At 43.4% G+C, this 144179-nt stretch overlaps 2 protein-coding genes across 9 annotated transcripts; both read left to right on the plus strand.

The window, feature by feature from the left end:
- Positions 1–3349: 3349 nt before the first annotated feature.
- Positions 3350–19670, plus strand: LOC134417261 (very long chain fatty acid elongase 4-like). Of its 7 annotated transcripts, none has more exons than XM_063154292.1 (9): positions 9105–9244; positions 9726–9798; positions 10395–10460; positions 11931–12118; positions 13263–13343; positions 14068–14124; positions 15251–15365; positions 16329–16456; positions 17758–19670. In XM_063154292.1, exons 3-9 carry the CDS (start codon positions 10403–10405, stop codon positions 17926–17928), a joined length of 798 nt encoding a protein of 265 aa, XP_063010362.1. In that variant the 5' UTR covers positions 9105–9244; positions 9726–9798; positions 10395–10402; the 3' UTR covers positions 17929–19670. The 7 variants fall into 7 exon arrangements, with proteins under 7 accessions (XP_063010359.1, XP_063010360.1, XP_063010358.1 ...); XM_063154287.1 differs by lacking the exon at positions 9726–9798 and adding an exon at positions 9624–9681 and having other exon boundaries at positions 9112–9244; XM_063154289.1 differs by lacking the exon at positions 9726–9798 and having other exon boundaries at positions 3350–9244; positions 13263–13326; positions 14065–14124; positions 17807–19670.
- Positions 19671–25808: 6138 nt separating this feature from the next.
- Positions 25809–98068, plus strand: KCNA5 (potassium voltage-gated channel subfamily A member 5). 2 transcript variants are annotated; one of them, XM_063154293.1, is made up of 2 exons: positions 25809–29242; positions 97676–98068. In XM_063154293.1, the coding sequence occupies exon 1, from the start codon at positions 25809–25811 to the stop codon at positions 27696–27698; it is 1890 nt and encodes a 629-aa protein (XP_063010363.1). In that variant the 3' UTR covers positions 27699–29242; positions 97676–98068. The 2 variants fall into 2 exon arrangements, 1 of the variants encoding a protein (XP_063010363.1); XR_010027537.1 differs by lacking the exon at positions 25809–29242 and adding an exon at positions 73581–73679.
- Positions 98069–144179: the final 46111 nt, after the last annotated feature.

Raw genomic sequence — 144179 nt, forward strand, 5'->3', positions numbered from 1 at the left:
TGATCTTGCAACATTTAACGTTTTATTTACTCAGCACAAATTTACTTATTTTGCACAAAGCACAAGGCAGTGACTAAGCAATCACCACAGGGTTGTTTGGTGATTTGATTTTGGTTTTCAGGGGGTTTTTTTGTTTTTAATTACAAATTTTCACTAAGATTACTAATAATATTCTCAAACTCTTCATTTCTGAGATAAATATGCAAACTTATGCTACTCAAAACTCTCAACATTTTACTACGTTTTTAAGGGAGTTAACACTGTGGAGAGGAGTACTATATGTAAAAAAACAGAAAGGTGAGAAGTGACAGAAGTGATTGAAGTTTTTTTTCCCCCTTGGGTGTTCTTTATTGGAAAATGGGGTTTGGTCACTGGTTACTGCATTTTGATGGAGGAGCAGGCAAATCTGAAAGGCTTCAGAAGAGATCAAATGAAACGCTGTATACCTGGGGACTAAAGAGCTGTGGAGGAAAAGCTTAAGGTCATAAAAATCTCTGTATGAGCAAAGACCATGGAAGAAATTATGGCAGAAGAGGGTGAAATTCTGTTTCCCTCTTCCACCAGAAGAGGGTGGCATTCAAATCACAACATCCATATTTGGCAGTGAATGCATTCCTTTAAGCATCATCTTGGGCTTAAGCATCTTTAGGCCCTCTCTTGGATCTATGGAAGGGACTTGGTCTACTGAAAACTGTCCCTGTCAATGGCAGGGGTGTTGGAACTGAGTGATCTTTAAGCTGCCTTCCAACCCAGGCTATTCTATGATTTACACTCGCCAGTCCTGTTCAGGGAATATGTGAGTTGGACCATTTTGGTACAAATAGTGCCAGTATTTCTCAAACATTCCCTCTCATGACCCACAGTGAAAAAATCTTTAATTTAGCACCAAAGTCCAGTTGCAGGGCATCTTGAGTGACATCTCACAGCAGTTCTGCGGCTTCCTCAGAAGAGGAAAAGGAGGGGCAGGCCCTGATCTCTGCTCTGTGTGACCAGGGACAGGACCCAGGGAATGGTTGGAGCTGGGTCAGGGCAGGTTCAGGGTGGATATCAGGGAAATTTTCTCCCCCCAGAGGGTGCTGGGGCACTGAACAGGCTCCTCAGGGAATGGTCAAGGCCCCAAGGCTGCCAGAGCTCCAGGAGCATTTGGACAATGCTCTCAGGCACAGGGTGGGATTCTTGGGGTGTTTGTACAGGGCCAAGAGCTGGCCCCAATGATCCTAGAATCAAGAGAGCCTATGATCCTATTGCTAAATCAACTCTCTGAACAGATTTCTTGCAGCTATTAAATGTTCTCAAGTATAGAAGAAAAGACTGTGATGCCCGAGACATGGCTAAAGACTCATGGCTACATGGTAAAAAAAACCCAAAATCAGGTAATAAAATAACTGGCATAAGTCCCTACTCCACAGTTGGGCCCTGGCATCTATGGCTGATTTCCAGGTAGTTCAGAGAGAATGAATACTTGCCTGGGATCTACACGATATTCTGATAATCCATTTAACTGAAATATAGGCGCCCCAACAGAGGTGATTTCCTCATAGTGCTGAAGGGTGGGTTATTCTATTCATTTAGGGCCACAGCTGGTCTATCCTCTCTATGAGAAAATGCTGCCAATCATGGGGTGGAAACCTTGCTGCACCCCTCCCACAGAGGTGAAGGAGTGTCACCAGCTCCCCAGGATACCACTGCGAGCTCTCAAATGTGACATGAGGCCCTTCTCTCATCGCCTCTTACTGCTGGCAGCTGGTTTTTGGCTAAGACATTGCTCCTGGGGAAGGGGCTGGGCAGGTGAGGCCGTGAAATCCTGAAGTGAACACTTTTGTAAGCAGACGGAAGGAATCTGTTGGTGACTTGTGTGGAGGGCAGTTATGGCACTGCACAAAGCAGCGTGGTGACTGCCTGTGCTGGCACTCTGCTAGCAGAGTCCTAAATGCATGCCTTTGGAGATGCTTTTCCAAGGAGAAGCTGGAAGCCTCCAAATCTCTCTATCTTTCTTACCTACTTAGCACAGACATGGAAATATCATCCTGGAGCTCAGCAAATTATCCTAATTTCAGTGCACAATCTCTGAAGTCTTAAGGAAACCCATGAGCCATGTAGACATTCTTTTGCAAAAGGAGGCCCCTTTTTCTTCTGTCTACTTTCTTTATATCATTAGTTTGGGCCTTGCTAGCTACAGAGTCATTATATCATATTCTAATTGTCTAAATCTCCAGACAGAAAGTCATTAAAAGGCTTCCTTCATCTGCTCTAAGACAGATGAAGACAAATTGTGCACTCTCCATTTTTTTAACAGAGTGTGTGACCTGCATACTCAGAACCAGGTTTCTTTCCAAGGTAAGTGCCTGCTTTGTACTCCATCATGTCTCCTGTGGCAGAGATCAGTGTTTTCCTCTCAGAGGGGTGGTTTGTTGCCTTCAAGCTAGGAGAATCCTCTACCATTGTGTTTTTCCCACACTGGTGTGTAGAAGATTGTGTCTCAAAGCACTGTGCGGCAACAAGGACTAACCCACAAACCAAAGCAGCATGTACAATCAATCCCAAATGGATCAGTTCCAAACTTCTCACAGTGGTCAAGATAAAAAGGAAGGATGAAGTCTATTGAAGTACCTTGAGCTAGCCCACATCATCCCTCAGGATTTGGCCTGTAGCCTGGAATTATGACAAGACTAGTGCCTGTAGGCCAGGTTAACTTTCCCTAGGACTTCATGCAGTTCCCTAGGACTTCACGCAGGAGAATAGAAAGCAGGAGGAAAGGAAATTCCTGTGTGCTACTCTGGCTCATTTGTTGCTGCCTTTACCAGGACTATACTTGCCAGCAGCAGCGATGATATTTACAGTTCTTGTCATGAACAGATTACCTTTCTGTAAGGATTCCTAAGAATAAAACAGTAATTAAACCTCATAATGCCTTGGGGAGTTGCAAAGGAGTCATGTCACTTTTATAATGCAGCTCTGCAGCTGTTTGACTGTGTATGGCACTTCTATTATTGACTGATTAACCACAGGCCCAAGGAATCTGAACTGGAGGAGTCCCAACCACATTCTTTTTCTGCAATAAATTGAGGGAGACTGGCAGTTTTTTCTCCAGTCAATCACCCACACTGTTTTCAGAGAATCCCAAGACGATTTGGGTTGGAAGGAACCTTAAAGATCATGCAGTTCCAACCCCCTGCCTTGGGCAGGGACACCTTCCACTATACCAGGTTGCTCAGAGCCCAATCCAACCTGGCCTTGAACAGAGTGATCATGACTTTGAGAGCAATACATAAAATCGAGCCAAAGTTCTGCCCAGTAGAGATGTTTCCATTTTTTTCCTGTGTGGAGGAGTTTGTTGCCTCAGTAAGGATTTTATGTCACTGTCTTTTGTCATGAGTTACTTTAACTCAAGGGGAAATTTTCTATTTTACACATAGATAGAGATTTAGGATGGATCATAACAAAACTGAATCTTTTTTCGCTATTGTAAATACAAGGCAATTTCAGGAAGGTGTCTGCTGTTCTCCACACAGTAATTGCTTTAGAGGACAGAGATCAGAACAATCTGTGCTGCCTATTGGCTCCAAAATCCACCATTGGAAGTTGGAAAGTTGAACTGCTCATTTTCTGGCTCCTATAAATATCTGTTCTATTTGGCTTCCAGATCACCAGGAACATCTGTACCAGATCATTAGAGGAGGAAAGAGGATTTTGCATCCTCAATTTTTATTGCTGCCATAAATACTTTGGTAGTCATCGCACAGGGAATCAGACTCTGCAGAGCCTGCAATCTGCATGTTAGACACGATCCAGTGCATTGCAGGCATGGGCAGGAGAAAGGGAGGAGCGGGCAAAATGGGAATAAAAGGTTAAGTGGAAAGAGTTGGGGATACATCACAGTATGGTTGACCACCAGCAATTTGCAGGCATAATTAGGGGGAAAGGTTTGATGATAAAAAGGAGCCATACTAATTTCTGTGGGGACGTTTCTCCAGGTGTAGGGCAGGAACAGAAAGGGATGAAAGCATAGTACCATCCCAGAGGGATCCAGATCAGTTTAATCTGGTGGACACACCTTTGCAGAGGGAGGATGATATGGGTATCTGCCAGGCAAGCAAAAAATAAGGGAAGAGTTGTCCTAGACTTCCAGAATCCCCATGAGGCTAACAGATGTTGATGTGGTAATTCAGAGCATCTGATTTAAAAAGAGAATACATTATTTTCTTTCAGCAGCACCATTACAATTACAAGAACATCCTCTTTCCTACAGTGTGAACCCCAGACATTTGCAGGTGGTCCTGGACAACATTTGTGCACCATTTAATGTCTCTCTTCAGCTTCTGAAGAAGCATCAGTTATGACTGGCTTATTTGATCAGCTGAGTGCACATAGTGGAGGAATATCAGAAACTAGAGGGGAAAACATAAAAAGGAAAAACAATCCTTATAATCCTTTCTCCAATGGCAGTGGATGTTCAGTGGCAAGTTCTATTAAGTGCTCTCCCTTCAATAGGAACAGCTGGTCAGAATTAATTTCTCAGCTCAGTGCTGTTGGTGGGTTTGTGTGGGAGTGAAATGGAAGAGGAAAGTTCTCAGAAGCACTGAAACATTCAAGTATCACCAAGAGACAGGTACGTGGAGATTCTGTATTCCCTTGATTAACTGGGAAAAAAAGAGACAGCAGTCATCAGCAGTGTGCTCTCATTACATGAGTACTGCACTAATTATAGCAGGAATTCAATCTGTGCTCTACCCATGGCTCCAGCATATTGGAGATGCCATGAGGTCTGGGTTTGGAGATCCACAGGCTGCATCGATTGGATAATCAAGTTTGTTCAGTGTTCTTTGTAGAGCTGTAGGACTAGAACAATATTCCTGGCATCCCTTGGATGTCTAAATGAAGGCTCATTACCTTCTCTTTCTTTTGGCTTCTCACTCCTTTAACGCCAACATCTTGGCATAAAAACCTTGTTGCTACCATGATGCCTAAGGTTTGGTTTTTGGTTTGTTTGGTTTTTTGTTTTTATTTTTGGAAGAAGTTGTTATAAGCCAATTGATCAATACATAATCTTAAGCTCATTTCTGGGAGGTTTTGGATGATGCATTAAATTCTGGGATCAGCATTAAGTCCCCTTTCCTTGCCAGTCACAGTACAATTTTGAAATAACGCTGATTCAAGACATGCTGAAAAGACAGCAGATTTTGAGATGAAAGCCAAAAGTTTCTGAGTTCTCTAGGCCTAGGAGTTACTTGGGAATGTATTTTTGGAGACAGGGCTGTTTCAGGCTCCCACAACCAAGACTGATGCTTGGCCATAAAAGCACATCATGAGAGAAGGTTCTTATCTCAAATAAATGATCAAGTAAGTAGGCAAGGCTGACAAAAGGTGGGTCTAGAAGCAAAGAGGACTCAATTCAGATGCCTGTACATAGGCAGGTGTCCAGTGCCACTGGAGATGCCTTAAGATAGGTCTGATGGTAATTTACACAAGAGTTGATGCAGTCTCCCAGTCCTATGCGCAGAGACAGTCTGCTCAGTAGCTCTGCCAAAAATCCCTTCCTGTAATCTCTTCTAAACCTTTCAAGGTCTGTGCAGTTGGTTGCATGGAGCATAAGCAAGGCAATCAAGAAACAGAATCCCTGTGCCAGAAGCATCTTCAGCTGCTTCACTGGGCCTCTTAAAGGCTTCTTTTAGCTGTAAGTTTGGATTTTTTTCATGAACAAGAGCTTTGTGGATTAGACCCAGATGTACTGGAAAGTTTGGTGAGGTCTTCACAGTGTTTTAGTGTTGGCTGATTGTCCCCTGAAACCACTGTATTTCCCCAGAAGCATATATAAACTGGTAATTGCATATTAGCAAAACTAACTCAGCCATTCAATTATTATTCTGTATAAATTCTATATCTGTGAAAACATCTATTATTGTTTTCCCCATTGTTGAGAGAGTACTCATAAAGCCAGCTGTCATTTATTTCTGTTGCAAGCAATTGAGAGCTGAGGTAGTTGTTAAAAAGCACGAATTAGAGGAGATGACATGAACCTCTCTTGGCAGCATATTCACAAAGATATCATTTCAGGAGTTCAGAGCTTGCTCTGGAGCACATTTGCCAAGGAGCAAGGTAGTGCTTCATCTGCTGGAAGTGGGGACAATACAATCCTTGAACTTCTCCTGACTCAAAAATGTGTTATCCATAAGCAGTTTGTTTAGCAAGAGTCCAGATGTAGATATGAGCTGAGGAAGAGATCTGTGGGTTTGTCACCTTCCTTCCTGTTCTGTGGCATCCTCAGCTCTGATATTTACCTCTCATTGAAGCCAGTTCCATACGTAAGTTACGAGCATTTTTTATTATCTGCATATAATAAACTACATCTGAATATCTGCATGCATCAAACACTTGAGCAGCTTGATCCACTTTTGCATAGGAAGCGAATTTGATGCCATTCAGGAGTTCCAAGGGCCAGGTATGCGCATTTTTTGCCCCATCCCTGGAAGTGTCCAAGGCCAGGCTGGATGAGGCTCTGAGGAAGCTGGGCCAGTGGAGGGTGTCCCTGCCCATGGTAGGGGGTGGAACTGGATGATCTTTAAGGTCTCTTCCAACCCAAATGGTTTTGTGGTTCTGTAATCTGCCAAGTCTCTGCTGTGGGGTCCAGAGCAGCACCATGACATAGCCTCTGTATCCAGATGAGAGTGGCCCCCTGTTCCTTGCCTTTCTCAAGCATTAGAACAGGTCTCCTTTGGTAATCTGTCCTTTTAGTACAGTTCTGGTTGGAAGCAACACCAGTCACAGGACCAAAGAGCAAAAGCTGCACAGTCCAGAAGCCCTCAGGATTGTTTTCCTGCTGATACTTGCTATTGATAATGATTTTGTGGCAATCACTTCTAAACTATGCTGGAGATAGCCAGGTTTTTCACTGGTTAATATATTTTTCCATCTCAATGGAGTTGTCTGAGCTCTCACACATTCTACATAACTGAGTTCCTTATTACTGTGCCTGTCATTCATGTCCCTGCAATCCCCTTTTTTCTTGCCAAATCACTGAATGAAAAACCCAATTCACTTTGGCACTAAGAGCTCCCCTCATACTATTTCAGTGAAGGAGCAATGTTGGGGGTTATTTTTCTACTGAGTTCTTGCTGAAAGTAAAAGTTCTGAGGCTTTTGTGTGCAGTCCCTGCAGAGCTGCCCTTCACAGTTGTGCTAAAATTCATCAAAGGACACCCATTCCTGGAGTGTAAAAGTACCACATTGCTGAGGACATCTCTCCATCTGCCAGCCGTGCTAGTGAACATCTGCAACAGCACCACTGGGAATACTTCAGGAAGAGGGAAGGTTTTAAAAAAATAAAACATGTTTCATGATATTAAAAACAAAAATCCAGTTTATGTGAGCAATAAAATAGTTTGCCCCAAATGAAATTTGTGAAAATTCACTGCAGGTGATTATTTTTTCACCAGGGTAAAAAACATTTGATGGAAAAGTTTTGTGTCTGTAATTCTGAGTCTTATACATCAGTATAAATAACTCAACAAACATTACTTAAACTACCTGATGGATATAATAAAATATAGCCCCATCTACATGTGACAGATAGAAAGCACTGATCTGATTTATCACTTCCATTGATTCACACAGATAAATCACTGAACTCTTTTTAGGACTGGGGCACCAAAAATACAGAAATGAAACCTGCTGGTTCATGAGCAATTAGAAAACTTCAAGGAAAGGTCTTAATAGAAAGCTCTGCAAGAAAGAAAAAAAAAAAACACCAAAAAAAAGTGTGTAAAGTTCACTATGATTATAAAGTTCACTATAATTGTAAAGTCCACAATAATTGTCTCCCTGACCCTGGGTCAGCAAAAACCCAGTATGCTACCAAAGGTCAGTCAAACCCTCTTCTAGACTGGATTGCCCTTCTAATGCCCTGACCCCCCCAAATTCAAAATCTTCATCCTAAATCACCTTTCCCAAAAACATTTGTTTAAATACTTCCATGGTTTCCATAAATTACAGAAATGCAGTAGCTGTCCAACAGCATCAGCACGTGATATCTTTCAATGAAAAACTCCCAACACATGATCTGCCTAATTCCTAAAGCTGCTTTGAAAGGCTAATCTTTGGTGTTTTGCCCTTCAAAAAGGTTTGTTATGGATCTGGTGACAGACACAACACAGTGGTATGAGAAATGGTACTACCCTCTAGTTTATTTGGAGTTTGCTAATGATCTGTGCCCACTGGAAAAAAAAGAGGATGTATCCACACCCCAGGTGGCCCCAGGTGATGAAGCTGAACCCCATCACTTGACTTAGGGCTGTTTCTTGGAGAGTGGGGGCCCAGGGTCCTAGTTCTGCATTGGTCCCCCCACGTGGGACTGAATCACTGCAGCTCTCTGCATTTTCCCTCGATGCACTTGCTGGAGATCACTTGGTGTCTCTGTCACACCTCTCCAAATATTCTCCTGTCATTAAAAACAGTGACTCCCCCAGGGACACAGGCTGGATGTGAGGGGATGACTCCAGCTGAGTTTTCCCTGCCTTGAGTGACTGAGACTGAGTGAGAGTTGAGTGAGTGAGTGAGTGAGTGAGTGAGTGAGTGAGTGAGTGAGTGAGTGAGTGAGTGAGTGAGTGAGTGAGTGAGAGAGTGAGATTCTCATTGTTCTCTATCCCCTCATTTAGTGGTCTGGACTTATTTTGAGCACTCAAAAGTCTTGCTGTCAGCCCCTTGTGCTGGTCTGAAGGAGTGCTCTAAACAGACTGCTTTCCAGCTGTGATCCTTCGTCTTTTACTGTCTGCAAAGCTGTCATGGCATGTCCTGCAGAAACCTGCAGAAGAAATGCTGGCCCGGGTCCCACTTGGCCAGGCTGGGCTCTTGGGCATGGCACTAAAGGTCAGTGGTTCACTCCTGTGGAATCCCAGGAATCTTCTTCATTTGTTTCCTCCTTCTTTCCAGTCCCCTAATCAGATAAACCGTGTGGGGAGAGGCAAGAGAGTGGGGGGAGGAGTATGTGATGTAACCTCTTATTCTGGCTAAGTTGCGCGATAACCCCACGGTGCCTGTGGCTCACAGTGGGGTTTAAGAGGCACCTCTAGAGGACTGAAGAAGATGGCCTGAAGATTCACCACGGCTGTGGGAGACCTCGCAGGGGATGCACTCACCTCCTTTGTGGAGAGGAAGGCTGCAGCTCCTTGTCTTGCCGGCTCCACCTGCACCACGAGTGGCTGGGGACAGCCCTGGAGAAAGGGATGCTTGGAGCCACTTGCGCTGCTGCGGTGAGTCTGCTCCTCCTCCCTGCCTTTTCCTGACGGGTTTGGGGGGAAGGAAGGGGAGTGAGCTGGACTGCGTGTGGGTTTTTTGGGGACTTGTAACCGTGTGGAATCCCTGAGGGATTGACTCTGAGCCTGCTGATAATCGCCGACTAATCCGGGTGCTGGCAGAGTCCACCCGGATAACAAGGGCATGTGGCTCTGAGTCAGGATAGGTGTGACACCTCCCAGGGGTCTCTGGCTTTGTGTCAGAGGAACACCCGAGAAGGATTAACTGCAGGAGAGAAATTTGGGGGTGTCTGTCACTGACACAATGTAGGGCATGGGTGTCACAGTCCGTGAGGAGGGGTCAAAGGAGAAAATGTACTTTTCTCAATGCCAGCAGGAGATGAACCTGGAGGACGCTGCCCCTCTGTATTTGCTAATGGAGAGAACTGGATCAGGTAGCTCAAGCTGTTGAAACTAACTGCAGAAAAGTGTTTTCTAGGAGAACTTCTAAGTGCCTTTGAAAACATCTCCCTACTAAAGGAAAGAAGGGAAGAGGAGGATGATCATAATATGTATGAGTATTCTACTTTATATACTATATTAAAGAATCTATACAAGATAGAACAAAATTAATGTATAAACTGGGGCCTCAGAAAAACCAAAAATAACCAGCTCTGTTAACACCTCTGGAGCTGCAGCAGTGCTGAATGAATCCCTAGCTGCCTTCCAACACTGGGAATATCTAATACTACCTGTGGAAAGATGCAGTTATGACACTTGATGTTTGTCCTCACATGAATGTTGCGCCCACACTGCTTTAAGAAAAAATGCCATGTGACTGATTTCCCAGTGGTACTGGCAGTTCCCTCCTGGATCTGGCAGATCACATGCAGCTGCTCAGAGTATTTTTTAGAGGTGAAAACTCCATGCAATATCAAAATCTGGAAATTAAATAATAAATTATTAAAATTTATAAATAAATAAAATCTGGAAGTTAGATAACTAATCATTGGGGGGGGCTTCTCTTTCTTCCCTTTTTAAAGGGGACTTTAATCCTGGTCTAAAAGTTAATTTCTGTAGAAAGCAAACTATTATCCTTTCATTAGCTGTAGTTCTTTGTCTAAAGAACCTCCTCATTCCTGACTCAGTCAAGTTAATTTCTTTCCAGAGCTTGGGATGGCTTCAACTTGGCAGAAAACTCAGGAATTCTACAACTGGATTCTTGAAAGTGGAGGTAGGTAGAGATGTTGTCTAAAATGGGAATTTCTGCATGATCATGAAAACCAAACCTAAAAGGAATGCAATCCTTACCCTAGCCCACATTTTCCTAAATAAGAAGATTTCCACTTTTCCTTCTCCATGATCACAAACTTCCCTTAAGTCTTGAAATATATCTCACTGACCCTCCAGTTGGATCATGGTAAGGAATGAAGGGACGAGGAATTTCCCAGGGGGCAAGGAGCAATAAATGCCTGAGATTGTTGAGTCTGGAGTACTAAAGAACATGATTTTTTTAAAATGCATATTCATGTGTCATGAGAAAGCTTAGTTGACTAAAGAGTTAATACTTTGGGGGGTTTAAACTCTTTGTGATGCCAGGAAAACCTGTTATCAAATGAAATATTGGCAGTAACCACTCCTCAGTGCTTGAGATTTGACAGCTTGCAGTAAGGAGACATCAGATTTTCATTAGTTAAAGGCTCAATGTGGTTCCAAAGGGCTGTGATGTATCTCTGGATGTAAAGAAAAGCCACAAAATGCCATGAAGGTAGAACAGCAGGCTTGCAGGAGGAAGACATGAGGCATAATACTTAGACTTTACATAATGCTCAGTAAATGTTTCACGACTTAAATTTCACAAGAAAGTGTAAATTGTGATTCAGGACTTCTGATGAGCTGTTAAATCTAGAAATGGAATGTCAAAGAGCTCCTAACACAGCTCATAACACCCATCATAAAGAACTGGATGGTTTAGAAGGGAGAGGGATTAACAGAGTTGTCCAGACTGGTACGGCATTTATAAAAAAATGAAGGGAGTTGACAGGGCAGTGATCACACAAGAAAGGAAAGCATGAATGGTATCTGGGATGTTTTTGCTGATATAATATATCCTGGATGACAGCAGGATTAGGAGGAGGTGGCATGACAGAAAATCTCTTCAGTTTCCCTTTGCTGTAGGACCAAAGAGCTGTTACAGCAGGGTAAGTGTTTTGGCATTTCCTAGTGAATTCATGCTTCTTAAGAGAGCCCACTGTATGAGCAGATATAAAAATGAAGGAGTGGAGAATTTTAGATATGCTGAGGATTGTAAGGACAGGACTGAAACACCAAGGACTGAAACACTTTTATTATAAAATTGTAAATTTACACTCCTGAGGAGCCACTGTTTCTTTGGCTGCTCCTGTGCCTCCCTGCACAGTATCTGGGATCACTCCTTTCACCCAGGGAGGGCTCCAGTTCATCCCAGGAAAGATCTGCCTTCCAGTACAGCAGTCCATACCCAAAAATTGGGCTAAAACCTTTGTGCTAAATCCTTTTGGCAGAGTCAGAGAAGAAGGACTGAGGTGCAGCTTTGCAAAGACACAAAGACACCAATTTTCTTTCTGCAGCGAGTGCACCCAAGGGAAGTATTGAAATACAATTAAATATATTCGCCCCTTGCTGTGTGGAGGTGCCAGCTGTGGCTGTGTGTTTTCCTTCTCAGATCCAAGGACAGACCCGTGGCCACTGGTTTACTCCCCACTTCCAGTCACCCTGATCTTCACCTCCTACCTCTTCATGGTGGCACTGGGACCGTCCTGCATGCGGCAGCGGCAGCAGCTGGAGCTGAGGGCTCTGCTCCTCACCTACAACCTGGCCATGGTGGCGTTATCGAGCTACATGTTTTATGAGGTGAGGAGGCAGGCTCCTAGGTAAGCTCCTGAGAAGGGTTTGAACTCCGGAGCCTCCAGATTCCAGGGTTTGAACAGCTTTTGCTGATGGATTCTGCTGAAGGGAGTGGAAGCTGGCTTGGACATGTCCATGTTTTGCCACAAGAGGAGCAGTATTGTCCTGCTGTGCTTGATTTCCTCCCATCCCTCAATATCCCTGCCATTCATGAAATTAACATGGAATTTCATTCATGCTCAATGAATGAATTGCAGGCTGAGAATTCCCCATTAGGCACAGATTTTGTGGAGAATGTGGAATGGTCTCATTTCGTCTCGAGTCTGGCTGGTGATGGATCCATCTCTGAGGATAAGAACCACTGGACTAGTGGAAGATGTCCCTGCCAAAGGCAGGGGTTTGGGACTAGGTGATCTTTAAGGTCCCTTCGAACAATCTATGATTTTCCAAAGCTGGCAGTTCTCTTCAGGAGTGCCAAGCACTCTCTGTCTTCCTGCTGCTGAGAATGTTAAGAACTTATTTTTCTGCTGGTTCTTAATGCATAAGCCTTTCTACAAGCCTTTCCCTCCAAGTTTATGTAGGCCACTGAAAAGTCTTTGAGGGAACATGGCCAAATAGGTTTCAAAAACATTCTGTTGCCAACAAATATGCCCTTTTAATTTGTATTACAAGTGTTATATTAACACTAATTGCTTTTGGTTTTTTTTTTTTAAGAAATGCTGCTCCATCTGAGGACAGGTGGGAAAATTGCTTTTCTGCACTTGATTGTTCAGTTCTACTGGTTATTTGGTCCAGTTTTTGGCTTTCCAGTGAACAAGCAAATGCAACCTACCAGAACAGAACAGAAAGGATAGCAGAGTCTCTCAGAGAAACTTAGAAGCCTAGAATTCAGTATTCCTGCTGAAGTAGTTTTGAGCCCTCCAGTGATTACACAAAGAGTTACAAATCTTCCCAGGCCCAATTTGCATTTTTTGAGATTTCAACCAGGATGTGAAGTACTTTGTTTTAGGTTTTTACCATTTGTCTGTGGATTTTCTGTCAGTACTATAAGACTGAAACCTCACTACCTTAGCATTAATATGTCCATCTTTTTCAGAACAGATGGCATTGAACAGAAAACTGATTTCTATTTGCTTTTTGTCTGTTTCAGTTTCTGGTCACTTCAGTCTTGGCTAACTACAGCTACCTGTGCCAGCCAGTGGATTACAGCCAGAGTGAGCTGGGAATGAGGGTACAGTTCTGGAGAAAGCTTGCCTGAGGCCCTGCCCTCCCATGGCTAGGCAGATCCTTTTGCTCATAAATAGCAATTTGCATGGCTAAGAAGGCTTTGACTCCAGTTTGTTGTTGCCTATAAATCTATTCTACTAAATTGTCTCCTTCAACAGTTGTCATGCTTTGCTTTAGTTCTCTAAAATTAATCATCTTAGTCAACCCAGCCATCTAAGTTTGCTCTTTGACCACTGCAGAGAGGGTGATCTTACCAGCTGAAGTATCAATATTGCAAATCAATTATTGAAACAGATGTGATTCTCTGCATGGATTATAAGGATTCTGGGTGATCTCTTTCCAACAAGAAAACTGATTTTTATATCCTCTGCCTTGTATGACAGAAATCTCACTTAACCCTTCTTTTAGCAGGGGGGTTTAGCTAAAACTATTCTTGGTCATCACAGGGGTTTGGGTCCCACCAGCATCAGCTTTCCAAAAATGCTGTGTGAGTTTTTTCTCTTTGAATTTGGAGTTACAATACAAGCATCGTAGTATCTTTTCAGTTTTTCAATCTTGCCATCTGGACAAAAAAAAAAAAAAAAAAAAAAAAAAGGACCCCTTAATTTCCCCTAATTTTCCCCCTTGCTGCAGACCCCGGGTGGGCAGCTGGGCAGGGATACAGCGTGGTTGAAAATGTGTTGATTTGGGGTAAAGCTTTAACCGCTGTGCCTTGTGCTGCCCAGCAGATGGCAAGAGTGTGTTGGTGGTTCTTCTTCTCCAAAGTCATCGAGCTGCTGGATACGGTAAGGAGGGCTCAGCTCCTCACCGGGTCCGGGGCTGGACACAGATACTTCTTTGGCAGAAACGGGCAGCGTGCCAGAACTGATGTCCTGGGTTGATCACATATTGATTCGCTGCCTGTCTCCGTCCCTTGGCTGCACACACTCCCTCCCCAGCACCATTCTTGAGGCTGGGCACAGTGCTAGGGGAGAGGCTTTACCCCTGGCTGCTGCCAGGTGGGTCCCCAAAATTTTAGCTGCTGGTGCCACACAGGTTCTGCTATTGCCTGGCTGGCTGATTAACAGTGGGGCTGAAAAGGAGCTGGACAAGTCCTGGCATCTCTGCTGCCATGGATTTTCCCAGAGCTCTGCACTAAAGGTTTGTGTCCTGGGAGAATTTAAAGTCCACCTCTTTACAGCCTGTCGTCAGGTGTCCTTCTGCACTGTAAATGAACTAAGTGACTGGACAAGGCCTCTGCTTGGCCAGCAGAAGACAGATGTGTCCTAGCCTGAAATTTCTGAGTTCTCTGGGGTGTAAGTTGACAACCCACTGAAATGTGAATGAACATGTGGATCCTTCCTAGGTCTACTACCAGGGTGTTGGCTGATCCCCTCTCTGTTTGCATCAGCAACAAAACAGCTTTTTGCCAGTCCTGAGTGCCTGAAAAGCAGATTCACTTTTTGTTGTGTGTGTATGAATGTGCATGGGGAAATGCAGTGACCTGACATGTATTCATCTGGCAAAACCCTTCTGCTTACTAATGCAAATTCCAGGAGGGTTTGGCCATTCAACAGAGTGGATTTTCTATGGGTTATTGTCCGGTAGCAGTAAATATACAAGCTGTGTCCTGAAAAGGAGCAGATCCAAGCAGCTGTGAATTGTATGGAAGCTCAGTCAGAGTCTCAGATGTGTCCTCTTTGGACTTTGGGCCCTGAATCCAGACATAAAAATATCTGGGGCTTTGTGGAAGAAATTCCATCTTCTAGCTCCCCCTACAAGTTCTATTGTGTTTCACCAGTTTTTGTCAACAGCAGAGGAAATGGATTTGGGAGATTCAGACTCATAATTAACTATTTTTATAACTTTTTACTGTGAAATTTTTGTCTAGACATGTCAACTCAAGGTTTTCCTTTGCCTGGTTTCTTTCAGGTTTTCTTAATTCTGCGCAAGAAACAAGAGCAGGTGACTTTTCTGCACGTGTACCATCACGGCTCTATGCTCTTCAACTGGTGGTCAGGGGTCAAATATGTGCCTGGAGGACAAGGTATGCTTGTAAGAAATGCTGCCACAAGAAAACCTTGTGTTTCTCACAGCTTTTTTGGGCCATAGAGGTAGCATTAACAGTGCAGATGGGCTGAATGGCAGGTAGGAAGCTCACCTACTTCCAAAGGTGAGAAAAACACGTGCATTTCAGATGATTCCATCTGCTCAGCTTTTGGGGCTGTTTAGGCTGCCCTGTTCACTGCCTCAACTAGAATAAGAGTGTGCCATCAGAGCGGGTCCAAACAGAAAAAAATAACATCCCACAGAAGGTCACTGTGTATCTCCTCCCAGAGCAGCGCTCCCTCTCTCTCCACTCAGAGGCCCTGGGGCAGCAGGCCAGGTTCTGGCTCTGTTTCCTGCTGTGGCTGTGCCCATTTCTGGGCTGCATCCAAAACGCTGCCCCTTTTTGCTCAACTGGAAGAGAAGCATCTGGGTATTAAGCATCTAGGTACCCTGGTAGGCCTTATACAAGATGCTGGGGCATTCTTTTTTTGGGAGGTCATTTTGGCTACACAGCCTTGACACCAGAATGGTGTGAAATGCTTACGTCAGACGATCAAAGTCTCTCCTCTGCGTTTGAAGCCCTTCTCTGTCTCTGAACACTTGATATGGGATGGGTATATCATGGATACACCAACCTTGGCAGTGTTCCAGGCCAGATGAGATGGGGCTTTGGGGCAACTCTAGTGGGAGATGTGCCCTGGGGGTTGGAGCTGATGGCCCTTAAGGTCCTTTCTGACCCAACCCATGCAACGAGTCTGGATGCTGAAGGAAGGGAGAAGCTGATGTGCTTCCACAGTGTCCTGGTTTTGCATGGGAGGTATGAGATCCCAGATGGAATATTCATGCACAGAGGTGGATGTGGTGTGTTTTGGAAGCATCATCATAGTGGCTGTAAGCCCTTCACAGGGTTAGCCTGGAATGGGTCGTGTGCCTTGTTCACCCTCACTTTCTCACTCCTCAGCCTTCTTTGTTGGGATGCTGAACTCCTTTGTCCACATCTTCATGTACGGCTACTATGCCCTGGCCAGCCTGGGACCGCGGATGCGCCAGCACCTGTGGTGGAAGCGTTACCTGACCATCCTGCAGCTGGTAATTAGCTCCAGGTGTTCACCCCTGCCCTCCCACGGCTCAGGCGTGATGGCCTCTGCTATCTGTCACCTCACTGGCTCCATTTGCTTGCTGTCCATGGAAGGCAGCACGTTCCCAGGTGCCCTCATGTGCCACTCTGAGAGGTGAAGCCATGGGTGACCTGCTTCAAATGCTTTCACAAGACTATCAGAGGCCTTCAGTGACCATCTCAAACTAATTATCCACAGCTTTGTAATGGGAAGGGAAGAGAAAAATTAACAATTGGATTCCTCCTTTTTATGTTGTATATGGAGCAGTGAAAACAGAGCTTGATGTGGAGAGGTAGGCACAGTGGTTCAGGGAAACTGGATTCTCAATAAGGCAGCAGAATGGGGAGCCTTGATTGAGTTCCTTCAGAAAGGAAGAGGGTCTCTAGCTACAGGCAAACAGGCAAGTTAAAGAGAAATGTGTGAATTTTACTCTTTCTCTAGAAAATCCCTTTGGATTTTCTTTCCCTCATCTCTGATGAAGTTACAAATCTGGAAAACCCCATGTTTTTTTAAAGATACAGCATAAATGCAATGGTCCAAACAAGGACAATGGTTGTAGGAGAGATTTTTCCACTCAAAGAGAGGCTTTGCAAACCAAAAGTATGCAGTTACAAGGGAAGAGGAAGAGGATATGCGTAAAACACTGGTGCGTGAAGACTGCTCCAGAATTCTTACTTAGCCTGCATGGCAAAACAGAACAAGAAAGCATTGCATGAAATAAAAAGGTATTTCTAATGCAAATTATAGCAAAGGAAAAAAAAATATTTAATAGCTCTTTGGTACGTAGAACTCATTGCTTCAGGTTATTGAGACAGGTAACTTAGTAAAATACAAAAAAATATTAATGTTGAATGTTTAAATGAATAAAGGTAGTATCTGTATTTCCTCTCTGCAAGTTAAAATACAAATCAAAATAATTATGGGTATAACAACCTGATTACCACTGGGTAAGAGGAATCTACCACCTTCACTTTTCATATTCCAGCATCTCAGTTACTGCACTATGGCAGAGAAATGGGCCAAGGGCAGGAGAGACAGAATTGGTTAAACCTTCAGGTTTGATGGACATCTTTCCTGGTGGGAAAACACTGCTAAACTTGAAAGGAAGGTTCCCAGGGATGTCAGGAGAGGCAAGCAGGTGATCCTGTGGGTTGAAGTGGGTTGAGGACACTGCTAGGATGTTGTGATAGCTGTGATGGTCTTAATGGCCAGCTGAGGTGTATCTCATGAAGGTTCCCTAATCTCACTGCTTCTTTTTTCCACCTCTTCCAGTGCCAGTTTGTGGCCATTGCTGCTCATTCCTCCTACAACCTCTTCACAGAGTGCCCGTTCCCTGATGGCTTCAACACCGCAGTCTTCCTCTACATCCTCAGCCTCCTGGCTCTCTTCCTACGATTCTACTATCAGACCTACGTCAGGGGAAAGCGGGAAAAGCTGACTTGAAGGAAATCAAAGAGGACAGAGAGCACAGCCTGATGAACATGAGCATTCTCTGCTGCTTGTGACATGGTTCCAGGAAGGAAATGTATCTGGGGAGTGTGTGTGAGGCCCATGTCTAGCCTTCAAATATCCCAGGCTAGGGAGAAGAAAGGAACGATGTAAACTCAGGGATTAAGGAACTGAGGAGGCACACTTAATTAAGCTGAGGCCAAGCTAAGCAAAGTAGTCACAAGCATAGCAGGCTTTGGGACATTTGCAAGATAAGGTCTTTATAAGGTCTTTTTCCCTTCCATCTTTAACTTGGGGTCCAAGGTCTAGCAGCCAGCTACAACTCCCTGCATCATTTCTTAGGCTGTAGAGGGTTTCATTGCATCCACAGAACTATCTCAGCTTGTTGTTGTAGGTCAGGCAGGGTCATGTGCCTCCAGCCTGGAAATCAATGTCCAGGTAGCAGCAGCAGCCAAGAATCCACAGGATGTACGCTGCATCCCACCCGTCCTGCTAAGGAAGCTCCTACTAGGCCTGGGGTGGTCCTGATGGTTTAACTTCTTACCAGTATAAGCAGCAAGGAAATTGGACATTAGGTTGTCTGGCTGGACAGGTGTCTTCACTGTCCTGAAGCTAAAGAAGGCATTATTAGCACTTTCATCCTAATAAGAAACCAGTGCAGTAAGAGTCACCATGTCCCATTTTCTGGAATGCTCATTTCCCTCTGGTTGCTCTCATACCAACAGAGGATTTGAATGCATGAAGATACTTGGTATTGCTCCTTGTAGATGCCATAATTGAACTAGAAGGAATAGACTGATGTTCCCTCTTCATAACTTTTTTCTCCAATCTGTTATTATTTTTAATACTCTTATTTTTAAATTTTGCTTCTTGTCAAACATAAAGAGTTTAACAACACCACAAGCAACCACCTCCACTACCTAATTGTATAAGAATTAATATAAAATGTATAAAATCAATTCATCGGGTAGTGCAAAGCTGCATAGCTCCATTGATTTTAAGATATCACTAACTGGTTTCTTTTTTTTGCTCCTAAATCAACTACAACTACAATTTGGCACTCATATTCATCTGCAGAGTGTTAAATACTGTTGAAGTTCTGATGTGATAGTACTTTGAAGATCCTAATTAAACTACAAAGTGGTAATTATTGATTGAATCCTGCTCAGCTGATTAAAACTGGTACTACAGAGTAGTAGTATTTTGTAAAAAACAAAGGTGTTGAAGGAGAGGATTGGAATCAGTGACATGATGCACTGCCATTGCCAAGCCAAATCCATCTCAAATATAAAAAAAGTCTAACTCCTCTGGGAATGTCCAGAGGACTAGATCTGGCCTGAACAGCAAATGGATGTACCCCAAAAGACCTGTGTGCCCTTCACCAATCTGGAGTCGAGTGGCTACAAAAAATAAATTCAACTTGTTCTTTGCTGGTCTGTGCTTGCACCCCAATCCTTTCCTTCAGCCCCTCCACACACATGCGGAAGCTAAAACAATATTCTGCCGTTCCTCGCCCTCCTCCCCTTCACACACAGCCACTAAGGACTTGTTCACACTGTCACAAGGTCACATCATCAGCGTCCTTCCTTTGATTTGAGCAGTCTCTCTTCTGGTTGTGACTGGTGAGTATGAGAATCACTGCATCTGTGCTGGGGAAGAGGAATCCACCACCTTGGTTTTCTTCCTGTCAACTATTTTTCCTTGCAAATAAATTAATAAATAATGACACTTTCAAATACTGGACTTCTTCTTCTGTTAGAATTTTTACTAGCAAATCCCTGGATGAGTCTTTCATTCCTCCCCTTGTTTGGAAAGACAGGAAAACGGGATCTACTGTAAATCTAACATATTCATGTGGAGGGTTTCCCCTGGGGGCTCTCCCCTAAATAAAGACTCAGTGCAAATAAAGCTGTTTCATTACTCTTGTCCGCCTAATGATTCATTTACGGCCCTCTCCTGCCGTCTCGTCCCGCAGCCATGGGAGCTGGACGAATGCCGGCTAGCCGCTCCCGGAGTGGCCCAAGGAGACCACGAATCCCGCCACTCGCAGGCTCTTCGCAAGAACCCCGGGTAGTGGTGCCGTCTGCGGCGTGGGTGGCGCAGGCGAGAGCGGGCCTACGAAGCACTGAGGCAAAGGAAGGAGAGAGCAGATACTCGTACGGGTGCCAAGGCGCTTTGCTGTCCCAAGCGGGGCCAGTGACGGTGTCAGGGAAGGACCGTTGGGAAGGCACTGATAAAGGGGATGCGTGTGACAGGAGGGAACCAATAAACAAAGCCCAGGGGAGGAGCAAGGGACACAACTGAACCAATAAATATTGCACAGGGGAGGGAAAAGGCTCAGGAGACAAAGATCTTAAGGGATAACTGACATTAAAATTTCTCGAAATAAAGGGGGTGTGGTTACAATGACGGACAGGGAAACTGGGCAGCATCAGGAGGGAGGAGATAAACTTCTAAGGACATAAGGGGAAGGTCTAGGGGATCGGTCACCTTAGCAGACAGGTCACTGGCGGGAAAACAAGGGACAAACAACTCAGGGACAAACCATTGTGAGGGAACATGGGGGAAACCGAGCGTCAAACCATAATCTCGACTTATAAAAAATAACCAACTTTACAAGAAAACCTGTATAAAACATAAAATGCTACACTCTCCTGCTTAAACTCTCAGTACCTTTGGCCCCCTAGTTTTGTGGTAGAGCATTTCCTGCAGCTGGCTAAATTATCTGTGCTCACAAAGCAATCTAATGCTCTTTTTCCTATACACGAGTAGGTTTTGACTTCAGTTTCCCCCTCACTTTAATGTTTTCAGAATGTAGTAACTAAGTTCACTCATAATTTTATACCAGACTAAGCATCACATATTTTGATTTTCCTTGATTCATGACTGCTTAAAAATTAGAAATAAGCACGAAATCTGAATGAGATTACTCCTTGCTTTTCCAGTCTTAAAATACATGAATTTGTAAACATGCCATTTATCTGTTTTTAATGCAGCCTATGCAGGTTAATTTGTGTTTATGTACGACAAAGCAATGGTTTCTGGAGTGTCACTGGCCACATAGGTGGTAACAAAACATGAAAGTACAAATTTGCCACCTGACAGCTTGAAGTGACTGATCACCCAATTCAGACACCGCTGTCACCACTTGTTCTAGACATGAAACCTTTGATTTATTCCTGTCCCTCTTCCTCACAGCCTGAGTGAATGGCCTGATCTTGAATGAGTAAGAGCTTTTTGTTGGTGTGACTTTGATGGCACAGGATGAAAATGAAGTATTTTCAGTTGAATGATAAGGAGGAATTGATTTTGCCCAGAAACACCATGCTTTCCATACAGAAACAGACACTGGCATGGAGCACAGCTGTTACAGAAGCATTGATGCAAGCAAAATTAACTTGTGAGGATATTTGCACTGGCAGTGAAGAAAAAACTGCAGTGGTATAGCTGAGAGGCTCTGCAGGTTACTCCTTCAGATTGCCCTTGTTTGTCTTCATTCTCCTGTTTTAAAATCGGGTTGTCCTAATTGGAACTGTCCACCTGAGCAATCCTGTTGTAACAAAAAACCTGAAAGCACAGCTATGTGCTCCGGGAATTTAACAGAGAGGAAAGGTGCCAAATGGGATTTCCCCTCTAAAATCAAGTCCCTGGAATTCAATATTACACCACAGAAAAGCAATGGAAGTCAAAAGGGATGGGAAATTATAAATTACAAGCTTGGATGGCTCATGCTGTCTGGTACAGTCCAAAGCTTTGAGGATGGGTTGAAAATACCCTGTCACAGCTGGATTTGTGGAAAACCTCTGAGCCAAATGCTGGTTCTACCTATTCGAGTGACAAAGGCTGGAGCTCCTCTGGGATGAGGCTGGCACAGCTGTGTGGAAAGCAGCACGCTCAGCTCCACAGCCATGTTTGCTGGGGGCAGGAGCATTATTCAATCCCACAAATAGATGACTTTTGAGGGCACGGTGGTGTGTAAGTCTCCCTCTTACAAACTGTGGGTCATTAAATGTTCGTCAAGCAGTTTCCATGAACAATATGTAAAGCATAGTGCAAGTAGGCTGCTGAAATTAATAAGCTTGATATCTGGTAGTGCTCAGCATCTTTCCTGCTGTTCCAGTCAATGTAAATTATGGATGTTCTGATCAAATTACTTTTGAATTAAGCAGACCATTTACTCAGTGCTTACTTTCTCTCTGAAGATAAATGAGAGAGATTCTCATTTTAATCAAAACAAAATACAGAAAAGAAAATCAATTACTATTTAATGTTTTTTCCATCCCTTTGTGATGGAAAGTTTCCAGAGGAACTTGGGCTTAAAATTGCAAAGCAATATAAAATGCAGGGACATGGCTGGGTTTTAGCTATTGGATTTTTTTATATACTATTAGAAAACATGGCTAAGTTGGTTTTGTTTTTTTTTTTTTTTTTTTTTTTTTAAGGCAAAATAATTACTCTAAACAAACATTTAGAAAGATCAGCCAGCCCTATATATAGAACAGTGTGAATGTGCTGAATTCATTAATAAATAGCTTCATGGATTAGGGCTTGATAGATGGAGATCTCCATCCAGATGTTTATTGTGATTTGTCAATGGCCTGGTACTTAATCCTCCTGGACAGGAAACAGGAGTCTTTTCTCTAGGATATCCCCTCGGAACTGTGGCAGTGCCTCCCTCTGGCCTGAATCCTCTCAGCACTGGATGAGGCTGCCGAGGAATTAACCAGGTGGCAGAGGCACGGATTTGCCTTTAACCCTTTTGGTTTCCTCTCAGCTTCAGATGATTTCCTAACCATCTGCCACAACCTCGCCGTTTTTTAGTCAACTTATGGAAAAGGAAAAAGGGAGTCACTCATGTCACCCTGGGGTCCCTGTACCCACAAAATGTGCTGAGGGAGGCACATGGATTCCCATCAGCACTGAGGAGGAGGAGGGCTGTGGGCAGCCTTAAGAGCTTGGTGTGCCCCTCTTCACTGCTCAGCATCGTGTTTTCATTTTTGTTATGCTGCCACTCCCTGTCAGTGACAGGGTTGGCCCAAGAGGTAGTATTTGTGAGAAACTGATGTCCCCAAGGTGTCCTCGGTCAGGGTACCAGAGTTTAGTGTGTGTGTGAGTAAGTTTGGGTGTGGGTAGGTGAATGCAACCCCTGCAGACAGTCCCCACGGCTCATTTCTCATCCCACCTCTCTGTGGGATGGGTCCTTTATCTTGCTGTGGGACGCTGAAGGACAGCTCCCAGCAGCCACACCTGCTATGGAATGGCACACTGGGTGCTGCAGGGAATGCTAGGTTTTGTTGTGGATGTGCAGGATTGTAAAGGACTGATTTCCTGTGTTCAACTTCTGGCTAAATCACAAGTACAAATGTGGACAAATAAATTCTTTTCAGGGACTGCCTGGTTAAAACATTAGCAGCACATCTCAGCCCTATTTTTCCCTAGTCTGCCTGTCATCCTTTCTCTCTAGTACCTTGGCTTTCTGCTGCGCTTCAAGAGTTTGTCTTTACACTGAGCTGAAAAAATGAGGGCTATTAAATAAAAATTGTCCTTTAAAATTCCCTGCTTGGAGTAGATATTCCTTCCCCTTTAACATCATCCTCCCACTTTCTCTTGTCCCTTTTCTCTGCTCTTCTTTTGTACCCACACATACAGACACTGTAATAGATTCTCAGACCTTTTAAAGCTGCAAAGAAAGTAGCTACAAGTCACTCAAATGCTGTACAAGCAGCTGCATTTTTCTGATCTATCAATTAATAATGTACATTTTCTTCATAGGGTTTGCTGCAAGGCTTTAGTCCAAGTGAATTTGAGCAAGTCTTCATTTTTCTTTGCACTTTAGCATAATCCTATCTGCCTTCAAATTCAGGATGTGGACACTGCAACTTGATACTTAGAAAAACTAGAAACTTGAACTAGAACTTAAATTTGGTATGGTCCCTTCCAGGCATTCCCTGCTATTAATAAAGGAATGGCAGAATGGATACAAACATCTGAGAGGCAGCAAGTTACCGCTCTTCTGTACACTTTATTCTGCTCTGAGTGGTGCCCACCATCACAGATGTCTGAGGATGTTTTCTCCTGTTAATAAATGGTTATTCCTGAGGCAATGTTTGGAGGGAGAATACCTTGCTGACAGAGCTGGAAAACCAGAATAGTTTTCGAGTGTGCAAGCCCTGCTCTGGTTGTAATCCCTGATACGCACTGGTAGCAGATCAGCCAATCCTTATTGGGGTGCACAGCTGTGTCTGTGATGTGTCTGTGTTTATCATGGGTTTTGCTAGTTCCAGAGGGTGTTATCCTACATTTTGCAGGTTTAATATGTTATCCTATTAAATAACTGTAAATCAGAGGGCCATTATTTTGAAAGAAGAATTTATCTTCTATATAATTTTGCTTCTAGAAATTACTGGTGTGAGTAAAGCTGTCGTTTATTCACTAGCACACTGGTAAAACAGGTTGGCGATTCTGTGCTCAGTTCTCGGAGATAAAATGCAAGCCATCACTTACAGAAACCATTTAATGCAATTATGGTTTTCTATTTTGGCACTGCTTTTAATGTCTTTGGGCAGATTTGATACACAGAGATAATGTTTTAAATTAGGGGGAAGCCACTAGTCACAGTGAATCTAGGTGAAGTGTTTGATGGAGCTATGAGTGGCAACATAAGAATTTAAGAAAAAATGTCACTGTGATGCCAACTGGAAGGCAAAATGGTCACAATCAATTTTGTTAGAAAACCAGAAACTCCACAAGAGTATATATACCTATAGGTTCTAGTCATACAGTATTTATATATATATTTAGTGTATTTCCCTGCAGACCTTAAGTAGAATAGATGAGTTCATGGCTTGAATGTTGCAAGTAGGATCTCAGCACCCACTGTATTACTGAACTGTAATTGTATCATTGTGTAAAGCTGCTCGCTTCTGTTTAATAAAATGCATATCTACTGAAATGTTTTAGCCTTGGATGTGGGTTTATGAATGTATCAATGGGAAAAGTGTTTGCAAATGTTAACATGAAAACAGCCCGGCAGAAATGTCGTTTGCTGGCTTGGGAAGCACCTTTTGGAACCGCACTAATTTAGCGAGATACTCGAGGGAACAGAAACGGGGAGAGCAAACGCAAAGCAATCCCTTCCATTGTTCTTATTTCGTTGGGGAATGGGGAGGGGGGGACACACGCCGAGAGGAGCCCGGATTCCCCGGAGCTTTCAGTTTTGATTTTCATTAGAGGCGAGAGGGGGTGTGCAGCCAGAAGCGCTCGCGGCGAGCAAATCCACGCCCGGGGGCCGCTCCGTAATCCCCCGGCGCGGCGGGGGCGCGGGATGCGGAGCGGAGAGCGCTGTGCCCCGCGCCCCCGGCCCGGAGGGCAGCTCCAGCCCCCTGCCCGGGCGCACGTACTGCCGGCGCCCGGCCTCCCGCACCTCCGGAGCGGTGCCCCCGCCGCGCATCCCCCGCCGGGCACCTGTGGGCATCCCCACGGCCGGGCCCCTCTGGACGCGCAGCCCCTCGGCGGGGCGGGGCGGGGCGCGGGGGGCCGCGGCATCCCAGCTCCCCGGGGGATGCTGCCGCTGCCTGCGCGGGAGCGCGGAGCAGAAGGGATCCTCTTTGACGTCAAGCGACCATAATATAATGATCGCTCGTTCATATCCGGGTCCCCGGGCGGCTCCCCCGGGCCGCGCTCGGCCGCGCTCGGCGGCGCAGTGAGGGGAGGCGGGTCGGGCAGGGCAGGGCAGGGCAAGGCAGGGCAGCGCGGCCGCCCGGAGGTGGCCGGCGGCGGCAGCGGCACCGGCACCGGGGCGGCGAGCGCAGCATGCCCGCCGCCTCAGACGCGCCTGCCTCCCGCCGCAGCTGGTGCTGCTGCTGCTGCTGCCCATGGAGATCGCGCTGGTGACTTTGGAGAACGGCGGCACCACGGCCATCGCGGGCGGCGACGATGCCGCGGCCGCCGGCGGCCGGGCGCGCTGGCGGGGCAACTTGCTGCACCTCGCCGGCTCGCCGCAGCTGAGCGACGGCAAGGAGAACGCCCCGCCGCCGCCGCCGCCGCCGCCGCCCGCGGGGGACGAGGAGCGGGAGCGGCCCCCGCCGGATCCCCGCGCGGGAGGCGGCGGCGGCGCGAGCGGCCCCGACGAGCGGCCGGCGGAGCTCCGCGCTGCCCTCGCGCCGCCGCCGCGGCCGCCGCCCCGCGCCCCACGCCCCGCCGCGGACATGGGGCCGTCCGAGGAAGGGGGACACCGCCGGGGCATGGCCATGGCTGCGGCCGGCGATGAGGAGGAGGAGGCGGCGGCGGCCAACCCGGGCGCCATGCACCATCAGCGGGTGCTGATCAACATCTCGGGGCTGCGCTTCGAGACGCAGCTGGGCACCCTTAACCAGTTCCCCGACACGCTGCTGGGGGACCCCGACAAGCGCATTCGCTACTTCGACCCGCTCCGCAACGAGTACTTCTTCGACCGCAACCGGCCCAGCTTCGACGGCATCCTCTACTTCTACCAGTCCGGGGGCAAGCTCCGCCGGCCCGTCAATGTCTCCATCGACGTCTTCGCCGACGAGATTCGCTTCTACCAGCTGGGTGAGGAGGCCATGGAGCGCTTCCGGGAGGACGAGGGCTTCATCAAAGAGGAGGAGAAGCCCCTGCCCCGCAATGAGTTTCAGCGCCAGGTCTGGCTCATCTTTGAGTACCCCGAGAGCTCCAGCTCAGCCCGGGCCATCGCCATCGTCTCCGTGCTGGTGATCCTCATCTCCATCATCACCTTCTGCCTAGAGACCCTGCCCGAGTTCAGGGACGAGAGGGAGATGCCCGTACCTCTGCCCCCACAAGGTGGAGGTTTAAATGACACGCCCGGGGACTCCCCAGCCATGCAGCCACCCAGTAGCCTGGCTGACCCCTTCTTCATCATTGAGACCACCTGTGTGATCTGGTTCACCTTTGAGCTCCTCGTGCGCTTCTTCGCCTGCCCCAGCAAGCCCGAGTTCTCCCGCAACATCATGAACATCATCGACATCGTGGCCATCATCCCCTACTTCATCACCCTGGGCACCGAGCTGGCCCACGAGCAGCAGCAGCCCGGGGCTGGCAGTAGCAATGGGGGTGGGGGCCAGCAGCAAGCCATGTCCCTGGCCATCCTCAGAGTCATCCGCCTGGTCAGAGTCTTCAGGATCTTCAAGCTCTCCAGGCACTCCAAGGGGCTGCAGATCCTGGGACAGACTTTGAAAGCCAGCATGAGGGAGCTGGGCCTCCTCATCTTCTTCCTCTTCATCGGGGTGATCCTCTTCTCCAGCGCTGTCTACTTTGCTGAGGCCGATGACCCCGAGTCTCATTTCTCCAGCATCCCTGATGCTTTCTGGTGGGCTGTGGTAACCATGACTACTGTGGGCTATGGGGACATGAGACCTGTCACTGTGGGGGGCAAGATTGTGGGCTCCTTGTGTGCCATCGCTGGTGTGCTCACCATTGCCCTCCCTGTCCCTGTCATTGTGTCCAACTTCAACTACTTCTACCACCGAGAGACTGACCATGAAGAGCAGGCTATCCTCAAAGATGAACACAGTAGTGCTCAGGGCAGCACTGTGGGGGGAGAAGTGAAGAGAAGACCCAGCAAAAACTCTCTGAACAAATCTGTTGTGCACTTGGAAAACAGTGAGGAGTTCAACAATGGCACCAGCTCCTTAGAGAAAGCAAATATCAAAGCAAAAAGTAATGTAGATCTCAGAAAATCCCTCTATGCTCTCTGTCTGGACACCAGTAGGGAAACAGACCTGTGAGGAGAGGAGACAGTTAGAGTTCAGAGGGGCAGAAGGATTTTCTGGTGTCAGAAACTTGCTACTATAATTACTCTTTTAGTACCAATTAGTTTTTTAAGTCAGGCTGTACTTTATAAATTGATCACTGTCCTGAGCAGTCCTCCAGGAATACATGTTTTTGTGGTTTTTTTCCATGACACAAAGGGTAACCTATTTTTAAAATAGACTAAGAATAAGCACCACTCCATGATGCAGGAGCTGGTAAATTATGACAGTGAAAAATCTAATTTGTAGAAACTTATTTTACGAATGACCATTGGTTTTGAATGGGTAATTTGTAACCAATTCAGTTGCTCCGAGTCTAGTGTAAAGTACTGGGGGGATGTGTGTGTGGAGAATGAATGGATTGGGGATGGGAGGGAGGAGGTTGAAGGGTTTTGTATTACAGTTTCAAATTGAAATTATTCAAATATATTTTGTATCTGTATGACTGTATTTATGGTTGAAAGGAGATTTCTTATTCATGTGAAATATGATATCATTAAAGCACTAGGAACATTAGCAAATCAGCACTTTCTGAGTTTTCCAGTAGTGATCAGCACAGATCTGGTTATCTTGTATGTGAAGTGAATTTGGTGCTTTGAACCCTAGAGCAGAAAACTTCTATTGTTATTGATATGTTAGTTTCTTGTGAGCCTTAAATTATTAAATATTGTAGATATACTTCTTTATAATAATTTTATTAGTTACCTTCCTGTTTCAGAATTTCTAAGTCATTCAGTCATGTGCTTACTGGCCCCACTCAAAAAAGTATGTGCAACTTTTTCTTTTTTTTTTTTTTTTGTGGTTTTACAGTTTTGTATCTTTGTTATATTGTTGAGACCTAAAGGAAAAAAAATACACTCTTCTGCTGTTACTAGTTTAAATCTAGTGCACAGCGAATCTAAAGTGATCTGAACAGATTTTCAAGTGCACAACAGATCAAAAACATGAGGGAGTGGATAGGCACAATGAGAAAGTTGAATATTGAGTGTAATATCTGCAGAACTGTTTTCATTGTACACTCAAGATTCCTTGAGCGTGTGTATCAGTCGCCTTTATGTATGCACACACCATTTGTGTACACAGTTCTCTGGTTTTAGTTCTCTCAGACTGGGAGTGGATGGCACTTCAGGAGTCAAACGTGGCATGCTGTGCTGCTTCAGCAACCATCGTGTGGCTTTTCTCTTGGACACGGATGAAAAGCACCATGTTTTCATCAAAACACACCCCTGGTTTCTTGTATTTCCAAACAAAACCTTCTCAGTGCTGTGGATTTTACAGTTGAGGTGTTGAGAGACGAGTGACACCTTGCCTTCATCAGGATCACAGCTAACTCTGAAGACTGACGAAAAGTTGCTCCTTTAGCTCAAAGAGCTTTCTTACAATTTCTCTTGCAAAGGACATCTTTGTTTCCCCCTCCAACTTCTGTTGTATTGCTGAAGGATGGTCCATGCCTTTCCCACATCCTGTGGCACAGCAAGAGTAGCAGAGAAGAGAAGGCTTGATTGTCAACATCGCTCAAGGTTTGTTTCTAACAAATTTTCTAATATAAATAAGTGCTCAGTTGGGATTATAATTTATTCAAGTACCTCATCTATGTCCTGAGAAAAATTGGGATCAGCTTTGCAGAGCAGCACTCTGACATTCTCTCCTCGAGACACAAATGCTGCTTTCCTGTCCCTGACCATGCTCTTTAATGATAATGCCGAAATGCATGATGTTTTTTTCTCTCCTAGTCAGTAAAATAACTGTCAAGCAAGTCATGCGTTTCATTAACAGAGTGCTCAGCACAAAACCCAGGGCTGAGGGGAAGGAATTTGAATCTCATAATAGAGAGCAGCATCTTTCACGTTAATTTTCGAATTTTAGATGTTGGTTTCTTGGTTGGTTTGCTTGTTTAGTTAGATGTGGAATGAGGTGGTAATGTGCTGAGGAGCTGTCTAAAACAAGACTCACAGGAAAAGCATCCAGTGCAGCTGCGCTCCAGACTCGGGGAGCTCTCCAGTTTGCCTTGGTGGGAGCTGTTGCACCAGAGGGAAGTGAAGAATGAGCTCTTTGGTGAGGATGAATCTCAGCTGAAACAAAGTGGTGTAACTCTGCCACACATGCTGAGACCTAGGTCACTGATGGGCTTAGAGTAAGGCTTTTTGCTCAGACAAGGGCTTTGATTTGCTCTCGGCGATCATATCCATCTGACTGGCCTGAATAAGCACCAAACAACTGCAGTGAGTCTTTCAGGATAAAGTTTTGAGGTGGTCTTGCTGAAACTACTACCCTTCCCTGCCTGACCACCAGTGTGGTCTTCCAACTGAGTGTTGTGTTGGATTGGGCTGTTGGCTCCTCTGAGGAGGGGCACTGTGTCCACACAGCCACCTGTTTGGAATCTTGTGTAAGGATTTTAGGGATCTGGATTACATCTCAAAAGTGCAGCAAGCTGATAAAGGTGAAAGTAGATCAGGGCTATGGGGCGTGGGTCAAGCTGATCTTGGTGAGACAAAGGGAAGGCCTGGTTTTCCCCCTCCTTTTTTACTTTTCTTCTTCCCACCATTTGTCTTTTTCACTGAACTGGTTCTCTCCTCATGGAAGTACAAGTTCAAGTGCTGCCTTCTCTTCCTGTAGCTGCCTGAGCTCACTCATCTGATAGGAAATTAAATTCAGCCTTCTGTTGGAATATGCTATGTTTTTCCATAACAAAACAACAGAACTTTCCAATAGAAAGAAAACAAGTCATTCTCAAATTATGGTTAAAAATTTTTGCTTGGCTTGGGTTTCTAACATGTTAAGCACAGTTCAGGCAAATTTGGTATTGACACCTTTACAAATAAATACATTATTTCTATTGGCTTATAAGGCAGTAAAGGATTTGCTTTCTAATGACAGGTACTGTGCCAAGCACTGAGTAATGTGACCAGTAACATGGTCTGAACCCAGTTCAACAGAGCATTTAGCACAGACACATGCTTAAACCAACACAATTTTCAGGAGGTGTTTTAGATGCACTGATTTTTATGATTTTGAGGTTTGAGATCCTGAGTTGGACTTGGATGTTTCTTGTGGGTCCCTTCCAGCTCCAGGTATTCTTTGATTCTCTGATGGTTATTTAAAGATAAGTTATAAACAGGACTGAAACCTTGAAGCCATGGATTCCCCTTGGATTTTGGGGTAAATATGTGGGTACATGTTACAGTCACTTAATGTGCTGATGCAGATTTGTGCTGCAGAAGAGTATGAGTGTAAGAGAGAAATGAATCCCTCCAGGAAGGCTCCTGGAAATGTGAGAGAGGAAGAGAGTTTTCTCTTCTAGGCGCATCACAAGAAGGAAATACAACCTAACCACTATTGATTTTATGTTAACTGACCTGCAATGAGCAGCAGACTTAATCAGACCTCTTCGCCATATCAAAGGCATCAAGAACTTAATGAATATCAAATCATGACAGACGTCAAAACCCCAAACAAACCCAGCCAAACAATAAACCAACACTTTTTTGTAAACTCTTTTGGCTAGGAGCTGCAACAGAAAAGCTCCCTCACCCCACACATGCTGTAGTTATTAATGGCTTGTCCTCTCATGTGGGACACTGTGCACTAAAATGCATTCTTGGGAGTGCTGAAGTGAATGTTCATTTGGGTCACCAGTAATGTAAGTTTAATTTGCTTAGCCTGACCCCAAGGGGAGTCCACATTTCCCTTCTACTTTTCCATCATCCTAAGAAAGGATAAAACAGTGCCAAGCACTTATATAACACCATTCATCTCCCGGCACTCTGTGAACAATTGCACCACGCTCTGTGTGCAGGCAGGGTAAAGAAAAGGCTGGGGAGGGGACAAAGGCCTTTCAAAGGGGGACAGGGCTCAGAGAGGCACAAATAGGAGTGGGTTTCGCTGGACTGAGAGGTCTCAAATGTGGATCTCAGGAAAGAGAGATTCCCCCTGTGGTCTCTTGCATGGCTCTGGGTGGCTCTGCAGGCAAGGACTGGATGCCAGCAGCTGTGCACCATGATCCATCTGGTGGGGTCACTGAGCACAGAGGGGACTTTATGCTGCTCTGAGCAGCACAAACAAATCCCTCTTTTGTGTGCTCTTTTCATTTGGGCTCTGTAAGGACAACATGGCACTCCTGCTGACTGTTCCCTGGCCTCTCCAGCTGCACACACTGCTGGTCTGGTGGAGGTGGTGCTGAGACATTCTCCAGGCACTGCCCTTCACCTCCCATTAGGGAGCAAAGCACATGTCAGAGCACTCTCAGAGGGAGACACTTGCGTGCACAGAAAGTGTGGCTCTTCTGAAACCTATCTCAGAATCACTGAGGTTGGAAAAGACCTCAAAGGTCAGTAAGTTCGACCTGTGTCAGATCACCACTTTGTCAACTGAACCAGAGCACTGAGTGCCATGTCCAGTTGCTTCTTGAATACCTTTGAGTGTGGTGACTCCACCACCTCCCTGGGCAGCTCATTCCAATGCCTGACAATCTTTTCTGAGAAGAAATTCTTCTTCCTGGTCAGGGTTAGAGAAGGTTAGAGAAGCTGGTGCTGAGGTCAAATGAGGAGAGCATTTAGTGGCATGTGACAGTGCCACTGAGCTGTGGTGAGGGACGAGCTTCCTCGATGACATCTGATCCAGACATTTAGCAAGATGCCATGAACAGGAGTGGAATTTGGCAGGGGCCTCAGGGTGGTTGCTGCCATATTTAGGGAATGACAGAAGGAGGGCTTTAAGCACCTCATCAAGACTTTGGCCTTGCCACTTGGCCAGCGGTGGGACTGGAATGTTGTGTGGAAGGCAGGGTGTGGGGGAAGGCTCTGGAATGAGGCTGATTCCCCTGCAGGACAGAGGGGCAGCAGGGAAACGGGGAGATGAAGCTCTAACAGCATCTGCCTGCCTTTGGTTCAGCTTTAGCCATGTCACTGAATGACTACCAGCCTCACTCCTCAGCTACAAATGTCCAAAAAATGAAATAGGAAAGGTCTTTATAATAATCTAACCTATGACCAATTAAAATCATTGTTCCAAAGTTATTCTGCCATGACTTGTGCTACATACAGCACCACTAAATATTTTTTTAGACTGTGCCATTTAGTCTTTTCACAGATTCTGTAATGTTTGGGTTTTGGTTACTTTGTTTGTAGTTTGCTTGTACTGTTTTTTTTGTTTTGTTTTGTTTTTTTTTTTTTGTTTTTGTTTTTGTTTTTTTTTTTTACTTTCTTTCTTTATGCATTAACTGGTCCGTAGTTCTTCTGATCACCTTGTTAAAGTTCTGTTTCTCTGGCCTAAATTTGGGACCTCAGGGTGCTGGCACCCTACAGTGGACCTTGGTCATGCCACCTGACATCAGTGTGTCAGCTCATTACACTGAATTTCTCCAGTAATTCTGTGGGCCCATTGACCAGAACATACCTAATATTTGTATGATGAAATATTGTGAAAAATGTGGTTATAGTAGCCATTGAGGTAATGTGAAATAAAAACTTTTATGTTAATTGGAATAGGAAAAAAATAAAGCTGATAAGGAATTAATTTGAATTAGAAGTTTTGAAGAGAAATATCAGCTTATTTAAAGAAAAAGAAGACTTCAAAAAGACAGAAAGTAGGTTTAGAGTGGATATTAGGCAGAATTTTTTCCCTATCAGGGTGGTGAGGCCCTGGCACAGGTTGCCCAGAGAAGCTGTGGATGCCCCAGAAATTACCTGATCTAATAGTAAAATGACTGTACTTCCTAGAAGGCAACAGAGTGTTTTCATTAGAGCTTGGGCTTCCTAGCCCACAGTCTTTATGGTTACTGCAGAATTAATAATTTTCCAGATAGAATTTAAAATTTACCAAAAGTCAACTGCAAGTTGTCTTCTGTATAAATAATTCACAGTCATTAGGGGGATATTTCTAAATAAATCAGTTTTAACACTTGATTGACAGGAAGAAGAGAAAAAAGAAATATATATCTTATTTCTGTGCTTCAGTTGTGGTGTGCCATGGAGATTGTAAGTTGCAATATTCTGGAAAACAGATGTGGCTGTCTTAAAATTGACATTGGAAAGAATGTTGCTGGAGAAATTACCTTGGATGAAAACAGGTAATAATTTCCCTCTCAAGACAGTGGTTGACTGACCTTCTCCAGTCTTCTGATAAGGCCAGTTTGGACATAAATGTTGAAATACAAGATCTCTTCTCTCAAATCTCATGTCCAACCCTGGCCAGGAACGGTGGTTTCCTCATTCCTGTGGGTGAGGAATGCAATGAAACCTTGCAGCTCTTCTCATGACAGTATAGCTGCATAATAAATGCTTATCTCAGGGTTGATGTTTCCATGAAGATGCTGGAGGAAAAGATGGGATTTAAATGGACTACATTGGTCTGAGGGTGTAGTATGTATAAGGAGCAGGTAAAATTTCTTCCTTTGCATGATTTCACTCCAGTGATGGTGTCCTAGCACGCAGTAATCCCCCTACAAAATATCACAAAATCCATATCAGGGCTTGCTTTGCTCTCTTCAGTTAGTAGGGATTGGTTACATTATACCATACTTAATTCTCTCAAGCAAGTTCAACACATTTAAAAATTCTTCCTCTTCCTCCTCCCTGCTTAAGTATAGGTAGAAATGGCTGTGATTGGAAAAGTGAAAAATTATTTTAATTATTTAAGCAACATAGACTTCTAATTCTTTTTTCTGTCTTGTTTAAAATGATTTGAAAATCTAATGGGGTGTGATTGAATGCGATTCATTTAACAGGAATTTGCAGAGTAAATTGTATGAGTTTCTCAGTTCAGAAAACACAGTAATTTTAGAGGCAGTGCTGCACAAGGGGGTTGTTAAAAGGAAGGCTATTGTGAAAATACACAGTGTTTTATTATGCAAGGGAATGGTGCAAAGAAGCAGGGAGTCTGGAGGGTGGGTGACAAAGCTTGTTCTGGGAAGGAATGCCCTCTAGCTTAAGCTTAGCCTCTGTGCTCTGGAGGAGAGAGCGTTCCTTTAGCCACAGAGGAAGCAAAAGGAAGAGCAGGAATCTGCTGCTGAGGTATACAAACATTTGACTGGCTCCCACAGTTGTCTCTGGGGGAGAGATTTCAGCCACTGGGTAAAACACCTGCACAGTACCTCTCAGGATCATGTTTTAAAAGTCTGCCCAGTTCATTTAAAGGATACAGGTACCTGCCTTCACGAGAACGTGCTGAAGTGTGGATCTAAGGCAGGCACTGGCATCTTCCTGCAGGCCTGGCAGAGTAAGTTCCAGTAACCAACAAAATTTGGGTCAGATTCCCACTTGTCTCCCAGAGTATTTCCATCTCAATGATACATACTTACAATGGAGCAGAGTCTGAGAAGTGCAGAATTCTGGAGCACAAGAGAGAAGTCTCTCTGGAAAGCTTGGAAACGCTGGGTATTTCAAAATTGCATTTGCACTGCTTCTTGCTAGTGGAAAACGGAGTAGCTCTGTTCTTAAAAAGGAAGCTGGATATTCCACTGAGGGGGAGATACAAATTCTCATAGACATGCTGACTGCATCTGTATTAGAAAATGAAATGTGCCCAGGACCATTCCCTGGCACTGAGGCCAGCTGGCAGGAGACCAGCTGAGCTCCTGCTGCCAGAGGCTCGCCCTGAAACAAGGTGTTCGGCACTCAGCCTGCTGGGCTCCTTCCTGCCCTTTGCTCTACCCACATCGTGCCTAGGAGCTATAAGTCTGTACCCAAGCCTACCCAAGAGAGTGCTTGGGTACAGATTACCAGCGTGACCAGGATCCTTGAAGTGCAGTTGATTGTGATTAATTGCTTGGGAACATTCCCTCAAATTCCAGACAGGTGGCAGGTGTAAATACAGCCCTGCTTTGATGCCTCTTGCCCTCAGGTAATTTTTGGGGTATCTTAAAAGCTTTACACATTTCCCCCTATTGGCACATTCTTAAACAATAATCAGTCTCTATTCACTGAGAACAGTTATTCCTGCCAAAATCTGTTCTCATCTAATTCTGCTTCCACCTGCACTCATCTATATGCAACTTTAACTAAAAATCACCACACTGTTCCAGACGCACAGAGAGGAGCAAAAGTGGATCTGACAGTGGGAATGGGATAGTGTTGCTTTGGTTTTAGGCTGATTTTCCTGTTTGCCTGGCCCTAGTGTAGGCTATATCTTGTGTTTCAGTCACTGCATCTTCTAACTCTGCTTAGCATTGCAGTTGAGGCCCTGGTGGTCATCCATATCCCCTGGTCTTGCTGTCCAGCAGGATGGACCACAAAATGACTGGAAATTAAAAAACAAAACAAAACAAAACAAAACAAAACAAAAACCACATTAAAAAAAAAGGGGGTGAGGACACTCTGCATTCTAGTGCTGAAGAAAGCAAGGACCACCCAGCACAGGCAGAAAGTGGGCCAGCATTAGAATTCTTCCGTGGCTTCAAGGTGAGCCTACATACCACTGGTCCCCAGAGAATGAAACATGAGTTAAATTCAGTCAGAGGGAGAAGAAAAAGCAAAGTTCCTACTTCCTTCTGCTAAAGTAGAAGTAAACTTCCATTTAAAATCTTTCCTGTAGTCATGGGTCTTGACAGCTCTAACTGCAATAGTTTAGGATGTCAATGCTGTCAACCACCCTAAGAAGATGGTAAATCACTCTGAAGGGACCACTAAGGACAAGTGAACCTATTGATGAGATTTTTCCTTCAGCAGATGTGTGGGCACATGGTTTAGTGTGGGTGTGATGTAGAAAAGACCAACAGAATGTGGAGGTTGGAATGCTGAGGTGCACCACCTGGGAAAAAGTGATGGAACTTTTTGTGCCAGGGAATCACTCCTTGAGATCTGTTTCATCAAGTAAGTCTGAAAACTCTGTTTATTGTATTTATGTGTTAATATTTAGAGACTGGACACATAGTGAAAATGCTTATGTAGAAAACATGAAGATTTGCAAGAAAGCAAAAGTGTAATTCGGATGCCAAACACATCCTGGAAGTGAGCAGATGCAATCATCATCAGAGCCAGTAAAGAGAGGAGGGCTTTCTCATTATTTCCCAGAAGTACAGCAGTTGTAAAGCCATTTTTGCAGCATTCACGGAAACTTATATTTGAAATATCTCAGAAGCACACCGTGCACTCTGTTCACTCTGTAGCTGCATTTAGTCCTACTGAAGGCAACTGGATTCCATTCCAGGAATCCTGCTCAGATAGACTTGAGCTCTGCAGTCACATCCTTTGTTTTCCTTGACTCCTGACAGCCCAAATTAAACAGAAATCTCTCTTAGCAGTGAGGGAATGCTGTGGGCACGGTGTGGGAACAATATCACTTCTTGCCTGGCCTCAGCGTGGCCAAATGGCAGCATGACGTCCTGGCTACATTCGTCCCTCAGGCAAGGCAGGTGATGCTGGGGAGGGGTGTGAAGGGTCCAAATTTGGAAGAGAAAATAATCAGAGACTGATGACTGGAACAAAATGCTCAAACCAAAATGCTTTCTCCCCAGGGAAGCTCTCCCACAGCCAGATGCAGTGTATTTTAGCAGTCTGGATTTCGTTCCAGGACTGCACGTGGCTCTTAAGGTCCTGCCTGAGACTTTTTTTGTCTGATGTTGGGCAGCAAACCCAAATAAACAGGAAGTCAGGCCTGAACAGGAATATCACATATCATCCACTTCTCATCCCTGTAAAATCCATCCCCATTCCCTTGTCTGATTTTCTAATTGAATCATCATGGCTGTAAAATCACACTGTAAAATTTCCTCCTCTGGTTTGCAGAGAGCCCAGAGGAGGAGCCAGTATAACATATTTGGAATTTGTCTTCCTTTTTAGAAGGGGCTTGCATTTTGGGTAATTTTTTTCCTGGGCTAATGTACATCTGATATCAGACTCCCCAGATGAGAATGGTTAGAGTGGAGCTGACATTTTTAGAAATATGTGCGAATGGAAAAATATCCTGGGAGTGCTGCCAGTGGCTGATTTTGTACAGTCTTAGTCTCTGCTGGAGAGGAACCATAAGCCAGGTACCTGTACTGAAAAGAAGCCTTGCTCATAAAGTGTCTTGCTCAGGTGTGTGCCAGACATGCCTTCTCAATTTAAAGAGAGGGCAGAAATTAATTTCAGCAGGCTGTGACTCAGCCAGGCAATATTCAATTCCCCTTCCTGATCAGATGACAAACAGCCTGTTAGCATCTTCCCCCCGAGGGAGGTACAATGACCAGAGAAGTTCCTGGCAAAAAATGGATTTTCCAAGGTTGAGCTGTGAAGTGGTGCAAACAAATCTGCCTGACCTGTGGCTGTTCCTTCTAGTTGACTGGGACAAGACAGCTTAGAGCTGAGCTGGTTTGCTGCAAGCCAAACCTGCAGCTTTCTAATTCCTGGTGAGCTGGTGGAATTTGGAGGATGAGTGCAGCTGATTCATGGTGCTGTGAATGTCAGCAATTTTTATAGGCTTTGTGGGGGGCTGGTGTTTGCTGCCTCATCAGAGCAAATGCCTTTTTGGCAGGTGGCAGGCTCCCACTGAGCTAGCAGGGGGTGGCACAGGGGCTAGGGCAGTGCAGGGTGGGCACTGAGGGCACAGCATCAGCTCGTTACAGACAGACGGCTCCATCTCCAGCCCCTGCTGAGCTCCTGGCTCTGCGTCTCAGGGGGAGCCTGGAGCTGCTGCTCTCCGCTGAGGCCAGTGCTTAGGGAGCAGCTCTGTGTTGAGCCTGCCCTGCTGCCTGGCAGGATCAGAATGTGCTGAGCCAGCCCTGGCTGGGTGCTCCAGAGAGCCAGCGCAGCTCTCCTCCAGCGTGGTGGGCACATCAGCCATCCCAAGGATTGTGGCAGGGTGCTTTCGTGCACACCATCCTTCTCCCATCCTGTCCTGGTTTAGGGCAAATTTGGGAGGAAACGTCCAAAGGGGCTCCTCTAGAAAGCAAATTCAAGCAGCCACTTGTCCAGCCAGTTCAGGAAAATATTTCCTTGGAGAAAAGTGGAAGAACCCTGTTTATTTAACAGGCAAAGCATTCACCAGCACAAAAAAATTGTACAATGTTAAACAATAAAACGTCTTGCCAATCTGAAGAGATGACAAACTCAGCTCACTCAGTCTCTTATCATCCCTCCAGTGCTGGAAATGCCGTGGCCCAGCCTGGCCCCATGGGCCACAGGTGTGAGCTGCCAGTGCTCTTCTGGGTTTTCAGTCAGAGCAGGTTTAAACAGCTCCAAGAAAAAGAAAACCCACAGTCCAGGGAACTTGTCTGCCTCAGCTAGCTAAACACTAACTAAAAGCAATGGAGAGCTCTGTCCTGCTGTCTGTCTGTGCTGCAGAAAACACAGTCCAGGAGAACGATGCAGGGGAGCAAGTGCAGTTCCTGAAAACAAACTGTGCACTTCTTCTCTTCCCCCTTCACTCTCAGAACCAGTCTAAAAGGTGCAAAACTAATTTCTGGGCTAAACAGACAAATGGGGATATGAGCATCATAAAGTCACCCCAGGACACATCCCTGTCTCTCTTCTGCAGGCTCAGCAGGCTCTGCTTCATCATCATCATCTCCCTGCTGATTTCCATACTCCAGGCTGAGTGGATGGGGCTGTGCCTGGTGCTCCTTATTGAGCAGTCATCTACAACATATTTATCAACCACCTGGATGCAGGAGTTGAAAGCATCCTTCAGCAGGGTGACGCCAATATGTGCCATGGAGTATGTGTTCTGGCCCTGGCAGGGCTCCAAGGCTTGGTTCGTGTTGGGGACAGTTCCCCACACAGGGACACCATGGCTTAGTGGTGACCTTAGCAGGAAATTCAGGTACAGCTATTTTCACACACAGTTGGCTCTGCAGAACACTGCAGAAATAAGTTTTTATTGGCTCTGCAGACAGCAGTGGACTGATCTGGGTTTGGTGTGGAGAAGGATTTGGTGGGTTTTTAGCCACTCTTTTGTTCACCAGTAGCTTTTGGACTTGTTAGCCATTTGCAACCAGCTTTCACAAAAGGACACCGGCCTTGAAGAAGATAAGGCTTCTTTGTTTACAGCTTTTGAAAAGGTAGCTGGCTGCTTGGGGAAAGAAAGACTGGAATTATAACTGCTTCTCTTAGGAAAAAGCTGTGGCATGACCTGTCCTAAACTGTTGCTCTGTCAACACAGGAGAGACCGTGGTATGTTCACAGACTTCTCTGAAGTGCTACAAATGCCAATTAGATGGGATTTACAGCAAGAAGCAGAGTTATGCTTAGAAATAAGACACACGGGGCCTTGTATCTTGAGGCAGAGTTCCTTCCTTCCTTCCTTCCTTCCTTCCTTCCTTCCTTCCTTCCTTCCTTCCTTCCTTCCTTCCTTCCTTCCTTCCTTCCTTCCTTCCTTCCTTCCTTCCTTCCTTCCTTCCTTCCTTCCTTCCTTCCTTCCTTCCTTCCTTCCTTCCTTCCTTCCTTCCTTCCTTCCTTCCTTCCTTCCTTCCTTCCTTCCTTCCTTCCGACACTTCCTTCCGACACTTCCTTCCTTCCGACACTTCCTTCCTTCCGACACTTCCTTCCTTCCGACACTTCCTTCCTTCCTTCCTTCCTTCCTTCCGACACTTCCTTCCGACACTTCCTTCCGACACTTCCTTCCGACACTTCCTTCCGACACTTCCTTCCGACACTTCCTTCCGACACTTCCTTCCGACACTTCCTTCCTTCCTTCCGACACTTCCTTCCTTCCGACACTTCCTTCCGACACTTCCTTCCGACACTTCCTTCCGACACTTCCTTCCTTCCTTCCTTCCTTCCTTCCTTCCTTCCTTCCTTCCTTCCTTCCTTCCTTCCTTCCTTCCTTCCTTCCTTCCTTCCTTCCTTCCTTCCTTCCTTCCTTCCTTCCTTCCTTCCTTCCTTCCTTCCTTCCTTCCTTCCTTCCGACACTTCCTTCCGACACTTCCTTCCGACACTTCCTTCCGACACTTCCTTCCGACACTTCCTTCCTTCCTTCCGACACTTCCTTCCTTCCTTCCGACACTTCCTTCCTTCCTTCCGACACTTCCTTCCTTCCTTCCTTCCGACACTTCCTTCCGACACTTCCTTCCTTCCTTCCTTCCTTCCTTCCTTCCTTCCTTCCTTCCTTCCTTCCTTCCTTCCTTCCTTCCTTCCTTCCTTCCTTCCTTCCTTCCTTCCTTCCTTCCTTCCTTCCTTCCTTCCTTCCTTCCTTCCTTCCTTCCTTCCTTCCTTCCTTCCTTCCTTCCTTCCTTCCGACACTTCCTTCCTTCCGACACTTCCTTCCTTCCGACACTTCCTTCCTTCCTTCCGACACTTCCTTCCGACACTTCCTTCCTTCCTTCCTTCCGACACTTCCTTCCGACACTTCCTTCCAACACTTCCTTCCGACACTTCCTTCCGACACTTCCTTCCGACACTTCCTTCCGACACTTCCTTCCTTCCTTCCGACACTTCCTTCCTTCCTTCCGACACTTCCTTCCGACACTTCCTTCCGACACTTCCTTCCGACACTTCCTTCCGACACTTCCTTCCTTCCTTCCGACACTTCCTTCCTTCCGACACTTCCTTCCTTCCTTCCGACACTTCCTTCCGACACTTCCTTCCGACACTTCCTTCCGACACTTCCTTCCTTCTTCCCTCCCTCCCTCCTTTAAATGTTACGAAAGAAAACCTTGTACTTAAAGCTCGTATCCTTTTGTGCTGCACTGCAGTGGTAAGCTTGGAGGGGCAGGAGGAAGAGAGGGGAGGCTTTACCAGGGAAGAGTTCATAAGAATGGATCTTTGTTTACATTTTTAGGCTGTGGCCATCATGGAATTTCTGCATTAGACCCTTCCAGTCATGCCATATAAAATGTGGCTTTTAGCCCTCATGTATTTGCTCTCTGTGAGCAGTGAAGCAGCTGGGTGTTTTAAAAAGAAAATAGAGGTGGATATCTATTAGCAATGTGTGACTTCTGAAAGGAAAGTGTATCTCAGAGCTGTCCTTTGTCCTCAAAACTTTGGCTCCTGAAAGAAGTGTCACTTCCTGGTCCCTTAATGTGGGAGGGTTTGCTGAGCTTGAGGGGAAAACACCAATTGGTTAAAGTATCAGCTTGGGGCTCTGAGCTGATGGCTTTTTATACCTTGGGCCTTGTTTCTTCAGGGCTCAAGTCTAGGGACAGTCCTGTTCAGTTATTTATCAGTGACCTGGATGCAGCATTTGAACACACTGGTGGCACCAAACTAGGAGGTGCTATTGACTTTGTACCAGGCCAGGAGGCTTTGAGAGGTTGGAAATTTCGTCTGTGAGCCATGGGGTGAAATTTAACAATAACAAATGCTGGATTCTGCACCTGGAACAGGGGAATGCTGGGCAATATACACTGGGAGAGGAGTGCTCAGACAGTTGGGCCTTTCCAACTGAAAATAGTCTTATTTTTTGTTCTATTTTCTAAAGCTATGAATCACCCTGGAGAGAGGGGCAGTCATCCTTGATTGATTCACATACAGGCAATCTGGGTGAGGATCAGAAGGCATTTGATTTGCTGCCATTGTTAAGAAAGGCTGTAGAATTTTGTCAGTGATGGATTTCTGGTGAAATCTGTTCAAAACCAGTGATGAAATGCTCACTAGACCAGAAAAAAATCAACACTTCTGACTTTATGTCATGCAAAGCGCACGGTATCTGTACCAAATCGGTGGGGAAGAAGAGCATCCTGTTTGAAATCCAATTTTTACATTATTCTTACGATACTGTGCAGTCTGAGTCATGACTGTTGAACACACAGCCTGTGTTGAACACTCAGCCTCTCTCAAAAAGCATCCTGATTTTGAAAGGTAGGAACTGCTGCAGAAGAGAGGCAGAGACCCAAACATCCTCGCCTTGAAGTCTGTCATGGCTTACACATCTACAAAAATCTTCAGTGAAAGCCATGTAGGTTCTTTATTTTCCCTTTATGTTCTTTTACCATGGTGAAATAAGTGTAGCCGCCTGCTGCAAAACAAATAGAATGTAATCTGCCATTTTTATCTTGACCATTTTGAAATAGTCTGTTCAAATAGCTAAAGAATGGCATACAGGCAGTTTGTGAAATCATTTTGCATGAAGGGATTTCAAAAAGCTTCCCCAAAAGCTACCTACAAGTTATTAACTCACATTTGGGGACCATCTGCCCAGTGGCTTTTCAAAATAATGCTATAAAAACACAGGCTAAAAGCAAGAAATGTCTTACAAAAGCATATCTTCCAGAAAAGAAAAAAAAAGAAAAAAAAAGAAAAAAAAAAAAAAAAAGAAAATAGAAAAGGCAAAATCCACCATAACTGAGCTTTATCTTTTGCTATAACTACATGATAAATCAAATTTGGGAACAGAAGTGTATCTGGGGCTTTGCTACAACACATGTATGTTCTGAAAATCATCTTGTAGTTCTTGTTCCAGAATTTTGACCTATTTTGTTCCTGCTACATTTGTTTGTGGAAATTGCAGTGTATGTAAAAGGGACATTACTGTAGCTCTTCAGATTTTACAGGTAAGAATTTACAGCAATTTTTCTTCTCTAGAGAATGACCAGAGATTGGACAGGGGTTTTTTCTAAATCTGTAAAGTTTCACCTACATGGGAACACTTGGGAAGTGTGATCTGAATGGCAATCAGAAAAATATAGTTCTTAATTACAATGACTCAAAATGTTGCACACACCTTTGTGGATAATCACATGTGGAATAAGGGTAGGCCTGACTTATGTAGTCCACTTTGGAATACCAAAACAAATTTAATCTCTATTATTTTAAAGAATTGCTGTGCAGGGACTAACCAGGGCAAACATGGCTTTTTCCTTGGTAGACAGTCCCCATATTTAAAAGTCATCTCAGAAGTCAGGGAGGACACTGAAGTCATTGCAAACAGACATGCCATCTCCATAATTTGTTGTCCACACAAGGGAACACTTCAACAAGGTGCTGAGCAACATTTTTTTTGATGTGCTGCATTCCTTTTATCACCTGTGAGTGTTGAGGGCCATCGGTATCAGCCATGGTGAAGTACAGGTGGCATTGACAGTGAACTGTGCTGCTCAACACCACTTGTTTCGTAGCTGTTACCAAATGTCATAGGCATTGAATGAAGAATAACTTAATTCTAGAAAGGATGAAACAAACCTTTACCATTCTTAGCTGCAGAGCACTAACCCCTGGGATCAGTCCAGTAGGGGGATGATAAATATCCATACAAAAAGGCTGAGAAAATTGAGGTTGTTCAGCCTGGAGAAGAGAAGGCTTTGGGGCTGACCTCACTGTGGCCTTCCAGGACCTGAAGGGGAGCCCACAGGAAAGATGGAGAGAGACTCTGGACAAGGGCCTGGAGTGACAGGACAAGGGGCAATGGGTTCACACTGACAGAGAGCAGATTTAGATGGGATATTGGGAAGAAATTGTTCCCTGTGAAGATGGTGAGGCCCTGGCACAGGTTTCCCAGAGAAGAAACTATGGCTGCCCCATCCCTGGAAGTGTTCAAGGCCAGGCTGAGTGGGGTTTGGAGCAACCTGGGCTAGTGGAAGGAGTCCTTGCCCATGGCAGGGGTTTGGAACTGGATGATCTTTACCAACGCAAACCATTCCATGATTCTGTGACTGGAATTTGGGCCAGAGAGATGCCCACTCCACCCTTACTTGATTCAAATTGTGTTTCGACTCTGAAGACCTAATCTGCTGTAGAATTGAACGGATGTTTTGCAACTGGCTTCAGCAGACAGAGAGAGGATGAAATAGCACTGGTGCTGATTTTGGTAAACTTTCCCACTGCTGGTTGGATGCAGCAGGGGTTTGTCTGAGCCCTGTTTTTGAACTGGTGGGAAAAAACTCTTTTGAAAAGGATCAGGATGAGGCAGTTATTCCCCACTGTCAGCTTGGAGCCTAAATTATGAATCAATCTGTTTCTGTGGTCTCTTATATAAGGCTGGATATCACTGTCAGTCCATAATGCTTAAACTAGGAAAAATGGAGCTGGAGAAGGTGGAAACAATTCTAGGCAAATGGCACTTTTGTACTTTCCTTAAGAAAAGGATTGCAAGTGCTGAACTGATATTTAGAGACCTTTTGTAGATTCACAGCATGCCAGATTAGTGCTTACTATTTGAAAAGATAGCTGGAATAGCAATCTATTCCATATTTTTATTTTTTGTAATTTATAGTCTGGATATTTCCTTCAGTGTCCTGGCCCTTTGGAATCCAGTTCAGTTTTTGGCTTCTCTGATTACCTGTGTCACTAAGTTCTGTAGCCTAATTACATCTTTTGTTAGAAAGTAATTCCTTTTCCTGCTTTTAAATTTTTTGCTGTGGATCATTCACACATCTCCTGTAAGGCTTCTTAGCCAGCTTTAAGCTCCAGCACCTAAAGATGGATCCTAAAATGGGCTGATCCACACATTACTGTAAAGATGGTATTTTCACTTTCACTCTCTTTTTCTCATGCATCCTGTCACCATTACAGCTGTGACTGCACCCTGTGTAGTGAACTCAAGCCTTCACTTTGCAGGTAGTGAAACTCTTCACTGGTGGCCTCTCCTAGGTGGAATTTATAGCACTGACTCTAAATTCTAAGTGGTGGCAGCCAGGTCTCTTGAATATTCACTGTTGGTTAAGTTTTAGCCTGATTCAGATTTAAATTTGGGCTGGCTTCTTTTTAACCAGCATCACTATAAATACCCAGAATGTGTTTTTTCAGAACTCAGACAAAAATTTAGATCTCTGTGATACATGTGAGGATTTTCTCTTACATGTTATGCAGCTGCAAATTTAACTGGCCATTTTCCTGCATGTTCACCCAGCTTTTTCCTCTTTCTCTGAAGAATCTCAACATTTCTTTTACTACATTTACATTTACATTTAATTTACTACCGTAAATTAATTGATCACTGGTAGACTACTCTGTCTCATTTCTGTCTTTCCAAAGAAAATTAAAATATTCAGTGGAACACAAGCACCAGGTAGCCTTGCCTGGTCTTCTACCATGATTACACCAGGTGTGTCCCTGAGAGGGGACATTCAGCCTTTCTTGAAGCAGTTGCAGGCTTTACAGGAACAAATCCCTTCCAGTACCTGAAGGGACAAAGATGGAGAGAATTTTTTTACAAATGTAGTGTCAGAACAAGAGGCAATGGCTTCACACTGACAGAGAGCAGGTTTAGATTGGCTGTTAGGAAGAAATTGTTGCCTGTGAGGAGGGTGAGGCCCTGGCACAGTTGCCCAGAGAAGCTGTGGCTGCTCCCATGCACTTTCCTGAAAAATCTTTTGTCCCTTTTCAGTTTGTGAATGGCCTGGTTCTTCCTACAGGCACCAGAGTCATTAACAAGGCTGTCTCACCATGCTGCCCTGTTAGTTCTGCCAGCCTCCGTGAGTCACAGCAACACCTCCCACAAGCAGCACCTGTGCAAGTCACACACTGTCAGACTCAACACTGCCTTGTGCCAGCCTAAATTTGCCTTTGTAATAGGCAAACCTGACCCCATGCTGCATTTCAGGAGGGGATTGCTGTTGTTTCAATAAAGCCTGTGTTTTTCTGATGGGAAGGCGCTCCTGGTCTACATTCCCAGTTCACAGAGCAAAAGTCTGTGCTCACACAGCCTGTGTGGGAGCAGGAACAGAGGAAAGGCAATGCCACAGAAAGATTGCTCTGATACTGCTGAACATACCAAGGCTGGTCTAATTAAGCTGGAGGTGAAGGAGTTAATATAGGCCTTGCCATGGCAGCCAAAGGGTGCACTTTAGGAATTTGCCAATATCTTACTCAAAACCAGTAAGTCCCAGTCCTGACACAGTAGAAGACACTTGGTTGGTGGTCTCTCATTTTTTCTTTTTCATGGGGGTCAGAACTGAGCTCAGGGCTCAGTTTCGACATTTTGGATAGCACAGTTCAAGTGTAGGATACTGATCTCTGCCAAGAACTTAAAACTGAATCCAGCCACCACAGAATCGGGTAGTTCCTTAGGAAAGTTTGTTGGACTTGTCAGTATTGACACTGGATTTCAGATGTATATTTGCTTAATTACTCTTTTGATAAAACCCCTTATTAAGCAAGTCTGCTCTCCATCTGGTGCTGATCTGACTTAAAATACAGCAAGATTGGCAATTCAATTTATGGACAGGATAAGTATAAAATTTGCATAAGTCAGTTAATACTAGAAAGTACAAAATTTGTAGTTTCTTGAAAAAGCAAACTGTGAACCTTTCCTCTTAGGACAGAAACTCTTTGTGAGATAGAGAAATATCTCACACATTTCTTATGACAAAATATCGAGTAGTGATATTTGGGTTTTTCAGATTCCTTTCCCATTGATTCTTGTTCTAAATATAGAACTATACTTGTCTTGAAACTGGTGACACATTGCGTTCAAGTCAAAATTCCTGCTCTCTAATGATGTGGGTTTATTTTTAAGGCTTTAATCTTACATCAATAATTTTAAGTGCTTTTCAGTGATGCTCTGAGTGAGCAACTACCATCCTTCTTTGTTGTTTTCAGTGCCAGATGACATTTCTATCTAATGGCAGGCATTCATTTGCCATGAAGATTGAGTTCCAGGAATGCAGTGTATAGATGTGAGGCAATTTTGATCATTGCTCTCTGGAAATCATAGTGATTATATGCATTTTAGTAGTTAGTTTACCCTCTGGATTGCAACTCCTTCTTCTGAATCATTACAAAGAAATCACACTAGTTTTATTTTTTTTCCTGGAATATTAAAAATCTTGTTTAAAATGAACCACCCTGCTCTAGCTTGTAGGAGCTGCAGGTTACCATCTGTGAGAGGTGGCAAAGAGTTCATCTCCCATATGATTGAGGAAACCTTTGCCAGAGAACTCGGGATTGAATCAGAAATGTTTCCATGAAAAATGTATCTTCCAAGCACCTAACATCCTCCAGAAAAAAAACAATTAATGGAGAAAGTCCCTTGCTTTGCTCTATTCCAAATGGCAAAAGTGTCCCTGCATATTCTTTTCCTTGTGTTTGGAAAAGACTGGGAGGAAGTGCAGAGACCAGCTCCACGTGAATGAAAAGCTGCTCTTTGCAAGTCATTTCCTGACTGTTCTGAGTGATGGCTTTCACGGAATCCTCAGGGCTGGAAGGGACCTCTGGAGCTCATCCAGTCCAACCCCCCTGCCCAGGCAGGGTCACCCAGAGCAGGTGACACAGGAACACATCCAGGCAGTTGGGAATGTCTCCAGATGGGGAACTCCAGGCCCTTCCTGGGCAGATGTTCCAGTGCTCTGCCACCCTCAGTGGAAAGAAATTCTTCCTTGTGCTGAGATGGAACTTGTGTTTAGTTCATGGCCATTGCTCCCTGTCCTGTCATTGAGCACCACTGAAGAGAGCCTGGCACCGTCCTCTTGATATCCTCTTTGATATATTTTTATGTCCTTTCCTGACCTTCTGTGCACCTCAGGTGATAAGACAGAGGCTGAGAAGTAAGATATGGAAAGGGTTCCTCTGGATTCATAGAGTCCGCTTAGAACAGCTGCAGACAAAGACAGGTTCAGGGCAGGAGATTGCAGCTCAGGACAAACCTTACTCTAAAGGACTGCTGACAGGTATTTGACAGCAAAAGCTTTAGTATCAAGGAGCCTCTCTGTTAAACAGAAAGCTCACAGCAGGACACTGCTGCATTAACAAGATTTTCTCTGGCTGCTCCAATTCCCTTTAGCTTTTTTTTTTTTTTTGTAATCATCTTTCAAACTGCAGCAGCATTTGTTGTCCTGAGGTGCTGATTCCAGTGTTCCAGTGGAAGAGATTTTAGTGGAAGCTTCTCCTGCCGTGTGCCCAGGCTTCATTTCAGGTCAGTAATCACATCCTCCTCAGCCTCTCTGGGGGCTCTCACATTGATCATCCTCCAGGTGGAAGAATTTTCTGAGAGGAAGGGCATTTCTGTTGTGTTGAGGTCACATTTCTAGACTGAGGGTGGACTGAGAGAAGCTTCTGCCCTTTGGATTCGGGGGAGACCTGGCATTTGGATGTGGTGTGGGTGTGCAAGCTGTCAGCCTTCCTGCTCCATCACGCTCATCTGTCCCCCTCCGGGCAGCCAGTTATGCTGGGGAGAGACAAGAGGAGAGCCAGAGCATGTGATGGGTGCCTTGAGCTGGTGTTTGGGTTCTGAGCAACAAAGTCTCTGCTGGATGAGGCTGTGTCACCAACAAAAGGCTCATTGACTGTTCTGAGTCATCATCAAGAGTCCATGTGAAGGACTTGAGTTGATGTGAGGGGGTAGGAAGTTTGCCCTGGGACAAATCTGAAGAACAAAACATCCACAGAAATAAAACATGCTTTATGTTTTCCAGTGTTACATGGAGAGCCAGATGGGAGCAAAAAGAAAAAGCAGGAGACCAGGGGATTTAAAAGCTTGTGAGAAAGGGCTCTTTGACATCTTTTGCTACCTTTTCCTGGGAAAGCTGGAATAACACTTTCGATCACAAGTGATCCTTCTGCTAAACTGACTCTAGAACCAAGCTGACACCTGCCTACCTTCTCAGCAAAAAAGGGCATTACTTTGGCTAGATACACTCAAAGGTACTGGAGAGCCCATTGCTTCAGTACCTGTATGAGGGGAATCTTGCTACTGAGTAGAATTTCCACAGCTGAGTTAGGATTTTATTCCCCTTTCCCCAGATAAATGCCTTTTTTTTTGGTAAACACTCTGTGGACAAGGCTTCTTTGGCACCTTTCAATAAAGTTCATTTTTTGAAAGTGGCAGGGCAAAGGAGGAGGAAACATGTAGATTGAGATTTATCTGTTATTTTTTAGTATGAATATTTTTTTTATGGTGTCCAGTTGCTGCTTGAAGTACTCCCTCTAGCCTAGAGAATATTTGCTTGTTCACATAAAGAGCGAACCTTCTGTGCTGTTGGCTTCTGACTGGTTTGGAAATGCCCTCAGGAAGATGGAGATGGAAGTTCAGATAGAGGGAAAGGAGGGAATTTGGATTCTTGAGCAGGGGCTGTCATCACTCCATGAAGAGGTAAGAGAAAATAATTATGCTTCCTCTGATCAGCCTCATTTCTGGGAGGATGTAGAATTTAGGTTCCTAACTGGCAAACTCCGTGTTACTTCTGGATTTAAAGAGAAGCCAGAGTCCAGGCACTTGGGGAACTGAATTCCCTGGGAAGTGCGAGTGCAGGATTCTACAGCAGGAGACTGTACTGGGGTTTTGATATTCTGCATTTGAGATCACCATAGCTGTATGTGCAACTAGTAAGGATTTCAACATCCAATTCCTCCTGTGACCTGGCCTTCCCATCCCACATCAGGGAATTGGGGTTTGGCCTCAGGAAGCATCAACCCTGCTAGTGAGGCATTGAGGACCATATCCCTGAGGTGATAACCAAGAGCCATGTAAGGAGCAGCTCTTTTACTCATCTTGAATTACATTCACCTGTCTCTCAAGAGCCCTTTTCCCCCTCACAGGCTGAGTCCTGTACTTTTACTAAAGGCTGGTGCAGTGCCAGCTATCCATGAGATTGTCTGGAACTGGGACTTGTATCCAGACATGTCACTAAGGCTGTGAAAACAAGGACGAACTGCAACCCTTACAAGTGCTGAAGACAGTTTGCAACAGCCAGAGGAGGTGTGTGATAAACCAGTAAATTCTGCTGCCTCTCGGTGTTTTCCAGAGTGACCTGGAGCTCAAGCAGTAGTGATGTTCTCCAGACAGCTCTCCACGGCTTCCCTAAGACACCAGTGAGCCACGAGACTGAGGCAGAAATTCCAGTGTGGGGAGGGTGTGAGTCATGAGATGGTGAGTGAAGGAAATAGCGGGATAAAAATAACAGAGCCCAGTGTGATGCAGAATATTAATCTCCTGCCCTGTGTTATCCTCACTTGTACTACAGGCAGCACTCTGCTGTAGTATAGATGCTCTGCTGCTCAAAACAGATCCCTCTGTGCTACTCAGAAAGATTATGGCTCAGGATGCCAGATTGCAGGGACTCCTAATACTCATGCCCTCAAGTTGGCTGAAAATTCTTAATCACGACATTCCTGCTGTAGAAAATACGTAATCAAAGAGCGTCAAAACACTACATTCATATTTTTCATGTTTACATGGAAATGTAAATTTCAGTTAATTAAATTTGAATTTCAGTTAGCTTGACACCAGCTGAAAAAAAATTATTTATTCAAAATTTAAATGACTGAAGTCCATTTCATTTTCCAACCTTTTTTTTTCCTCTCCTTCTTCCTTCAAAAGGAGAAAAGAAAGGAGAAGAGTATGAAAATACCATGAAAAACCCACATAATACTCAAGTTTGATTCTAGCTAACATAAATCAGTAGGAGGAAAAAAGGAAGAAAAGTAGAATTGGTAAAATAAAATTAAAAAAAGAAAGCACCAAGTATTTTATTTTGAGATGTGAAGCTCTCTTTTTCTACTCAAATCTGCCATCAGATTTGATAAGCCTGGTTCCGAGATCATTCACAACCAAATCAGGATCCCTTCTAGGGAGCATTTCCATCTCAGCCACTGTGAGGTTTCTAACCCAGTCCCCTTGACATTTCCTCTAATCACTGGACAGTGATCTTCAGAGAGCCCTTGGGAGCCTAGGAAACCTCTGATATTTTCAATCCAGCCCGGAATCTGGGCACCATAAAGACAGGAGGAGCTTTTCCTGTAACTTCAAAGGTGTCAACTCTGGCACTGAGGCTTCACTGCAGATTAACATCTGGGGAGCTCTTCTGACAGAAACTGCCTCTGGTATTTCAGAGTGGGGAGAACTGTTTATTTCATTTCACACAGATTCACTTCAAAACCTTTCCAAAGGATTTAATTTTGCTGGTTTTTTGTTGTTTCTTTTTTTTTTTTTTTTCATGTATGTCACCTTTGGGCTTAAGTTCACTTTCAAGACTGTAAAACTTTACCAAAACTGGGGAAAGCTTCTGAGACAGGCAGAGATGTGGCTGTGTGGTGCCCATGCTGCAGGACCCACAGAGTGAATGACCAATATTTGTAGGGCTTTCTCTCCTCCTTGCCCTTTCAAGGCTGCTTTATGAAGCAAAGTGTTTACACACACACTGAAAGAAGGCACTGTTCAATTATGATGGATTTAAGGGGGGTTGTGTGTATTTGTAAAATCAGGTAGTTAAGGTGTGCAGTTATGGCCACAGTACTCCTTGCTCCCTTTCAGACCCCATTGAAACCTTCTTTCATCCCACTGAACTGAAAAATCCCTTTGTTTCTGCTTCTTTCTTTTCTATTTTATCTTACAGAAGCTGCCTGGGAAACTGCTTGGGAATAACTTTTCTGGTTTTAAATATTCTTCTTAAGCAATCTCCTGTTATTTTTTACTTTTATATTCCCATCTATTTAACTTATTCCTGCATACCAAGTCTTTTTTATTTTCCAATGCATAAAGAAAGAAAGATTTATTTTGGAAGTTCTACAAAAATGGAAGTCATTGTAATCATTATTTGATGTCCTTGGAACACACTTTATTTACTATTTGGTTTTATTAGGACATTGTTCAAATGTAACTTTAAGCCCAATAAGGTTTCAGGACTAATCTCCTGGGAGAGGATATTTATGGTCCATATTTTCAGAGAGGGAGATTGGAAGTAGAAAAAGGCTTAAGTATTTAGGCCTTGCTTTAGCTCTGAAGGCAGGGGAAATCTGCAAATAGTTACTTGACCAGTTAAAGGAGAGGGTGGCATGTGCAGATGCCCAGCTTCAAGGGGCATTCCATGTGTGCTCATTCCGAGCAGAAACATGGGCCTTAGATTGTGTGTCTTACTGCAGGGGAACTGACCTATTTTTCTGGAGAGGAAAAATCTACCATAAAAATCTAATTTGCAAGGATTGTGGGAGCGGAAACAGGGCTGGTTTTTTTTGTCTCTAGGATATTTGGTTATGCAAACAAATTGATGAAGGAGAAACTTCCAGCAGGAAAACTGTTGATGGTGCTCAGTGTCACTCAATTAACTGTAACACTCTTGAAAGGGAAGTGAAATAATGGTGAATCTTTCAGAGAATCAGAGAATCATTGAATGGCCTGGGTGGAAAAGGACCTTAAAGATCCTCTAGTTCCAGCCTCCCACCATGGGAAAGGACACCTTCCACTTTGTTCTAAGCCATAATTTTGTGTCCAGTGTAGAGCCTAATGGCTTTTCCTCCTTAATTAATGCAGCTTTTTGCATGACACTGTCCTGATTGCCTTCCTCCTGCAGACACTGACCATTAGGAAGACACTGCTGCAGAGTCTGAAACCAAACCAGCCTATTCCTTGTTCTCAAGTCATCTTGGGTTAGAAGCTGCTGAAAAACTTCCTTCTGGATAAATAACTGTGATGTTCCCATCATCCCCAGAATTGGATTCCTTCACTGAGATTGCTGAAACACTGGTCTGCTCCAAGGTTTCTCTCATAGAAGAATAGTTCGTCTTCACAACAGGAGTGAGAAAAGTTTAAATGCTTTAGGGCTCACTCTCAGGCACAAGACTTTATTATTTGAGCTTTTGTTTGGAAATAAATTGAGTTCTTGTCATAGATTGGGCATCTTATCCCCTGCTTCTTACATATCAAACTTTCTCATAATTCTGGAAGAAGATTCAAGTGTTTGTTCTCTTTCTTTTATTGGCGCGCGCTTGTCTTTATTTATTTTGTATTCTTGAGATGTGCTGCATCTCTGGAGTTTGTATTTCTACTTTTACCATAAAAATGCTGTACATACAAGTCTAGAATGCATTTGAAGATTAGTCTAATTTTTCATGTGACTTTGACTTGAACATTTTTCTGTTTATGTTTATATTGCTATTTCAAATATGTTCATTAACTGTATTCTTTATCCTGTTCCCCATCTCTCTAACTCAATAAAATAATGTCCCCATTCTTCAGAACCGTGTCCTGTGTGTGTGACAGTGATAACAGTTTCTGAATAATAATGACTGATCATTTTAAATGTGCTAATCTATATTTATATCTATTTCTATGTCTATATGTATCCGTCACAGCCTGAAATTCTTCTGATGTGGGATTTGAGATGGTGAAAAATTACCAGCAAGTGGTAAGCTCAGCTCACGAATAATTCTTCGTAAGTCTTTTTGGACTTGAAAGGTAGATTTTCCTGCTCCATAAAGGTTTATGTTCTTTATTTCAGTTCTCATCTATGGCTAAATTTAGAACTGATATTACATGAATCAGTGGATTGTCACCCATTTCACCAGGAATTTGTGTGAGGACAGTACTTCCCTGTGCAGCTCTTGGAACTGGATGCTGTAGGACCTGGCCCTGCCTTGTGAGAGTCCTTTAGGCAGACTCTCAGCTGGCATGAACCAGCCTCATTTCCTTGACATTATGGAGCTCTTCTGGTTTTGCTCACTGAACACTTCAGAGTTTACCTGCATTTAAAGGCAGCTTGTTTCTGTGAATCACAAACTTTTTAAAGGAATTTGGTTGGGTGTTTTTGTAACCCTCTCTACTCAGGAAAAGAGTACCATGAGGTGGATTTCAGTCCATCACTCTTCTTATCATTAGGTGGCTTCTGTTGTGTTTACCTTGGATCTTTTTTCTTGTAACTACAGGCACAAAGCTCAAGCAAAGAGCTAGGTGCTGGTTAAGGACAGTCAACTTCTAAGCAAAATCTCCTTTTCAGGCTGAAGATATTTTCATCTAAATTTAATCTTTTATTGCAAATTAAAAGCTGATAAATGGAATAAAATTATTTGATTATCCTAGTCTGAAACTCAAGCTTAATAAACCATTGACTTGCTTCCTATGCTCTAATAATGACAAGGAGAAGCTGAAAAGAAATTAATGAAGATGCTTTTGGCAAAACAGCAGCAGTAGCTCACCTAAAGAAGATGCCTTATTAATAGAAACCTTAATTAGAAGCCAGCCCCAGCTGTTTGTTTACAGGAACAAATCTTGTTTCTGATTGGAGATGTCTAGATATGTCTCTACTCAGGAAAAGAGTACTATGGGCTGATGGAAGCCTTAGGCCTTTAACTAGAGAACTTCATCCTTGTCATGTGGATCTTCCCATTCCTTGCAACTCCCCTGATTTTCTTTTGCTGGATAGATCCAGTGAGGTGCTCAGTTCTGTGCTGAGGCATTGTCTTGACTGACATGAACAGATGCACAAATGGATGCAGGACTGAGGCTTTAATGAGGAGATTTCTGAGTCTGGAAACAGGCTTTGATCGTAGAGTCAACTTATCAAAATTCTGAGTGCTCTGAGCATTCATGGACATTAAAGTCCCTCAGAGCAAAGGCATGAAACCATTCAGTGCCTCTCCTGCTTTGGGGAGATCCAGCTTTTTTTTGGCTTTTTCTTTGGAAAAGACATTCAGTGCCAGCAGAAACTTGAGGCCATTGTACAATGCTGTCTTTTTATTGCTGTAATATTCCTTTGGGTCTCAAAGGTTTAGTGAAGTCAGTGGGAAATTTTCTGTCATTTTCAGTGTGTTGGGAACATGTCCTTGCTGCAAGTAAGACTCCATCAAATACTGTTTACAAAGCAAAGAGAGAAGGACATTTCTGGTCCTTATCTGTTTAATGCTGTATGCCAAGCCTCTGTTGAGGATTTTAAATCATACAAATTGCAAAATATCCCATTTAAATAGAACAAAGGCTGAACCAACTCAAGCTATGGGCTATTTAACACAGGGAACGGGCATTAGGACCTCCAGGGAGAAGCCTGAGGATTGTGAGTGGTGACAGTGGTGATGGGGACAGGTGGCTTCTCTGACCTACCTACACTTCCATCACTGAACTGAGTGGAGCTCTATTTTGTCATGTCCACAAGAATGACAGCTCCTGATTCCTCTTACATCCTGGGGGCATAGTATACATATCTAGACATCTCCAATCAGAAACAAGATTTGTTCCTGTAAACAAACAGCTGGGGCTGGCTTCTAATTAAGGTTTCTATTAATAAGGCATCTTCTTTAGGTGAGCTACTGCTGCTGTTTTGCCAAAAGCATCTTCATTAATTTCTTTTCAGCTTCTCCTTGTCATTATTAGAGCATAGGAAGCAAGTCAATGGTTTATTAAGCTTGAGTTTCAGACTAGGATAATCAAATAATTTTATTCCATTTATCAGCTTTTAATTTGCAATAAAAGATTAAATTTAGATGAAAATATCTTCAGCCTGAAAAGGAGATTTTGCTTAGAAGTTGACTGTCCTTAACCAGCACCTAGCTCTTTGCTTGAGCTTTGTGCCTGTAGTTACAAGAAAAAAGATCCAAGGTAAACACAACAGAAGCCACCTAATGATAAGAAGAGTGATGGACTGAAATCCACCGAGGTGAAGGTGGTGCAAAAACCTGTCTAGGACCGGATTCTTAATCCCAGGATCCAGTCCCATCCCCTTGTGAGCATGTTTGCAGCAAAAGAACCTTACAGAGCATGTGCCTGCCATCAGCCTGATTCGGCTGCCAACGCTCTGCTGAATGCCAAGTTCATTCATTATTATTGCTGGCTTTTCAGGAGGCAAGATGAGCAAAATCAACATCAATCTCCAACAGATGGGACTAGGGGAGGGCAGCTGCAGGCATTTGGTGCACTACATACGGCAGGCGAGCGCACGTGGAATCCTCTGCCCCCAGAGCTCCGGTGTTTCCATTCCACGGGCAGCAGGAAAATACAATTATCTGAATTAACTGCCTGCAAATCCCTGCACTTTGTGCTGCCCACTCGGGAATTCAGGCAGGACCCAGGAACACTGAGCACAGAGGTGCCATTCCTCACGTGGCAGCGGGGGGAAAAGCACATTCCTGCCTATGTGAGATGAGCAGGGGCATTCCTGCAAGCCTCTTGCCTTTTCTTTTTTGTTCTTAGTAGCTCATTCTGTTTTGTTTTTCAGGCTGGTAAATGAGATTACAGAAAATAAAATGCAGAGGAAACGTGTAAACAAGATTACTAGGGCAAAACAGCGCCTCTCAGCACATTAACTGCACTGGGAGATGTGAGGCTGGGGCAGGGCTGGAAGCAGTTTTTGCCTGGGTACAGCAGATGCAGGCAGAAAATATTAATTATGTGCTCTGAGAGAGCTGTTCTCACCCTGTTCAGAGTGCAGACAAACTGACAGTGGGAAAGAAGCATAAAGAGTTCAAATTGTTAGGGGTATTTTTATTATTCTTTCACCCCAAAACATCGTTTTGAAATCATGTTGGATTTTGAAAACTTTCAAAGGATCTCAGCTGTCATTTTGCTGTGTCTCATGTATGGACCCACACACACTTGGCTCTGTGGACATGACACAAGAGCTGTCATAAGATGAGAAATCTGATAATAACCAAAAATGTTTTGTTGGTGATATAGAGGGGATACTTTTGGTGGGATTCTTTGCTCTTGGTTTAAAATGCTCGGTTGTTGATGCAACTCCTGTCTGCCCAGTCTGTCTCAAGAGCTGTGAACTCAACTTCTGGAGCTCTACAGAAGGAAGGGGCCACAGGAGAAATAAAACTAGCTCGTGTTTAAAAAAAAAAACAACATAACCACATCACGACAAATCCTCCACCTTTCTGCTTGCTGGCAGAATCTCTGCTCCCTCCCACGCAGTCTCAGCTGGAGAGCCTTTACTTGCAGCAAAGCCACTCTGGTTTGTGACAGTCCCTTTCCACTCACTGCTCCCTTTTCTTTCCTTCCTAGGGAGCAGCAGCTGCCACCACAGCCCTTCTTTTCTGCCTCCAAGGGGCTCCCCACTTATGTAATTTGCAGAAGGCAAAGGAAGAAAATATTGAATAGATTCTAGACAGGGTCAGGCAGATTTTTATAGTGGCAGAGATTAGCAGGTCCAGTGCTGCAGTGAGCATCCTGCTTCAACTTCAGGTGTAGTCAAATCTTTCACCCAGGCCCTGAACCTGCCTCACACACAAAGCCAGGGCAGAGGAGCTCTGTGCTCATGTGCTTCTGGGTTTAAAAGTGCCTTTCAGGCCAGAGTTGAACCTGGTGTTTGGAGTGAGGCTAAGTTAATGTGTTGGGGGGAATGTGGCTGGGTGGGAGCTTTTTTGCACATGACTGGCCAAAATTGGTCTCTTTAGCAGTGCCAGGATCAGTGCTGCTGCTGAGGGGTCATCTAGGGAGAGTGTTCCCTTATTCCCTCTCTGCCAACCAGGGGAAGGAAGGAATAAGTATCTTGAGCAACCTGGTCTGGTGGAAGGTGTCCCTGCTCAGGCTAGGAGGATAGAATGAAGTGGTCTTTAAGGTCCATTACAATCCAAACCATTCTGTGACCTTTTTAAACCATGCTGAATCCTGGCTGAATCAAGGGCCAGTAGTTTCTGTCATTAAAGAGCAAAGCTCAAAGCAGCTTTTGGGAAGAAGATGGGGTAGAAGGCACAAATTAATTTTCGTCTGCTCACTCTGGGGTCTGCCTCATTCCTGCCCATCGATGAGATGGATGCCAGTGTGGAAGCTGGGCACAGATGTGTGCTTCAGTAGCTAATGAGGTGTGACTGCTTCCCTTCTTGCTCAGGAAGCACAGCAGAGTGCTCCTTTCTCTGCCACAGGCCGTCCTCCTGGACATCTGGACAGGGATTCTAACGCTCAGGGAAGGAGAAGTGTCAGAGGGTGAGGAATGAGCAGAGCAGCCTTTGGGGACTGAAGGGGCAGCAGCAGCCTTAGTGCAGTTTGTGTGTTGGCTAAGGACTGTTTCATAAATGGAGCACAGCTATCATCCCTCAGCTGCTTGGAGATTACAAACCTCTCTGGAGGATAACCAGTTATTTGGATTGGCTTAAACAGGACGACTCACTGCAACAGTGTGGAGCCAAGATACCTGTGTGAACACCTGAGCAGAGAGTCACTAACAAGACTGAGGGGGAAAAGAAATCCCATCTGTCAGTGAAGAATTTGCACAAAACCTCCTGATTGCTAGAATTCCATACCCTGGTACTCCATGAGTTTCACAAAATCATGGGATGGCTTTGGTTGGAAGCCTTAAAGCCCATCCAGTTCCAACCCCCTTCCATGGGGGACACTTTGCACTAGGTTGCTCAGAGCCCTATCTAACCTGGCCTTGGACTTTTCCTGGGATGGGGCAGCCACAGAAACATCTCTGGGCAAGTTTCTTTCAACTCTTTCTCTCATTGACCCTGCACAGCTCAGGCTGACAGGTGAATAGGGTGTAAGAGCAAACCCTTCTCTGTCTGGTTACAGAAATTGCTACCTTTGCTCAGGTACACTTTGCTCTTATGCTAGGAGAATGATGGACTAGAGATCAAAATTCTCCTTTCAGAGCCTTCCCAGTGCCATTCTTCATCCTCCATCATGCATCCCTGAGCCCCACTGGCTATGCAGGTGGAGAGTTGGAGAATTCCCAGGCTCAACACCACACCCAAGGTAATTTCTGGGTTGCTTTAACTTTCCTTGATTTTTCCATTCTTTTTCTGCTTCATTAGTGTGACAAAAAACCAGGCTGCTCGCAGCACATATTTGTTAGACATAGCAGGAAGAGTACAGATCTTTAAATGTGAGGGACATGGCTTCCTCAGTAGCTTTTTTTGCCCTGTTTTGCCAAACTGACACTCCCTGCTCAGCCTCATTGGGAAATTGCCACAAATAAAGCCTATACTGAAAAGCTTCTAAGTACAAATAACTATGAATAGTCCAAGAGTCCATAGCTGTCTGTGGTGGTTTGACATTGACAGGAAGTCGGTTTTCTGAGATATGCTGTGGTCACCAATAAGTGTTCAGATTTTAATATTGGCACTTGGTTTGGTTACTGAGATTTAGACACGCTTCTGAGAACACACAGGGGTTAAAAGCGGAGCTGCTTTCTTGGAAGGTTCTCTTTGGATTTCCGGCGGGAGAGAGTTCGATTCCTCCCCCGGCCCAGCTGCTGGCCCGGCGGGGAGGGGAAAGCCACGAGGCCTGGGCGAGGTGGGCCCAACCCTGAGGGGCCCAAGGGTGGAAGAGAGAAGTACCGGGAGGCACCGGGCAGCCCATTCTCCCCCCGGCCCTCCTTGGAGAGAGAGAGAGAGGAGAGAGCCGTGCTGGGGACTGCTATCTTGAAACGTGGTGTCGTGTGCTGCCGCCATGGCTTGGCCTGCAGCAGCGAAGTAGGGCAGTGAGGAGTCCAGCAGTTTGAAGGAGCTTTTGACCCTTTGTAGACAATGAAAACGTTACGGAACATTAACCCTTCCTAGACTAGAGATAAAAGTAGAAGATGAAGAAAGAAATGAGCAAGTGATGAAGGTCTAGGCTAGAGAGGGATGTTAGAAAAATGAAGAGGATGGAGTAGCATTTTTTGCTAGACTTTTTTCGTATAGCTATAGACAGAACCATGTTTCCTTGTGATACAGAGACTGTGTCCAGGGAGAGCAATGCCCCAGAGCCAGGAAGGTTCAGCGTAGGTACCACTCAGCCCCTGGGGGTGAAAAAAATATGGGGGGGACAGATGTCCCAAAGTTGGGACTGTGCCTGTTTTTTGGAGTGAGACAAGGCATCCTTAAAAGAAGAAACCCTAGAAGCAGCCCTGGTCCATGCGCAGTGGTGAGAACACTGGGCATGGAAAGAAGATGTCACAATGGCAAATGATCTCCAGGCAGTGCCACATGTGACAAGAAGCCCATAGCACAAAGAAAGACTTCTCCTCTTAATAAACTGAAGATAAAGTATTCTAAAGAGTGGTGCCAGACCAAGAGTTAGTGATTCAAGAGATGTATTGTATTAGAATTTGGTGGGGAGAGGAGGAAAATGCTTTTGTAAGGTTTTCATTTTCCTTGTGTGTTTTTTTTTTTTCTTTCCTTGTAGTTTAGTTATTTTCTTGTAGTTTAGTTGATAAAGTTTCCTTTATTCTGTAAGTAGGAGCCTGCTTTGCTTATTCCAAGTCACATCTCACAGCAGACACCAAGGAGAAGGTATTCTCATAGAGGCACTGGCATTGTGCCAGTGTCAAATCATAACACTGTCCCAACTTTTCTTCACTTAAATTGGTGTTTTGCTAGGCAAGGTTTGAGATTCTGGAAGAAAAACTCTAATATAAAATAATTTTTTTCTTTCTCTTTTTTTTTTAATAAGATGTGTTTAACACACTTTGCTACACCAGAATGAAGTGCAGAAAGTCAGCTTTTATCACTTACCTTTGATCATCTAATAGGTCTTCTGTGAGGAATATGAGCAAGAGCTGGTGGGAAAAAGAAAGAGACAGGCAACAGTTAATGGCAGTTTTTAAAACTGACCATCCAGACTAGTGCAGCTGAGTAAATGTGACAGCTAACACTCTGACTTCCCTGGCTCTGTCCATATGAATTGCTGGTAAAACTTCCCTTCCCTGAGATGAGCACTTCAGAACTTCATGGTAAGTTTTGCCATTCTCTGTGTTTGCACTGATATGAATCTGAATAAAAATTTCTTCTCACCACTGACTTTATTCACGATATAAGAAGGTTCTAAGAATAAAATCTAGCTAAGCATCTCCTGACTCACCCTCAAAAAAAAAAAAAAAAAGGAAACTCAGGCCTAGAAGGATCTTTACAAGTGGTTGTGTGGTGAAAGAATGTTCATCTTTTTTATGGTACCCATAATTTAAGGATAGGCATGAGGGGAAATCATTCTCTGGAGAGATATAGTCCAAGGAAAAGCAGAAACACTATAAGAGAATGGATGGGACATGGAAAAATAATGAATTCTTTTGCCATGGCTCCAGGCCAAGAAGATGGAATTGCTGATAAGCAGGTGAATCATGTGAAAATGAGGTAAGATTATTCTCTTATTCTCCCCTTGGACACAGGGAGTCCGTTCTGAGGAAGGTGCTTTGATTAAATGGAAGTTGTTTCCAGGCTACACAACCTCCCTTCCTCTGTGTACAAATGAGCCCCAAAGATCCATCCTAGCCAATAAATGTACCAAATTCCTAAAGGAACAGGCTGCTAGCAGCCTTATAAGGAAGGTATGAAAGGCTTGGGGAAAGCAGGTTGTACAGGAGGGAAGAAAGTAATAGGGAATGACTTAGGAAAAATACCAAACCCTGAAGCTCCAAAAATTCAGTGGAATTAATCTCCCAAAGAGAGTACTCAAGTCCAGCAAGTGAGAACAGCCCTTAGTGACCAGCTTGAACCTCCCAAGATATGAGGATGGGATGAAGTTAAAATCACCCCCATTTCTGCTCCTTTACCGTTATCCTATCTGCTTTGTGCCGGAAATGTGTCTCTGTTAGTCACAGAACAACTGCACATAAGAGAAGGGGAAAGAAGGAAAATCTGCACTGACTAGGATTCTGTGACCAATTGATTCCATGGCCACTGATCCCAATGAATTTTAACAGGCTGGTGCCAGCACAGTGTTATCTTTCTTCCATGGGGTGAAGTGATTTCATCAGGCTTTCCCTTTCAGTAAAGGGCCTGACTAAAGTGATGGTGATATCTCTAAACGGGATTCTGATGGTAATATCTCCAGTGAAAAACCTGCAGGATGTGCAGGAAATTTCCATCCCTCTTTTGTCTCAGGTAGCCATGGCACGAGAGCAGTTTTTGTGACATTTCTGAAAGAAATGTCAATAAATCAACTCACTCAAGGGCCACATTAGCAGTGTAACCACTTTTTAAGAGAGTCTAGAAATAATATAAAGACCTCAGTTCTGTTCCAACATAAAGTTATGATTGTGAGGCACACCAAAGTGTGTGGGACATAAAACACAAACTGTTTTCAAAAATACTTCTGGCTTTCTCTTGATGTAGCTTGATGCATAAGAGCAGTTTATAGATTGTCACTTGTTCCAACACTTAAAACATTTTTTTTAAGTGTTGAAGGAAGAATTTCTGTTTTTTCTAGTTCTCTTTTTTCTATTTTCCCCCTTACGTTTTGTCCCAAATTTAGAAGTTAAAGTACTTAATGGAAAAAACTGAAAATTTCAAAAGCTCAAACTGAAATGTTTTATAAACCAGCAATTTTTGTCCTACCTGAAATGGCACAGAGTGCCATGAATAGAATAGATAGGAAATTACAGTTACCTCTGAATAATATTATTTGTAGAAAGTGTCATAGAAAACAGACAAGAAGGTGAAACAAATCTTTATTGCTCTGGATGAGATGTTTCCAGTCACCTAAACCATGTTATCCAGCAGAACATTCTTACAATTTTATCCACTAACTCCATTTTTACTCAAAATCCTTTAGACACTTCCCATTTTCCAGTGAGTTAAAGGCTGAGAAAACCACATAGGTGATCAAGATAGAAACTGACAATAAATAAAGTGTGAATTTATCTGACTGTGGAGGATGATCTGGTCTGATGTATGTGGTCATCTTTCTGTGGCTCCCATCCAGGATTCCCATCAGCCTGTTTGTGAGTTTGTCCTTGTACTCCCAAAACACCTCTAGCAATCCATCGGAAGCTGTGGAAAAACAGGTCCTGCACTAAACACAACCCTGTGCTGAAAGAGTGATGTGAAAATATGAAGAATAATCTGTGCGAAGGATAGTTTTATATTTCTAATCCCCATTCTTGAAATTACAATCTTCCTTATTTTTTTTGCATATTTTTTGTTATGTAGTCCTTTTGTTCTATTTTTGTTAAGGTTTGATTAAACCTTTTTTAATTTTCAAAGGGAGCAGTTGTTTTTCACATACCTGAAATTAGAGCCCATATCAAAGTGTGTTTGTCAATTTAATCATACAAGGAAGAAAAGTATGGAGCAGCTGATGCTTGTGAGAGACTTAAGAATAATGAATAGGATTTTAAAAATACCAGCCCTACTGAGGTAACAACTCTGTTGTGCTTCAGCCTGGTGCAACAGGCCTTGTGTTTGTTTCTCTGTTGCCAGAAAAGCTTAACGGAGATTAAGGTTTTTATCAGTACTTGAAATTTTATTTTGATATCTCAGATTCCACACAACATAACTCAGGGAAATAATACAATTTTCTTTCAGTAGCATTGATCCAGTTTGGATCTCATTTTATTTGGAGTTGCAACAAGTCAGAGGATTTATCTTAGTCACAAAATGAGGCACAGAAATGCCTTTGCTATAGATAAATTAAGATAAAATTGTATGATTGCATCTCATTCCTTTACGTACTTTAAGGTTAAAACAGTCTGGCACCAGGGCAGAGCTCTTATAGTGAACATTTTTTACAAAGGCTCCATCATCCTCCAAACCTCCAGCTTTCCCAAAAACCTAGTCTCTGAACTTTGGTAAATTTGGTAAGATATTTTGCCCTCACCCTTCCAAATGTCCTTCAAAATATGAGATTTTTTTTTCTCTTGGTTGTAACTATTTATCCTTTCTTCTTAAAATATAAGAAAAAGATTTTTTTTATCTGATTGGGTACTTTGCCAGATTATTGTATGCCATGAAGTGCCTCTGTCTCTGTGGATTGTTCTTTATTTGCTCAAAAGTTTAGGAAATTATTCTTTCCATCTCTGGCTGTAAAAGTTAGATTGAATGATCCTGGTTCCCTACTAATGTCTGGTGCTTAAGGTGGCCCAATAGTTCTTTTTTTTTTTTTTTTTTTTTTTTCCCACACCGGATTTAAATTTAGACTGTTCTCCACCCTAACACTTATCTGATGATATTCATATGCAAGATGAGTGTGAAAGACCACAAACTTGCACTCAATCAAAGTGCAAAAGTAAGGACATTTTTCTTCATTTGTCACACTTAGAGAAGTTTAAGTGCTGGTCTACAGATAAGTCCACTCAGTTCATATTAGGTGAGTGGGAGAAGATTCCAGGCCAAAGAGATTGAACCACTCACCACATGATAAAAACTTGACCTGACAACCCCAAAATCTGCCCTCACATCAGTGACCTCAGTGGCTCTTTCCCCTTTCCCTCCAGTGATTCTCTTCATGCTCCATGAAATGTGCATTGCTTTGACAGCCAGCAGAGCACTGAAAGATGGAAAACAAATATTGCAAATGTGAAGTTCTTGACTCACTGAGTTGATCTCCCAAAGGAGATGTTTTGTCCTGTATGGGGTCTTCAAACTTGAAAACCACAAAGTAACTTTATAAGAATTTGTGACCAAAAAAAAAAAGGAGGTTATTATTAGATCTCTAATTAGCCCTCTAATTTCTGATTCCTTTTTGTCTTGTTCGCTGTCCTTTGCTCCCACAACGCTCTATAGCATAAATCAGGTGTTTGAAACAGCTCAAAGCAGTTGTGTTTGCAGTAGAAATTTTGCTTCTAATCACATGCAGTCCATACTGTTTGCTCCTTGTCTTGCTGAAGATAAAAGATTTTCCTAAAAGCAGCTGCCTGGCTAAGAACAGAACAGGGAAAGCTGAAATTCCAGGGATTAAATTTGATTTTCCCATGCAAGAGCATGTACACAGTGAGATTTGCCAGCCTGTTTATTCCTCTGTAGAGTCCAGTGAAGACAGCTTCAGAAGATCCCAGATAACTCACATACCAGGAGAAGTTACTTCTCAGTGATGAATCCATACTAAATTTATCCCAATTCCAGAGCAGCAGTTTATAGTGCTATAGTTTATAGCAGTTTATGTTTTAAAAAAGAACCTTCTTGCCTTGCCTTCTGAGACTTGAGTTTCACTTGGGAAGCTTCTCTCAACAGCTCTGGGTTGTTTTTTTTTTTTTCTTCTCTTTCAAGTAAAATCATGAGCTGCTGAAAGGTTCCAATGAGCTTCCAATTTAAGTTCTGTGGGATAGCAGGGCCCTCCAAATGGTCTCTGCAGAAGTGGCTCTTGGCAAAGGCAACACTCCTTTTTTATTTGGTTTCCTCTGTGAGTGTGAAATCCCCACCATGAGGACAGCTGTGGGCTGGAGAAGGAAGGTTCTGTATAATCCTGGGAGATAAATAGTTAAAATATTATTAATCTGAAAGTGGAAGGAGGGAATACAGACCCTAATGGGTACATGAGATAAATAGCAAGGGTGCAAACTTGGGAATACAATGAGAAAGGCAGACAAAAAGAAGAGGATGAGGGACATTGTCTTCTGCTCTCTGAGATTTCAGGGATGCCACTGAAAGGAAGATCTGCATGGATACAGGATACAAAAATAATTATTAGGAAGAGGCATGATAGTCAGATAACATCATGATAGGAAATCTGGAATGACTCACTTGTAGTGTTTTTATTCCTCAGTGAAATAGGTGGAAAACACGCAGGAGAGCTGTAATCACAGACGTTCTCATCATTCTCAGCTCGGAGTGTCCAGCTGAGTGTAAAGAAAGGAACCTACAATCAGGCTAAGCATACAGCTGGGCTGATATCTTTCTAATAGTCTGGTGTTTTGGGGGTATTTTTGAGGCTTTTTTTGTTATAAATAGTTGCCAAATTCACTTTGTAAAATGGGTACCCAGTAGCAATAGCTGGAATGTAAGATGGTTCTGCTTGTTTTCCTTTGAGACTTTAGCTTGCAATCAGGTCACTGTAAGCAGACCTTTTTGGCCCATGTGGAGTCATATCGTTCCCTCCTCCTACAAGTTGCCTGATTTGGATGGATTTTGAAGATAAAATTATATCACATGTAGGCCTCAGGTATAGCTTTTCAAATTTCCAATATTTCAATGTGTAAAACAGTTTTGGTGGTTCTATGATAGCTATGGATAAGAAGGGAAATATTATTTTCTGGGCTGAAGCAGTTGAATTCCAGATAGTGACATCATAAATTTCAATGGACCTTGGATACATGGGTTCAATCATGACATTGAGCACCTTCAACTCCCCAGCTGCAGAAATCAATCCATGAGAGGGACAACTCCAGCTTCTTCTTGCCCATGTTTAAAAGCCTTTCCCATCTCTAAAAAACATGTTGGCCATAAAAATGGATCGATCCAAGGAGGCAAAACCCCATTTTTTCTTGTAGATGAAATTAAGTAGTGTGAGAATTGAGAACATCAAGTCTCAAGGAGACTAGCTCCTGAGTTTGTGTTATTTATCTATTCTAACAGTGCCAATCCCATGGAAAGGAAAGAGCTCATCATCTGCAACCATATAAAATAGTGTTAATAGTATGTGCCAAACACACATTTGTTTCCAACAGGATTTTTCCAGTGGTTCCCATGTGTGTCTATTAAAATGTGTCTGAATATCAGGAGTGACCCAGGTATTCCAGGAGGAAAACAAAACAAAATCCTAGTTGAAACTGAATACTGCTGGCCATGTGCCTGAGGTTGCCTGTTAAAGCCAGAAAAGAGATAAGACTGAAATAATGTGAGGTAAGGATTGATGATGCAACTTCCCTCCCTCATTTTAAAAGGAAATAATGACCTGTTGGATTCCTGCCTTGCTTGCATTTAAATACAAGCGCTTTCAGTCTCAAGATCTTAAGGGTTGCAATCTTCTGCACAGAGGAAACCATCTTTAGTTTAGTGATGAAAGGAAACAGATGGTCTCTCCTTTATGCACTAATCTTCCTGTATGTTTCAGAAAATTAAGGTTTGGGAAGTGGAGTTGAGGCGGAGTGAATTCTTCTCCTGGGAGAGAATATTCAACAAAAATCACTTCAAGTAGATTCACTTAAAATTGTATCTCTTTTTATGGATAAGTAGCTCGCAGGCACATTGCCTATTGCTTTTCAAGAATATTAACAGGTTGTTTTAACAGTTCTCTATTGCACAACCTCTTTGTAGCCATCTTCTCTCTTCCCAATTTCATCTGGGTTGCACTGTGACAAAGCAATGTTGTCTCTGCTGCAAGTTCTATGTGGTTCACTACCTAAGTGTTCTTCACTTTAGGGTGAGGAAGGCAGATTTTCATCTGGGATTTGGTCTCATTCTTCTTCTTGTGCACTTGAGAGGAAAGACTTTCAGAATTAAATGTGTATCTAAAGAAATTTTGGGGAAAATTTCAAAGAAAATATGTATCTGAAGAAATCAGTCAATTATGGATTACTTTGTGTCTAATATATTTATTATCACTTAATGTTTAATCTAATAATGTACAAGTACAGACTTCCAGTGACCCTACAGGGAGACTTTCCTGAGGCAGACTTTCCTCTGTTTCCTGAGTTTTGTGTTAGTGGTGGGGTTTTGGTTGGTAATTTGGTTGTGGTTGGTTTGGTTTGGCATTTTGATATGTGACTTCTTTAAAGAACTGTCCTTAAGGTCCCCTCCACAGAACCACAGAATCATGGAATCATTAAGGTTGGAAAAGACCTCCAAGATATCAAGGCCAACTTCTGACCTTGTCAACTAAACCAGAGCACAGAGTGCCACATCCAGTCATTTCTTGAACACCTCCAGAAATGGGGACTCGACCACCCGCTGGACAGCCCATTCCAGGCTTGGCAATTGTTTAAAATTGGAGAGCAAATTCAACTTTGGATCAAGAAATAGAAAACTGGCCAGAAATTAGGGAACCTCAGGGTTGTATTTGCCTTGTGAAAAGCAAGCAGTCTGTACTTGCTGAGAAAGCACCAAAGGAGGAATTCTACCTCCCAATTTTTTTCAATTCTCTGTTCAGAATTAGTGAGCAGTGTAGGTGGAGACACTGAACCTGTGGCAGTGGATCTGAGAGGACACATGAGCCTTCTCAGTCATGTATTGGTCCTCAGAATTCTTTAGGGAGAGGCAGCACAAAGTATCACAGATCATTTCATGTTATTGTGCCATGGGAGATCGAGTGACAGTTTGGAGGCCAAAAGGTAACTCAGAGATATTTCAAATATGGGACAGGTTAGTAGTGATGTTTCTGCTACTGAAAGGCTCAGCATGGTGGGCTTTTGGTCACTACCAGCAATGTCATCATCAGGTGTAAATTTATTTTGATATTTGCAGGCTGGATCCATGGGCCCAGGCCAGTGCTCTGAGATTCCACAAGGCCAAGGGCCCAGCCCTGCCTTGGGTCACACCAACCCCCTGCAGCTCCAGGCTGGGGCAGAGGGGCTGGAAAGATGGGAAAGGCCCTGGGGGTGCTGGGGACAGCGGCTGGACAGGAGCCAGGCGTGCCCAGGGGGGCAGGAGGCCAATGGCACCTGGGCTGTGCCAGCCATGGTGTGGCAGCAGGGCCAGGGCAGTGACTGTCCCCTGGGCTGGGGCCACACCTCAGATCCTGGGGCACTTCTGGGAACCTCAGGACAAGACATGGACATTGAGGGGCTGGAGCGTGTCCAGAGAAGGGAACGGAGCTGGGGAAGGGGCTGGAGCAGCAGGAGGGACTGAGGGAGCTGGGGGGGCTCAGCCTGGAGAAAAGGAGGCTCAGGGGGGCCCTTCTGGCTCTGCACAACTCCCTGACAGGAGGGGACAGCTGGGGGGGATCAGGCTCTGCTCCCAGGGGACAGGATGAGAGCTGTGTCTGGAGAGGTTGGAAGAGTGTGCAGGTAACTTTGCTGATAAATATGCCATATCTAATAACATAGAATGATCCTAACCTCTTTCATGAGTAGTAACTGTCTACCACCCTAGGAGAAGCATGAAAGCCCATAAATATCTGGAACTCCCTTGAATGAAGGGAGGAAAAATCCTCTTTCTATACTTGAAGCTTGCCAAAGCCAGAGGTAAAAATCTTTAAAGGGGGAAAGTGACAAATTTCCCTCAGCAAATGTAGAAACAGAAGGGGAAGTTACAAATACTTGCAAACTGTCAGTTCTTGCTTGTCTACCCACTTAATGGAAATATGAAAGCTATGCTGAGGAAAATCAGAGCAAACTTTCTGCTGTATTTTGACAGCCTTTTTTTCTGAGGATGTTTCTGATTTTTCACTATGTGTGCAGGAATAATGAGAGTATGCAAGTCTCTATGGTCACAGGAGCCTGTTCATATTTCCTTACATGTTGACCATGATCATTTGAACTTCAGGAAAGTTGTGGTTATTATTTTAGAGAAACACTTCCACATTTTCAGCCTCCTGATTTTAATACTAACAGGTGACAGGAGGAATTGGTTAGTTCAGTGGTATGGCCATGCTGCAGCATGAGCTGATCATGTTTCTTCAATATTTGATATGATGAGGCATTCCAATGCCTTCCAAGCAGGATCCTAACATGCAAATGCACACACCATGCAAATACACACCATGACTCGAGAATTAGCACCGAGATGGCAAAGCCCAGTTTCAAAGGCCTTTGCAATTAAGTTGACCAAGACTTACTTTTCTTAAATCCAGCTGTTATGCTTCACTTTAGACACCTTTGTTGCTGGTTCTAATGAAAAACATTTGCAATGATATGTGATACAACCTGCTAATGTTCTGCAGAAGTGAAAGGTAAAGGCAGGTGTAGGGTTTCACTTAAGTGATTTCATAAATTAACTTTAATGTGACCTGTGGTTCCTTTGCCGAATAACAGGTTAGCAAATGAATTTGAATATGTATTATTTGTAAGATGAAAGCTAATGTTAGCCTCTGAATGGAAACCTGACAAGTTTTTATTGAGTAACAGTCTTCTTATTATTTCTAGTGAATAATTCATGTCCTGAAGGTGGCTGTGGCAGAAAGACTGCATCACCACACATGAGACAAAACCAGACATTTATTCCATACTTTAAGGTGTGCATTCAGATAAGAACAAGACTGAAAGCCTAATTCTCATCGGGGTTCAGTAATTCACAGCATCTGGAAGCAGCTTGGTGTGGAGCAGGCCCTAGGGAAGACAGCAGGGCTATGAGGCCAAAACGTTTAAAGGTCAGGAGGTTGAAGTTTCCTACAGGGATAGCACTCCTCTGCTCAGGGACCTTCTCATTAGCCCAGGGATATGGGTGAGGAGATTTCCTTCATGCACCTGACACAGCCTTTCAGTGTAATGTGCTCTATTGCAAATAACCTCCTGCCTCCTAGATATCATTTAGTGTAGAATTATTGAATGATTTTCTAAATGTTATCAGGGAAATAAAATGCTGTTAAAGCACAGAAATAGTGGATTCTGTTGCCTGAAAGCACCCACTGAAACTAATGCAGTGAGTGAGACCAGTTTTTTATTCAGCAAGTAAAATGTCAAATTAAACACAGCTCTATTGATACACCAAGAAAAGAGTTCTTGGTATAATGCCAACATCAATAATTATAAAGGGGAGACAACAGCCTAAAAGGCATGGCTGGCAGCGCTTTTAAAATATTTGTCCTTGGTGGGACCAGAGACTGATTTAGATTAAATTTACGTTCCAAAGAAAAAGAATATCTCAAAGGGCATATCATAAAACTTAACTGGTTTATTTGTTGCAAACCAGATCAAACAAAATACAGTACAATAAACATTTATTAGTTTTTAAATGGCAAAACAGCGCTGCAGTCAGATGAGTGAGTTGGTTCAGTACACAGTCAGTGAAGAGTTAGGGGATCAAGGGATGTGATTCTGCCCCTCTGCCCCTCTCTGCTGAGCCCCCCTGCAGGGCTGCATCCAGCCCTGGGCCCAGCACAGCAAGGACAGGGAGCTGCTGGAGCCAGGCCAGAGCAGGGACACCAAGGGGAGCAGAGGGATGGAGCAGCTCGGCTGGGAGGAAAGGCTGAGGGAATTGGGATTGTTCAGCCTGGAGAGGAGAAGGCTTTGGGGTGACCTCACTGTGGCCTTGCAGTGCCTGAAGGGAGCCCACAGGAAAGATGGAGAGAGACTCTGGACAAGGGCCTGGAGTGACAGGACAAGGGGCAATGGCTTCACACTGACAGACAGCAGGTTTAGATGGGATATTGGGAAGAAATTGTTTCCTGTGAGAGTGGCGAGGCTTTGGAACAGGTTTCTCAGAGAAGCTGTGGCTGCTCCATCCCGGGAATTGTCCAAGGCCAGGATGTGAAAGGTGTCCTTGCCCACAGCAGGAGTCTGGGATGAGATGATCTTTAAGGTCCTTCCAAGCCAGCCCAATATTCTCTCTTGATCTTTCTGGGTTTCAAATCTCTGTCGGTGTCTGTGAGCATGTGGCATGTTCTAGACAGTTCTGCATGTTGAAGAGAAGAAATTTAAATGGACAGATTCTGTCTCAGTTATGGCTCACCTCTTTATGACTTATCTCCAAAATGAAGCAGGTCCTGTGTGTGGAGGGCAGACAAAAGGTCTCCAAGCAAATATTAGCTATTAAAGTCTATTGAGTGGAAATCTGCCTTTAGTTTATGGAGTGGTCATGCGCTTAGACAGTTAAGGCAGAGCCTATTGCCAGTGGGTGATCTAAACATTTTCTGGCAGATCCTGAGAGGAATCACTGTGACTGAGGTTTGTGAAAGAAGAAAAGACTCATTAGTTCATTCACCATTCTCCAACCAGTCGTGCACGAGCCCATGGTGGTGCAGAGCACAAATATGGATTGAGCTACATTGAACATTCATAAGTGACACTGGTGACAAGCACCTGGGACAAGGCAACTTGTCCATAAGAGAAATAAAGTTTATTGTGACTTCCTGCTGCTCTGGCTCAGCAGCCTGTTTGCAATGAAGAGAACACATTGCACAGGCAGGGAGCTCATCTCAGAGGCAGAGAGAATAATGTCCCTGGACGTGATGGAGATAACTCAGGCCTTTGGGACCAAGTCCAACAAGACTGCAGTAGATGATCTTTCCTAACCATTATTTGATAGATCCACACTCTCAAAGTCATACCCCTCCAAGGAATAAATCATCATTATCCTTTCAGAGCCAGTGAAGACTCTTCCATGCAGAATGCTTTTCTAAATGTATTTTGTCAGACTTTTGCTAAGACAGAAATTTCTAAGAAAGACAGTTTTCAAGGGGAGTTTCTTGGAGCTCTCTTATAAAACAGTCCTCTTAAAACTGATGTACCTCTATTTTGGGAGAGAAAGCTGTTCTGAGAGTGCTGCAGCAATGTTTTTTGTTTTCACCACTATTTTGTTAATAAGTACACTGGCTTCAAACGATCTCACATTCCTTGATACTTCTCAGGCAACTTAAAAAAATACTAAGTTAAAAGAAAGTGTTCTGCACCAAGCCATTGCCTGCTCTGATGTGGTGACAAATGCTATTTTGGGAATACTATATCTCTGTCAGAGATGTCTCATTGCAATGCATAGATGTAATAACCCATGGAATCCTCTCCCTCTCCTACTGGAGTCAGATCAGTCCTGAACTTTATCCACTTTTTCAACTGGCAATCACCTGATCTCACATATTGTGCTTGTTCTGAACATTAAAAGAACAGTCTGATCCACTGTCTGAAGTTGTAATAATGGCAGAAAGGATTTATTTTCATGATCAGATGCTCAAAAAATTATTTTTAAGTCTTAATTTTCATTCAAAATAGGAAAAAATATGTCAAAGCACAAAGATTTTATGCTGTCATTTTCAATTAGTGCTCTAAAGTTCCAAATGTCACTGTCTAAATAGTAAAAAAAATTCCAAAATATAATCTCTTTCCAGGGGTTACATTTGAATTTGTAATACACTTTTATAGTAATGGTGTCTTTATGCTTACCAAAAATAAGACACTGCCTACTTACTCCAGATAAGAAGTTTTTCCTATGCAGCCACAATGTTCTGTTATCCTTCACTTTCCATGTTGTGAAATTACTCTGCAAGTGCACAAATTTTAAGGAATTATTTACGATTGTCATTTGTTTGTGTCCTTTTCCAACCCCCTGTGAAAATTTGTTTCTTTCTACCTACCACTAGAACTGGAATTTCCCTTGAAAAATTTCAAATATCCATTGCCTCATGCCAGGTCGCATCAAGTCATCCAGGCTTTCAAGACATAACATCAGCCCACACAATGTGACATGGTTGCTGCATCATGTCACAACTCTTCAGGGATATTATAGTTTTTTAATAAATGATTGTGGAAGTTACCATGGCTACAAACCCTCTTTATTCTCTTCAGATTTGAAACATTTCTTTACATATTGGCAAAACCACTCTTTCCTTCCCAGCAACAACATGAGTGTTTCAAATGTGCTTATTATCAAGTTTCAAGGATGAGAAAACTCCTAGCATATTTCCATGTGGTTTTCATTATTTTGTTGATTTTTTTTTAATCAGCTGTGATTTCTTTCCTTGGGATAAATGCAAAATGTGAAAAAAGGGATTTTATTGCTATTTAAACAGCACCTAAGAGGACTTAGCTGCTGTAAATAAGGACAACTCCAGTAGACTTGTGAAGGTCAAAGTGGGCAGTGTCTGGAGTAGGAGGCAGTGCCCTGTGAATGCCACTTGTCATTCCTGCTCAGTAATCGCCATACTTTTCTTAGAGTTGCCAGTGGTATTAAGCTGGAAGAGCTTGGCAGGACACCCTGTGGAAAAAGCAAGACAAAGAAGCTTCATTTTCCACCCTAACACTGGGTAAGATTTGGAAGTTTTATCAATGGGTTTTATTTCGGGAATTCTAGTGTCCACTGTCAGCAAGCCCCAAAATCTGGTGGTCTTTCCAAGAAAGTTTGTAATTCTCTTCCGAATTTGTAGCCAGATTTTGGGTGTTTCAGAGTCTGTGGAGGAATACAGCCTAGGAAAATCACCTCTGCTAACAAAAAGTAACTTTCTCTTGAGTTTTGCTCAAATAAAAGCAAAGACACATCTGGGTTCATCTTCCCCTTGTGTAGTTCTGGAACACCCTATGGCTGGTCTTACCAGGCTGAAAGGGAGAGAAACATATTTCTCTTTTGCCTTTTTGCTTTTTATTTGTTTTTAATCATTTAGATTACATTATTTTAATTTCCAGATTCTGTTGAAAAGTTGATCTTAAATGTAAAATACATTACTTTAGGCCAAGTTTCTTTGCTTGCTTTCTTTGTTTCCTAGTTGTGATTTTTAATATTTCCCAAAGAAATGAAAAGGAAATTTGTTGGAATTTGACCAGATGGTGTTTATCATAATTATCTAATATCTGTATTATGAAATGTGAAATCTAGGAATTCAAAATCAAGGAAAATAATTCTATCTGTTCCCTTTGAGGATTTTGCATATCATATCTTTACACACATTCTATTATTGGCATATATTTATTATATGCAATAATTACAATAATATATTGCTTATTAATATTTTAACTACATATGCTTTTGTATGTACATATTTTGAAGTGATTTCCTTTACTGCTAGGAAATCACTAGGACTAATTGCTAGAAAAGTAGCAGTTGGCAGGATGGAAGATCTTGATGGACATGTTTTAATAGAAAAACATCTATATTAAGAACCTTTTCTCTGTACTTCCTCAATTATATCATAAAAATGAAACAAATGTCAGTGATTAAAACTGTTTAAAAATAAATCTTTCCTTATCAAATGTGCATGCAAAAGTTAACGGTCTTAGGGGAGTTAAGGCTCCCATGTGACCAACAGCCACTCCATTATATAGATTTGCATAGTTTTGTACACCCAGAGTCAGTGTGCAATTGATTTATTAAAAATATGGATATTGATCTAGTACCGATATCCAACTGTGATGGACAAAGACTCTCTAACAGTTTAGAGTTAGAACGTGCATGTTTATTGCAACACCTGGCAGTGTGTGTGCGGGATAGCTCCCAAATACGCACTGTGATTCACAGGTGGTTACAGAGTCCTTTTATCTATACAAGTATTGAATAACCAAAATACAAATACATATTCATAATTTTGGTACATCCCATTCCCCGCTTCATATGGTAATTAGTTCAAAAGCTATTAAGCATGCATAGTTTGTTCCTTGAAATGGGTCAGTGGTCCCTTCCATGGGGAGGGGTCCCAAAATGAGGAAGTAAATGAAGTCTTCCTAGTTCTGGCCATTCTACCTTTTCAATGCAAATATGACAAATGAACCCATTGGTAGAACTCCCATTCCCCATCTTCAGTAGTTTCAGAACAGAGGAGGCCTACAATTGTCTTATGTTCCTAAAAGCTATTTATCAGTTTCTATATTCTTCATTATAAACCCAGCTAACCAAACATTATGTTGACAAGCAGTCAATTATTAGTTAACTACTAACTCTTAACTTCATCAAGGCCTACCGATTTATTTTGATTAACTCCAATAAAGTTTATCTCTAACTAAAACCTCAGCTCCTCTAAAATCCCTAAATTCTTTAAAGTTTATGTCCCACAATGTCATTTTCCTTTGCCTTTTATTGGGTTTTTCCTGTTATTTCCTGCAAATTCTCATGACTAATCTGTTTCTGAGGTGGCTCTTTTTGCAGCCAAACCTCATTCCCTGAATTGATTAGACTTTGTGAATCAGTGGGGGTGATGGCACCTGAAAAGAAAGTCAATGAAAGTGATGCAAGTAGACAATTTAAAATGTCACAAAAGGGTGACCAATGGTCTGATTTTTATCCTTTGGCAGGCACCTCACAGTGGGTTTGAAGGGACCATTTTCAGTTGGTTTATGATCTGTGCCAATGCTCTCCCTTCTGTAATTTTTGCTATCCATTTCAGAGGGAAACTGAGATGGGCCAAATTTAATGCAGGCTTTACTGGAAACTGAGTCCTTTAATTTCTAATAACCACTCCTATCTGAGTATGTAGTGATTTAAGATTGTGTAATTAAAAAAAAAAGAGAAATGTTATTATTCTCCATTAAGTATTTATTTGTTTTGTGAGCAAAACATAATTCTGTAAAGAAAGAGCAGAGGGAATGAATTTTATCTTTAGACTGTGATTCTCCTCGTGAAGCAGCAGGACAACCTCTCCCACACAGGAGTTCAGTTATTCGTCCAGGATTCTTGTTTTCCATAAAACAGGATCCTGACTGTGATGGTGGTCACAAGGGTTGCAGGTGAAGAGAGAGGCGAATGTTGACCTCATGTTCAGAAGGCTTGATTTATTATTTTATGATATATATTACATTATGACTATACTAAAAGAACTAGAGAGAAAAGTTCTCAGAAGGCCAGCTAAGCTAAGAATAGAAAAGAATGAATAACAAAGGAGCTCTCTCCAACTCTGTCCCAGAGAGAGCTCGGTCCTTGATTGGCCATTAATTATACACATCCAACATGGGCCAATCACAGGTGCACCTGTTGCACTTCACAGCAGCAGATAAACATTGTTTACATTTCTTTTTCTGGGGCCTCAGCTTCCCAGAAGGGAAAATCCTAAAGAAAGGATTTTTATGAAAAGAAGTCTGCGACATCTGACTCCTACCCTCAAACTCACCTCTTAGACATTATTTTATGCAGCGTCATGAAAATGTGTTGATGATGCATGCAGCTCTATGAGTGTCCATGTGAACACATGGATGTCAAGATCAGGGACAGAGTGACAAAACCCCAGGAAAATTATCTTTGCTTGGTATTTCTAGAATTCCAGAAATCATTTTTTTTCTCCCCTGTGTCAGGGAGCAGCAAGGGCGAGGCAGGTGGGAGTAGCACTCCCATTCAGTGAACAGTCCCACAGAACCAAACAACATCAGAGAGGACGTGGAATGATAACCAAGGTTCTTGGGTCAGGCAAGAATCCAGTGATTGGCACTGGATTTTAGGCACTCAGACAACCAGCTGAACATAAGCCAGCTATGCCCAGATAGCCAAGAGGTCAATGGCACTTGGGCTGTGCAAGCCATGGTATGGCAGTCACTGTCCCCTGGGCTGGCACTGCTGGGGCCACACCTCAAATCCTGTGTCCACTTCTAGGCCCGTCACTGCAAAATGAACATTGAGGGGCTGAAGCGTGTCCAGAGAAGGGAACGGAGCTGGGGAAGGGGCTGGAGCACCAGGAGAGGGTGAGGGAGCTGGGGGGGCTTAGCCTGGAGAAAAGGAGGCTCAGAGGGGCCCTTCTGGCTCTGCACAACTCCCTGACAGGAGGGGACAGCTGGGGGGGATCAGGCTCTGCTCCCAGGGAACAAGGGACAGGACAAGAGGCAATGGCCTCAAACTGTGCCAGGAGAGTTTCAGGTTGGACACCAGAAAGACTTTTTTCACTGAAAGGGCTGTTAGACACTGGAATGCGCTGTCCAGGGAGTCCCTGGGACGTGGAGTTCCCATCCCTGGAGGTGTTCAAGAAATTACTGGACATGGCACTCAGTGCTCTTGGGCTGGGGGACACAGTGGTGTTTGGTGACAGGTTGGACTCATTGATCCTTGAGCTCTTTTTCAATCTTTGTGATCCTGTGACCCCCCACATGTTTGCAGCAGCAAGGCAGGGCTGAGATCAAAGCAGCAGATGCAGGCAATGACTGGGACACAGGGGACACGAGGCAGAGCAGAGGCACTGCCACTGCGCAGCCGCACCCAGATGAACCCCAGCTGCAGAGCGATGCCCCTGGGCTCTGGCACTTGTGTGCTTCCAGCTTCCAGGCTGGCTGATACAGGACCTACCTCTGGGCTCCTGACAGTGCTGTTTGGTTACTGTGGCCCTGAGTAGCATGTAGGCTTTCACTGAGCTGTAGTTTCCCCACATGCACCATCTGCTCACTGCTCCAGGACCTCTCTGAGCCCGAGCCTGAGCACCCACCTGTGGCTTTGGCCAGGTTAGAGGTGGTCCAGCACCCAGCCCCATCATGCTGAGTGAATTTTCAGGGCTGATCTTGATTTGTTTGCACCATCAAATAAGCATGTTGCTGATTGCAGCTACTGCTCAGGAGCTTATGAGTGGCTGCAGGGCAATGCTCCCTTGGCAAACGCAACTCTGAGCCAAGCAAGGGAAAAGGTCAGGCTGAAGCTGCATGCCACAAAATCAGGATGCTGCAAAGGTGGCTCTAAGGGAAACCTTTTAAACCAAGATTTACAAACATTATACTTTCCACCAGGATCTGATTTCCTGGTCCTAGCTCAAAGTCTGGCCTTCATAACACTGGCTGCCTCTTTTTCTTCTGCATGTATTTTCAAGCTTCCATACAAGATCCCAGCCTACAAACAGGTGAATAAAACTCAAATTTGCCAATACCTGCTCTTGGATTTGTGGGGGCTGACTCCACCAAAAGCAGCAGCACAACATCTGTGCCTCCAATGTAGCAATGCAGAGCACTTTGTGCAAACAAAAATAATAGAAAATAATGTCAGAACTGTGCTGCTGAGCTCTTCAAAGCCATTCAGATGATTTCACGGTAGTGAAAAAAGCTGTGTCAAATGATTCCCTTGCTTATCTGACAGCATCTAGATATGTCAGACATCCGAGCTCCATCACACGAGGCTTGGTGCTCTGATAATAAATATTACTTGCCCCAGAGCTCTCTGCATGTCCAGGGAGAGATGAGCTGCCAGGAGGGCCGCATGGAGCTGTGAACTGATTGCGATTAGTATAACGAGCAGCAGCCATGGAACACCAGCTGTCTGTCCTTTGTCTAGAAAGGAGCGAGCAGGGAGTAAGCTTTAAAGAGATATACCAAGAAAGACACGGAATGCTATTTACACATTATGACTGGGAGCGTTCCCCATACATAGAGGGTAGAATAAAAAAATTGGGAGGAAATCTAACAGACAAGACAGGAATTTATATCTGCAAAGGCAAAGGCAGGAATTGATATTGGCTGTGAAATCTATAACTGAAGGTTTGTTATCTGAGTTTCTTCCTTTTTGACCGCAGAAAATTTTTCTGCGTCTCATTTTCTTCCAGTGTAACATGTACACCCAGCAAATACTCCAGCTAAATCATTTCCAACCTCTGGATTGTTTGTGGACTCTTGAGTTTCTTTGCTTTGCTCTTCTTCCTAAATTGCATGCCAGTTTCTTGTCTTAATTACCTGAGTGAAGGAGGTTAAATACAATAGCAGAAAGTCACTGCTGAACATTCCAGAGCATTTTTTAAAATCCTGAATATCTGAAGTGCATGGGATTTCCATTAATAAAGACCAAAGTGTCTCTATAACCAATTTTTTTTTTAAATGCACACTTTTTATCTTTGTGGACTGATTAAAATCCTCCCCAATCTCCTCTTTCATTTACTCAAAAAATACATGTATGTTTTATTATCCAACTAGCAGTGCCTGTAGCAACTGTGTCCTAAAATACAAACAGCAAAAAAGTTAATCTAGGATGATATCCAGGATGAGGGAATAGAGTCTTGGGCTGTAAAAGTCAGGCATCAGCTGTGACACAGCATGGACAAGTCCCCCTGTCCCCTGTTCCTGTAGCAATGGGACTGGTGTGATGCCAGAGTTCAGGTCTGGAGATCCTTTGTTGTTTTGGTAACTAAAATTTATCTTCATGCCAAATGATGTTTCCTTTGGCCAGCAGGATAGTTTCTGTTCTGCCACTGGCAAGTTTTTTTGCTGTGAAAATAAACTCTGCTGCTAGTTCATCAAATGAATTAGCTTTTGCCTCGATTTCCAGGTTTTTTTCAGGCCTCTGGCATGACTAGCTTTAACCTTCTGATGGTGCTTGTGTGATCTTCAATATCAGTCTTCTATGATAGTTTAGATGAGATCAATTTGCTTGTCTCGAATAAATTGGCAGCTTGCACTTCTCCCCTCTTTAATGGCGAAAAGACCTGTTCTCTGTGTTCTTTCCCCCCAGATTTCAGGGAGGTGAAAGGCCCATTGCAAGTTACCCACAGCAGGAGCCCACGTGGCGCCAAGAACCTCTGAGTGACACTGGCAGTGCTCTGTGTGCACCCGTGGCCAGGATTTTATAGGGTTTTAGAGAGTTATGGGGAAAAGGAATAGATCCAGCTTCTGTTCTTGGGGAGGAATATGATGTGGAGTTGTGGGAGTGCAGATGGTACAAGGATGGCTGGAGGTGGTTTTTGCTTTTCCAGCTGTGGAGAAAGTGTGATTCTGTGTTTTACGGCAAAGAATTTCGTGGGAAAGGGTTCTCTTCTCCCTCACCCCTCCCTGTTTGCCCTATAAGCACAGGGAGAAAAAGAAGGTAGGGAGTAAGGCAGGGGATATTTGTGCTTGTGGAAATAAAAGCTGAGGTTAACTGTGCTTTTCTTCATGAAGTACAGCAAACAGCTAAACATTGATGCATGAAAAATTATTACAATTTCTTTCTTTTTATTATTACCATCATCAGAGCTTCTCTCAAAGCCATACTAAGCACAAGTATTTAAATATTAGGCTTTTTTAAAAGACTGAATCAAAATATCTGGAAGCAAATTGTTTTCATTCTACCCACAGTTGTAAATTTAACAAGACAAGGTCTCCCTTTTCCCCCTTTACTGATCTTGACAAGTGTTTGGCTGAATGCAGAATCACGTTCCTGACAAACATCATTGTGCCACTCTAGCCTCTTCCCTGTGTTTGCTGACCCCATCCATCCCAGAACAGCTGCTTCTGCAATGGACTGGGAGGACTTTTATTAGTGTTAGGGAATTTTTATGCACTTTATTGGCCTGTACACACCTTTCACATGAATACAGAAGCTTTTGAGGCCTGTAAGATGAGCTGAGGTTTAGAATCACAGAATAGCCTGGGTTGGAAAGGGACCTTAAATAACATCTCATTCCAGTGCCTCCTCTGCCACAGGCAGGTACACCTTCCACTAGCCCAGGTTGCTCAGAGCCCCATCCAGCCTGGCCTGGAACACTGCCACGGATGGGGCAGCCACAGCTTCTCTGGACAACTGTGCCAGGGCCTCACCACCCTCACAGGAAACAATTCTTCCCAATATCCAATCTAAACCTGCTCTCTGTCAGTGTGAAGCCATTGCCCCTTGTCCTGTCACTCCAGGCCCTTGTCAAGAGTCTCTCTCCATCTTTCTTGTAGGCTCCCCTCAGGCACTGCAAGGCCACAGTGAGGTCACCCCAAAACCTTCTCTTCTCCAGGCTGAACAACCCCAATTCCCTCAGCCTTTCCTCCCAGCAGAGCTGCTCCATCCCTCTGATCCCCTTGGTGTCCCTGCTCTGGACAGGCTCCAGCAGCTGCACATCCTTCCTCTGAGGCTATCCCAGAACTTTTTAGCCCCTCAATGAGGTGTTCTTGGAACCTGGATAACTTGTACCTCAAAGTGCAGCTTAGTGCAGCTGGCAGGTTTTGAACCTGTCATTTAAGAACTGTTTAGGTGAAAACTTTTTAAAAGTGTGCAAGGGAGGGGAGTTTAATTGTCCATAGCAGAGGCTGTCATGGTCTTTGGAGAACATGTTACTGACCCTTTATAATTCCTGTAAATGCTCTTTGGACTGTGAAAGCATTTGAGTAACAGCCAACACTTTGATTGTGAGAGTCCATGGAAGGTCATGGCATTATCCAAGGAATATCTGTGTGCCTCATGGAGTCAGGTAGGAGAGGACTGTGAGCCCCCTTTGCTCAGATGGTCCTTCCCAGCTCTGTAAGTGCAGGCACAACCTTGTGCTTCTTTCTGCTACCATTCTTCACCTAGCTCACCCAAAATCTGGGCTTGCTGGGAGGTGCCCTTCAAAATGTGCTGCACAACTTTCCTTTTCTTAAGAAGGGTCAGTGCTAGTCCTAAGCAGCTTGGCTGTGGTCCTGTTAATTAAGTAGCTGTCACTGATTTAAAGGATGAATCAGCAGGAACTTCATTTGTTGCTGGCTGAGAGCATCCAAACAGTAAAGCTGCCAGGATGTGTTTATTCCTACATATTCCTATGCTGTCCCCTCCACGTGACACAGCCCTGTGTGGGGCTGAAACAAGTCTGGATTCACAAAGCTGACATGAAATGTCAATACTGCAAACCATTTCTGACATGCATGGGCTTATCCTAATCCAACTTAAGGTTTATGCAGACCCAGTCATTCATAAGTCCATCAGTCACCCAGCCCCTCATGTGTGCCCTGAGCCCCTGGAACAACACAGGGCCATCTGTTGCTTTAATGGAGGATTAATTTCTAGGAAAATCCAGTGCCCAGTATCAAAGCTGATATGCTTACATCCATGTTTGGCCAATTTTTTTAGTATTTTTATTCTGGGCAGGACTTGAATCTCAACCGAGATAAATAATGTACATGCATATCCTGAGATTGAGCCAGCATGTGCAGTTTTCAGAGCAATGAAGTCAGATTTGCTCAATCTTGTGACTTCAGGTGACAGCTTTGTCATTTTTTGTCCTGAACCAGTAGATGTGTATGGAGATCGTCAGGAATTGTGTCTTTCTGAGGAAGAAAAATCATGCAAAAGCAATTAAATGAATCATAGGCCTGGCTTGGAAGGAACCTTAAAAATCACCCAGTTCTACCTCTCTGCCATGGACAGGGACACCTTCCACTAGCTCAGCTTGCTCAGAGCCCCATCCAACCTGGCCTGGAACACTTCCAGGGATGAGGCAGCCACAGCTGCTCTGGCCAGCCTGTGCTAGGGCCTCACCACCCTCACAGGGAAGAATTCCTTCCTGATATCTAATCTAAACCTACTATTTGTCAGTTTGATCATGATTCAGTGAAACTAACGTGACAGGTAAATCTATTTATTTACTTAATCACTATTATTTTTATCAGCAAATTAGAATGCCAGTACAGCTAAACATAAAATGGTTGTAGGAGGACAATGAGCAAGCCACTGTCCGTGTAAGGTAGGGGCCTGCACCTTCATTAAGTGGGCATGATAAACTTTTTGGGAAGTATCTGTTTTCTCCAAGCTTTTTATTTTTCCTCAGGGAAAATGGTATGTTTAGGGGCAGGCCCACATTTCTGTAGGTTTCTGTTGTTTTTCTTCACCAGCCTTTACTGTGATAACTTCTGCCCTGGTGGTTTTCTGTGTATCTAATATACAATTCTAGCTCTTACTCAAAAACTGTCTAGGTGGCTTTGAGTGCTGAGTCCTTGAGAGCTTGGAGCTCTGGCTGGTCCCAGGGATTTGAGCTGTACCTGAGCACTCCACCTTCAGGAAAGTTTTAGCAGGATCCAGTGTTAGCACACGAACTCAGACAATAGTGGAATAGTGCTCACATAGGCCCTTTTCCCTTTATTCTTCATTCATAATACTCAAAATTAAATAGTTTCTCCAGATTTGGTGTGTCTATTTTAACTGAGGGATTGAATGGTGTGACATGATTTTTCTTGGCACGAAATCCAACAGAAACTGTTCTCTTTCTCTTCCAGAAACAATCCCCATCTTTTCTTTTGGATGTCCTCATTTACAGCTTGGCTACAGCAGTAGATGGAAAAGCTTTTAACTAAGAGCTTGAGTACTGACTAGGAATAAACTTCTGTTCTTCCTCTTTCTCCATGTTGTTCTCTGCCTTTTGTTCTTGCTTTTCAGTCTTTCAGAGAATCATTAAGGTCAGAAAAGACCCAAAACATCATCGAGTCAAACCATTGACCAAACATCTGCAGTTCAGCCAAATTATTTCCCGGTTTTTTCCATCATTTTATCTGCAATAACTTTCTGTCCTCTCCAGTTTCAGCCACTCTCCTGCTCCTGTCTCCTCTATCTCCCAATTGTTGAAAAGTCTGTGATCCATCTTTCCTCACTGCAAATGAATGCAGGGAAAAATGCAGGAATGGTTCTCAGAGCAGAAACTGCACAATCCTATTTGCAAGAATCTCCAACTTGGAGAACAAAACAAGGCACAAAACTTAGGAGAAGGCCAATGGTGTTGGAAAGAAATAGAAAACATTTTGTTCTGTTTTGTTTAATAGGAGATAGGAATCTGTTGAAAGAGTTTAATATGGGAAGTAATATTAATAACCCAGGTTGTTATTTAAAATTATAGTTAATGATAAGGAGTGTTGTAGAAAGGATACTGTGTCCTACTTCTTGGCCCAAGTTATCTTAGGAATCAGAATAAATTCATTTTAAAAAAATCCCCTAAACTGAGCTTATATTTGATTAAAGGGGCAGTTGATCAGACTAGTCTGACCTATCTCCTTTGTTTTAACCTATCATAAGCAGATTTCTTTCTTTGCAAACCAAAAATCCTTCTGCAGCAGTCTGAATTAAGCTCAGTCTGAAAAGTAGGTTAAATTGATACAAATATAACTTCATTTTTCTTTAATTGAGTGTTTTTAAAATAGGGTGATACATGCTGCTTGAATTAAATTAAAAAACCAGAGAGAGGAATCATGAGAACCCAAGTATCTGTGAACTGGGAATGAGAATGCTGAGAACAGATTTGCTTTGCCTCGATATCTTTAAACACTTCTTTTTAAAATATTCTTCCTGAAGCTATCGAAACAATCTCTTTTACTACAAGTGTATGGTTTGTTGTGCTGAGACACAAACAGGAAACTAATCGGGGGTTATTTCATTTATCCCTGTCAGACAATACTGATTGCCTGACAGTGCTTGTATGAAGGAAGGAAACCCTAAGGGAACACAATGCATATCTTGCTATGAAAACCTAGACCTCCACATAAGAATGAAGAGACATTTTAACATCATTACATTCTTTAGATAATCAGCCCTGAACCCCTATGGCTCGACCTACCCTATTCTGGTTTTTGCACCATCTCAAAGTGTGGAATGGAATGATTTGAAAAAAATCAGGTACATTAATATTTAATGTTATATAAAAAGTGAAGATTGTCTTAACAACTTGTTATTAAGATATTATTGTATCTTATTATATACTAAGATACGTTCTGCCCCTCTCTGCTCAGTCCCCCTGCAGAGCTGCATCCAGCACTGGGCCCAGCACAGCAAGGACAGGGAGCTGCTGGAGCCAGGCCAGAGCAGGGACACCAAGGGGATCAGAGGGATGGAGCAGCTCGGCTGGGAGGAAAGGCTGAGGGAATTGGGATTGTTCAGCCTGGAGAGGAGAAGGCTTTGGGGTGACCTCATTGTGGCCTTGCAGTGCCTGAAGGGAGCCCACAGGAAAGATGGAGAGAGACTCTTGACAAGGTCTGGAGTGACAGGACAAGGGGCAATGGCTTCACACTGACAGAGAGCAGGTTCAGATTGGATATTGGGAAGAAATTGTTCCCTGTGAGGGTGGTGAGGCCCTGGCACAGTTGTCCAGAGAAGTTGTGGCTGCCCCATCCCTGACAGTGTTCCAGGCCAGGCTGGATGGGGCTCTGAGCAACCTGGGCTAGTGGAAGGTGTCCTTACCCATGGCAGGGGCATGGAATGAGATGATCTTTTATGTCCCTTTCCAACCCAAACCATTCCATGATTCTAGGGTGTTAAACCCACAGTTTTTCATCCTTTCCTCAACTCAGCACAGATGTCACCCATGGAAAAGGATGTAAATAGGATCTTTCCCTTGAAGTGCCTGGAGTTTGTCCTGTGAACCAGAGATGGTTGAACTGCAAATCGACCTTGATCAGGGAGCTGATGCTGCCTCTTTGCCAAGACATGACACCAGTCTATGGGGGACTCTGATGATGTTTTAGACGGACAACAGGAAATGGAGGCTGATTAAGACCTGCCACTGGCCTCTCTTAGTCACAGGAATGGTCTCCATCAAAGGGATTTGATAGGGATTACAACCTGGTCTAGAGGAAGGTCTCCCTGCCTGTGCCTGGGAGATTGGAACAAGATGATCCTTAAGATCCCTTTCCACCCAAACCAGTACATGATTCTGAGATGATTCTATGACTGAAAGCAACTCCCTGAGTTCAACAATAATGAAGTCAAAGTTCATTTTCCTCACAGCTTGAAACAAAACTGCTAGGTTCTGTGGTTTGCAGCCCTCTCCTTGTGTTTTACACACCCTGAGGAGCAAAGAGAAGGCTGAAAGAGGGGGTCAGATAATGGGAGAAAGGTGGGGAGTTACTTCAGGCTGCAGCCTGAGGAGCTGCAGGGCCACTCAACTATGTTGATCTCGGTCTGGGTCCCTCTCCTGTTCCGTGATCCACACACCACCATATCCAGAGGATCATCACACACCACCATATCCAGAGGATCGGGCTGATGTGCAGGGTTTGTTCCCCTTAAAGGGCTGAGAGACCGCGGGTGGTTTTGGCCCCATCTCTGCTGGTCTCTGCCGTGAGGGCATGGGGCATCCCGATGTGAGAGGCAGATGCCGGAGCTGTGGCTGCCTGGAGCCAGGCTGGGCGGCTTGGACAGGATTAGGAGCGGGTGACAGATGCACAAGCTGGCCTGAGGGCTCGGAGCATGGCTGGCCAGGCATAAATACCACAGCTTATACCGCGGGCTCGGGGTCTCGCACGGCTGGATGTGCGGGGAGGAGGAGCAGGTCCAGACCCTCTGCAGGAAAAGGGAGGAAGGTGGCAGATGGGTTTTAAGCGGGGAAATATGCATATCCCCGATTTAGGGCTTTGGTTCAAGGAGAAAGAGCCGGTGTTACAGCAGCGTGGGGAAGTTCTGCGCGGGGAACGCGCAGCAGGCTCGCGGCTGGCGTGTGAAGATTTCCGCAGAAACGCGAGGCGTTCCCGTGCGCACACCCCGGAGCTCAGCCCGCGGTGTGCCGGGGCCTTCGGAACCTGGCGGGTCCCGACAGCCCGGGGGGAGACGCCGCCCGTGTCCAGGGATCCCGCAGGCGGGCCAGGCCGTGCCAGGCCTGTGGTGATCCCAGCAGTGCTGCTCCCAGCGTGGCCCTGGGCTCGATGGCACCCCCCGGCAATAGCGAGAGCAGCGGGACCCGCCGCTACCGCGGGCAGCCGGCGCCATCTCCCGGTGTCGGGATGGAGGGAAGGAGGGAGGGAAAAGAGAGAGAGAAGGAGGTGGAGAACGAGGCAAGGAGGAAGGCAGGAAGAGAAGGGGGTAGAAAGAGAGGAAGGAGGAGGGGAGGGGAGGGGAGGGGAGGGGAGGGGAGGGGAGGGGAGGGGAGGGGAGGGGAGGGGAGGGGAGGGGAGGGGAGGGGAGGGGAGGGGAGGGGAGGGGAGGGGAGGGGAGGGGAGGGGAGGGGAGGGGAGGGGAGGGGAGGGGAGGGGAGGGGAGGGGAGGGGAGGGGAGGGGAGGGGAGGGGAGGGAGAGAGCATCTAGTTCTGTCTCACAGCATGTTAGCAGTCGTCCTTGTTTGGCTCCACAGCTGTCCAGTTACTCATGTTCGAGACAGACACATTACTTATATTCTGGGCTTCTACAGGAGGTCTCTTGCCTTAGAGGGACAGGGAAAACAGGCAGCACCTTTACCTTTAGAAACTTGCCCCAAAAATAATTGAACATTTTCTCTGGGTGTGAAAATACCCATATGAACCTGTTCAGCATTGCTAGGTGTTCTTCCTCCTCCATCTGCCCTATGCTAACCTGGATCTGTTTTTATTCAAGACATGAAGTGGATGAACTATGATTCTGCAGCAGACTGAGTTTAAAAAACCACTCCATGAAAGGGCACTACCCTACACTACACTGTAGTAGGCCATTGGTGTATATATAGCCATGGTCTTTTTCTTTCCTTTGGGTTTATTTGGTCTTTTTATTTTCTCTGGGTTTGTTTGGTTTTGGTGGGGTTTTTTTATTTGTTTGTTTGTTTGGGGTTTGTTGTTGTTGGGGTTTTTTTGTTTGGTTGGTTTTGGTTTTTGAGTTTTTTCCCCTTTTTCTTTGATAGAGATTGAAGAGTCAAAAAAAAGCTTCTGGTTTTCCTTGCAAAACAAGTTGTATGTCTGTGTAGATTCTCAGTTTGGGCAGCTTCACAGAATCCCAGGATGTCTCGGGCTGGAAGGTGTGGGGGGAGGGGACAAAGATTATGAAGTTGGGACATCCTGGGACGAAGCAATCAATCATAAGTAAAACATACCTTTTGTTCCAGAAAGTTCCGGGTTCTGGTACACAAAGTTCTGCACCAATGTTTCACTGTGGGATTTCAGGTGTAGCATAAATTGAGTTGTCATTACAACATCACACATGTGTTTTTGGTAGTTCTCTCTGCTAAATGCTTGAGCAGGAAAGTTTTGCAGAGGTTAATGATTTAAATGTGGCAGGTATGATTTCTTCAGTTCTAAACGTGGAAACAGTAGTAAACTGCTATTTACTGGCATGGAGAAATAGCTGGAAAACTTGTACTCCTCCAGATCTCAACCAGAAAAAGAGGAACTCTAATGGATCTTACAAGAATTGGCTGTGGTTTTCTCTCATAAAATTTGCAGTATATTCTGTCAGGAGTTGTACTTCTTGACAGTGTTAGGGATTGCTACAGGTCTGACTGGAATTTGAATGCTTGCCACAGCCTGTTGAGCAAAGCCGTTGTCTGCACTACCTTTGTCAAGTTTGTCTTTTCATTTTATATAATTTAATTTTAAAAATAAAGGTGAAGTCCTTCTGAGACTTTAAGTAGATTATATAGAAGTAACTAGAGCTCCTGAGTCCTTCAAGCTCTTCATGTGTAACTTGACATGTTCAGTGTGGAGTGATTTTTCTTCCTTCGCACACCACACTTTCGCAAATGGGAGATGGCTCCCACCAGGACTCCAGGGAAGGATCTATATCAGGAGTATTTGCTGTCTTTTCATTCCATCCATGGTGATGGATATTCTGAGTGCACTGGTTGCAAATATGAGCCCTAATTTTTCACTTTCCTTTCAGATCAGGATTGTTGAAGGGGGGATGCAGCTTGTTCAGCCTGTTTATGTTACTCGTGTTGGTATCATACCTTCTGTTCCCTTTTCATCTGTGAAAGGATGAGAGGAATGTGAATAAAAAGCAGGGCCATATTTCCTGAGCACATTGACCGGACTTGGCAAATCATCCTTCAGATCATGTTACTAATGTAATTCAGCAAGTTTTTGAGCCTTCCCTGCTTCTCACAAACACTTTGAGTTTGATATCCTTTTTATTGGAGACGTGTTTCTTTTGTAGCGTCTCTCTTCAAAATCCTTGCCTGTTCCCCAAGTTCCTTCTGTATTAATTGCCTCTTATCAGGAATTCAGTGTGCTCTGGGGGGCTGTTTGTCTCTGCTCTTTGTTAGTCACAAAGTATCTGCTGTATTGGTTTTCCATCTCCGGAGTCTCTGAGGGCTCCTGGGAAGTACATGAAATATAAAATTACCCAGCTCTGTCTTTAGATCATGGTGATAGTCCTCTAAACCCAGTGCACAATATCAAGGTACTTTGTTTTATGCAGATGAATGTCACCCCCTGAAAGAAACCAAAGATTTGAACTTCAGCTCAGTGAGTGCAAGCTCTCATCCTTCCAATTCCCAGTGATAAATTTGTGCTAAGGAATTTTGAGGGGAAATTATTTACCTAACAAGCTGATATCTTGCCAGAAGATGTGGTTTGGGATTATTTGCCTCCAAAGGTCTGTGGGGGAACACAAATTTAAAAGATTCCCTTAAGAATTATTACCTTTAGAAAACTTATTTCCTTATTTTCCTACCCCACAGATGTTCAAAGGCCCTCTCTTTGTTCCCTGGAGGTCCTGCCCTGCATGGGTCACTTCGACTGGCCCAGCAGGGATAGGACCTGACCTGTGTTTCTGAGCATGACACTTGGAATTTTGGGGGTGCTGAAGAGGTGGGTGATGGACATGGGACATGTAGGGCATGAAATTAAGCCAGAATCCTGTTGTGCTGCTTTGCTATGCTTGTTTATGTAGGGGCCTCTGTGGAGATTTTCCTGTTTCCATTCTCTTTATGGATTTGATTTTTCAATCAATGGCTCCATGCTTCTGAGAATTTTCATGTTTCTGAGTTAAGAAGACCCAATGTCCCTGCTGGTCACCACATTGTGACATTTCTTTTCCTACAACCTGGGATAAAAACATAGCTCCAGAAAGGAGCTTATTTTTATTTGTTTGGGTTTTATTTGTTTGTTCATTGGGGGAGGGGGTGGGGGTGGGGATGGTGTGGTGGTGTTTTGTTTTGTTTTGTTTTGTTTTGTTTTGTTTTGTTTTGTTTTGTTTTGTTTTGTTTTGTTTTGTTTTGTTTTGTTTTGTTTTGTTTTGTTTTGTTTTGTTTTGTTTTGTTTTGTTTTGTTTTGTTTTGTTTTAAAAGATATTTAGCTGGATTGATCCTGAGAGCAGGCACAGGCCCCAACAATCCTTTCCCATCTGTTCACTTGCATGTGCCCATGCTTCTATTTTTGAAGGAGGGATCACCTCTCTCTTCTGTCTGGATATCTCTGGTGCTAGTAAGCAGTGATAATTCTGCCGCTCTACAACAATCCAGAAAGTTCCTCTTCAAAATAAGTAGCTTTTCTCCCAAGCATGAGGAGTACTTAAATGTCCTTGAGACTCTCCTTTGTTTTCCCCTCTGCTTCAGCTATATATTTATTTTTATTTCTGTATCTTTTTTGCAGCTGCCAGCAGAAGCCTTTGCAGCCTTGAGTCTTGAAAGTCAGATGTTGGTATTATGAGTCCTATTTTTGCTCTGAGTACTGGCAGGGCACCCACAGGCAGTCTGAGATGGCTCCAGTTCTTAATGTCCCTTGTTGTCGTGTCTGTGCTAGAAAGAGCAGCTCTTCCTCTTGACTAACTTTCCTGTTGATTTTTCTTGTTTTCACATGAGTTCTCTTGTTGTGGACTACAGCCACTCAATAATAATTAACAATGCCAATAGCAGGCGCTTACAGCCAATCTTCTCTTACACTCCCTTCATTCTAAGCAGTTCTGGCATAAATATAAATAATATAATTGCAGTGTAATCTATTTTTGGATGAAGTTCCAAGTGCCACTGAGGACTTCCCAGTGGGAGCAGGAAACAGGAAGCCAGGGACATCCGTGTTATAAAGAAGCAACACCATCAATACTATCCTACTGAAAGGAAATGTTGCAGTATCAGTCCCTATGGAATTGCTGTTTTCTCCTTAAATGTCCACCAGTAGTGGGACCTTGGCAGCCTCTCGGTGGTGTGAGTGCAGTGCCCATAAAATTAGATTGATCGGGACATCATTAAAAAGTGAATCCTGCAAGCAGGATTTTGCTGGGATCATGTCTTACTCCCTGGCCTTGGCAGTGACTTTTGCTACTGATCTCCTTTTGAGATGACCCCCAGCCTTCAACACTCAGTGTCTGGCTCTTTAAAGGGTCAACCTTCTAGATATATTGGATTGCTTTTACTGGTATTAAAATTAGAATAATTTCCCATAGGAAGCTGACCAGATGTCCTCATTTAATCAGAACAGATTTTTTTTTCCTGTGTAACATCCAGCTGTCCTATCACCTTTCAGAGCAGACTCAAATATCTCCCTTGACTTGTATCTGAGATCCCTGAAAGCTGTCAAGAATTGCTCACTCATAATTGCATCTCTGATCCTTCCATCAGGAGTAAAACACAACTCAAAACTCAAGGAAGTATCGGTTAGAGCTCAGAACTTCTTTAATAAGAAAAGGAGTTGACACTCTTATTGCAAGGGAATTCTTCAGTGTAGTTGCCAGTGTAAAAGATTTTTAATACTTTTTTATGAAAGTATTTTGGGGTTATCTTTTATTTAGCTTGTGCACTGTTTTCTCAGGCTGTAGGAATGCAGTCTGACAGAAAGTGTATGGAAGAATAAATACACATACTGAAGTGCTGGAAGGCTGGTTTGACTTCAGCTTGGCAGTACAAGAAAGAAATATTTCCTTAAGAATGATAGCCACTGTTGAAAATGAGGCTGATCCACAGACCCTGAGTAGCATGGAAACTAAACACTTGTCTGCTAACAGCATAAACAGCACAATTCAGTTGGAAGGATGCTTGAAGATATTTTTATTCCAGTCATAAGACCCTGGTGCATTGTATAATATTTTTTATAATCAGTATTTTTTTTTAATATTTGGTTTATCTGTTTTCACCAGAATGGAATAAATGAATTTAGGATAAACTGTGCTTTCACTTTTCGTGCAGTTTTAATCAAAACAGGGTATTTGATTCATAAAAATTCTTGGTGCACATAAACCTCAGGCTGAAAAGGGGAAGAATAGGGCACATAATCATGGGCAGCTCCCAATGAGGTCGCTCCCTATCCCACAGAAATCTGCCACTCTGCTCAGCTACTTATTGCCCACCATAATTATGACAAATCTTTAAATCCTTTCAGTTGTTACTGAGATGTCCTGGGGGCTCATGTCCCAGGATGTCTAATTTCTATTTGGCCAAATAGCCCCAGTGGGCGGAATATGGATTAGATTTAAAGCCTCAGGGGACTTCCCACAGCAGTACCTTATTTAAACTGGAATGGAAAAGTACATTCTTCCATATGGGAAGAGATTTTTGGATAAAGTGTGTTGTCTGTGTTGTTTGCAATACAAAACAAATTCCTGGAACAGCTAATGAAAAGAAAACAGGCCCTCAGTTGTTAGGAGTGCAAGTGACTTGGGGGGTTTGATTCAGCCCAGAAATCCAAGGAGATTCCTGTCAGTGAGCAGTCTGAGCAAGGCAGCAAATTTTTTTAGACACTGTGGTTTGCAGAGCACATTACCGCTGCTGTACTCTGTGAATAAGGTTGGACTTGATGATCTTGGTGGTCTTTTCCAGCCTTGAAGATTCTATGATTCTGTGATAGTCTGACACTCAGAAATGTGGCCAGAGGATGGGTGAAGGCTCAGCTGCTCCGCCACACAAGGGAGGGCTCCCTAAAGGGACACTGAAGCCTTTTTCCTTGGAGACGGGGAAGAAATGTTGTTCCAAAAAACCTCTCTAAACAAAGTATTTAGTGTGTGGTGGGGAAAACAAGAGTGTTCTGGGAAAAAAAATCTAAAAGGACCTTTGATTATCAAAGAGCAACAAAGGCAAGGGAGGAACATTGTCCTGTGGATGAGGAGTCAGTCATAGTATATTTTAAGCAACCAGCAATAGATCCTTTCATAACTAAAAATAAATATCTGTGGATCTCCTCCAAAATCCGTGAAAGCAAATGGGATTATTTTCATTGACCTTTTCAGTTAGAAGCCATAAATAGATGTTTTTTCTCTTTTTGCCCCTTTTGCTGGAGAAGAACAGGACATTTTGGATTTTATAGCTCTTTTCTAGCTGACAGACTGTGTCTGCTGAGTTATGCACAGCTAGATCTCTCTACACTGCCAATCTCAGGAAAAACAGTACTGCTGGAGCTAGGATGAGCTGAGAACAGGTGAATCATGCAAATGGCAGCCTCCAACATGGCTGAGGAAAAGAAAATATTTTTGTACAGATAGAAGAGCAATTGGGGTAACTGTGGTGTCATTGTGAGGGGTGAGAGAATTGGGGTCATTAAGGCAGGAAAGGGATGAATCTCCAGACACCTGCTTTGACTTTCTTTGTAACTTATGCTGTGAAGCCGTGCTCAGCAATGAACCTGGAACTTGTGGCTGGGCAGTAAGACATCTGAGAAAGCTCCTTCCTTGATTTCAAAGCAATGTATGTTTGAATCACACAAGGTGTCAAAAATGACCAAAAGTCACTGAATCCCATGTGTGCAATCCTGCAGGGTAGATCCTGTCACTCAGTGTGTTTACAGAAGGCTGCCCACTCGCAACCAGCAATCTCCTGTAGTGTTGTAATATTTTTAGTCCTCGTTGTCCCAAAAAACTGTGCAGTGACTTTAGTGCCCGTGCACTAACAGGCCTAGGCACACAGCAGCTTGAGCAGAGAAAGGACAGATCCTGTGCTGGCTTCTCAAAATATTGGCAACCTTCCTGCTTGACGGTCCATCCCAGTCCTCCCAGGTCCCCATCCCTGCATTGTCTACATGGATGGCTGATCCTCCCTGTAAGAGGTGCCTGGAAAAGGTTTGGATCTATACACTGCAGTCCCTCACTTACTTGATATTTCAATTCAATTGAATTGTGAATTTTATCCCTCTGGAAATATTTACCACAGTCCTGGTACCCTGGCCCATCTCCAAAATATAGAAAACATCTCCAGTCGTGCCTGAATCTGACCATATGGCTGTATTTGCCTTTAAAATAATTGCTGAACTGTTCTACTGACACCACTTCATTTTTTCAATGCCCTTTCTGTCAGAAGCAAAACATCAGCAGCAATGACAGTTCATGAAGCAACAATTTGTAGGGTAACTACTTCAAGCTCTGTATGTAGTTAATCTCATCTTTTCCATATTCAAATCCAGTTTTATTATCTATTTTGTTTGTGTGTTTTTTATTTTTCTTCAGAGTGATCTTTTAAGATCCTTTTGATTAGCAGGAGTTAAGAGCACGGTACCCAAGAAAACATTCTTCTTTGAAACAGGAAGCACCAGGAAGGGGTGAATGCTCAGGGTCTTACACCAGAGCATCTTTGGCTGAGTGATGAGGGTTGGACATCCAGGGAATTGAATTTGGTATATGTCATAGTCTCCCAGTGAGTTAGCAGGACTTGTTTGTCCAAATGCATTTTTGAAAATCAAAGGTTATATTAGTTTAGATAAAGCCTTGGGCATTAGTGTTGAGTGGAAGATGTCTTTTTTTAGTCTCTGGTTATGGCTTCATACTTTGAAAGCTTTTTTTAACTCCAGGGAAAAGAGTTCATTAAATACATATTTCTGGAATCCACCAGTGGTTGCTTTTGCTGGAGGTGAATTCAATGTTCCTTTCCAGTCTCTCACTTTTTAAAGTTTCCTACAGCCTGAGAATGAAGAGAGTATTCAAACGTTTATTTAGTTATTTGTCCTGAGAAGGAGGTGCTTTCAATTTTCATTCAGCTCTTGTCTCAAGCAATTATTCAAAATTGGGGGGCTTTCCTATGTCAAGTTACTGCTTATTCAGGAGAAGCTGAATTAGTGACGTGGCATTTTTTACATTAGGACCCAGCATTTTAGGAGAAACATGCTGTGCTGTGAAGCTTATTCTAAAAGTGTTAGCAATGCAAGAATTTTCTATTAAGAAGGAATGGGGATCCAGACCTTGGGAAGGGTATTGTAGCACTTTTAGGATGGATTATGGAGATCTAGCCTTACATATTGACTTACTTGTTCCCTTGTCTTATCAGATACCATGCCACCTGCTCAGAAAGCCTTGCTTGCAGTTGAGCTGTGCCCAGCAACTTGTTTTGCCTCTCATTTGGATAATGCTTTAATCACTCTACTTCTCAAATGGGGGCTGTAAAGCACTCAGTGATTTGCTGAGTTCCTGATGCTGCCAGGGCCACTTTTCTGGTTCAGTTAATTTACTTCAACTGGTTTGTGAAGGCTACCCAGTAACAATATTCTGGTAACAGGAAAGAATGAACAACTCTCCTTATTGTACAACACTGAGAGAACTCTCAGTTAGTAGTTAAACTTAACTCTCAGTTAAAGTAGTTAAAGACCCCTGTAAGGTCCAGCACTGATTTGTAGCACCACCTTCAGCAAGCAGGTGGTGGTTTTGGTTTTGTCTGTCAAGCTAGCCCTTCCCAAGGGAATCATGGATGCAAAGCTCTTGTGACCTTGGTAGGTGCTAGAGGCCACCTCTTCAGGATTAAAGGGGTGGGTGGGAATCATGGAATTCTAATGAACACTGACTTGTGAGACAACACTTGGAGGCTTTTTGCGAGCCTTTTGAACTCTGGGCAGCCCTGCTGGTCATGCTCCTGACATGCCTCCGAGCTGATTCCATGGAGATTTCCTTGCATTTGGTATAGAATGCCTGCTCTCAGATGGTGTTTCACATTCTCATGACTTCAGCCTGCCTGTTCTGAAATGCCAGTGTGCCTGCTGCTCGCTCCTGTGCACTCCAGTGGCTCAGCAGTGCTGTTCCCTGCCTGGCGTGGGATTTCCCTGTTTCTCAGCAATACAGGGTCAGCTTAGCTGTCCTGAGTCTCTGTGTCCTGAAAGCCTCTTTCCTCATCGCTTGTCAAGCCACACCTGCCTTTTCTTCTCTTCCTACCCCAGACTTTCTCTCTCTTTTTTTGTGATGCTGTTACACTTTAAGTCTTCACTAGGACTCGATGCTGAAGCAAAGGTGGTCAAAGGAGGTAAGGAAAGGATATATTCATTCAATTATAGGGACTCTCTAAACCAACAACAAAACAAAAGGAATACTTATCACTGTAGTTCTCCTGCAATTTTGGCATGGCAAAAGTGGTTCTCTTCTCTGAGTCAGAGATAGATTTTTCACAGCTTTAACACTGTGAAAATGTCCTTTTCATGTCCTAATATGTCCATTAGGATATGTGATTGCACAAAATGTGCTGGTACTTTTCTTCTGGAAAGACTGTGCTCTGTGCAACAGTTTTTGCTCTGACTCAAGTTCACAGCCCTCAGGAAGCTCTAAGTGGAAGGAAGGCATATTTCCACATGAAGGAAAAGGAAATAAGCATAACAAAGAACTGAGAACTCAGTTCTTCCTTCAAGGACAGTGCTTAAGTACTTTGATGTGGTACCAGAATTTCTTCTTCATGACGGAGGACATATCAGCCAAGTCCCTTAGTAACTTACCAAGTGTCCTTCCTAATCAGGTTTTCCACCACGCATAATTATTTACTGTACCTATCTTTTACACCCCTGTTCTGTGAGCGAGATATTCTGTTGCAGAACTTTCTATTTAATGCTGGACTGCCCCGGCTCATGAGTGAACCTTCTCTCCTTACCTCTGAAATGCCTCTGTTGTGTTTGTTGCACATTTCCTTGTCCCACTGATTTCTTTGTATGGACAAGCTGAGGCACCAAGGGTAACTTGTGACTTAAGACACTGCAAGGAGACAGTGGCAGATGAAGAAGTGAAGATTACACAAGTCTTGTCTCCAACAACAAATCAATGAGAATATACACACAGGTCTTGTCTCCAACGCTAAATCAATGAGAATATACACTGTGTCTCATGCCACAAAAAGGTGATGGTGAGAGACATGAGCTGCTACCATAAAAAGAACAATTTAGGGTGTGTATATGTTATAAACAAAAATTCAGTTGATTTTTTTCTGTGAGAAAAAAAGTTACCACTACTGCTGGGCTGCTGCCTGTGTTATGGTAATTACAGGTCGTTGTCGTTAATGGTTGTTTTTGTATTAGTAAAAGCCCTGGCTAGGGTGAGGTAATGGCCCTTCTCCGAGACAGTAATGCGTGGGGACCTTCCCGAACAGTGAGGAGAAGAGACCTGGAGGGGGGGGGGTTATGCAAAGTGACTCCAAGGACCAGAATGCTTTGTGGGACCCCCGACTCTAAACGCGCGGAGAAAACCCCCAAAACAACGAGCCAAATAAGAGTTGAGAGACTGGAGTGATGTCTGGACGTGAGGAGCCGAGTGCTGAGCCTGCAGAGTGTGGAACACCTTTGGAGTCCCTCTCGCCCTGACCACGGGAGTCGTCCCCGGCGGTGAGACCGGGCCGACTTGGCTGCGAGAACTAAGATATGATGGGGACATCATGCCCTAAAGGTTGCCACGAGGATTGGATCTCCAGCTCTGCCCCTAGTGGACGAAGCTGCGTATATTCTCCTTTTCTGTGTCGCCTTGGGGGACACAATGGGGAGTGCAGCCCTGCCGAGCTGCCCAATCCTGAGTTTATCACTTTTAATAAAGGCATTAAAAAGGAGAAGAGCTCTCCTGGCCTTGTTTATTTCATGTATGTATATATCTTGACTTTTGGAATGTTTTCTTTCCGTATGTCGGAGATGTAAGTGTGATTCTAGCTCACGTATCCAGGCTGTGATGTGTCAAATATAAGAGGAAGCTGCAACAGTCTGATGTTGAAATGACAGTGAATGTGTGGGAAAATTGTGGGAACTCAGACCTCACTGCTGAGATTCCATTTACTCTGTGTACACACCATGCCCTTCATTATACCCATTTTTATATTAATTTTATCTCTTTTTTTTCCAGCCTGTGATACAGGTTATTGACCTTTGAGACAGAGCAGAGATCCGTTCTGAATTAGGTGAAGTGTCTAAGAGAGGTGAAAAGTCTGTGAGGCCAAAGCTGAAGGAAAAGTCAGATGCCGGAGACAGCAAGACGACAGAGAAAGAAAAACAGAAATGACCACGAGGTCAATTTGCCCCCGACCTAAGAATTCCTTTGATAAAGGAGAACTGGCGATAAATGTCACGCGGAATGAATATGTATGAACCTATTGTGAAGCTGTATGCATATGCATTTGGAAGGGGGGATAAAAGGAGACCTGAGATCTTCAGGGGCACGCATGCCTTTTGAGGAGAATTTTCTCCGTATGCGTCCGGCGCCGTAAATAAACATACTGGGCTTTACAACTTTTATAAAGTTGTGAGGTTTCTTCTTTTCTCCGGAAAACACCTTCAGCATTCGTACCACCTATGCCCATTGCCCAATTGTTTATTTTGCAAAACATCTTATTCTGTAACATGGCAGGTATGGTTTCTTTTGCTTTGAAAGTAAAGTGCTCTAGTGTTTAGTGCTCTGAAGCTTTAAATTCTCATTTAAATGCTCGTCTCCTGAAGGCCACATTCTTTACCCCTTGATGCAGAGACTTTGTCCTCTTTCACCAGCTGCTTCATTTTTCTCTTTTCTTTTGATCCTTTTAGCTGGAACTTTCAATCTTCAGTCTATGGAAGAACAAAATTCTGGCATTAAACATAAAATCATATTCCACCTTCATTTCTGAATAGTGCTTATTTGATTCAAATAACTTTGTTTGAAACAAGGAAGAGAAAAAATATGATACTTCAGATAAATATTACTGGGATCAAAGGAGCAAAATAAAATAAGCCTGTATTTGCTACAAACCCTGAATTTTACTTGTTTAAAATTTTCACTGCAAGGGTTTTCCTTTGTGATCTCAGGCCAATCATCTCATTTGTGCTGTGATAGGACAGGATGCCTTTCTTTCTCCTGGTATCTTCTGTTCTTCTGATGATTTTGGATGAAAATAGGCAGAGAGAAATTAGAGAGAAAGGGAAAGGATGATGTCAGCTGTTGTGCTGTGACTGTGTTAACTTCATTGACTTAGGAAATCCTGTTTAAAGATTATTCTGGCTCATCCTGAACACACAGATAACTCCTTGCAGAGGTGTAAAAGTTCAATCTATCCCACCAGTGTTAGAAAGACAGAACATATTGGCATCTCAGTAAACCCTTACATTAGAATTTTAAATAGAATTTAGGTAGTTTGTTATCTGAAGTCCTGGTTAAAAATCTTTAAACACTCTCAGCCTTAATTTCCCTAAAATATTCATGGAATTTAGAAAGCCTAACCTGTAAAAGAGGTTCTGTCATGCACCAGAAGAGGTACCTGAGTATCTTCAAGAAACTGGGACCACATCTCTCTTTGGTAAATAATTCCTGAACATGTGACCTGTGACTCTTCCCCTCATCAGGGGCACATTTTCTGGGCACAACAGATCCTGGATGCTTTCCCACAAAACTGGGAAATGGTAATGGAAAACTGGGTAATGGAAATTACCCAAAACTGGCTAATGGGAAAGGAATTGGCCTTAAAGACACTGCAACAACAAATATGACACTCTGAGGGAAATCAGTCCCTATTTACAGCGTGCCATGTTTGCTGTAATTCACTATAAAACATTGATCTTTCTTGGTGTAAATATTATCCCACAGAATATTAACAGCATATCCAGCCTTGCTTCCTGCTGTTGTCTTGTTGATTCACATTTCATTGGTTCCTTGCCTTTCTCTTCCTTGTCTTCCTCCTCTGGTGGAAAGTTTGGATTTCTGCTTCCTAAATGGGCTGGATGCATTGGAGCCTGACTCTCTGCTATGCTATGTCATCCAGCCAGCTTTCCCAAACTCTGCATTCCTTCTCTCCTGGTTCCCACTGCCCTTCTGCCTCCTTCTGCCAGATGCTGCCTCATTCTGGGCCTGACTTGAGGATATTCTGTCTGATTTGCATCCCACAGCTGCTATTTGATCTCAGTTCTGCTCTTTTCCCCTTCCTCCCCCTGCTAGTTTTGATCTAGTTCCAGAGTTTCATTATCTAATTCATTTGTTCTGGTAGACCTTTAATTTCTTCATCTTTTATTAGGCCTAATGGGAATTGTTTTCTCGCTTTGGAGCTTAGTGATGGCTTCTTTTCCCATTTAATATGTCCAGGCTGCCAGGCACTTGTACCAGACTGCATCTCAGCCTCCAGCAGGCCATGGTTGTTATCTGACTTTTCCCAGCAGTTGTTTGGCTCAGAACCAAGAATGCAGGAGTGCACAAAATGCTTGTGTGGTGTCTGCCCCTGACAATGGGCCACAATTACCAGCTCACTTCAGAGATTGTCACCCTCAAAACTCTGCCTTTCTCTCCATATGGCTGGACACAGTTCATTTGTGAGGTTTGGCTAGGAGACAGGCCAGAGAGGTTACACCTCCTGCAGCAAAATAAAAAGCAAACCCTCAGCTGCCTTTTTGCCAAGTTCCAATCTCAGGAATCCAAAGAGCCATCGTGGTTGTGACTTAAAGATGGCAAACCCTGAGAGCAGCTGAGGACATATAGAGGCACAGGGGCTTGGTTTCCAACCCTCTTGTGTCCCAGTTAAATGTGTGTTTTTTTCTCTTAATAAGCCTCACCTAGGGCTCCTAGGTACTGGTGTAACACAGGTGTAATATACAAGGAATTGTAATGAGTAACTTCTGCTTGAAGGAAAAGGATGGTGACTACACACTTGAAAAAGGTGCATTTTGAGTTTCATATTACCCAAAGGAGATGTAATTATTTAGGTGTCTTGGAGTTCTTCAGAAATAGTGTGGTCTACTAAGAATAGTAGGCCAATAATAATTAGGTGTAAGTATTGGTTGGACACATGACAGGAGAAAGCAGGAGTGGGACAAGGCAAGAAGGACACACTAATCACATGAATGATGTGTTTTTTAATTTTACCCCATATAAATGCTATGGATTTATCTAAAGGTTAATTATGTGTGCTTGGAGCTTTTGGAAAAAAATGAGACCCTTTTAAATTTTTTTTTTTCCCAGAGAAATGCAGGGAATATGGAGATTTCAAGCTTCTTTACAAATCAGTCTTACATTGATGTCTTGCGGGTGTTGAGTGCTGCCCACACTTGGGTAGCAAGGCCACTGTATGGAGACCTCAGAGCAGCCTTCTGGTATCTGAAGGGGCCTCCAAGGAAGCTGGAGGCTTCCATCAGGAACTGTAGTGACAGGACAAGGGGCAATGGCTTCACACTGACAGAGAGCAGGTTTACATGGGATATTGGAAAGAAATTGTTCCCTTTGAGGTGGTGAGGCCCTGGCACAGGTTGCCCAGAGCAGCTGTTTCTGCCCCATCCCTGGCAGTGTTCCAGGCCAGGCTGGATGGGGCTCTGAGCAACCTGGGCTAGTGGACGAATTTCTTCCCAATATCCAATCTAAACCTCCTCTCTGTCAGTGTGAAGCCATTTTACCTTGTCCTGTCACTTCAGGCCCTTGTCAAGAGCCTCTGTCCATCTTTCCTGTGGGCTCCCTTCAGGGAGTGCCACAATGAGGTCACCCCAAAGCCTTCCCTTCTCCAGGCTGAACAATCCCAATTCTCTCAGCCTTTCCTCACAGCAGAGGTGTTTCATCCCTCCAGTAAACTTTGTGTTTTATTCTGTGATTTTGGAAAGCAATATTGCTGGTTTTAGCTGGGGTAGGGTTAATCTTATTATCAGTGGCTGGAATGGGGCTGTGGTTTGGATTTGTGCTGAAAACAGAGGGGATAATACAGAAATGTTTTTGTTATTGCTGGGCAGGGATTGCGCAGAGCCAAGGCCTTTTCTTCTTTTCCTACTGTCAGGCTGGTGAAGGAAGTTGGGGATGCTTGGGGATTTGGTAGGAGACACAGCCAGGACAGGTGACTCCAGCTGACCAAAGGACATTTCTGACCAGCTGACATCATGCTCAGTATATAAAAGGGAGGGAGAAGGAGGAAGGTGGAAATGTTTGGGGTGACGGCTTTTTGTCTTCCCAAATATGTGTGATGGACGCCTGCCCTCCTGGAGGTGGTTGAACATCTGCCTGCTCATGGGGAGTGGTGAAAGAATTCCTTGTGTTAGTTTATTTGTGCACACAGCTTTTGCTCTTCCTGTCGAACTGTCTTTGTCTCAACCCATTAATTTTCTCACTTCTACCTTTCTGATCCTCTTCCAGATTCCTGTGGTGAAAGGGTGAGTAAGTGGCTGCTGGGTGGGGTTAAACCAGAACAGGAAAAGGGATAAGGGACCTTGACATGCCAAGGGCAGATCTGAAATAAGGCTTTGCGCTCGGTGGAAAGAAACAACTTTTCCTCATTCAAATAGTTGCATTCTGTTATAGGTTTGTCAGAACAGTTAAACAAAACCCATAATTTTTGTGTTTGGAAATCTTTTGTTGTCCCTCATTTTTTTATTTGAAGGGGAGGAGGAAGGACTTCAGTGTCCAGGCTCTGGCTGTGTAGAGGAACAGGTTGTGGAAATATGTGCACACTCAGTTCAGCCAGGTATCTCCATTCTTATATAAGGATATAGGTACATGGAACAACCAAGATACCCATCAAGGCCTCACAAGTCCTTTATATTGTCAGTAACAGTATTTTAAACCAAAACATTTTTCATTCTTAGCAAAGAAAAAAAAATCTTTAAATCACAGTTCCAGTGAAAACCTTTCCCCAAGTTATCACAATTTAGTTGTGTTTACTTGGTACAACCTAACCTTTCCTAGCAAAATTTAGATATCTGGAGCAAAACAAATCATTCTCATAGAGTATTGATGAAAGGAAATCAATTAATTTTAAACTATCTGTAGCAACGAATTCTCCGGACAGGGCCTGTGCAGTCCTGATCCTTACTCACAGGATTAAGTGTTTTGTTACAGTGAAGTGTCAATGTTGTGGCCTGAGAGGAACAATCTGTGCTTGGTTTGATAACTGTTGGCTTTCCTTTTGTTTTTCTCTGTGTGATTTGACATATCAGACTTCCAGCTCCTCAAATCCATTTCCCTCTCTAAAGGTCTCTTGTGTTCAGCACCCTATGGAGAATTTTCACTTTCAGGAGATGCCTGTCTCTAGCCATTAAAATAATTTAGACCCTCAGGATATCTCCAGCTTTTTTTCAAGCCTCCCAAGTGCTCTTCCATTCTTTGGCTCAAGTCTTGCAGGTCCTCCTGAGTATTTCCCAGTTTCGTATTCAGCTTTGGTTCTTGGCTCCAGGTATGGTAGTGGATTGGCTCACAGAACTGAGGAAGGTGGCACAGCTTTATCTTGTACAAAAGAGTTCTTAATTTGTAGCTTTGTTGTCTGGAATGATTTAAAAGGATAATTAATTCAGCCAAAGGTCTTGAACACAGTTATAGCCACATTTGTATTAAACAAAGAAACTCCCCCTTACAAAAAATGAACTTTGTGTGTTTTGTAGTCATATTTACTTCTCAAATGAACTTTCTCCTTCTCATAATCTTATTCAGAGGGTGAAACAATCCTACTTAATACATTCTACACTTCACTTGTTCTGTCAAATTGAACAGGATTTGCGCTGAAATTCCCTGGAAGTTTTCAGAAAAGCTGCTTTGAGCTCTGCTGGTGACAAGTCTCAGCAAGGCTGATGGGTGATGGTAGCTCAGAACAGCTCTGTAGGTACTTGAGACTGTTCTTGGAGAGTGAAAAAGCTTTGAACCCAGCCTCTCTTGTTCTGCTGATCTTTTCCTAGAAGCCCAAGAAAATTCAAAATGGTGAAAAACATCTCTGAAAGTAACTATTACTTTTTCAATTACCTCCTAATCTATAAAATCATTGAAAATCAAACAAATGTATCACAAAGTTCAGATATTCTAATCAATAATTTGAGCAGATAACAGTCACAATTGCAATTGCCTGAAAATCAATCAATTGGGAAACTGGGGAGATCTGTCCCTTAGCAAAGACATCAAATGAATATAATCATGTCAATAATTATGTAATGAAATCAACGGGGCATGAAGACAGATCTGTAAAACACTAATCTCTGGAGAAGACACTTTTTCATTTAATGCTAAACCCTTGACAGGAACATTTTCAGCAAAATGATTGATTGAATTAATTAAACATTCTTAACATCAAACCCAAACTTGTTTACCAAGGGTACTTGAAGCAAATTTAGACTTCTGGGTCTCTATGCATCGAATATATGGTTGATGTGACCTCTCTCAATTTACTTGCTTTTTGATCCTGTACTATTTAGGTGACTTCACTTCCTCCTGCAGAGTACAGCATGGTCTTTGCCAGATCTTTTCCCTGCTAGATGCCTGGCAATTTTGAAAGCAGGAATTGCATAGCTTATAAGTTTAGGAAATGGTGACAGATGTCTTTTTCATAAGAGCTTGTCTGTGTGTGCTCAGACACATGCTTAGAGCTTCAAAAATGGCAGAGAGAACGGTAACAGGGGATAGTCCAGCCTGCAGAAAAACAGGAAAAAAGACACAAATGGTTCCTTAAACTCAGAGGAAAGATTAATTCCTTGAGTTGCAGTCTTTGGATGTTTTGGGGGCAGGCAGTCCTCAGACATCACCTGTTCATGACTCACCTTGATGGCATTATTTGCAGTGCCCAGGCTGGTTGAGTCACTGCTTCATCTTCTCTTCCCAAGTTCAAAAGCAGGAATCACTCTTTGTCACTGGCACAGTGGCCTGGAAAAAGGAGCACCATCTTCTGCCTTCAGCTGAAGGCAGCTGAGCCTTCAAGGCAGTGATTGTGACTTCTGCTGCCCTGCAGCCCCTCAGCCCAAGGTGTGCCCAGTGAGCCAGGAGGTGCTGATCCCTACAGCTCTCCCCTTTCCCTTTGTTGTTCTGCTTGTCCTCCTCATGGGCCAGCTGGGAAAACCTCACTGAGCCTGGCAGCTGCTTTTTAACATCCCTCTCACAGCCACAAGCCAAGCAGGCTCTGAAAATAAACAAGGAGTGGGATAAACAGGAGGTGAATTTGCGGAAGCTGCCTCAGCCCCCAACTGAGGCACCACTTGACACCAGCACAGTCATTTTCCTTCACCCACATTTTCAAATTTAAGGGGCTTGGCATGTTCTGGATTGTGGCTGATTGTCCAGTCAATGATTGTTGCTCCTTATCCACGCTTCTACATCTCCATACATTTTTAATACACACTTGTTACTCCTAAAATAGACACAGATGTGTTTTGGGAGCTGTCACAACCCCTGTTTTACCAGGCAATGAATCAGAGAATTAATCACTTGCAGCTTTTGGCAGTACAGGGATTTAGAGTCACTCCTATCAATTTACTAACCAAGAAGTAAAGTGCTAGCCACATAAAGTTCACACAAGGTAAAGGAGAGTAAACCATAAGTGAACACATGGTCTGACTCCTCTGTAAATTGTGAGTTTGATGGTATGTTAAGTAAACGCACCTCAGTTACTGATTTTTTTTTGCATAAGCAGAGTACAAATTGTAAAATGTTATTTAAAATATTACTGTATTCATAATAGACTCTGACTGTAACAAACCACAAACCAGTGTGTTAAATGAAATGCTGCAAGGATGAATCAGTACAAGAAAGAAAAAAATTTGTGTGGATTTTTGGATGCAGGACATACAGGACTCACCTTTTGAAACATTATGGCTTTTTAGGTTGGCTGAGATTTCCTTTTCTGAATTGCTAGTCAATCCAGAAGGACGTTTCCTAATATTTATTACTTCAGTCCCCACATTTTTAGCCCTATTTAGAATGTAAATTAGTTCTCACTACAGCAAGTTATTTTACATTACCAACATTACTTTTGTTAACAGCTGAATGCAAAACCCTTTTAAGTTCTTGAGCTTTTCTCACATTAAGAATAAGACATTGATTTGCTTCATCTGGTACAAAATAATTCCTTCCATCTCTACCCATGTCATGGCTCAGTGATGCTGGGATCATCCATCACAGGAAGAAAGGAGCATTTCCTTCACAGGCATCTCCAATCACTTTTCACTCTTTGAAGATCCTCCCCTGATACTACAAAGTACCATGCCAAGGCCCCACTGTTGTGGTTGTTTCAAACTTTTTTTCTGAAATTACTAAATTGATTTTATGTGAATAATATCACCTTATTAGTCAGAACAGTATCTTTTACATTGATGTTTCCAGCTAAGGGCTCAGTTAAAGGGCATTTCACCTGCTGATCCAGCAGCCTGGATAGAAATGGGATTAAGGTGTGAAAGAGGAATTGCAAAGAGGGAGATGCTCAAGAAAGGGGTTCAGCCATCCTGTTTAATGCACTATTGAAGGCCATGAAATCCCAGCAGGCTGCAAGTGGATGGAATTGGCCTCTGCCTTTCTGCAGCTTCATGGTGAAGGCAGGCTGTGCTCTGTATTGAATTTGACATCTTGAATTGTCCCCTGTGGTTGGCAGGGGTGGCTGAGCCATAGAGGGCACACTCTACTCCCTTTTCCCAAGGATCCAAGATGTGCTTCTTTCCGTCCTCCCCCACCTTTGACTGCCTTCAGAGCTGATTTAGCAGCTGCTGCCCTGGGTGTGCCCCAGCGGGATTGGGCTGTCCCTGCACTGATCCATTTCCTTCCTAAGGTGGAGATGGGGTGCTGAGCTCCATGAAAGGTAAAGGCCTGTCTGGCCTAGAGGGCACGGCTGCCAGCCCTGTGTGTCCTTTCCCTGGTGCCCCCATCACCACCCCCACTCAGCTTTTCACGGCCACTGCAGGCATCTCCATTACTCATCTGAAGTCTGGGAAAGAAGGCAGTAAACAAAATTTGATCAGGAGGTATGGGATGAACACCTACTTTCCCAAATGCATTGTTACAATACACAGGAGGCGGTGGGAAAAAATAGATGGGACAGAAATGCCTGTGAAAATTATGTTTCCTTTTTCGGTCTGCTCCAAGGAGATGTGAATACTCTGGTGTGGTGCTTGATCACAGAGTTTAGCACAATCTTTTTAAGCTCTGTCTCCTAACAGCCTGGCCTTTTTCATATCAAAGATTGTGATAGATGAATATATGCAATTATTGACTCTCACAATTAATAGACAAATACTATGGATATAGGTTAAGAAAAGTTTTATAGATTTTACCCCTTGTGTTGTTATCAAGGGACAGCCAGGGCTTAGACATTTGGGAGGGTCGCCTTGTCACTATGGGGACATCTGACCTTCAGTCAGGATTTGAGGAAGTAAACTCCACCATTGGACAGCAAAGCAGGAGTTGATGGACAGAACTTTGGGAGGGGCAAAAGGGTTAAAAGGCAAAACCTCCTTTGTGTGGGCCAGCACATGGTGGGGAAAATCCTTTGCTCCCAGCACTGTAACATTTTCTCTATTCAGTCTTCTGTCATATTTTTGATAATGTTTAATAAACCTTTCTAAATTTATGAAAAGTGAGTAGCCATTTTTCACAAAGATATAACCATTTAACAGTCTGCCTGTTATCCTGAGCATGAGAGTGCAGGTACATTTGTAGCCATGGCTGAAGACATTTTACCATTGAATGACCACAAACTGTTCCTGCTAATACCATATTTTTACTCTTAACATTTTACAACAGTATGGACACAAGTCGAATCCCAGGTGCTCACGGCCCATCTACAAAGTTAGCACTATACAAATCAAGTTTTCCTACAGAGAATGCAAGGACTGCTAAGCCACAGCTCCATGGGACACTTGTTTTCTGAGCTCCACAGAAAAGTGTTCAAGTCTACCTAAAGATGCTTGAGATGTGGGATTTAGTGTAAAAGATGGCCACATCCCTTCTCTGGCCTGCCTTTCAAAGCTAAAAGGAGTCACACGCCATATATCATGTTTTGTCTCATTTCTCTCTTCTTCCATTTCAAGGAGTTGTTACTTAGCAGAGAGAACAATTTCTAGCTTGGCACAATTTTTGTGTTCTCTCTCAGCTTTACCCATCTTTTGCTTCTTCTTTGAGCCCCAGCAGAACAGGCCCATGTGTTTGGACATGGGGTGTAGCACAGTGTGCTCTGCTCTGTGTCACTTGGCACTTTTATCCAGCTCTCAGAGGTGCTGAAAGTGCTGTAAGCACATGAGGTACCCCACTGACCTCAATTGTGCTTGTTTCCTGTTTCAAGACTGCTTTTTATTGCCAAGTAGTGCAAAAAAAACCCCCACATTAGAATAAATGAGATGCAGGTCATAGATTTATGGATACAATACCACAGCTAACAAAATTAATATACCACATAAATTAATAAATAAATTAATGAATTAATCTAAAAATACCATTTTAGTTCTCCTGGTGGAGGATTATGTGCAGATGAGGCCCAACAATAAGCTCTTTATGACAAATAGGCACTTCTTTTTCTACCTGTAAATTTACAGCACTTTGGACCTGGTCTGCGTGATGCTGATTTAAACTGGACTGGTGAAACAAGGTCAATATCCATGTGATTAAATGAATGCATCTCATGCTGTCCCAGTTTAATGGAATTTGTTTTATTTTATCTTGAGTTAATTAATCTGAGGTCACACCTTCAAAGGGCTGAAGTAAAGCTTTGTTTGTTTGTTATTGTTGGTTTGGATTTTTGGAATTTTTTTGAGATTTTTCTGTGAACATTTCACAATGTTTCAGAGTGTTTTGTGATGCTGTTGCCCCTTCTGTGAAGGATCTCCCCACCATATGCATTGATCAGAATCCACTTGTTCTTCTCAGGCACTCCAGAGAAATTCTGCCTCTTTGTGTGCATAGGGGAGTGGAAGCACTGAAAGTTACCCTGAAGCATGTGAGAAATGCTCCCACATGCCATTTCCTAGACACTGCTGTGAAGGCAGGGACTTGGCCAGGGCACTGCTAACAAATAACAAAGGTCAGTGACATCTTGACACAGTGCAGCTGCTTCCTACTCAAATGTGAGTCCAAGATTTTGCTATATCAGTTTTTAAAGTGATTTAATTGGTATCTGCAGTTTCCTGGCTAGACAATGCCTCACTCATAAATCCAAACAAATATGGCAAAAGTGGGGAATGACAGTGTCTCACTGATAAACTCTGCTTTTTTTCAGACGTTGTGTGCTTGAATTGCAGTAAAAGAAATGTTAGATATATAAAGGGGGAAAATAAGAGCACAATCTCCCTCCTGCCCCAAACTCCAAAAAAAGAAATCTTCTTCCAATGTATATTTCAGCAAGTAAGCCCTGAAATGCTTTCTGGATGATTTAGGTGAAATAATGTCCTCGGGAACACTCGCTTCTCTGGTGAGACATTTCACTGATGCCATGGTTCACTTTGTGCTTTGGAAAGTCTGTCTGAAAACTGATTGTGTGTTTTCCCCGTGTTCTAAAACCACTTTTAGTGCTCCTGTGAGAAATAACACTAAGAAATGCTTTTCCAATGCTCCAGGATAAAGGGGCATCAAAGTATCAAAGTGACTGACTGATCATAGTTGGTATTTTTTGTTTTCCATCCTTTTAATTCACAGTGTAATTCTTTATGTAGAGAAATCACTAAAGACTTGTAACATACTTAGTCTTAACACAGGGTGCTCATGTTCAACAAAATGCTAGAGGCATGGAAGGGATACAGATTTTTCTTTAACCCAGATTCTGATCATGCACTTAAATGCCTCATGTGACCGTGGCTGTGTTTTATAAGTGGAGCTTCTTATGGAGGGTGAGGTGAAAGGTAGAAGCCCGGCAATGCTATTGCTGGATGTAAAGAGCTCAGTGCTTTGCAAGGAGGACAGGGGTTAAATCAATCTCCTTTCCTCTCTGGAGTTGGAGGGGTAAAAGGATCTTCCCACGAGACCCCCGGACAAGCTCTGAGATGGGCTCCGGTATGTGTAGCCCCAAGGACCACAGAAGCCCAGTGATGACACAATTTAAAGATGCCGAAGTGTGGACACATTCAATTATACTCACTTCTGTGACTGCCAATTAAGATATAGACATAATTAATAAATTGGAATTAACTTGTCAGGGAAAGCATATTTGAAGCCTTGTTGCAATCACGGAGATATTTAAAGTGTCTTCTCCTTCTGCTTAGTTGTGTGTGAACAAAATTCCATGTTGCACCTTAAAAGAAGAACTCTGTGTTTGGTCATTCTTGTTTTTTCTCAAGTAAATATTTGCCATTTATTTGTTTGTAGTCTTTTAGCTATTTCTAGAACAGGCTGTATGCTATAATTTTATATGAAAAGCAGGGTTGAAGATCCATAGGGGGCCAGAGAAACTCCTCTTGGGGCTGAGAACAGCCAAGGAAATCTAAATAAGCTCTCAGAGGTCACTGTGCAGTGCAAGGGTGAAAAGGAACACAATCCTTGGCCTGCCTGCCAGTCCAACACTTTTTTGCCACTCTCACCTTGCACTGAGGGGGTGGAAGTGAATGGGGCAGGCATGGGGGTGGTGCCTGGGTTCCAAATCCAGGCAAAGCAAGGGAAGAGCATGGTTTTCTCCAGGATACACAAGTTCACAAATATTAGGGCCGGTGGAGTCACAAGGCTGGCTTTGTTGATTTAATACTATTCAGCTGTTCCCTGTTTCCATGTAACCCTACACCTTTCCTAGCAAAACTATTTATTATCCTATATTAATAATAGCAGTGTTTTTTTCAAAGTCACCTACCACGACCTGCCCTCACATCAAGGTCTCAGGCTCTCTCATGGGATTCTGGGAAGGAATTGTTTTATCTTGCCCAAAGATTTCAAGGTTTATGAGGTAGCGTAAAACTCAATGTTTCTGCTCCTAAACTAGAGCTCCCATTTGGCTGTAAAAGCTTCGCAGTACAAAATGTTCTTTGTAATTGGCCCAGTGATTCTCAATTCAATTTGCTTGGTCTCATTACAGCCAGGGAGTAGCATCTCTTGCCAGAAAAGAAACCACTGAGCTTGGACAGACAAAGCTAGTCAGAAAATTCAGGTCCCTCTGTGATGGCTATGACAGGACATTGAATTATGTGCCTCTGTTATCTCATTAGTTCCCAGTTCACCTTTAAAAAAAATTCATTTTCTTCTGGGATTTACTAAAAGACTCTAAAGCTTTTTTTTTTTTTTTGCCTGTATGTATGTGCTGATTTTCTTCAGAGTAAGGATTCCGTGGGCTAAAACAGAGCAGTCAGATTATTCTTTACATGTTCAATTCAAGTAAATTATTCCCTATTCCCAGAATTCAACAGCATTTTGATTTAAGTACATTTTTGGTTATGTAAAATATCTGTTATGATTAAAGTTATGGATTAAGAGATTTTCCTCTTTGCCTTGTTTAGCTAGGCATTCCTTATTTGAAACTAGAGTTTGACATCTCTAGCTAGGAGCATTTTCTAATTAAAGAAAATATTCTTCTGAGATCAGGCATGCATTAGTTGACTTCAAAATAAAATTTAAAAACAAACAACCAAACAAAACAAACAAAAAATCCCAAACATGTTTGTCTCACAGTATATTAAGAGGATGTTTTTTATTTAGGAAAAATGCATTAAGTGCTTCAGGAAAGAAAATGTTTATTTCTGGTTTTGAACTGGATGTATTATTCAGATCTGATATGCACATTTATTTACCATGATTTACCATTCCAGTGAAGCTGTACTCTCAGGAAAACAGGTTAGAAGGATAATCTACATTCAGAAAAAAAAACTATTAGCTAATTTATCTTGTGTAATGTGAAATCTGTTTGAGAAAATCCTTTTTGACTTCTTAAAGATTGATTTCTTTTCCCTGAGCAATTTTTAAGAAGAAACAATCTCTTCTGATAGAAAGCAGGTTAGCTCCATATTATTACAACCGACAAAAAAATCCACCACAAAAAAAGCAAAAAAAGCAAAAACAAATTCCAAAACAATTGGGTTTTTACTCATGATCCCAGTAAAACCATTGCTGAACTGAGTGAGGTGCTCTAAGATATCAAATCATCCTGAGTCTAATCTGAGCTTCACCAAAATCACTCAGGTGACCTTGTGGGTTTTCTATAATTTCCAAAACCAGCCATCTAAAATGGCAGGCACCTAAATCTGTAGCCTCAGTTGTGCCTCTTTGGGAAGGTTAGAAGTAGGGGGGTGCATTTGTGGCTTGGAAGGGTGTCTAATGCCCAGTATCAACAAATATATTTTCATCTATTTTAAGGATCATCACACTTGAAACAAACCAAGCAGCTGAAACATCACAGTTCATTGGTTGCTTCAACTGCCTGAATATACACAACGTTGTTCTGTGCAGTTTCACATGACCTGACACTATTTTTATCCTCATTTCACTAATAGGTTACAAAGGTACTTAATACTTCTCTCATTAAAGCTCCTCTTGCTGCTGTTGCCATGGGGCTGTGTGCTCTGAACCCACCCGCAGTCCTTCACCTCTCAGCCCTTATGGCCACAAACAGGGAAAGAGGTTCCACCTCCTCCTGGAGGTCCTTTGCCCCCTGCCTTCCTCCCACCTCGATGGCTCTTTGTGCAAGGTCAGTCTGACAGGGTATATCCATTATCTGTAACATCCCTGTAATTCAGATTTTGGAGTTTTACAGCTGAGAGCACACAGCTAGCACAATGCATTTCTTTTCTGCACTCCTGAAAAAGTGGAATGTCACTTTTGTTGGGCTGGCTGCTCATGCAGATTTCTGAGGCTGATGGACTTTGAGATGTGTGAGGGTGTTTTCGTACAAATCATAGAATCACAGAATGGTTTGGGTGGAAAGGGACCTTAAAAACCACCCACTTCCAATACCCTGCCACGGGCAGGGACACCTTCCGCTAGCCCAGGCTAATCTGAGCCCAATTCAACCTGACCAGGAACATTTTCAGGGATGGGGCAACCACAGCTTCTCTGGGCAACCTGTGCCAGGGCCTCACCACCATCACAGGGAACAATTTCTTCCCAATATCCAATCTAAACCTGCTCTTTGTCAGTGTGAAGCCATTGCCCCTTGTCCTGTCATTCCAGGCCCTTTTCAAGAGTCTCTCTCCATCTTTCCTGTGGGCTCCCTTCAGGCACTGCAAGGGCACAGTGAGGTCACCCCAAAGCCTGAGCAACCACAATTCTCACAGGCTTTTTATGTGGTTATTTATGCCCACATATTCATCATGCTGTTGTACAGGAAACTGGGCATACTACTTAAATTCCTCCTTTTCAATCTCCAGCTGGAGGTACACAGACTGCTGTTGATTATTGTTCAAAGGACCAAAGCTGAGTGTTTGCTCTCACCTCTGAAGCATGGGCTGCTGCTTTGTAGTTAAATTCTCTGCCCCTGGTCCATTTACATGCAATTACTTTGAGAAAAACCAGATGTGGATACCTGATACGAGGCCTACTTTTCATAGCTTTGTTGTAAAAATTGTTGGAAGTTTGCAATATTGCCATGAGGTGGGGGGAAATGGTGCTGAACCCAGCATGTCCGGCCTCTAAAAGTCTTTGTAACTGGTGCTGACTCATTGGATTACTCAGTATTAGCATGTGGAAACCTAGTGGTGCATTTGCTTGTACAGGATCCACCAATTAATATTTACATAGGAACTATCCATGGCATTAAAAATACCCCTTGACAAGTCTGTCCTTGCTGTGAACAGAGAGCTGTTCTTCAGAGGAGTGACCTCAGGAGGAATTTTCAGCAACTGCTACATCAAAAGGGGATTTTCTTTCTACTTATCATTCTCAGAGGCTCCAAGCCATGGTGCATCAATAATAACTCATGTTTGTGTAATGTGATGCCACAAACCACAAAAATTTCAAGAAGCAACTTGTTCAAGTAATCAGGGAAACCAAAAGCAGTGGAAAAAATGTGCTTTTCCTCCTCACGAGAAAAAGAGACAAATGGTGATCAGTGCTAAGTACAAATCTATTTCTTTTGAGGGAAAGGTACGTTTCAACTTCCCATTGCGCTCCCTGTAAAAACCAATTGCCAACTTAATAATGGGGACCTTCTGTTTGTTCCACCTGTGAAAATTCAATTTCTGTGTCTCCTGTGATGAGAGGGAAATACTATGCCTGCCATTTAATTTGTTTCTTATTTATTCCTGTTAGCAAAATAAAGGATTGGCAGGCAGTTTGTGTGGGAAGCCAGATGGAATAAGGGAGCAAAGTGGGTGGCCACAACTTTAATAAGATGTGTCCTCTTTACAGATTATTCCTGTCATGTTATCCCTGGCCAGACAACCACTTGCTGGTAAGAGCAGCCAGAGTGACAAAAGGGCTGCTCCTGAAAAGCTCTTTTTTTTCCTGCTAAGTACTTAGCACTAGTACTACTTTCCTAAAAGTACTTTCAAGTACTTTTTTCCTGCTAGGAAAGGAAATTTGGCAAGTTAGCTCTGGAAGTAGAGACTGGAGTTGGGCACAAGTTTTCCAACCCCTGGTACTTCAAAGGACCTGATAAATCATGGGATAATTACAGAAGCGTCAAAGGAAAGGCAGAAGATGTTGCATGGTGATGTCCAGGGACTATTGTGTTGTCAAATAATAAGGAAATAAAGAAATAATTTTCCATACCTTACTGAGAGAGGCCAAAAATGCTAATTAGTTACTAGATTTTGCAAGGCTCTTGCTGTTTTCTTGATGTGTCAAAGTTTTCTATTTTCAAAAATAGTAGTGTACTCATTACCTTTAATGTTATTTAATGTCATTAACCAGCTTTCAAGATTCTGAAGATTTCACGTTTCAAGTCTTCACATTTGGAAAAGATGCAAATTGAGATCGGAACAGATTTTTTTACCAATACTGGCACACTTCATAAAGGCAATGTTAAAAAATAAAATAAAATAAAATTTAACCAGTAATTTACATAAATATGATTTAGGTTATCGAATGAAGTCACTGATTTAAAGGGTCTTGATTTAAATAAATTGGATTCCAGTATTGTTATTAAAAAAATGTTGTGCAGCAGCATGCAGTGACAGCCCATACATTGCAACTGTGTTGAGATATTGTATGAATCATGCATTTTACATATGTCAATATATATATTATCCATATATTAGTACACAGAGACAATGACTGAAGAGGTAACATAGCTGGAAAGGTTAATTATACTATCTCAAATGGTTGGCCTTGTTAAAATGAACACTAAGTTCCAGGCTGATCAAAGTTATATACCTGAGTATTATTCATCTGCTTCCAGCTATGAATGGTGATATAATTGAACATTTTATCAGTACCTGATAAAGGCTCTGTCACCTAAAGCCTCTTTGTTTTAACACTTTACAGTGGATGTCATAATAAACACCTTCTCTATTTTTGTTTGCTTTAAAAGGAAAGCCAAGCAACTCCTAGTCTGGGTTCATCACTGTGCAGAATGATCCTTTGTTTTCAGGGCCATAGTAAATGGGAATACATGGGCCTCCTGAAGGCAATTCCTCAACAAAAGTGGAAAAGAAAAGCATATTTTTGGGAACAGATTCACTGGTTTGCCCGACTCACTTGATACTCTGCGCATAGACTGAATACAAATTTGTTGTTGTAAGAAGAGATTTTCTGCCTTTGTTTGTGGCTAACTCCAAGTGCACCTTTTGTGCTTCTCCAGTGGTTTGGTTAGGAATGAGATCTAATATTTCTTCTCCCTGACACAAATACCCAGTGTTTTCCACACAGCCTTTGAAGTACGATGAGGATTTCACTGATGCCTATCACTACAAAACTGATTCACCATCTGGATGTGCCTACTGCATTCATTTTCTGTGCCTCATTGTATCTAGCAGCAAGAATTAGCTGGGATCTTTTAGGAAGCTTTATCCAGTTAAAACACAAGATATATTATGTAGTTTAAAATATAGAACAGAATTAACTGACAGGGATTTTGCAATCTCAGAATCCAAGACAAGATTTTCCTGATAAAGGAAGACAATAGCAGCTAACATATATGTGTACAATAGAAAACTTTTCCAACAAGGTTCCTATTGTTAAGAGCTCCTCTTCAGACCATAGCCCTGCTTATCTTTCCAGCAGCAGCCTATTTCACTGACATTTCACAAGCTGAGCCAGGTAAATGTATATGAGGCTGGGTTCCATATTTCATTGGCCTTTAATCTAAACTTGCTTGTATTCAGAGCCCTTTAGTCCATTCTGGCTTTTATCTTGCTGGTTGCCTTTGTTAATGGGTTATTTCCATTTTCTCTTTCAACCTAATGATTTTGACTAGGAATAAAGAAGTGTTTCCAGCTCGGACTTCAGGACTGCAGGACCAGCTGTTTGCCTTGTTGCATCTGGTGTGAACTGGGGTGCAGTTAAAAGAATGAGTCAGTTTATATCCACTTTATTTGAGAAAGGTTTAAAAGCTTTTCAAGTTGCAGTTTTATACTAGTTGCTTTTAACACCAGCCAAAGAAACTTGTGCTATAACTGGCTTTTGTTTCCATGCCCATGATACTGGATATTAGGTTTGAAGACTTAGCACAGCTATCTCATCAGTGCTGTGCAATGGGACACTCATATCTCTCATATAAAATTGATTTCCTTGTTGTGTTTTGCTTCAGGAATGACCTTGGCCTGAAAATGTGGAGAGATTTTAGAAAACAATACTATTTTCACTGCCTGAAATTACCCTTAAGTAAAATGTAGAGTGTATATCTCTCTCTATATATAAATTCCTCTGAATACAGCAAAAAAGAAAAAGAATAAAGCAGTTTCCTAGTGCTGTGGAATTTTCCAAAGGAGATTTTGTTCTTCATATATTCAAAAACTATGCAAATGTCAGCCTTCTTAGAAAATGAACTGGAAATTAAAGGGGTTTTGACCCAAGAGATACCTGTGAAACAGTATGCAGAACAAGGGAACACTTTAAAGTGTTCCCACATTTGCCTGCGTGATACTTGGAGTTTTTTTAAAGTGACACATTAGAATAAAAGAGATTTAGTTCACCTGAAGTCAAATAGTATATACTTTACTTAATTTGGAGTCTACAAAAAATGAAAAGTAACTTCATGTCAGATATGTACAGAATTTACTGCAGAAAAATCCATATTATAAAAGGATTGTTTGACTCAATTCTATCAAACTTTTTCAAAATTCTGGGTGTTTTCCAAATGAGTCAGAGCTGTTTTGAAAATAACTTCTTTTAATATAGATTTTTTGAGTAAGATTTTATTTGTAATAGGCATTTTTGAAAAGATAATGTTCTTGCTTTCATACAAATCAGGACTTCCTGCACAAAGAAATATAAGTTTACAAAAGTCCAGGTGTTAGGGGAAAGAGCAGGAGATAGGACTGATTTGAAACCTTTTCAGAGAGTTATGGAACACAAATCATAGCCACAACCCAGAGACAAATGCTTAATCTTCCTCATGGATATCCCTTTATCCCCCTTCTCCTTCTTTTTGATTTAAGTAAGGTTGGGGTGCCTGAAGGGAACCAACAAGGAAGATGGAGAGGGATTTTTTTACAAGGGCCTGGAGTGACAGGACAAGGGCTTCACACTGACAGAGAGGAGGCTTACATGGGATATTAAGGAAAAATTGTTCCCTTTGAGGGTGGTGAGGCCCTGGCACAGGTTGCCCAGAGCAGCTGTGGCTGCCCCATCCCTGGAAGTGTTCCTGGCCAGGTTAGAAGGGACTCTGAGCAACCTGAGATAGTGGAAGGTGTCCCTGCAGGGGGGACAGGCAGGGGGTTGAAATGAAACCCATGGTAGGGGGTTGAAATGAAACTGTTTTTAAGGTTCCTTCCAACCCAAACACTTCTGTGATTCTGTGATTTATGTAAATGGTGGATGCCAAAGGGCCCCAGGTATTGTTTGGGAGCCTGTGTGGGTGATGTAGGATCTATTTCTCATTATCTGATTAGGCTGTTGGGCAGTTCTTAATACTACTTAATCCAAACCAGAGTGAAGAAAATCTTTTGGGGTCGGTCTGGAGGAAACCTGATCCCTGAATGCTTGTTGTCATGCCCATCCCTTTTGACGCTCAGCCCTGCTCTCTTCCTTGGAAGCCCTAAAATTCCTGCTGAGGCAAGGCTTGTACAGGCCCTTGGAAAACCCCAGAATCTCCAGGTATGGGCCACCCAGTGCTTTGGTGGTGAATTCATCAGTGTGAGCCCCCGGGCACGCTCAGGCAATGGGACGGTGCTCTAAGCCAACCCAGAAAAAAGTTGCTGCTCTGCTGCTGGCCAGTGGGAGGGGACAACTGAGAAGGCATCTGAGCAGGCTGTCCCTGAAAGCTTTCTAAATCAGGGCTGAGCAGAGGGGTGGTGACCACACGGTGTGGAATCTACCATCCCACACATGTTGCAGAGTAGGGTAATGAATGCACCCATTGACAGGGCAGTGTGGTTTGATTCAAGCAGCAGGGATGGGGCTGGAGTGCCCCAGCTGCTCTGTGGAGCAGCGCAGGGGAGCCCAGCTGCAGAAGCAAGGGGGAGGAAGTTACTCACACCCTCAGAATCAGAAGGCTAGCATCAGAAACCGTGGACCACTCCTGTGCTTTTTGGGGGTTTGAGTGACTCTTGCAGACCAGAGCGTGGCAGCCCCCAGAAATGACACGTATGGGTAGCATGGGGCAGCTTATGGGTACCAGGGAGTGGTTGAAAATTAAACTTGGGGATTCCCAGTGGGACCTGGTGGCTGATTATCACCAGGAGAACCCTGCTCTCTGTCACAGCCATTTAGGAAAAAAAAAAAAAAATAACAACTAAGAAGACTCCAGGAAGACTAAAATGTTTTTGGAAAATTGTTTTAAAAGCAAGACCTTTTTCTTTAATTAAAGGTGATGAAAATTCAAACACAACAGTGCTGCTGAGTCTCGGACTGGAGCAAAGTCAAGAAATCTGATCAAGTCCCTGTTAAAGCCCTGTGGGGGCATGTCCAGCTCTTGCAAACCCCTCAGCTCCCTGAAGAAAGACGTGTAAGCATACATTTTTAGACAGTTGTGAAAGAATCACCTCCATTCACTCAGGGCTTGGGTCACATTCAAGCTGAGACCCTCTTTGCCCAGTCCTACTGTCCTGGCAGTGAAACTCTCCTGCCTATTTTTAAATTCTTTCATGTTGCCAAATTGAGAGTTGTGAGAAGGAGGGTCAAGCCTGGATCAGTTTACACAGATAGAATTCTAGAGATTTTGTCTGTCTTTTGTGGCAAGGACAGCGTTATCCCAATCACTTCTACAGGCTTCATCACGGTGGCCTTTCCTTTACAAATAAGGCTCTTTGCAGCATTCTTTTCCAGGTGTTAAAGCAGAAATAAAAGATACAAAAGAAAGACTATTGACACATACACGAGCTCTTTCCCACTGCATACTGGAAAGTTAAGGCTTTTTGTTTTGTGTGCTGTCACTAAGTCAAACATTTGCATGCTGTTAGATAATTAACTGTACTGATCAACAGGAAAATCCAGGTTTTGTGTTGTTTTTGGATTAAAAATTTCCCTGGTGTGATTTGACAGTGGAAAACAATTGTCTTGGTGGAAAACACAGTTAGCTAAATGCTAGGAAAGAATTTATTAACCTGGAGTGACATGGCTTTTGAGGCAATGGATTATTTATTTTCACCTAGTGATTCACTAGGTGGAAATGAAAATCATAAAATCAGAGTGGTGTGGGATGGAAGGGATGTTAAAAAACATCCAGTTCCAACCCCCTGCTACAGGCAGTGACACCTTCCACTAGCCCAGGTTGCTCAGAGCCCCATCCAGCCTGGCCTTGGACACTGCCAGGGATGGGGCAGCCACAGCTGCTCTGGGCACCCTGTGTCAGGGCTTCACCACCCTAACAGGGAAGAATTTCTTCTATAACTTCCTCTACTTCTTTGACCTTCCCTGGTGAACCACTTTTAAAATGATGGGTTAGGTTTTAAAACCTCTTCATGCTTAGAAAGGAATTAAACTGAATTCCTTACTTCCTGGAAGAAAGCCCTTTGCTACATCAGAGGTGACACTGGCAAAGCTGTTGGATACATGGCTGGACTAAACAAATTCTTACTTTCAAGAACATAGTAACATATGTTGGGAAATAATCAATGCTATAAAAGAATGTATTTTATAAAGATTGTGAAATCCAAACGAGTCTCTGACCACAAGCAGCCCAAAGGCAGACGTCTACTTGAATTCTGAGGTTCCTGGAGGTGGCAGGAGAACAATTCACAGTTAGCTTATGAATAGACGTGCCTAGCGTGATGATCACCGCTATCCTGAGTAATCGGAAGACCCCTAAGAACCATCTTCGCCCTGTGGATAATATCGATCAAGATAGGTGAAGTCGCCAGAAAGATACATGTGAATACGCGACTTCCCCAGACTCGATCGCTAACTATTGACCAGGAAGTGGCAATTGTCCAGCTCTGCACAGTGAAAGAACCAACTATGCAGAGTTACAAAAGAAACTGGGACTCCTCTGCCTCGGGCATAATAAACTGTATAAAACATCCCTGCTAGAAGCAGCTCTCGTGAACGGGGAAGGGTCCGATGTGATAGAGGTCGGATCCAGGTTCACCCAGCGCTGATCCCAGGCTTGACGCTGTCTCTTTGGCTGTGGTGGTTTTGAGGACCGTATTTTGGTAGCAGAAAAAGATAAAATCTTTTTGCGTTTTTGATAATTTGGCTTTTGATTGATCATTTATAACAACATCAACTTTACATCCACACTATCAATTCTCTTGTGCATGAGGCCCATCTACCTGCCAGATGATTTTTGAGTTCTCATGGCAATTTTTTGTGCAGTTCCACTTGTAGCCAACTAGTCACACATGTACATGCTACCTTTCTGCCAAGAAGAAGGAGAAGGGTCTTCAGGACCCGGCTTCTCAGGTTTCCAAACCACTTCAGACTATTAACTCTGAGGACTTCTGAAAAAAAAAAAAAAAACAACAAAAAAAAACCCCCACAAAAAAACCCCCAAAAAACCAAAAATAGCTCCAGCATCAACACAAATTCTCTCTTTGTGATGAATGTTGGATTATTTTTGTATGGATTCTTGGCAAATATGACAACCTGCAGCCCTGGGAGACCATGCTACTGAGTAGATTTTTGAACGTAGCAGCTCTTTCAGCAGAGTCTCTGCCAAGGTAATAACAACAAACAATGAGCTGCTTGTTGTCAGAACCCTGAGGAGGCAGAAGGAAAAGTGTCTTGGAAGCAGATGAACTTTAGGTTCTGCTTTGAGTAGACGAAGAGGGTGCTGAAAGATTGTCAGTAGATACAGAGATAAACTGGAGAAAACAACTAATTTTGGAAGCCCAGTGGAGATTTGGGTCATTGTAAAGTTAGGCAAAGTATGTGTTGGGAATGCAATGAAATGTGTGCTTGTTTGCATGTGTATGACAGTAAGACAGTTTTGGGCAGCTGGCTTCCAGGTCTGACTGCAGGTAAATGTGGAGTGACACCCCAGTGGGCAGGGCTCATGTTGTGGAAGCTGAATGCTGAACAAGATTCTATCACTTTGCTCAGTACAAGGGGTAGTAAATAGCTTTTGGAACCAAGGTGCCGCTGTAAACAGCTATCACTGCTGTCAAAAAGAGCCACTCCTTTCCCTGGAGACAACATTGGTTTAAGTTTTGTGTGTGCCCCAGGGGAGAAACAGGGTTAGTTGCTTTCCTTTCAGAAAAGGATTTTGGCGTTTATCCAGAAGGAAAACTTGGCTGAAGCCTGAGTCAAACCACAAAACAGAGGAAAAGATTTCCAGTGGTCCATTTTTTCCCTTCTGGGTAGGTGTTGATTGTCTGATGTCTTTGGTCAATGTGCTGGTTGTTCTGGGAACTATTCTGAGATCAGTCATCAACCAGTGGTTCTGCCATTTAATGGCTTCAGGATGGGAACAGCAAGGAAATAAAGAAAAAAAATTTGGACAAAAATATTGGACAACTGCAGTGGCTGGCTCCTTATTTTGATCCATCCTGAAGTACTAAACCAGTGCAGGATCATCACTGGATCTTGGTCTGGTGTCACTCCTTTGGTTTCAGTGAGCTCTTCTGCTTTAAGTAGATGTGTCTTAGTATGGGATCAGGTCTCAGCTACGAGATACCTGCAATTTATTTTTCCAATGTCAAAATTTTATCACAGGTAACTCTTGGAATAGGAACATAAGCCTGAATCTGGAAGTTGGTGTGATTTGAAGGCTTTCATTATCTTACTTATTAAGTCCTGGGTCTGCCCCAATACCTGATATTGTCACTATGTATCCCAAGTTCCAGCAAGTAGTGCCTTTGTACCAGAGCCATTTGGCTCAAATGAGTAAAATTTACTGAGAATGTGTACACAGCATAGAAGGGGAGTATTTATTCAACATGTGAAAGTGCATAATGGGTATGAACCTCAAATATTGAAAACAGTCCAGAAGACAGAAGGCACAATTTGATAAATTCTTGGAGTATGGCATTTAAAAGCTCCTAATTTACAGCTTTTTGCATTTGGTAACTTAAAAGTAGAGACTACAGGGAAAATCCCATCTCACTGCAGCTATTTCAGAGGGGGCAAAATGTTACTTCTTTGTGCATAAGGCTGGTCTTGTCTATGAATGTGAATGGAACTGATAAATTGCTTTATTTGCCCCCTCTATGCCTTTGCAATAATTACTCACATTTGTTGCCTGAGTTCTGGATGGTTTCTAAGAAAGTTGCTGGCTTTTAATGGAAGATTTTTCCTACAAAACACAGAAACAATTTATAACACATGGTTCAGAACATGAATTCACCAGTTTCCTCAGGAATCTGTGGATTAGGAATTGGGAGAGGTAGGTGTAAATTTGGTGAACACTGAGTAGATGTGTGACGAAGAGTGAAGATATAGCAGGAGAAACATAGCAGGCACGATAAGGAAAAGACTGCAGGCAAATGATGAAGTTCGAAGTAGCTGGAAAATAAGAAAGAGACCTAAAGGCAACAAGTGGCCTGGGTTTAGCTGCAGGAATTAAAGCCAACAAAATACTCCCTACTGGAGCTGGAATGGAACCCAAGGGTCATGCCAGCACACAGTTCTGTGGTTTGCTGGCAAAACGCAATGGTTCATACTAGAAATGCTAAACTATTGCAGCTGTCCTCTGCTCCCTAAGCTCCAGGAACTGAGATTAGGCTGAGATGACTCACACAAGTGTCAGAAAAATGCCCTTTGATGAAATGTCCCTTTTATTGCCTTGGTAATTTTAGAGCAGATGTCATATGCGATACATGGCAGGACACACACACGGGCTCGGCTGCCTTCTGCCAGACATGAGACTTGAGATGGACTCCTCGTGGCTGCTGTCACTGCAATGGGTGGGTCTGAGGAGCTTTGCAACAGCACCATCTTTCACGGCACAGCCTGTAATCTGATCCAGCACTAGGTGCTGCTGTGGGTTGCTTTGCATCCCGGTTTTGGATTTGTGGGAGCTCTGGGTCCTTGTGGATACAAGGGGACCAGATACAGAGCATGCTAATGTTCCTAAGAATGTTCTGAATAACTGGAGCCTTCAGACTCAATTGTCACATGAGCAATAGTTCTTATTTTAACATCTTCTTCTTGTCCCCATCAGTAAAGGACGTTTTTGGGGATAAATGTTCTTGCTCATGAAGCCTTCAGACACGGTGCTAAAGTACAAGGAGTACAAGATGCTCAGTCAAGCATGTCTTTCCCTTCCCTCACTGTGGCACTGAAGGACTCAGGGAGGTGATTTATGCTTGCTTCTTGTAGGAATTTCCATGGGGAAATGAAGCCTTCTGTCTTCAGAACAGGATTTTGATAAGTATGTCCTGAGGCCACACACAGCATGAGAAGTGAGCGAGTAAAATGGCAGTGAACAAATACAGAGCACTTAGAGCATGCAGAGAGAGAAGTGCTTTAAGAGGAAAAGATAAAAAAGGTCTAGGATCACTCAGTTCCAGAATTTGTCACGTTACGATCTCACAGGAGATGAACTATAGTTCTCCAGAATGTACTTAATTTCTGACATTTTCTCTCTTTTAGGTGCTTGACCTGACATCTTTTACAGTGTTTAATACATTTCTGAGAGTGGGAATTCACGCACATACCCACTCACAAGCCAGGTGTGTGCACTATAGTTACGTAACATACACGTTAGATACATATTTGAATTCAAAAGCATTTATAGAAACAGTTTTTAGTTACCATCATTCTTATAACTGATATTCCTCACTTAGGGAAATGTTAGAGTTTATTTGTGGTGTCTGATCTTTATAAAAGCTCTGGAAAGGAATGAGTTATGGCTAAAGATTGTTTCTTTAGTTCTTTAGACCAACTTGCAGTCTATGTTAATAACCAATCTGCATGGAGATTTTTTCCAGCATCCTAAAAAATTGCCCCCAGATTTTGCTTCCCTCTTGTAGCCAAACTGCATCTGGTGCCCAGCTGATTTATGTGTCAGGATACCTATAGCAGGCTGGTGTATATGTACAGAGAGTCACAAATGTGTGACGCATTCAGGCTGGAGCTCTCCATCATCCTACATTCCCCATATGGTGGAAGCAGGATAAGAAATCATTGTTTCCTTTCAACAAGCCCAGAAGAAAAGCAGAAACCTGCTGAGGTGTAGCCTGAGAAATGTCTGATCACAGAAGCACAGACTGGTTGAGGCTGGAAGGGACCACAGTGGGGCAGCTGATCCCACCTCCCTGCTCCAGCAGCACCATCCCACAGCACAGGGCACAGGATTGTGTCCAGAGGGGTCTGGAATATTCCCAGTGAGGAGACTCCACACCCTCTCTGTTCAATCTGTTCAGTCCTCAGTCACTGCCCAGGACAGAAGTTCTGTCTCCTGCCCAGGTGGAACCTCCTGGCCTCAGTCCCTGCCCGTTCCTCTGGTGCCATTGCTGGGCCCTGGAGCAGAGCCTGGGCCCTGCTCGGAGCCCTCCCTGCACACAGGGACACCCAGGGCTGAGGGCCCCTCTCAGCTGGGGCTCCTCTCCAGGCTGGACAGCCCCAGCTCCCTCAGCCTTTCCCTGCCACAGATGCTCCAGGCCCTGAATCATCTCTGCAGCCTCCACTGGCCCCACTCCAGGAGCTCCCTGTCCCTGCTGTGCTGAGGAGCCCAGGACTGGACACAGCACTGCAGGTGAGGCCTTACAAGGGCTGATTGTTCAAGTCACACCTGTAAGAGGCCTCAAACATGCCCCTCCCAAAGTCAGAAGTCTGCATTTAGTGAAAGCAAGGTGCTCTCTGCATAAGGAGAAATAAGAAGGCCTAAGTAGCAGTTCTGCCTCTCCCCCTCTCTTGACAAGCAGAAATGGGTGTGACATTAGCCCCTTTCAGTCAAAAGTAACTTCTGTTTGCCATGAGCTGTTGAAGATGATGAGTCTCACAGTGACACTGATAGTTCCCTTGGCACATCACAGCCATATTAACTATTCCCATGAACAATTGGCTTAAGTGCTCCCTAACTCTGTCTTCTTCCTGCAATCATGAGGAAATAATAACAGTGTGATTCTTTGGGTGTCCTGTGCAGGGCCAGGAGTTGGACTTCAATGATCCTGATGATCCACAGAAAGTCTCAGAGCCCATGACTTGGAGACTTGTTTTACCAGCTGAAGAGGGTTTAATCTGCTTCCTCTAACCAAGCAGGTGGTCTGTAGCAGATTCCTATATCAGATTCCTGCCCCAAATATTAGACTTTATTCTGATAATTCCTGACAAAATCTTGATTCAGTTCCAAGGTTATTTGGACACCTGAGCTATCTTAGGCATTTCTGCTCAGGTCTCCCCCAGCTTCCATTTCTAGTGATAGAGCATTTAGAGTCACCTCAAGTTTATCTGCATCTCCTGGTGCAAAATCTCCTGCAGCAAGAAGTGTTTCAGTCCAGCTGTTTTAATGCAAAAAAACCCTGTAGTTTTGAGCATTTATACTCTTGTGGTATACTGGTGTATTTGAGAAAACTATTGAGTGAAAATTGAGCTGGAGGGAAGAAGAAGAAAAAGACAGCAAAAGGAAAGAAACAAACCAAAAAAGAGGAAAAATAATACAAAAGGAAGAATTCTGTAGCTGGTAGTGAATAAAGTGTTGGGAACACTTTCTTCCTTCTTTTTATCTCCTGGCAAGGTTATAACTTCATGTTATTCCAGGAAAAGTCCATCTTCTGTGATGACAAGTCTTCTGTTTACTCAAATTAGTGTCACAGCCATGTGAGATCTTTTCACCATGGAAGAAATTAGGCTGGCAGTTGGTGACAGGCACCAGGCACATCCCTGAGAGCTGGACAAGGCACTTTGAACTGGACTTGATGGAACTGGACCTTAGTGGGAGGAGCAGTAAATGAGGATAATGAATGAGTATGGGAGAGGAAAAGAGAACAGGTAAATTGGGATATCAATCTATAGAAATTTTATGATAGGAGTGCACATGCATGTGACATCATGTAGGAAATTATTTAGGCAAATTAATTTGGGAATTCACTGTCAAGATCACTCTAAAATTAGTACATCAGTTCATGGATAAGACTGGAATAACATGCACTATAGGGAATGTGCCATGTGGATAGTCTTTTGTACATCCTTTCCCCAGTAGAGAGCAGCAACTCACCAAAGGATTCTTTAGCATGCCCCTCCTTGGAGAAACTGTAAAAATGAGTCTTGGTTTGTTTCATATTTGAATTCATTCATCACAGGTTCAGTTCAACTTAAAGCACTGTAAGTCTTGGTTATGGTATTAAAAGAAGTTTTAAAAGAAAAGATAGAGAACTCTGGCATCTCCTAGCACCAGCATCTCCAGTATCCTACTGGAGAATGGACGAGCAGACAAAGCACATGATAGTCTTGGCTTGGTAGTTTTTGCTTCCTTTCTACAAGCAGAATTTGCAGCATCCATGTATTAGACTTAAACTCCCTTTGGCTACTGATTAGACTGAAATTCTGTTTGGCTACTGATATCTCAAAATCATCTTATTCCATCTCACACCCACTGAGATGATGCTTTTAGAAGGGCCTGGGTAATCTTTGCAACATTCTCAGATTTCAGGGGTGATCTCTTATAAACACCAAGTTAGGAGGTAGAAACAAAGTCACATAAATGTCCAGACTAGAAACAATCAAAGCCTGACCTCATTTTCTCATGGACATTTAGCAAAGTTTTACCCTCAAAGAAAGGACTAATTCTTTTAGAAGGGCCATTGAAAATATTGGACCATTGTACATCTATTTTTTCTGTGTTTCCTCCCTCATGAAGTACAAAGACACAGACTGGAGGTGACTAGGTGTGATGATAGAGGATTCTTTCCTGTTCTTACCATATTTCAGTCTAAAACCTCAAGAATGCCATATCAAATTTTATCTTCCTTTCTGGAGACCTTCAGAGGCACATTTTAGGTGATCTCATGTTTTTACTAAAGGGATGAAATCTGCTAAAAGCTGAGTAAGGTTTCCTTCTCTCAGATTCATTTACAGTATAAATTAAGTGATGAATACCAAACACAGAAAGCTCAATGTCTGAAGTCTCTTTTTCCATGCTGTGCCCATCTTCCCATCTGCAGAACAGTCCACATGTTCTCTCCAGTCATGATAATCTAGGAAGCAGAGAACATCTCCTTGTCCTTTTCATGGATCCTCATGCCTCAGCATCCCGGGCCAACTCAGGGAGTGCAACCACTGCCAGCCTGTTTCTCTCAGTTTTATGCAGGCAGGAAGGTGACAGGAAGGGATGTGACATGAGCAAGGTGTCAGTGTATCCACACACACCTCTTAACACATCAAAGCTGCCATAATGGAGGAAGGGAACTTATTTTAGCAAAGGCATGAGTTCCACAGATTCATCAAGGCTGGAAAAGGCCTCCAAGGTCATCCAGTCCAAACACCACCCTACAACTACAAGTCAACTACACCAGAGCACTGAGTGCCACATCCAGTCATTTCTTGAAAAATCTCCAGAGGTGGTGACTTAACCACCTCTCAGGGCAGCTCATTCCTGTGTTTTACAACTCCTTCAGTGAAGAAATTCTTCTTTAACCTCCTCTGGTGCAGCTTGAGGACATTTCCACTTGCCCTGTCCCTTGTTCCCTGGGAGCAGAGCCCAACCCATGCCTGGCTGTCCCCTCCTGTCAGGGAGTTGTGCAGAGGCAGAAGGTCCCCCCTGAGCCTCCTTTTCTCCAGGCTGAGCCCCTCCAGTTCTCTCAGCTGCTCCTCACATGTCACTCTCCAAACACTAAAGCAGAAGAAATGGGAGACATAGTATGCAGCAGTTAAAAAAAGATCTGCTTTGTGTTTAATGCCCCGTTTTACCTCCAAATCAGACAGGAAGATGGTGTTGAAAAGTTTGCAGAGTAACAGAGAATCTGCCTTTTCCCACAGCAGCATCAGATGGATGAAAGATGACCATGAGGTATCAAACAAGTACGGCGAAGAAACTTTTTCCAGAGGCTGTGAGATCAAGGCTGAGAAAAGTGGCAGTGGTGATGCTGCCCTGCTCCTTGTGAGAGAGGGGTGTGGATGGACACGGCCCTTCCAGCTCCCGAGCGGGGTGGCAGCTGCAGTGACACTTGCAGGGGAAGGAGGAGAATCATCCCATTACCTGCTGGGAGCTGAGCTGAGCACAGAAGCTGTGTATGTGAGACAGGCAGCTGCCCCGTGCAGCCTGGCAGGGATGTTCAGCAGGACAGCTTTGAAGTGGGAGCTGTAACACACAAGGGAAGCCCTGCAATGAGTTTGTACCATCTGTTTATGTAAATGTGCTCTCCCTCCACCACATCTTGGGCTGTACCCTGAATGTCTTCAACCCTGACTACATCTCCCCTTAAGATTTCTGCTCTGTTGAGCCACTGCCATCCTTTTAGTAGCGTTAGAGCCTTAAAGTCTCTGCATGCCAGAACATTTCCCTCTAATCTGGGTCTCTAACAAACTGCTGTCATCACAGATGTATCACAAGCAGCTCTTGCCCCAGGACACTGCATGTTTCTGAAGAACTACTTTCCTAACATTCCAGAGAAATGCAGGAATCATCTCTTGTAGTCTCACAATACCTCCTCTTTATCCATTTTTCTTTTAAAGTGGTCAAACTGTGTATTGCTATCTCTGTGTGTTATTAAGTCTCTATTTCATTCTATTTTCCCCAGAAAATATCACATTTGCTTAAATAAAAATGGTTATTCAGATGGAGAAAAACCACAATATTTTTGTGATATGGCACAAATCTGATTTTATAATAGTGTCTAACCTTGTAAGAATTCCAAACCCATTTTTACAATTCAGTCTGAGTGCTGCTTTTATAAATCCAGATCTTGATTTGCTGTTCCTACCTTTATTTTAGTGAGAGATAAGGGTATGAAATTTGCCATATGATTGATACGCTCTCACAACTGTCAGAGCCTGTCCTCTTCAGGAGCACCCTGAGATTCTATCAGTAATACTGAGGGATAGTAAAAGTTTGTCTTTGTTCTGAAAAGTGATCCTTGAGGATTCAGTCCTTTCCCTTAGCTCAGCACTGCTGTATCATGTGTGCAACCAGAGAGATATACTTTCTTTGGGAACAAAAGTAAGCCTTTATTCCTTTCAACACTGCCAAATGAGAGTGGGATCTCCTTCCCATGCTGACAAACGTGAGTTCTGCAGCACGTTAAACAACTGCTCCAGGCAACTGCTCTTCTGCAAAGCCTCTGTGGTACTAACGTTTCACTGATGTCCCTGAAGACTAATGTTAAAGGCAGCAATTTTCACCAGAGACTGTCCTTACAGAAATTCATCATCTGGTTCTAAGTCAATGAGCTGGAATCACTTTCAGTTGTTTTTTTGTGGGGCAAGATTCTCACAAATACACGTGTGCATCAAGATACTTGAAAAATCAAATCTTAAAAGCTCTCATTTAGAATGCAGGTTTGGAGCATTACTCAGCTATTAAAATATCAGCATGTAACATATTCTGAGCTGTTCTGTGATATCCTTTTTTGTCTGGATCTACTGCTTCAGAAGGTTTTCCATTACCCTGTGTAATTTCTGTCCAGCTCAGGTGAATGTCTTTGGAATCTTCAAGTGTCTCAAGTTGCACCAGATTCTCATGTACACACAGTTGAATTGCAGCTTTTGAAACCAAGATAAAAAAGCATCAGCAGAGTTCACACAGTTCTCAGAGATATTCACATTTGCTCATCTTTAAAATACCTGCATTAAATAAATCTGAGGAGTTTGAGTTTTACATGTCCTTCCTTCCTTCCTTCCTTCCTTCCTTCCTTCCTTCCTTCCTTCCTTCCTTCCTTCCTTCCTTCCTTCCTTCCTTCCTTCCTTCCTTCCTTCCTTCCTTCCTTCCTTCCTTCCTTCCTTCCTTCCTTCCTTCCTTCCTTCCTTCCTTCCTTCCTTCCTTCCTTCCTTCCTTCCTTCCTTCCTTCCTTCCTTCCTTCCTTCCTTCCTTCCTTCCTTCCTTCCTTCCTTCCTTCCTTCCTTCCTTCCTTCCTTCCTTCCTTCCTTCCTTCCTTCCTTCCTTCCTTCCTTCCTTCCTTCCTTCCTTCCTTCCCCCCTTCCCCCCTTCCCCCCTTCCTTCCCTTCCTCCCTTCCTTCCGACACTTCCTTCCGACACTTCCTTCCGACACTTCCTTCCGACACTTCCTCCACTTCCTTCCTTCCTTTTTAGAGAGATATTAATTTTCATTTACATCCCCAGGCCCAGATTCCCATTTGGTAAAATGAAAATTTAGGACACTCACCAGGCATATGGGAGACTAAGTTTCCAAGCCCTTCTGGGAGAGTCTCCCATATCCTGGTTCATGTCATAATCGACACTTACTCTGGCATGGGTTTCATTGCTGAAGCTGCCCTTTTGACAGGAGGTAAATGTTCTTCAGGAGCAGGAGGTAAGATGTAAACATGACCTCATATGTTAGTGATGCCCAGCAGAGGGAGGCTCTGGATTTTTGCTCCTTTTTCATTGAAAATGTAATAGTTTTTAAGAACTGGAAGCCAGGGGTCGGCAGGAGTTTGTCTTTGGCAGGAGAGAGATGATGACATCTCATGGAGAAGAGCAAAAGCCGTCTTTAGTTCTTAGCATGAGTAAGGGAGAAATAATGCTCTGGATACCAGAATTTCAAGGCTTATCTGTTTTTTTTCTGCTCCATGGAGAGCCTCCTTTCCGCACAGGTGTTTTATTTCAAGCACAGGCTATATCTCATGGAGTCAGAACTATTTTTTTCTCCAGTTGGCTGATTACAGTTTGGCTCTGTCATATTTATTCTCTCCCAGGGGCACTGTCATATTTATTCTCTCCCCCATACACACTGTATGGGGTTTGCATGGCCAGGTTTTGGTAGCAGGGAGGCCCCAGGGCTGGCTTCTGTGAGAAGCTGCTGGAACCTCCTTCCATGTCCAAGATAACGAATTCCAAGATGGATGGAACAGCTCCAAGATGGATGTGCTGTTGGCCAAGGCTGAGTAGATCAGGAATGGTGGGAGCATCTCTGCCATAACATTTTTAAGAAGTAAGTAAAGATGTTGTGCAGAGGTAATTGTGACCAGAGAAGAGAGGAGTGAGAAGATGTGAGATGAACACCCCTGCAGACACCCAGGGCAGTGAGGAGGGAGCAGAGGCACCGGAGCTGAGATTCCTCTGCAGCCCATGGTGCAGCCCACAGGGGTGCTGAGATCCACCTGCAGCCCCCAGAGCAGCCCTTGCTGCCCAAAGGGGGCATGTGGGGGATGCCCAAAGGATGCTGTGACCCCGAGGGAAGCCCACACTGGAGCAGACTCCTGTGGAAAGAGGATCCCAGGCTGGAGCAGATTGCTGTCAGCACTTGTGACCCTATGGAAGAAACCCAGGCTAGAGCAGTCTGTTCCTGAAGGACTGACTCCCATGGAAGGGACCCACGCTGGAGCAGTTAGTGAAAAACTGCAGACCATAGAAAGGACTCATGCTGGAGAAGTTCATGTTCCCCAAGACAGGGACCCCACTCTGGAGCAGGGGAAAGACTCTCCTCCTTGAGGAAGAAGCAGCAACACAAACAATGTGGTGAACTGACCATAACTCCCACTCCCCATCACCCTACTCCACTGAGGGGCAGGATGTAGAGCCCAGGAAGGAGGGAGAGGTGGGGGGAAGTTGTTTTAGTTGTTTTCAGGATTTGCTTTATTTCTTATTATCCTACTCTGATTTGACTGGTACATAATTGAACTGATTTCCCCAAGCTGAGTCTATTTTGCCCAGGACAGTAAGTGATGCCTGATCTCTCCCAGTCTTTATCTCAACCCATGAGCCTTCTGTTATATTTTCTCTCTACTGTCCAGTTGAGCAGGGGAGTGACAGTGCAGCTTTGGTGAGCACCTGGTCAGATGACCACCCATACACACAGAAAATACCCATCCAGCTGCTCCTCATTTCTCCTGTGATCCCATCATCTGCTCTCAGACAGGTATTCAAGCTGCAATTTAGGGCAGACTGTCTGAGGAAAACACACTCTGGTCTTACTGTATGCTCTGTTTGGGAATACCTATCACCCCCGCATCCCCACATGGTTCTCACATTAAAATGTAGCAAGATTTTTATTACCAGCACATAAAAAACTCCAACAAACCAGAGGTTTCTGTGGTGTGGCTGCTGGGCACAGATTATTTTCTCTGGCGTTTGTCTTCTGAGCCTGTGCTGCTACCCTGTCTTTTTGCTGAGAAGAAATTTCTGCTTCAGAAAACCTGGAGCTTCCATAAAAGAAGCTTGAAATAATCAAGATAAATCAGTGGCTGTCCCTAGGACAGCACTCACAGGAACTGTTCATCAAGCACTAAAGAGGTTTTGGCATATGGTACATTGAGCCATTTAATGTCTGATCTCTGATTTGGGTGTAAAGAATTTCTTTTTACTCTCCATTCCACACCTTAGTGTCAGGACCAGCAGCAGTGTGGCTGAGAGCTCAACAGACATTTCCTGACCCTAATCCCTGAAAATACAGGGATTTGTTCTAATAAAGGGGGATTATGGGAAATAGTACTAAAACCTTATGTCCCTGTTCCTAGTATCTCACAGCTGTTCTGTAGAGCAGAGGTGACAAAAGCAGAGGGGAAGACAGTAGTTTACAAAGATGATTGAACTGCTGAGACTAACACACCACTTCCATAAAGTCATAGATTCATGAATGATTTGGGTTGCAAAAACTTCAAAGAAGTTCCACCCCTCCTGCTATGGGCAGGGACCCCATCCACTAGCCCAGGTTGCTCAGAGCCCCATCCAGCCTGGCCTGGAACACTGCCAGGGATGGGGCAGCCACAGGACTCTGGGCAACCTGTGCCAGGGCCTCCCCACTCTCACAGGGAAGAATTTCTTCCCAATATCCAATCTAAACCTGCTCTCTGTCAGTGTGAAGCCATTGCCCCTTGTCCTGTCACTCCAGGCCCTTGTCAAGAGTCTCTCTCCATCCTTCCTACAGGCTCCTTTCAGGTCCTGGAATGAGGTCACCCTGAATCTTTGTCTTCTCCAGGCTGAACAACCCCCAGCTCTTTCTGCCTTTTCTCTTGCAACATTCAGAAGAACTGTTTTGTACATATCTGTGTTGTTTCCTGTCTTTATTTAAAGAAGGCCTGAGAGTGATATGCATCAATGTAAGTGACAGAAATTCTCTATAAGCCATTGAAAACAGCCTTTTTTCCCACCTTCATGATGAATAACAGTGCGGGCTAAAATGGGAAGAATTTCCATGCTTATGTGTTATGTTATGCCAAGTGTCTTGACATATTATTTTCTGTTTGTCTGTGTTCTCATTGGATCCCAAATTCTGGGAATTTGGCTCTGGGAACTGATACCTCTTTGTTTAGGGAGAGAATAGGAGCTGTCTGTCTCCTGGAAACAGAGCAGGCTGGGCTCACTAAGCTCAGGATTTAGTCCTTAAACATCAGGAACATCCAAGTCTTTGCTTTTAGAAGTTGTTCTGCTCCTTGCCATGTTTCCTCATTCATGTTTCAAGGTGAGATAAAGAAAAATGTTGTTAAACCTTTACGCTGATTTAAAGCAGGATGGAGCCTACTGACTATGTGAGGGATAGTTCCTAAAAGACCACTTTTTGGGGATTTTTTGTCTGCCACACAAGTGTCAGATTGTGAACTACATGTGCCAAAGACAAGGCTCCTGGGGTGACAATCTCCTATTGAACTCATTACTGATGTGTGCTCCGATTAAGGAGATGACTTCAGCTCAGCTTAGAGGCTTAGTCTGGAGAGCCTATGTTTGGAAATATGTGTACAAAAACCAGAATATGTTTGGAAAGATAAAACTATTGGAGAAAGTCCAGAGGAGTTCACAAAGGTAACAAGGGGACTGGAGCACCTTCCCTACGGAGACAGGCTGGGAACATTTGGACTATTCAGCCCGGAGAAGGGAAGGATGCATGGAGGCCTCATAGCACCTCCTGATATCTGGAGGGCCTACAGGGAAGCTCGAGAGGGACATTTGCCCAGAGAAGCTGTGGCTGGCCTATGCCTGGAAGTGTCCAAGGCCAGGTTGGATGGGGCTCTGAGAAACCTGGGATAGTAGAAGGTGTCCCTGACCATGGCAGGGGGTTGGAACTGGAAGACCTTTAAGGTGCATTCCAACCCAGGCCATTCTGTGGTTCTGTGATTCTAAGATTCTGAGTTTCAGAGGTGTGTGAGACATTAGGCACAAGAAACACCCATGTAAGGCCTAAACCTGAGTTCTCAGCCCTGTCCCAGATCCCAAATGGGAGCAGGAAACCACAACTGGGCTGCCAGCAACCTGGATCCCCCTCATCCTGCAGGAGGACATGCTGTCCTCAGAGTAGAATGCTGCTAGCAGAAGCAGGTGTGGAAATATCAGCTTGCAGTGTTTTACACAACAAAGACATTTGGTTGCATGCTTATTTGTTTTAGAAACTGAACACAATCTGTTTACAAAGACATACTTTTGTGCTGACTTGATGGGAACCACTGAGTGAAAAGTTGGTAGGTGGGAGATGTGATTTAGCCTCCTTGTTGATGGCCCTTCAACTCAGGTAGTGATTTTGTTGCCAAAGGAAAGATTTACCATGTCTTTTAATAATCTCTGGAAAAACTGTTCCCAGATCTCAGATCCAACACTTTATTCTTCATTAACTTGCCACTCTTGTTACCAATTCCCTCACCCAGGAGTGAATAACTGATTGCTATCAGTCCTGTCAATCCCCCTCACCATGCTGAGATTCCCCATTACTGGAGGATGGAGGAGGATGGCTTTGGAGGCAGACCAATATCAATTTCATAATGGAGGGAGTAGGTCTTGGGAATGGCTGTTGAACACACCTTAACCAAGAGGGAAAATGTAAAAGCACAACTCTTGGCTTTATTCCTCTCAAATCTGGAGCTGTTCCAAAATGAGACTTTTAACTTTTAAACTATTGTTCTAAATAAGTCTGAATAATTGCTCAGTTTTTATCTGGAAAAACCCACTAAGATTTTTTTGGACCCAGTGGGGATATTCTGACTTTTTCTGCTAGATTCTGCTGAAAATTCAAGAGCAGGGAGTTGAGGTACTTCTTGTTTCTTTCCAGCTGGTTAAAACACTAGGCATTTGAAAGCAGTTTAAAATCAGGATTTCTACCTAAAAGCACAATGGGAAGAAGAAACTGTTCTCCTACCTTTTGGAGAGGAAGTATTTTTCAACTATTCCAATTTAAACTGTAGATCCTACAAAACCAAATCACAGACGTTATATTAAGGTTCACTAGACTGGAGCTGTATTGCCTGAGAAATGTGTCATAAACACATGAACACATCCTTCATGCAAATATATTGTTTCAGCTCTTTATTGATCACCTAACATTATGTATTTTATGATTTTATTTCTTTTCTGCTTAAAAATGTAGTTGGATTTGACAGTACAATACATTAGGCTTTTGCTGCTTGGTTTGATATTTGAATGTGGAATCCTCAGTTTCTAGATTTTTTTTCTAGAATTTGCAGTCTAGCTATGACAGTAAAGGGGATGTCTCCATATCTAGGGATTGGGGCAAAGTTTGGGAATTACTGGAAAAGTTTAAATATATATGTTTAGAAAATAAACTATAAAATGAACAAGCTTTCAAAATAATTTTCTATATAGTCTTAGATTTGGCTTGAAAAGACTGATAAATATGTCAAGTTTGAATTTTACCATTTCAGCTGCCTTTGAATAATGCCAGAAAAGTTAAATTAGAAAGCTTAGTAAGTTAAGAGAAAATTTGATCTTACCACACAATGCTGGATCAAAAGTAATTTTCACAAACTTCCTGGAGAAAAATAAAACATTAATTCTAAATTTTCACAAATTGCTGTGGAAAAGCTTTTTTGTGATACACCAATAACAAGAAAAGAGAATTTCAAAACGAGATAATAATAGTGCTTTTAAGAAGCAAACTGAAGTCTTATAAATATGTTGGTGGTTTGGGATTTTTTGTTTGTGATAGCTATTTTAAAAACTCAGCAGTTGCATTTTAAATCGATTTTCTAACCTTAAGAGAAGTTTGCTAAGCTCTTAAAGTTGGGAGTCATCCTCTTGTTAATTTCATGATCTCTGCCAAGCACTGTTTTCAGTGATAAAAGCAAAGGTCTAAGTCCCTGGACTCCTGTGGGAGGGATAGAAAATTAGGTGACTAAGCCTGACCTCTCCTCTAGTTCAGAGTCACCTCCTTGCCTTACATGTTATTAAGGAAAGTATTTTTAAATGCTTGGAGTTCTGAGCACCTTCTATTAAGTTAGGACAGCTCTACCCACCAGCACAATTAAAGAAGTTTTAATCACCCAGTCATAAATACATTTTCCTTCTTGTTGCTGGCTTTTTGATTTTTTGGGAGTTTTTTTAATATGATGACAGAATTTCCCCGGCATGCAAACTGTGAAGCTGGGAACCAAACCCAGAAAGGTTTGTCTGGGCAGAAATCATTGCAATCCTCAAATCTCCCGAGGAGCTCTTTTTTTCCAGCACTGCCCAGCCTTTCTAATCCTCTCAGAACTATCAAGGACTCTAGAATTGCTGTTGTTTGGAAACCAAGGGCAAATCTGTCTGTATTTACATGTGTAGAAAGTGCTGAGAGGAGGAACAGAAAAGGCAGCAAATTAAATGTGCCTGTGTCACAGCACATCCCAGGAAAGACTTGGTTTCCTCAATGGAGAAAACTGAGTTGGAATCCCACAGCAGCTGGTCCTGAGCTGCTGCTGGCTAATTCTTCCTCTCTGTTGTTTTGCTGAAGCCTGGTATGGTACAAGCACTATGGGGATGGGTTTAGGAGCAGCCAATGTAGGGAGGAAAATCACCAAATTTGAGGATTCGTCCCTGATTTAAGTTGTTCTGTGTAGTATTAATGGTGTTGAGACTTTTCCACTGTCCAGAATGACTTATTAAGCCAGGACATCCAGAACAGCTAAGCTGACACCAAATAGTAAGAAAAAACCTAAAACCTGTGCACATTAAAACACTTTTCTCTGCTGCTGTTAATTAAATAGATTTTTACTATTTGGCGTCTTTGAAAACTGAAATTTGGGTTTCTCTACACTAGAACTGATTTATCTTTTTTATTTTAATGAAGAGTGTCAAGATTCAAATTAACAATGCCAAGACTAGAACATAATATCTGTATTGAGCTGTAGTAAATGCAGGGTATAAAGAAAACAGTTTGCAGTGGTTTCACATACAACTGATTGTAGTATGTAAACACTGATGCCAGCCAGAGCACTGCTGGATTCCTGCTAAACCCCCAATCCCTGCAGCAGGGTAATCAGCTAATCTTGTAATCCTGCTCCCTTGGGGAAGGGATTGAGATCAGAGAGCAACTCTTAATGCAGGCTGTGCCCTCAGAGCCAAGGCTGAGTGACTCCCACAGGGAAACAGCTCCGGCCCATGGATGTATTGCCCATAGCATCTCTTTTAAAATTGGGGTGTTGTAGGTGCTAAGGAGGCCATGTAGAGGAGACAAAGTAAAACCAAGTCAAACGAGTCTCATTTAGTACGGGAAATCAGCAGGGTCTTCATGGGGTCTTTCCAATGATACATCTAGAAACTACAGAGGGATTTGTTTTCTTTTCCTGGTTTGTTAAGTCTTGTTAAAGCTAAAGAAAGCCTGATCAGATAAAAGGACCACAAGGGTGGTCAAGCACTGTCACAGTTTCCCAGAGTAATTGTGAAGGCTCTGTCCTTGGAGCTGTTCAAAATTTAACTGGACACAGCCCTGAGCAAGGGCTCAAATTCAGTATTTACTCACAGTCTACTCAGGGGCCACAAGTCTTTCCAACCTAAATTATTTTGTGATTCTATACCAGCTTCTGAAGGACTTTGTGCATTGAGCTATGTGCAGGTGTAGTAAATGAGGAAAAGGCTTAGAAGAATCCCTTCTCCCATTTTGCACCTGTTAATGCCCAGGGTAAGAGTGGAAAGGCAGAAATTTATACGTGATGGGCACTGTTAACAACCTGGAAGTATTTTTGGGGGGATCAAAGCCACAGCAGGAGCAATGTGTGAGTGTTACATCCAGGAAAAAGGGGAAACATCTTTTTCCACAAACCACTGGAGCTCTCCTTCGGTGTGGTGTGTTTGGAAGCCACCACAATTGCAAGGATGTGTGATCCTTCCTCTATACTGTGGCATGTATATAAAAGCCTCATGTATATAAAAGCTTTAACTGATCCTTAATTTGCTGTTTCCTTCTGACTTTGAAAAGCCCATGAAACGCAGTGGTTACTGGCAACCTCCAAGCTCTTGACTCAGTGAAAGTGAATCATTCTATTTATGTTACTACAAGGGAGTGGAGTCTGGCAGAGGCCCTGTTTGGAATGATTTAATTAAATAACTCCTTTAGAAAAGATTAGTTTTTCTTGGGTTTTTGTCTTTTTCTTCAGGGGATTTGTCTTTTTTAAGATGGAGGAGGTTTTATTTTCCCTTAGCCCTTCCTCTCCTCTCCTCTCCTCTCCTCTCCTCTCCTCTCCTCTCCTCTCCTCTCCTCTCCTCTCCTCTCCTCTCCTCTCCTCTCCTCTCCTCTCCTCTCCTCTCCTCTCCTCTCCTCTCCTCTCCTCTCCTCTCCTCTCCTCTCCTCTCCTCTCCTCTCCTCTCCTCTCCTCTCCTCTCCTCTCCTCTCCTCTCCTCTCCTCTCCTCTCCTCTCCTCTCCTCTCCTCTCCTCTCCTCTCCTCTCCTCTCCTCTCCTCTCCTCTCCTCTCCTCTCCTCTCCTCTCCTCTCCTCTCCTCTCCTCTCCTCTCCTCTCCTCTCCTCTCCTCTCCTCTCCTCTCCTCTCCTCCTCCCCTCCCCTCCCCTCCCCTCCCCTCCCCTCCCCTCCCCCAATAAGAAAATATATGAATCTTGTATTTGCCACAGCATCATCAATGTTTGAAAAGACCTCCAAGATCATCAAGTCCAAGTTTTGACCAATCCCCACCTTGTCAGCTAAACCACAGCACTGAAGGTCACATCCAGTCATTTCTTCATGGATGGGTACTCCACCACCTCCGTGTACAGCCCATTCCTGCCTTTCAGTGAAGAGCTCAATGTCTTTTAGTAGTGACAGGCCCAGAACTGGACACAGGATTTGAGATATGGTCTTACCACTGCCCACTACAGAGGGACAATGGGACAATCACTGCCCTGCTCCTGCTGGCCACTCCATTGCTGAGCCAGATTTTTATATTAATTTCTTTGTCAAAGCACCTTTATGAAGAAACTACAGATTTTAGCAAAGGGTTCAGAGGGAAAAAAAAAATGAAAAGAAGATCTAGGAAGAGAAAACAGGTTCTTAGAATACAGGGGGGGGGGTAGAATTGGAGCTGACACAAAAGTATCTTAAAAATCTATCAATGATTTCTGGAATGCCACAGAGAATGTAGTGAAATACTCAGAGAAAATTAAAGAACATATTTTTCCCCAAGAGAAGAAAAGAAATTGTTGGAAAAAGAGCATGAGTCCTCACCTTCACCAGTCCATAAGCTGTGGTACCAGCTTATGAACTGATGAAGTAATTGAAATTATTTCACTCTCATTTTCTAATAGAACTTTTCATTAAGAGGCTTAGCTCATAGGATTTAGGCAGTCAGCATAGTGGCCCTCTCCATGGGCTGCAGGCAATCTCTGCTAGGGTGACTGGAGCCCTGCCTCTCCCTGCTCCTGCTCTCACCTTGTGTCTGCTGGATGTTTCTCACATGTTTTCCTCACTCCTTTCTGCCCATGAGACATTATTGCACTTCTTTAAAGACATTTTGCTTGGCATACGGTTTATTCTAACAATATTCCAAGAAGTAGCATAAGGTGATAGATAGGACACTGATTGTTGGGAGTTTTATTTGTCTTATTTGTGGTTTTTATGGCCAGTGTAGCTACCTAGAGGAGCATCAGTGTTTTGTCTCATTCTGGACTAAGTCCCTCGATATCAATTGAATAACTGCTATTAACTAAAAAGGGAGCAGGGCCTGCTTTAGTTTGCTATTTGAAAAAAGTGCAGGCCATGAGAAATGCCCACATTTCTTGTAAAAAACAGGTATATCTCCAAATGCCATCTTGAACTTGTAGCCTATTCAGTTTTTTTTTTTTCCCTACCAGATGCAAAAAGCCAGGGAAGTTTGGACCCTGGAAGGTTTTCAGTTGCTAACAGATTTTCTCTGAAGCAAGAAGGGTTCCAGTGCCCCATCACCAGCCAAGCTTCAAAAGTAAAACCCAGGCCCCTTCTCTTGGTCTTGACGCCTTGTTTTTCCATCGATATTCAGTTCTCACAGCTCACCTGTCCTTTGTGTGTTTTCGCATCCCTCAACCCTGCCAGTGGATGTCCTCAATCCTTTTTTCCTCTTCTCTAGGAATCTTTTTTCCCTGATGAATTTTTGTTTCCTTAATGTATCTTCTCTACTTCTTGCCCAAGTCTCTGAATTTTTCTTTCTCCTACATTACACATACATGGCCAGACCTGCTCCTTGCTCTCAGTTTTGTTGTTTTTCAGTCAGTGTATAACCTTTCAATGAGGATTTTGAACAATAACAAGGATTTTGAACTCTCCTTGTAGAGGAGGGTAAACAATGTTAGCCTTAATAAGGATTTCCAAATACATTGTGAAATTAGCCATTTCACAAGCAGTAGGGAGTACTGAAGCATGATTCCTACTGGCTTTGTGCCATGAGGCTCAACTGGGCAGAATCTCTGATGCCTAATAAAACAAAAAGTCATCTTAGTTTTTCCCCCAAAGGGCTCCTTGAGGAATCTCTTGTCTTTCCCCAGATGTCATTTATTAGTGTCTGTATTATGTCCCAATGATTATTACCCCTTATCATCTTAGGAGAGATGCTTGTCCCTGTTTGTGCAAGCCAGGGCCTTTTCTGGGATTTAACCCTTGGCTCCCTGGTGGTGGTGACACAGGGGAGGCACACAAATGCATGTCCCCAGCCTGCCACACGGGGCCAAAGCTTGCAGCTGGGCCATTAGCACAACTCTGGAAAAGAAGTCATCGAAAACTCTGCATTTCATATGTTGATTAATCTGGCTCTTGATAAGGACACAAGATTATGGCTGAAGACACCTGGACATTTCGTGCTATTTTTGAATGGCATAAGAAATTTTATTTATTTTATTTAATTGTTTTAGAGTTACTGTTTTCTTCATTGGCCAGTGCTGACACATGGATGGCTGTGCAACAATTAGTGCAGAGCTATGTGCCTGTGGTGATAGGGTTCACTGAAGCATTTTGACTCATAGCAAGAGCAGAAGAAGCAACAAAACTGAACACCAACTTTGAGTCAATCCTCTTCAGAGGAGCTCCGTAATGAACAGAGCAGAAATTAGCCTGATGTGTCTAATAAATTACAAAATGCTGGCTTAATTAGTTCAATATGAAATGGATGGACTAACATGTGACAACAACAAACCTGTGACTCCATCAGCTCTGTCAGAAGTGCTGAAATGCAATCTTTCAAATGCTTTGAAAGATGTGATGGGGAACCCAAAAATGGGATAGTGGTTTGGATCAGCCCTGCAGTAAATAATGGGTTATTACACCAGTTTGCCACTGCCAAACCTTAGAAGCAATATATGCTTCATCACAGAGCAGAACCAGTTAAAGCCCTATTATCTTTTGCTATCATTTACTATTTCTTGAAGTTGAAGGAGTTTTCCTTTTTTTTTTTTTATTCTGATTTTAGGCAAAAAAAACCAACAGCATATTGTGTGGAATTCAAGAAAGCACACGCCACAGGAATGTCATCCTGCCTGTAGGCAAATAGCTCAGCAAACCCCAAACACCAGACTTTCAAAAGCAAACTTGTAAGCAGCTTTCTGCAACCTCCTCTATATGAGCAGGCATGAATTAAACATGCTTATCCCTCCCATGGCTTTGCTGAGGCAACTGTTGTTGTATAAGAACAAAACTACCTTGAGGGATATGAGCTCAAATGTCAGATAATAAACCCTTCCTGCTCTCAGTCAATTTTTAAGTTTATATTTTTAATAATGCAAAAACCTAGGATACTTTGCTTCCTGCAGATTGTTTTTTGTTTAACCCTGAATGATATATTGCTGATGTGAACCAAGCATGGAAAGTGTCTGATACTTGGCTGCATTATTTCATACAATTAGTGGTAATTCTGGGTTAGCAGCTGAGATTATCTAAGAAGAAAAGGAAAAAAAAAAAGAAAAAAGAGGAAAATAATAACAAAAAAGTGATTTGCTACAGTTATTCCTGGTTTGTGTTGTGCTGAAATTGCCAGCAATAAATGGAACTCTTGATGATATTAAGGACACGAATTTGGCATTCATTTTTCTGGGCAAATCTTTCTATTTGATTCTTGAGTTGTCAATATATTATAAAGAATTGCTCCACAAGAGTTTAAGTGACGTTCATCACCTACTTCACTGTCCCTTAAGAGCCTCCAGAATCCTGGAATGCTTCTGCCAAGGCGCTGGAGTGACAGATATTCCTGCCACTAGAGGGTATAATGTCTCCATCATTCATACCTGGCCAGCCCTCATTCATCGTGGGTGCATGAACGCCTGGCTCTTCAGGAGGTTCAAAACTGAGGCAAAGTATCCTCAGGGAAGCCCAAAGGAATTTTTGGTTCTTTGGGATAGGAGCAGCCTGCTTTGCTGGTCTCAGCTGAAGAATACTTTTCAGAAAGCTGCAAGTATGAGTGCAAACTGACCAGTAGAGCTAAATGGAAAATGTAATTATCAGGGTCCATGGGAAAAATTAATTTTAAAAGTCCATAACCAGAGCAGTTTAGCAACAGTGGGAAATCCCAGCCTGTCCCAGGCTGATGTATAAACCTATTAATCATGTTCCCTTGTGCTTGGGTGGTAGGATCTCTCAGCAGCCAAAAGAAAGGTTCTGAAGGCTGAGAAGAAGCTCTGGATAAAAACATAACTGAAGAGATCCCTGGCTGATAATTCTGAGGAGGGAAGAGCTTGTTCTCACTCCAGTGAGGTAACAAGCTCTATGCCAATTCAGCAGCCCTCAAGCAGAGCAGAGGGTACAACAGCACAAGCCAAAGAGAAAGATTGGGCCATGACAGCCCTTCTTCTACAGCACTTGGGATCCTTCAGGGAAAAAAAAAAAAACAAACACCTGTGTGTTCAGCTCTAGGGATTCTTCTGCCAGATGACAAATGCATTTTTTTTTTTGCTTCCAGCTAGTGAGAAAAATGAGCTTCAAGGGAAAAGTTACTTTTGAGCTGTTAGAAGGCTCCATGGAATTAATCATGCTAATCTCTAGCATTTGGGAGCAAGATATATCTTTGATTGTATGTCTTGCTGCACTGCAGGTTGAGGATCTGAATATCTGAATAACAAGCCCAGTGAGGAAATTGCAGTCTAAATTAAACATGCGAAAGCACCTTCTTAATCTTTTAGAAAAATGCTAAAGACATTATCTTCTCAGTCTAGCCCTCAGTCTGCTTTGTGATCTCTTACAGAGAGGTGAAACAAGAAAAAAATGTTTAAATCCATAGATGTTGCAGATGAAAAAAGTATTCCTTTAAAGAACAGGAGATACAAACCCTGTGTAAAATTAAGAGTTTCACCTTGCCTTTGAAAAGGTCAAGATGCACAGAGATACGCAGCCAAACACTGCTTTTATGTGACAAGAATGTCACTTCAGCTGCCTCCAAGTCCCCTTGGATCAGGGCACTTATGTGGCACCTGAGTGAGAAAGCAAAAACACCAGCACCAAGTTCCAGATTTGCCACAGCTCGGTCTTGCAGTGCAAAGCCATCAGGCAGACGCACAACTATTTGCTCTGCTAATCTGGATTCCATTTAATGGCTATCAGATAACCCCACCATGGTGATTGTGATGCTGCTGTTGTCCCCAGCCAGTGGCAGTGCAGATGGCCAGGCAGCAGGGCTGCCTTTATGGAAAGCAGGAACACAAGAATTCTGTCTGAGAAAGGACTGTGAATGGGTCAGGGCTGCAAGGCCTCTGTAACTCAGCTCTTCCCTCCATTCTGCACATGCAGGGCCTGGGCTGGTAGAACTAATCCCTGGTGAGAAGTGAGCTGATGGAGACTCAGTGTCAGTGTCTTGCTGAAACCCTAAACTGTGAATACTGCCAGTACGTCAGCTCACTGGCAGTGTGGGGAAGGAGTGAGTTAGGATCAGGTGTAATGCAGAGTCTCTGCTGCAGCTCTTGTGCAAGATAAAACCCCTGAGAGCTTCACTAGAGCTAAATTTGTCCCTCTGGTTCAAAACCATGCAGATGTGGCACATGGGGACATTGGTCAGTGCTGGCTTGGTGGGTGGGCTAGCTGGTCTTAGGGGTCTTTTCCAACCATAATTATTCTATGTTA

The sequence above is a fragment of the Melospiza melodia genome, chromosome 4 (genome assembly GCF_035770615.1).
Source record: "Melospiza melodia melodia isolate bMelMel2 chromosome 4, bMelMel2.pri, whole genome shotgun sequence".
NCBI lineage: Eukaryota > Metazoa > Chordata > Aves > Passeriformes > Passerellidae > Melospiza > Melospiza melodia.

Excerpts from the sequence above, each read along its gene's own strand:
- KCNA5 (XM_063154293.1), top strand. The coding sequence starts at position 25,809 with ATGGAGATCGCGCTGGTGACTTTGGAGAACGGCGGCACCACGGCCATC.
- LOC134417261 (XM_063154286.1), top strand. The coding sequence starts at position 9,121 with ATGCACTCACCTCCTTTGTGGAGAGGAAGGCTGCAGCTCCTTGTCTTG. Across the intron at positions 10,461-11,930 it reads CTGGATTCTTGAAAGTGGAG|ATCCAAGGACAGACCCGTGG; the intron begins GTAGGTAGAGAT and ends TTTCCTTCTCAG. Across the intron at positions 14,125-15,250 it reads TCATCGAGCTGCTGGATACG|GTTTTCTTAATTCTGCGCAA; the intron begins GTAAGGAGGGCT and ends GGTTTCTTTCAG.